This window comes from Balaenoptera ricei, unplaced genomic scaffold, assembly GCF_028023285.1.
Source record: "Balaenoptera ricei isolate mBalRic1 unplaced genomic scaffold, mBalRic1.hap2 scaffold_489, whole genome shotgun sequence".
Lineage (NCBI taxonomy): Eukaryota > Metazoa > Chordata > Mammalia > Artiodactyla > Balaenopteridae > Balaenoptera > Balaenoptera ricei.
In genome coordinates this window covers 1-143,000 of record NW_026777675.1, presented here as the reverse complement: position 1 = coordinate 143,000, position 143,000 = coordinate 1, and the positions used below count along the sequence as shown (strand labels likewise).

General features: G+C 35.1%; 1 long non-coding RNA gene across 3 annotated transcripts; it reads left to right on the top strand.

Annotated features, from left to right (window-relative positions):
* The first annotated feature begins 64,402 nt into the window (after positions 1–64,402).
* Positions 64,403–134,548, top strand: LOC132358886 (uncharacterized). Of its 3 annotated transcripts, none has more exons than XR_009500621.1 (5): positions 64,403–64,568; positions 107,693–107,763; positions 113,680–113,738; positions 119,811–119,873; positions 134,459–134,548. It is a non-coding gene; the product is annotated as an uncharacterized LOC132358886 (long non-coding RNA). The 3 variants fall into 3 exon arrangements; XR_009500622.1 differs by lacking the exon at positions 134,459–134,548 and adding an exon at positions 120,775–121,283; XR_009500623.1 differs by lacking the exon at positions 119,811–119,873.
* The last annotated feature ends 8,452 nt before the right edge of the window (positions 134,549–143,000 follow it).

The window sequence follows — 143,000 nt, the reverse complement described above, 5'->3', positions numbered from 1 at the left end:
ATCAGCAGGGAGTGTTTCTCAGGTTAAGTTTGTGACACCATATATATGAAGGTATCCTTTAAACACATTAACAGTCTAAAAGTTACAAGTTAAAATATTCTAGACACGCTTTTCCGTGTTTGATCAGCATTTTGGAGCACTGTTTTAATCTTTAACAGAATAGCTATGTTCTTTTATACTTTTTGCATGTATACATAGCCAGGTCTTGAATGTCTCTTTAATATTCCTCCATTTAATTATTGACAATAAGTTCAACTTTTAAAAAATAAATAAATAACATTGAAAAAGGAAACTATTTAAATGCTAGTGAATAGTTTTGTAATAAGTGTTCACTGGGTTTTAAGATCTTTTGCTGCTGCAGTTCAGATACCCAGTCACAAGTTTAAATTGAACAGCTGTTTGTGACAGAGCTAAAGTGTGCTTAGCATGCTTAAAACACTAACTGATATGTTGAGGAAGTCCTACTGCTTTAGGCGACTCATTTATTTATATTAGATCTAGTACAGTAGTGGTCCCAACAGAACTCCTTAAACTCCTGTTATTAGCCAAAACAAAATGGAACCTAACTCAGGTTGCAATAGGAAATGAAAAAGCTAGTAGAGAGGCCTATATCCAATATGTTTGCCCCACATTCTCCAATTGGAGAAAGAACCCAGAGCACATGTATTCTATTATTATTAACATTTAAGATAACAACTTATAATTTTTGGGCAAATTAGATCATATTATCCCATGAACTGAAAATATTTAAAGGCTTCTCCATGAAGTTTATATTCCTTAATGTCATATATAATATACTTCGGTAATCTGTTTGCCTATTTATCCAGGACCAATAGCCCCTGCATCCTCATAAAGACCCTACATCCCAACCAAGCTGGGCTACCTGCACTTTTCCCAACCTTCCACGGTCACTCGGAATATCCCCCCTTTCCCTCCAGTTCTTTCGGGCAGTTTTATCACCATTTTAGAGACAACTTAAACATCAAGTTCTCTGGAACCCCTTTGCAGATTGAGTGAAAAAAAAAAAAAAGTAACTGATTTCTTCTTTATTGTCTCACATTTTGCAAAGCATCTTGCATTAGAAAAATTTTTGTTTAGCCATTATTACATGCTATATTATGTTTGCCATTTTGAGGAGAGAAAATTCCTCCAAAATTTCACTTGCCTCTTCCATACATAATATTGTCACTTTAAGGGTCAGAAATGTTGCCATCAGCAAATTATTTTTATATTAAGTATACTTTCAGAAATCAGGGAAATAATGACAGAGTGTGTTAACATAACAACTGAGCCCACTGTGATTCAAATGTAGTTCACAATTTCATATATCATCTGACCACCATAATCTCTTACTTTGGTAGATCACCATGTATTTGGGGTCACCAGAAACTAGCAACACTACACAGCCAGAAAGTAACTTTCCAGGGATTGATATTTTCTACTCTTATTTGTATGGTCACCCTAGTAAGTGACCATAGGCTTTTTTGAAGCAGGTATGGAGGGAAATTTACAAAATATACTTGATACAGTGTGGCTGGTCTTTACTCAAGGGAGCCCACCATCCCTGTCAATCAAGCTGTTCCAGATATGTGAACTGGCCTTGTTTGGGGAACTGAGTGAGAGGCTAGGCTTCTCCATTGTGGAAATTTAAGTCACATTTCTGGATATAGACATAAAATGTGTTGTTGTTATTGTATACATCGAATACAGTTTTAGGAACAGCATGATCAACTGGCCAACAGCAAAGATCCCTGAAGGTAAAAATACCCTGATTAGTACTTTGTTGCTGCTGTTTGTTATGTGCATCATCTCAGCCTGGGCAGTTATCTCCTTGGCTTCTGTGACTCTGGATTCTCTCCATCTTATACACTACTATCAGGAAGCTCATATCAATGGTGACAGATGAAGAATCAATGGTGACATCTCCCACTCTCATGTCTGAACTGCTGTGGCTAGTACCACGAAACTTTTTAAGTGGTACTTGAAATGTCTGGTATCCTCACCTCTTACTGATTTTTTTCACTGCCTTCATGAAGAGAGTATCCTCTAAGTCCTCTAGATGGGAGTGATGTGGAAGAAAGGAGGGAGCCAGCTTGCACATAATAAACCTGCTCTAACATTCCTCTCTCTCTAAGCTTTTGCAGTCTTTCTTTTATGTTATGATAAATAAGTTACGGCATTTCAACCTCCTTCAATTTAGGTCACCAATCAACCTACCAAATAGCTCTTAGTGCTAATTTCAGATGTGCAATCAAATCTATTAAGTATAGAATCCCTGTTAGGTACATTCATATCAATAAATCCAGCACAATCCACTGTTATATTTTGTCATTCTTTGTTTATTTTTCTTAGAATACAGTACCTGATGTAGTCCCTAGCTTTTTGCTGGTATCAATTAGCAAAATCTTGCAATTATTTTGAAGTGTAAGTTAGGTCCTCCTAGGTCAGATTTTCTATGTATCCTTTCAGAGAACATGCTGAACTCTAGAAAGCTCTGACTCTAATTATGGGTCAGGAGATAATAACGGGGAGGTTGAATCTTGAGGAAAGTAAACAACTTGTGCCTGGCAAGTCTATCAGGTGGATTACTGTGGGATCTTCAAGCAAGAGAAAGCTAGTCTCCTCAAACAGAAAAAGAAAGACTTTTTTTTTTTTTTTTTTTTTTTGCTAAAGAGAGAGGCGTAGAGAAACTCAAGAGTTTCATGTTTATCAGCTTAATCCAAACCCACTCAGAATGCTTTAGAAGCTTCCTGATTTTCTTGCAATGTTATGAACTAATAATTTAAAGCCATGAGCTTTTTTGCCTGGTATGTTTGTTTTGTTTGTTTATCTGTAAGCTCTTAAGTACTAAAACAAGTATTCCATCTTATACTCTTGTAATCACCACCAAATAGTGAAGATCAGTTACGACTTGGTTTCTGGAGCTTCGCTTCAGAAGGCCCTTCATCGTAAGTAAAGATGTTTGGTTATTTGGTAAGTCACAGCATGCTATAGGTTTCTAGTATCCTATTTACCATTAGCAAATAGTTCAGTATCATGCCATGGCCAAGGACACGATCAAATCAAATTCCTGGACCTAACATTGTTTTCCTACTCCGTTACTATTTTCAACTCCTCTGGTATCAACTTCTAGTATCAGCTCTTTATTTAGTCAGTACTGATTCAGGAGAACAGAAATCATAATAGTTATGTTAACAGGAAGTTAATACATTCCTTGGAAGACTGAAAATACAAGAAGAAAACAGTGAGTTAAGAAAGAGATAGTAAATGCTGGAAGCAGCTACCACCCTTAAGGCTGGGGGAACAAAGGAGAATTTCTTGGTTCTTTTTCTATGATCTTTCAGATTCAAATAAATGCTTTTTAAAAAGTGATATGAACAAACCTTTAATTTATACTCTCTGTCTTGAAGTATTTTTCCTACCTTTTTAAAAAAAAAAACAAAGGACTTTGAAATATTTTGTTTTCTCAAGGACAACTATTTATTAAAGATATAAGAACCTAAAAGATGGAGAAGGGGCCCCCCGGAGCGAGTGGAAGGGGTCTGCGTGCCTGGCTCCTGGTCCCCCACTGGGAGGGTCACAGTGAAACCAGGTCTGTGAGAACGGGAAGCAGCAGGAAACAGGAAGCAAATGCTGGTTGAGTCAACGGCCAGACTGAGGTGAAGAGCAGTGTGAGGTAAAGCTGACAAAGGCAGCAAACAGAAAGGGAAGGAAGACATTTTCTTGCCTTTTCCTGCCTTCCAACTCCCTCTAGTACCTCCTTAGCAAACCTGATGGGAAGCAAAGCTGGAAAAGAAAAAATGTTGTTTCAACAGCCTCTACCTCCACATTGGAGGACGGGGTGGGGGTGGGGGGGGGGGTGCGGTCACATCTGAGGCTATAAGAACAATAGTTTCATTACTGACATGATTTTATTCCTTGTCTTCCACATGGGGAACCCCTAATATATTCTTTATTCATCTTTATAGCCTCTCAAATAGTTAAGAATAAATTTTCATGCCTATTAGCATCCCAACAATGTTTCTTGAATGACTGAATGAATGATAGTAAGAAGGCATTTTAAATCCATTTTCAAGCACTGTAGATTCAGAAGCATTTAATGTATATCAATCCTGCTGTTGTTTTTATGCCTGTGATTATGGTAGTCACTCTTCTAAGCTTTTTACCCATATGATTTTTATTGAACCCTTGGATCATCTCTATAAGGTTAATAGCATTATCTTCCTTGTTATAAAGCGGATGAAACTCAGGCTTACAGATATTCAAAACAAAACAAAAAAGCCACAGAAAAACATTTCTCAAGTCTGTGGAGTAAGAGAGGCAATAATATAAACATAGTGTTTTTAAAATGTGCTTCAGAGATGGAAAGACCTGAATTTGAAATTCAGCTTGTTTCTCTTTTTCCTTCTATCAGATGAATTTCAAAATTGGCCTTCAGAAATTTGTTCTAAAAAAACCTCTAGTGTTCTTTCTTGGCGGTGATTTTGTTGCTTTCGGTCAAAGTGTTCTGTCCTCAGCAGATTTAAGGAACAGTTTATCAAGGAGTATTCTTGGCAAAGAATTGGTGAGTTCTCTAGTTGCAAACCAAGAAGTTAAAAAGTTATATTGATTTATGACAGAAGCATTCGATGACTAGATGGTAGAAGTGATACCCTGAGTACCTCTACCAGCCAACAACTAAACTATGAAAAAGAACATTAAAATCACATATAAATTATTAAATGCATGTCAGAAAAGCGCATTTCAGAATATAAGTTAATTTACAAGAAGTAAATATGCCAAGACACCTATCCACACACAGAGAAGACAATGGCATTTTAAATACTTTTTCCTATCTGTTCTTTTGCCGGACCTGTAAACATCTTCAGAGACCAGCATTTTTTTATGTTTCAGATAGACCTTGATCTGTGCATTGTTTCAAGAGACCTTCCAAAATTTTATTAGCATGTTAACAAACTAGTTCAATTGCTTGGCTCTACTTTCAATATATTTTAAATTAAAATCAATGCCCCAAAAGAGAGCATAAACAAATCTCTACCTTGTACTCTCTGCCTTAGATTGCTTTCTTTTAGCAAATACCTTAAATTTTGTTTTCTGAGGGGTATCTAATAATACACACTGTATAATGACCCTATATTCACCCACAGAAGTTGTCATCTGTAAGAGACATATACACATTTGCGTAGCTACCATTAATACAACTGCATGTTGTTCCAGTGGGTAGACAGAAAAGCAGGAGCAGGGCAGCTAAGTGGTGTGAGTACAAGTTTTATAGGTACCTACCTTCATATAACGATTCGCAGATGAGACCTTTCCACCAACTGGAGTGCCCTTCTTTTTTTTAAATCAAAAGAAAAAGGGGAATAAATGCAAGGGTATTGGAGACATGAAAAAATTTTCAAAAATCATTTACAAAGTTTATACTAATAAGAATTAATGTTTTGATATATTCCTTCAACAAATAGGCATTAATAAGTAGGATGAACATTGCATTTTAAGGACTGCAAAAAATAAATACAAAGGATTATCTTTCTTTTTCTTAATCATATAGTTTGCATAGAAGGATGTAATAAAGATACAATCAATGTATCTTTCTTAACAATGTATCTAGTTAACAGTGCAAGGCCTTATGTGATTAATAGTAGAGGAATTCTTAATAAGGATTTATAGAAAGTTTGGTAATATTTGAATTAGTAGAGAATGTAAGGAAGGCAAATCAAATCAGGAAGACTATTCTAAGCAAAAGTTGAAAGCTGAGAGAAAGTACTTTGGGGAAAGGGAAAATATAGCTGAGCTTGAGCTCAGAGTAATCACCAGTGATATCAGAAACTGGTTAGGGCCAGATTATGAAAAATGTCAATCTGCCTGAGGATTTTCTTTTTCTCTCATAAGTAATATGAAGCCAGACATTTCTACCCACAGTAGAAATATGGCTAGAAGTAACAATATGGAAAGGCAAAGAAAGAAGAGGCTTGACAAAAAGAAATCAGATTGGATGCTGTTATAGTTGTTAGGTTTTCGACATACAACAAAGTCTAAGTGATGATAGCTACTAAATTTTATGGGGTTTTATGTCCCTTAATTCAATCACAGTGCTTGAAAAAGAGAAAATTATTATTATCTGATTACTGAGAAATGCAGGATTGAATTATTTGATTGCTCTAACTTATACATTCATTCCACCAGAGCCCTAAATTGTGAAGAGTGAATGTGAGTTACAAATAATGGATGACTCCCTCCTCACCAAACACACACCCTGTCCAACTGATTATGGACATGTTTCCTGAAGACCCATGATGTCCCCTGGACTTATTCTCAACATGGCACAAGCAGATTATTACCAATCAAAAGTATATGTAAAAAACAGCAATGAGATACAGTATAAACCTAAAAGAATGACTGAAATCCAACCACTGACACCACCAAATTCTAGGGAGGATGTGGAGCAACAGGAACCCTCATTCATTGCTGATGGGAAGGCAAATGACACAGTCATTCTGGAAGATCGTGTGACAGCTTCTTTTAAAACTAAACACGCTCTTATTATATGAGTAAGAAATCACACGCACTGTTTTTACCCAATCAATTGAAAAGTTACGTCCACACAAAAAACCTTTCCCTGAATGTTTACGGCAACTTTAATCAGAATTTCCAAAACTTGGAAGCAACCAAGATGCCCCTCAGTAGATAAATGGATTAAAAAAAAAAACATTCTGTGGTTGATCAATGCAATGGAATATTGTTCAGCAATAAAAAGAAATGAGGTCAAGTTTCCAAAAGACATAAACAAACTTAAAATGCACATTGCTAAGTGAAATAAGACAATCTGAAAAGACTGCACACTGTATGATTCCAACTATATGACATTCTCGTAAAGACAAAACTATGCAGACAGTAAAAAGATCAGAGGTTCAGAGGGAGGGAGGGAGGGAGACATAAATAGGTGGAGCACAGGGAAACTTTAGGGCAGCGGAACTTTTGTTCATGTAACTCTATGGTGGATATATGTCATTATGCATCTGTCATAACCCATAGAATGTACAGTACAAAGACTGAACTCTAATGTAAACTATGGACTTTAGTTAATAATATCTTATCATTTATCATAACAAATGTATCTTGAAAATGTCAGATATTAATAACAGGAGAACTAGCCAGGTTGGGGGAGGAAACTAGTAGGGTAGCAGGGAGATGGAAGTGAGGGAGTATATGGGAAGTCTATGTCATTTCGTCTTATTTTTCAGTAAATGCAAACTAATCTAAAAATTTAACTATTTATTTAAAAAATGGATATCTTATAGATGTTTGAAACCCATTTGCCATGTCTGCTCTAAAATGCTACTTGTTATATACTATGTTTTGCTACCGGACCTTCTCCCACTTTCTTTTTCTGCCAATCACAGGTTAGAATGGATTACTTAACATGAGTGGTATTTGTATATCCTTTAGACAAGTAATAAAGCTCACTCTTATTTCTACCTATACCTTATCCATTCTATGAATTACTAAAATGTATAATACATTATCTTCCATTATTCTCAGTAACCCTGTGGTAAAATCTTATTTACAATTTAGGGTAACTGGAATTTGGTAAACAACAAGATGTAAGGATTCAGTTACATGATTCAAGACACAGTTCTAATGGACATGCAACAATGCCCATTAGAAGAGAAACAACATGGATCAATCTAAGGTTATACGTAAGCAAGTTCTAATATAACATAGCTAGAGGTAATCATATTGGCCGTTTATGTGTGTGTACCAGTGGGGCGGTGGGGGGGATTTGAATACAATGTGGATAACTTATTAAAGTGGAAAATGGAAGCTATAGAACACAAATCATGTTGCATAGTAAAGGTGATTATATTTTTATGTTATTCAAACTCTGTAAAAACTATACCCGTATATCCACACAGATATTTTCACCCAATCATATACACACACAGTTTTACAAAGACAAACAGGCTCAGGAGTGATTTTATAGAAAAGTGCAATTCAGTTCATTGGTAATAGCAACAAAACAAGTATAGACAGATGCATGCTTTCTAATTCTTTATATTATCTTTCTCAATCCATTAGATTAAACTCAATAGGAATAAGCTATCTTGTTTCCTTTGAAAGTCTACTATTAGGCCACCATATTAGTAGCTACCCATACCAGGTACTGATTTTTCTACTCTTCACATCTCTATAGAGATTTGTCCTCATATCATGTGAGGTATAGAAAGTTACATTTCAGTGGTATTTTTACCTCTTTACCATTAAATAGAAAACATGAATATTTAACTTGCATTGTTATATTTATCTCTTAGTTCTGGGTAAAATTTTGCAATATAAAAAAAATCAAGTACAGTCACTGCATTTTCATTTCTTTGTCTTATTTTCAAATTTAGCCCTTTTTTCTGTCTCCAACATTGCCCTACTTTAACATAAAAGACAACCTCTTTTTAGAAGAAAAAAGTTAAATTTCTTAAAATATTTTTCATACTGATTACATTGAACTGTAGCATTAGGATTCCCACTCAAGTTTTATTACTCAATAATTCACATAAACAAAATATAATTTTGTGAGAAAGAACTGCATTAGACCATATACCAGCCTATTCCAGATATACTTGGAATGGTTACCACACAACTATGTATATTATACTAGTCGCATTCAAAATTCACTCCTTTCAAGGTATGCATATTTTCAGACAAAGAATAAAACCCTTACATGTCTACTTTCAAAACACCAGTAAAGGAAATGACTGTACCATTTCCATCTTCCCATTTTATTTAAGCAACTACTCTTCTACCCTAATAAGTTAATGAACGTTCAATAAAGGATTGGAATTCCATGATTCATTGCCCAGAATCCCTCCCCTTCCCTCACTTCCCAAAATAAATCTCTCTCAGAAAGTGGATGTCACTTCTTTCTCATTCCCTGGAGTTGCCATCATGGGATGAAAAGCCCAGACCTACTAAATAGATTATTTTTGCACAGAGACATCATTAAGTGTTGACTAATCCCCAAATAAGACCTGCAGTCAGGGGACATCTTTAGCTGTTTTGGAGATGGAGGAATGTGTTTCCATTTATCAGGAAAGTCTGCAGTGTAATTCAACATGCATGGCTTCAGAAGTGATACAGGAAACACACTTCCCCCCATAATCAGCCCTTGCATCACCCTCTGTGTATATGTATGAAACCTTCATACAGTACGATGAAGAATTTGGGGGGGGGGGGCGGATACTTAAAAATAGAGTTCCTATCCTGTATTTGGACACGTGTATGGACAGTGACACCATCCTATTATTTTCAATTCTTCCATGTCTATTTTTGTAGAGAACAAGTAATATTCTCTTAGCTGCCTGCTGTTCTCTTCTCCTGAAAGCAAACTGCATGTAAGCCCAGAGTCACTCATTCTGTCTATGTGGTTCACAGATATTTGCAGACAATTGTAAAAGAAGTGTCTTCCCTTTAGTTTTTTCCTTATTTGAACATTTCAGATGCTAGTGGCATAACATATAATCTTTGTATTTGTTTAAAATCAGTCACTTTAATATTTGAAGGCTCTGTTATTTTCAAAAATTAAACCTCTTATATACAAGAATATTTGAAAGAGAAAAAATTTAGAAAGCATAAGATAAATTCACTTTCCTGTGAAAATAAAGAATTCTTATTGATCTGAAATGTTTCTTTTTGTGGGGAATAGGAGATACCTACTTCAAGCAGCACTCGACATTTTAAAAACAGGGAAACACTTTAAGAAAGCAGTAGAACCTCTCACAGTGGTTTGCTGAGTAGAACATAGGAAGAAAGAGCCCCCTAACGGTTCAGATATCTACAAAAACAGAATAGGTTGTACTTTCTCAGTTCTTGTTGGTTCACTATGGCTGGAAGACATCTGATACTATGGAAATGAATGGAAAGTTGAATAAAATGTCAAATGGAGCCTTCTCAAAAATGCATAGAAAAGTGAAGATTCCTAAGCTGAACTAAGTAAACGGCTGGATTTGACTCAGACTGTAGTTTATATACATGACTGCTAGGACATGTGTCTTCCTCAGTCATGTTTGCTGAGAAGCACTGATCAGGAATGCAGGAGCCATATTAATTACATAGTTGGGAAGTGTGAAATATTTTTTTAAAAAATAACTTGCTTTTTTTCCCCAATCATGATACCATTTCTATTAAGAATATGGGGAATCCCTCTTAGGAGTAACCCACAGAATATGTAAGATAAGAAAAAGAGAGAATCGAAGTAATACTGAGGGTAAGCTAAGAAGATGCCCAAGTACAAGAGGTACATGGATTAAGAAATTATTTTAAAAGTCTTTTTAAAGGAAAAATATGCCTATTCATGGGAAAAAATTAAGTATGGAGATTTACATCTGTCCGTGCTAAAGTATTAACTGTCTCATAAAATCATACAATGCAATTAAGAATTAGTTTTGTTTACTGTGTATACCTCAATAGAACCCATAAATAACTGCTATAAGGAAAATGTACCGTATAAATAGCTCTGACACTAATATTGTTGCAACAAAAGTTACGGAATTTTCAATAATTTTGTGTATTAAATATAGAAATTACCAAATTCGCTAAAACTTAAGTATATCCTTTGTTGAAATCTCATATTATTTGCATAAACAATAAAATGGAAGGATTAAAACACTATTTTGGATAATTTGCACAAAAAGTTAGCATAATATAATACACAAAGCAATAATTAAACAAGATTAAAACTGATTTAAGACAAATGCTGTATGTGGATCCGATACAACAGTGCTAATATATACATAAATGTACGGTCTACAGTGCCTGCCACTTTCCTCAGTCCATAGTTTGGCATTAGTTTCTCAAACATAATACCCAAAAAAGGTGTATATTCTTTTCAAATGACTCAATTCAAAGTTTAAAAATCCAGTATTCTCTAATCCACATTTCTATTCCTTTTGTCAAACTGCAGTTCAAAAAATGTATAACAATGATACAATCATTCCCTTCTGCTATAGCTATTATATATAGAAATATCTGGGTAGCTATAATATTTAATTACAAAACATGAAAATATTATTTCACATTTGGAAGACAAAATAGATATCATGAAAAGCTGTGCTCTTCAAATATGTAGTTAGGTTTAAAATACAAGACAGGGTGAAACACATAAAAATACTGGCGTTCAGAGTATGTAATACGCAGAACTTCAGCTACATTGGCTCCCAAGAGGGTTGGCCGTCACATTCTCATTTGAAACATTGTATAACACATTAAAAAGTCTTGCGGACTTATCACAGATGGAACCTTGGTTCCAATTAGAGGAGTGACTCAGCGAACTCCACTTGAAAGGACAATCAGAACAGCTCTTGGGATAAAATATCTCACTTCTTTGATCCAAAAGCAAATCAACCGCCATCAGAAAAACCTCACAAACCATTTTAATTCTAGAAAGGATGAAATAAATCCTTTTTGTCTCATCGTACAATGCCGTCTCTTTAGCAGTTGACATTTGTGACCTATAAACCTAAGGTTAACCAACTACATCAGCACTGCATTGTCCCAGCCTGTTATTCCTATTCCACCCTATCACTTTCCTTACAATCATGAAAACAAATCCCCATTCCCAGCAGAGACTTTAATATGTGCAACGTTCCTATATATATTCCCAGGCACTTTACCAGCACATACCATCACTGACACTTAAATCATTAACTGAGGGAACGGAGGGAACTGCAGCTCTGAGCACTAGCTAAACATCTCCAGAGTCATATTTCTTGGCCTTAGCTCTGTACTTAAGGCCAAACGCTAGTTATCAATAACTTAGCCATAATAAGATGGCAGTCTAATGTCACGTCATTTAAGACACATGATGTTCATGTTGAAGCGTTAAGACTGCAATCAAAAGACATTTAGCGAAAAAAAAAAAAATCACCACTGACAATCACTGAAAAGCACCTAGTAGCTTCTATGTCTGCATGAAATGTAATAGTAGACATTTAATTCAGTAATGGTCCTTTCAGGCTTTGCTATTATTGTTCAAAGTTGTTTAACAGCTAAGAACCGTATATGTGAACATATTTCGAGGTTGTCACCAGAAATGCCCTTTTTCGTGAGGACTTTATTTCTCTTCTTCGTGCAGACTATCTGCTCATAAACTTATAATCTAGTGATCTTATAAAACCAACAAAAAACTTATATGTACCTGGAGATAAAATAGCACACATATTCACATAAATATGCATTAACACATTTCTAAATCCACGTGCCTGTGTATTGTATTAACTTTAATACATCACTGCAAACTCAGTTTTTAAAGCATGCAGAGTTCTGCTGTATTTTATCGTGTAGGACTAAAAAGACAACCAGATATAACAATTTAATTTTCTTACCTGGAACAGGAAACTGTTTCTGTTCAATTCTGGAACAAAGTGGGGCTGGAAAGGGGACTTGACTGGGGTTTTCTTTCCAAAATCCTCTTTGATGAAGCAGGAGTGGGTGAACAAATCCAAGGTGAAGTCTGTTATTCCTTGCCGGGGCTCGGAGCTGACATCCTCTTGCAAAAGAAAAGGCACCTCAGAAAGTTGTTGACCGAGGGAGCTGTGGAGCCAGGCGAGGGGCACCAGCGGTCACCCAGGGATGCGACGGAACGCGCCCCGCTGCCCTCCCCCGCCCCGAACCCTGCGTTCCCCTCTCTCTCCTTCTCACCCTGACGCTCACTCCGCTCTGAGTCTCGGCTCTCGCGCTGCTGCTGTATAATCAATCTAGCCCGTCTGAAGCTAATGGTCCTCTATTTAACCAGCCAATCAATAGGAAGGATTCCACTTCTAGTCCCAAGAGTCTTTTTCCAAGTGTGGTACAAACAGGAAGAGTTTTGCCAGCGGTTGAGCCAAGTAGTTTTCATTAATTTATCTCCCGGTAGAGACAGGGCTAGAGAGCGCGGAGGCTCAGAGCAACCTTAGTCTGATGGCAGATGTTTTGCATTTTAAAAATGTACCTCTCCTTATCCAGCTGATACTAATTTATAATTACACACCTGCTATCCATCATCATTTAGGAATTACTACAGAGTTGCATATGTGATTTTTCAAAAGCTTTCTGACTCAAATATATGAGGAAAAAATAGAGGAACAAAATTACACGCACTGACAACTTTTTTTTTTTTTCTGGAAACGACAGTGCCGTTAGGAGCCTAAATGGCTTGGATCAATTAAAGAATACCTCATTATACTTGATGGATGTTCAAAGTTATTCATTTTATTCTAGGAAAATAATGATCTATAGTGTTTCTTTTTCTCAAAAGGAAAGAGAAGCGATGTTTGTAGATTTTATTGAACTAGAGCCTGCGTCAGCCTGTGTAAAATGTTTTTCAGTTTTATAGCATAAATCTACAAAAGGATCCCTCCGAATGTATCAGAGCATTTCACAGCTGATTCATCCCTTCAAGGTTAAGAAGATTTTCTTCTTAAAGTGACACATTCACTGCTCATCTGCCGTAACTGACCGTAATAAAGAATCACAAAGTGAACCACTGAAGACTAGACTGACTTTTTATTCCCCAAATACTTCCAAGGGGGAAAAAAACATAAAAATAAAAAGAGCATTTGGGTTCAACTTAGTCTTGGTTCGAAAAGTTGCCCCAGCACACAGAAAGCAAGGAGAGACCTAAGAAAGAGCCAGCTACTCCGGCTGGGCAGGGGGCAGGTTTAATAAACAGGAGGACTTAATACCAGGCTTCTCCTGGTGGCTGCAGAACCGGGAGATCTCTGTACCCGCCCACAAGATTCTTAAGAATTTATATAGAGGCCTGAACTGGGTTCATGAAGACCATCCAGATGGTCTCAACAGTGCATTTCTCTCTCAATGCTGTGTTCTTGAAAATGGCTCCCACTATGAAAATGTTGGGCAGAACATACATTTGTACCGAGGACGGGAGCGGTGATGAGCCCTTTTTTTCCCCCCGGGGTCCAGATCTCTCGGGTTCAACCAGCAGTCACGTCCTCTCGATGACCTCCTGCAACACTTAGCCAAACCCTAGAAATGCCGCCGTCTCTTTTCATTTCTAATTAGGAGGTTGTTGCTTACCTCAATTTCACACCGCTTGGTCAACCAACCTTTTAGTTACTTTTTCTTGGTAATAATACATTACTGCTCTCATTAAAGTAAATTGTATAGGAATGGTTAACTGCACCACAATTCTCAGCTGGAATTCAAATCCAGTCCCTAGTCCTTGTAGCTACAACTTTCAACATCCTATAATACAAATTAAAGTTTGGAATATTTGCTAAAGTATCTTGTAAATGAAGACCAAAAAGGCCGTAAGATATGTATGGTCATGCAGTTACACTCAGTTAAAGTTCAAATTTTAAAGTGTTGTAACATATTTATTAGAGGCAAACTTCCTTGATTTAATTGACTCGATTCAGCAAATATTTATTGAGCAACTCTTTGTATTAGGCCTTGTACTCTCAGTAATGAAAAATAATTAAGTAAAGGAGAGAACAAGCTTCTTTGTATTCTTGCTGTTTTCAGTGCACTTAGTAGGAGTAGTCAATCTTCTAGGAGTTAACAAGCTGGCGGGGAGATAAGGAATCCTCAGGTAAAGGAAATACAAGGGAGAGCAATTCGTGCCTTCTTTACTAGTAGTTCAGAGGGCAACAAGTACTCAAAAGCAAGATCATCTCTCCTCTAGGAAAACAGAAAGACCCTATAAAAAACATGGCATTTGCAATTATTCTTATTAAAGAAAATAAAATAGATTTTACAGGCAGAAGAAAAAAGTGACAGAGGGGAGAGCAATAACATAAGCAAAACCACAGGGTCAAAGGAAGCAGGAGATGCGGGAGGGGAGTTGGAGGAAGAGCTAAGTGGGAAGGTGGCTGGAACCCATACAGCCTAGAAGGTATAAATGTACCAAGAAGGGGGTGATGTGAAGGATCTTGGATGCTAGGCTGAGAGCAACTGGATTATTGGGAGCCTTTCAAAAAAAATTTTTTTTAGCAGAAAAGTGATATAATTTGAACTGTGCTTTGGGAACTGTTGCCGAAATTTGGCCTCTGTACACCGGTGCCAGATTAAATCTCGGAGACAGAATTTTGGGTGAAGTAGAAATAAATAGCTTTATTGCTTTGCCAGGCAAAGCAGGGCCACAGTGGGCTAATGCCTTCAAGACTGTGTGTCCCACCCTGGAGGGGGTAGTGAGGAGACTTATAGTGCTCAAGGAGCAGGGCATGATCAGCTGGTGGACATTCTTCTGATTGGTTGGTGGTGCGGTAATTGGGAGTCAATATCATCAACCTTCTGGTTCCAACCGGTTTGGGGTCTACCTGCTTGTGGGCAGCATGCAGTTAACTTCTTCCACCTGCTGGGGTTTTCAGTATCTGCAAAACAGCTCAAAGGACGTGGCTCAGAACATGATCTATAGCCCTTGAAGAAGAACTAAATGTCCTTGACTTTGTTTAAATGGCTAAAGTGTTATTATTTTGTCTTGCTTGACTGTTTTCCTTTCTTTCTGCATTTTCTCACTTCTCTGATTAAATTTATTCTTTGAATAAAGTTTTTCTACAGACAAAAGGCAGGCAAGGTTGGGGTCTATTCTGGGAATGCCTCATAGGGTCCTGCTCAGGTACAGAACCTCAATCAAACAGAAGGTCGTAGGTTGCATTGGAATGAGACCTTGGTGAGAATGAGGAAGCACTAGGGACCATGGCCAAGGTCTCCCTCAGGAGTAATAGAGGGAGAACCAGTGTGCTCATGGTGGGAATGGGCAGAATGAACTAATACTGAGACACATTCTAAACTAGTGTCTCTACATGATGTCATAACCTACTGAGGAGAGGTGCAGCTTAGGAAGAATTTAAATATTCAGCTAAATGGATGACTAAAAGAAAAAGTGAATTATAAATGGCACACTTATTTCTTCTCATCTGTTGTTTAGTTCCTGTTATGGAATGCAGCCTTCCTTAATTATATATTATTTTTTTGTTACATGAAATTTCCTACAACAATGTAAGCTCCAATGAAAAGAATGGAATTTTTCCAACACTTCTTCCCTCACATTTGTCAGAATTGTTCCTGACATATATTAGTTGTTCAATAAATGATAGTAAAATCATTGCCATTTTTGGAACGACTCATAACAAGCTCCGAGCTAATAATTCTGCAAACGTTATCTCATTTAACACTCTATGAAATAGACATTATCCTATTTTATAGCTAAAGAAAGTAAAACTTGAAGGGGCTAATAAGTACCTTGTCCAATGAAATACAACTAGCATCTGTTGAATCTCAAAGCCCAAATTCTGAATAGTGTTGAATTTTTAGGAACCAGAAGTATTATAAAAGAAATTAGGGAATTCCCTGTCAGTCCAATGGTTGGGACTCCAAGCTTTCACTGCCCAGGGCCCGGGTTCAATCCCTGGTTGGGGAACTATGATCCCGCAAGCCACGCAGCACAGCCAAGAAAAAAAAGAAAATAATGAGCTGAATACTGATTTGTGGGTCATATAATTGGAACAGGCGGAGGAGGCAAAAATAAATGAAATTAAAACAAGAGGGTCAAAGGGATGTATATGAAGGATAGGAAGCTAAAGATTTCAAGTTGAGTAATCATTAGACTCATGTACTGAGAGTAAAGAAGACTGTTAGGAGGCATTGGCAGGATGGCTAAGTAGCAAGTTGTTTGCGATAGAGATGGCTGCTGAGCTAAATGACAGTGGAGACTTTACTAAGAAGGTTGGCTGAGCTGCTCGGAGGGCCCAGCTGGACCTGCAAGCCACACGTTTCCAGTGGCATCAAGCTGTAAGACTGCACGGATTTCCTGAGATGTGCGCAGCAGCTTGGATATCTGAGAGATTGAAAGGATCATAAGAAAGCAAAAATTTGGTTTCTTTTCTGAGAAATTTGGCAGGAATGGGAAAAGAAAGGAATGAGAAGCAGAGAGGGAGGAAGAAGAGAGCATAATATCTTGCATAGTTTGAGTTGTTTTAATAATTGGTGGTAAAGAGTACATTTCTGTACCTAAGGTACAGTACTGGTTGAAAGAGACAACTTGAGAAAGCAAGTGAGAGAGAGAGATGCTTAATTTGTCAAGGTCACAATAGAAATGGAAATGTGAGGCCAAAAGTTTTCATGGGAGACTTAGTACTGCCAAACAAGAGGGGGTTATTTCTTGGAAGGCAAGAGTAAAGAGATGTGTTTTATACCAAACACTATTCTGCTGAATTAGTTTATTTATTTCAAAAGTAATAACAAACACCTTACAGCTCCAAATAACCTACTAGGAGCTGGGGATTCAAATAGAAAGATAGCATTTCTTCTGTCTTCAAGTCGACTGATTTAATGAAAAGATATATATTTGTAATTACATAAAATGTATATAATTGTAATTATTAATATGAGTAAGTTCTACAATCAAATTGTATGCATAGCACAAAGAATCATGGAAATGGAAAATCTAACAATATTGGAAGATGAGCAGGCAGGTGTGGTAAACAGAATGAAAAATTATATGTCAGAAGATCTTAAAAGGAAGAAGAAAAACTCTTTTAATGAAAAATAAAAAGGGAAAGAATACTTGAGCTTAGTTTGGGGTTCACAAGTTTTTATGAACAGAAAATAATGTGCTGACGTGAGCATAAAGGAATGGTTATGAAGGTGGAAAGTGTTGATCAGCAATGACTTTGCTTCTATGTTAAGAAGAGATCAGGAGAGAAAACAGTGAGTTCAAGGTATATTTTATTTCTAATATTATATTGTTTCCCTATAATCTTATAAAAACACTGAAGAAATAAAATCATGAAAATGGTATTATTGTACATTGGAAAAAATCCTTATAGAATGAAGTACTTTTGGAAAGAATGATGTTTTGGAAATACTAATAGTATTAATACTACTACTAATAATGTTTTAGAAAGAATATTCAGTGGCAACAAGATAAGGGGAGATTTTACAGAGGCACTAGCTGTGGGAATAGAGATGAGGGAAAAAGTTTGAGCAGTCTTTAGGTGATAAAATGTGCAGGGCTTTATGAATCTTGAATGTTGGTTCAGGGTTAAGACAAAGATTAATTATGGGTCTATTTTGATGTTGAGTGCGGATAGGGGCAGAAAGGTATATTTTGGTTTTGGAAATGATGATGTTGATATTTATGGTGGATGAATAGGTGTAGAGTCCAGCAAGTATTTAGTAACTGGGTTTCTGATACTTAGGACAGTTATTTAAAAACAGAAGATATAGATATACATAATCATTTATCTTATTCCAGACAATCAAGAAAGAACATCTAGAATAAAGAGATTAAAGGCAGAAACACGGAGAACCCTGACATTTGAAAAGCAATCCACAGAGATAAACCATTGACTGACACTGAGAATTGGCATGAGAAATCCAGAAATCAGAGGTTTAAAGAAACCACAGTGAAAAATGTATCAGGCATTTACTGTTACTTTAAAAGGAGCAGTTTTATGTTTGTACTGTGGTCCATTAGGATCAATTACAGTAACGGAGGCGACTAGTGAAGGAAACATATATAAAAGAACCAGCTCTTTGATTCTTTCCAGTTTTCAACAACTGGTTATTTTCTCACATGTGTTTACTATTCTTTGGATAACTTTATATTGAGTAACTCTACATGCAAAAATCAATGCTAGACATAATGTAGAATGCAAAGCTGACATCAACAATGTCCTAGAACTTAAAGAGCAAATATTATAACATGAAAATGAGATAATCATTTCCTATATAAGAGATAAACAGAATTCTGTACACACAGATAAGCTTTTTAAACAGTCGATTAGAATGTTGAAAGGATTCAGTCTGTAGTGAATCCAATAGGTATTTAATAATTAGAAATTACACCAAATGCAGAGAAGCAGGAATTTAATCCTTTGAATTTGAATTTTTGACAGTTCATAAAATGTTTAATCTTTGGAATTTTGACAAGTACTTGTTTTATTAGCTACTATGTACTAGTATATTTAAAAGGAATTCATTGCAGGTCTTTATAATGTGTTTACATACTAATCCTCAAACATTATCAATACAACTATTTTATTTTTAAAATTTGCTCCTTCACCTTTGAAATATGATTTGTGCACATCAAACATTAACCTTTGAAGAAAGATTTTCTTGACAAGATACTTTATCAGAAAAATGTCTATACAATGAAAAGCCAAGTTAATAAGTAAATAGATTCCTTTGCTGTTGATAAACCATCATTTTCACTTTCATATTAATATTTTTATTTTATTAAACTCTAGTAGTACATAATATCGCTACCACTCATATTGTTTGGTATTAACTATTACCTATTCCTATAAGTTTACTTGTTCTCATATATATTTTAGCTCTCTGAAAAAACTGCAAGCAATTTTTAAGCAAAAATTATATTTCACGTTTGTCTTCTATAATAACCAATAAGCGGTTTTGAATTATTGAATTATTCAATTATTTTAAATTATGAGATATTATGTCGGTATTGTGAAGAATATCATTACTTTAAGATATGAATACATAATTATTTTCAAGAACGATCTAGTTTTAGGACAGATCTTGCTTTAAGGTGAGCTCTTCTGAGTATATCATGAATGAGCTAGGGTTACCCAAGGAGAGATAGGTAAATAATGGTAAGTAAGAAATGAGTGGGATTTTGAAGGTGTGGTTAGGTGAGGAGTAGAGAAGATAAAAGGGGTTGGGTGGAACAACACGGCATCAGAGACCTGCTGGAAAGAGGAGCTGGGTTAAAGTAATTCATAATAGCAGAGTTGGCTGAAGCAAAATTTAATCACACAACTCTCCTCCAATACAGCAAAATACCAGAGGAATCTCTACAATACAAACATGTGTGGTATGCATAGTGATTGAGACTTTGATTCAATTCTAGGTCCGCTGAGGGAAGGGAAATTCTCAGAATACAAGTTGAAATAGAGATGAGATATTTATTGGAAACAGGAAATAAAAATAAAGGCTAGCCAAGAGAATTTAACTAGGAATTCACAAAACACTGAGCAGCCATTGACTTTTTCTTAGTTGTGGGATAGTTTAGAGCCAAACTTATTTAAAACTCCAAAGTGTCCATGACAACAGCTGAAATACAGGTAACTGTGGAAGTCACACTCACCACTCTTTTCACAGTCCTTTTCCAGGTCTCCCTGTATTAGAGAGTCCTGAAATCTAAAATCTGCTTTTTTTAGGCTTGCTTTCTCATAAGTCATTGGTGTGTGTCTTTGTATCTGCCAATCAAATGTATCGTCATGAGACTTGAAAGTGGAAATGAGCAAAGTGAGATGGTTATTGACTACAGCTATCTGCTAGTAAGCATGGCAGTGAGTGCATCTGTTTGGGCTGGCGGTGGGGCAAGGTGGGTAAGAGACAGCAGAAGCAGAGTTCTTGAGTCTGTTGCCTATTGTTCTAGGTGACAAGTGACGTACAGTGGTGTTTCCATTAGAAGAATGTCTGCGTATGTCTGTTCATCAACTTTTCTCGATTTCCTACCCTGAATATGTAGTTTCTGAGTGTGTAGAATCCCAGCCTGGTTCTCTCCTCTCCTGGCGAATCTGTGACAAAAATAACATCCTTAATAAATTCCTAACTGCTAGAATAGTCAGACTGGTTCTATTACCTGCAACTAAAAGAATCCTATAGGAATAAATATATATGAAAATGTATCATAATAAACCACAGTATAAGTGTTTTCTGGTGTAATTTGAAATAGGAGGTAAGTATGGCATTTTGAATGCCATGAATTCTGGTGTAATATCAAAATGCCATTTACCAAACATCTTCCTAACTCCCTGAGTTACTCCCCCACTACACAATGTCAAAAACCATCTGACCCAATTGAATAAGAAAAACGCCCAAAGCCTCTGTAATGGAATATGGCATTTTCAGCAAAATTTCAGAGATTTTCAGTATATCAAAACTAAAAAGGAAAAAAGAAGTGAGTTTTCCATTCCCAGGGCTTTCCTTCTATAAGAATCAGTTGGGAAAGTAAGAGAGAGTGTATGATTACAAAAGGCCTGTTAAATGTTTCAGTATAGGGCACACAATAACAGTTTCCCCAAAACATAATTGTTAAGCTTTGGTTGTAGGAAAGGGGGGAAAGTTGGCCATAAAAATCTCTTTACATTAGGAATTATGTAAACTCTTAACTATTCTAGATTCAAATAGGGAGCTGAAATGAAACAGAGAATCAGATAGGGAAACTCCTGCAAAGCAGAGGAAGATACGCCAGGTGTTCCTTCCACATAATGGCCTGAGCTCTGCCTAGAGTTTCTGTCTACACAGCTGTAGTCTAGGTATCAGATGGATGTGAACTGACACTACAAGAAAAGGTATGTACATCTGGGGGTGCTTACGGTGCTAAGAAGCATAGTGCTGTTAGACCAGATTATTCCACAGGGGAGCATTGTATAAAGGCTGCAGCTAGCACCAGCTTGAATCGCAGCTGAAGCACCTGGTTATTGGTTTGCATATGTTTTTTCAGTGAGTTGTTCTGTGCATTGCTCATCTTCAGTTGCATTGCTTCTTTCTCTGTAGTCTGTGTTTTTATCGAATTGCTTCAACACTGCTCTTCCTGTTCTGGCCTTTCTGCTCCCAGAAGAAAGAAACATCTTGATGTTGAAATAGATTGATTTGTAGCATTGTACACAGGTAATAGAAAGATCACAGGCTTCAGTGAGACTGTTAAATATCTATGGGAATGCTTATTGACTGCGTGTCATTATATATAAAAAAAGAGAGTATCATGTTGTTATCTTATAGAAAAATGGATAATCGTTCCCCAAAAGGACATGTTTACTCAGATTTTTTTTGAGTTTAGTTTGCTTTCTGGAGAAGATTACAGTAATTCTGCAGTGAAAAGGTTTTTCTACCACGGGAAGTATCCTGCTTTGAAATAAATAATGGTGCTGCCTATCTAATCTAATAAATAGTTATGAAGTTTTACAGAACTTAGAGCTGATGTTTCCATTGCCATCATATTCATTTTATTAAGAATCCTTTCAAATACACTCTGAGAGTTTACTCTATATTCCTATTTTCTCTTGAATTATACATAGAGAGGAAAAAAATCACAAGCTTTCAAGATGTAAAATGGGAAAAATAAACTAGAAGTTTAAAGTGATGGTTGGGAGGTGCGAGCGAAAAGAAAGCAAGGAGAAAAATCAATACTATCACAGGAAAGAGAAAGTATCAGTGATATGAACAAGGCTGTCTATCAAACTGTAAAGAAAACAAGAAGTCCAGTGAATTTAGGGAAGTAATATTCTAGGGTTGCTAGGGAAAGAGCCCGAGGAGAAAGATGCACTGAGAGAACACTGGGGCAAGTCTCTTGTAAACTCATCTCTAAGAAACAGACCAAGAAACTCTCAAAAATGTGGGCTCCCTGTGAATTGCTATTATGTATGCACGTATGTGTGTATGCATGTATATACACATCCATATGTGTATATACATGTATATATATTCATACATACATACGTATGTATGTGCCTACTATATATACACACACACAGAGAAATGGAGTGAATTACGATTTTAAGTGCTTCATTTAAATGGGATAAAAACAAGATGCAATTAAAAATAGAAATGTCACTGTCAACAGTTTTAAAGCTGCAGAGGTTGGTGTTAAAACCTCTGAATGGTAGAAACAAAGAGCAGTGGATACGTACACCTGCCTGTAACCAATACTTATACCGTGAAGATACTTTTAGGAGACAAATAAAATGTGACTAGCTTGTGAATTAGTTCTAGAAGAGGTCAAAACGTTCTCTCACTTGGACTTAAAATCCGTGGGTTAAGATTGTGTATCATGATGGATGCTTGTCCTACCAGAGGCTCTGGGGAGGTGGTCAACAAATTTAACAATCTTAAAATAAAGGAAATAAGAAAAAAATAAAGTTGACCAAGTCCAAGGAATGAAATTAACCAACCAGCCAACAAACAAATAGACAAAAGAAACCAAATAAATAAATGGACATTTATGGTGCACAGAAGACTTTGTCCACAAGTTAGAATTGCTTAGGATTAAGGGCCGTTTATTAGCTAAGAATAATAATGGAAATTGAGAGAGATATAAAATTGCTCACTAGAAATTTGAGCCATAATTGGCAAAACATTTTGTTTGCATAACTCTTTGGGAAAAGAAGTGAGGAATTACAGCTGAAGAATAAAATTATATTTTTAATTAAGGATATTTTTCATAGACGTCTCTCCACTTTTCAATTTTTTTACCTCTAATAATCTGTGATCATTCAAAACGTATTTATACTTGCGTTTGGAATGTAGTAAGATTTTTAACTCAATTTAGTTAAGACATTTAAAGTAAATAAAATGTTAATATTAAAATATTTATTGAAAATAAATATTTTATATTTCATAAAAAGTAACTGATATTTCAAAATACAGTTTCTGTCACAGATGTCTTTAAATTTGTTGTCAGAAATCTGGGCTTCTAGGGAGTAAGAGGCCAGAGTATTTAAGTGTATTGACATTGTTACCTCTGGCATATTGTAATGACGCCATCAATTTTATAATTATTTCAGTCATTTTCATTTTACTGTTCTATTTCAGTTAAAAAGGTATCACTCCACAGAGTACCCTTTCTATGAGTGCCCACCTACCAGACCAAAGTTAGCCTCTGATTTTATTGATATTATTGGACACTCCATATTTGTGAGATTATCTTGAATTTTATATAAAATTACCTGTAGGAGAAGCTGAGGAAACTACTGTGACCCAATTCTATGCTATTCCTAAAAATTAGAAATTGTCTTGTCAATTTATGAGTCCTTGCTCTATCCTTCTTGATAGAAAATGTCACAGAAAATAGCAGAAGTCATTAAGTTCCACATTTCACACACCCACATTTAAGAGCAGACACTGAGAACTCAGGGGGAAAAGAGGGAGACTGAGATGGTTGTGAGCTCCTTTTAATTGCTGAATGTGTGAGAGAGAGACAGAGAGAGAGAGAGAGAGTATGAATGACAGAGAATGAGAGTGAGATTGAGAGTCCTAAGATTATAAAAATAAAAGAGAATTACACTGCTAGGATTATAATAATAAAAAAGAGACTGACATTATAAAAAATTTAAAGTAAAATTAGAAAATTGTTATGGTGGCTTATTCATAACATGACAATGAATTAACTCATAAATAAAGGAGAGTAGAGAAGAGCCTGTGCTCTCAAAAGGAGTGGAAACATCTGTAAGAGTCAGGGTTCTCCAGAAGAAAAGAGGGGAAAAAAAAATACACACACACACACACACACACACACACACAAATGAATTGGGGATGGCTCAAAAGTTTGTAGGGGCTGGCAAGCCCAAAATTTGTAGGACGGACCAATAGGCTAAAAAGCTAGCAAGGAGTTTATACTGTAGTTTTGAGAGAAAAGTTTTCCTCTCCAGGAAATCTCAGTTTTTACTCTTAATCCCATCAACTGATTTCAAGAGGCCCACCTACATTATTGAATGTAATTCCTTTACCTAAAGTAAGCTGATTTTAGTAGTTAACCACATCCATGAAATACCTTCACAGCAACGCTTACATTAGTGTTTGATTAAATAAGGAAGTATAGGAAAAAAACATAAAAACTAGGTACTATAGCCTAGCCATGTTGAGACATAAACTAATCAACATGATATCCAGGGAGTCTCATGTTTCAAGATTCTTCCAGCCAAGAATTAATAAACACATTTTCTAAAACTTAATGGTACAATACTAAATTCTCATGTCTAAATTATTACACATTTCTGTGTTGTACTAGAAATTATACTGATGGAAAACAATATGTTAAATTTATAAATTATAGTCTGATTACTTTGTCCTGTTATCATGGTAAAATTCCTTCCTGTTCTGTACACTGTCAGATATAAATGAAAACATTCCAGCTATCTTTTGCCTGGCATTTGTATAGAGCATCTAATTTCATCTTTCTATCTATGTCTTCATTATTTAAAATAGTTATGTTAGGTAGTTAGTCAGACATTAGCAGCAAGGAGGTGACAGTGGCGAAAAGACAAGAAGGGAGTAGTCAAGTTACACCCCAACCCTCTGGGGACCCTCCCCTGACCCCACCCAGCACGGGCACAACTATGGTTTCTATCTGATATCCTGATAAAAAGGGAGCACAGTAACACGAGGGAACTTCCCCCGGGCTGCGTGTGCCCAGACTAGACAGGTGTGTAACCTATAGTAAACCCAAACTCATTATACCATCATTATAATAAAATCTGCATGTGGTTTTGCCCCACCCCCACCATGGGCTTTTCTTAGCAAATCAAGGGTGAGGGCATGTGCAGTAATGAACTTGTTTCATAGCTCAGGACTGTCAATCAATTAATGATCCCCTGTCGCTCACCCACGATCGCACCCCTCCTCCTAGCAGAATGCTCCTTATAAACACGCCTAAGCCTGTACAGGAGCACTGATTTCACTTTGCAGAAACAGCCCGCTCTCCCTCTGAGAGTGTAACGTTGCTTTAATAAACTTTGCTTTGAGCTTAAGCCCAAAGTGGTAGTCTGCAATTCTTTGCTTGCTGTCACAAGGACTGAGATTGCTGGTCCGGGTCTTCCGCTGACCTCGTTTGAAGCTATTTTGACACAATGCATGCCAAGCCAGTAACAGTTTCTTTTAGACAGCCTATGGTTGGATCTTACTTTTTATTCAATCTGGCAAATGTCTGCCTTTAAATTTATTGTAATTATCAATATGGTTGAGTTTAAATCTGCCGTCTTGCATTTGTTTTCAATTTGTAATTTGTCATTTTTCACCTTTTTTCTGCCTTTTTTTTGGCTAATGTAATATTTTTATAGTTCCTTTTTTCTTTATTACTGACTTACTAGGGAATGAGAACAGAATTTGCCACCCCAAAATATGCCTCTTTGGCATAAAGATTATCTTGAAATGGTTATTTTTAAGAAACAGCCAACACAGAAAAAGCTTTGAAAACCTAGAAGGTACACTTTTGTAAGAGACATTAACCTATTTAAGGGAAATCTCTATCTGTAAACATGTCTCCCTCTAGGTGTCAAGAAAAGAAGGATGACTAAATCTAGAAACTCTTGTTAATGGAGAAGGCAGAGACTTAAGCCTGCATAACAACCATACTCTACTTTACTGTGCTTTGCCTGAAAATCTCCTGTATTTGGTGCCCAAACCCCCAACATCTTCTTTTGTTTTTCATTGGAGATTGTATTTAAGGTGTTGGCTTGGGGCATTTCAGAAAGTTACTCAGTTTCCTGGGTCTCCCTTGGACAGGAGGTATGCGTGTTATAAACTGTTTGCTTTTCCCCTGCTAATCTGTCTTCTATTACAGGGTGATCTCAGCCAAGAACATAGAAGAATAGAGAGAAAATTATTTTTTCTCCTCAACATTAGTTATGTCTTTTGTCTTAATTAACTACATTAGCTATGTCTTTTGTTTTCAAGGTATCCAAATTGAAAGAGTGGCATTGGTTCAAGGATCGATCAACGACAGAATGGAGGGACCATTCTTTAGGGAAAGAATAGTCTTTATAATAAATGTTGCTAGGTTAATATTGGAAAACCCATGTAAAAAATGACACAGCATAGAACAATTAAGTTATGATGGATTATAAATATAAATGTTAAAGTTAAAACAACAATGCTTTCACATAAAAACATACAAGAGTATTTTCATAATTTGGGATTGGCAAGAATTCTAAAAATTTACAACAAAAGAATATTAAAACTTTTGAAAACTTAAGAATTGGACTTCATTAAAATTAAGAACTAGTCATTAAGTGATAATATTGAGAAAATTAAAAGGAAATCCACAGATTGAAAAACAAAGTCAGAACTCAATAATATACTTTACCAGAATGTCTACAATTAAAGGTCTGACAATACTCAACATTAGCAAGAATATTAAACAAGCAGAAATTGTTATATTGCTTAGGAATGTAAATTGGCACAGGCATTTTGGACATTTTGGCACTGTCTTCTAAATTAAACATATTAATGCTCTAGGAAGCAGAAATTCTTCAAGCAAGATAAATGAATGCTGATATCTACCAAAAGACATATACGAAAATATCCATAGCAGTGTTATGTTTAAGAGCCAGAAACTGGGAACAACTCAAAATGTCCAGCAGCAAGTGAATATATTACGATACATTTGTACAGTGGAGTATAATACAGCAATAAAAAAGACAAACCACAACTACTCATAACAACATAAATAAAGTATAAGTATAAAGTATAAGTTTACATAAGTATAATGCTAAACAAGCCATTTACAAAAGGTTATAGGCACAACTAATCTCTGGTGCTAGGAATCAGAAGAGTGGTTATATTTGGAGTGGTATGGACTCCAGAGAGTCATGAAGGAGTCTACTGGGATACTTGAAATGATTTATATCTTCTCCTGGGGGATGAATAAATAGGGGTACATATAAGTAAAATTCTGACAAGCTATATATAGGCTTAATGTTGTGCCCTTTATTTTGTAACTTACATCTCATTTGAAAAAAAATAAAAATATGAAAAAACAAGAAATATTATGTTTGGGAGAGATTTTCTTAGAACTGTAATTACCTAATAAATTGAGAAATGATAGCTCTCTGATTTGTTCAGAGCTTTACCAAGCATTATTTACTATAGTGCTACCATAGTCTTTGAGACTCCAATACAATGTACTTGAATCCGTTTTTGCTCATCATAATCCTGAGGATTTTTCACTGGGCACAGGAATCTCACTCCTTTATTATATATTATATGCCTATTGTAGTCTATTGTGAAAAATGGAATATATTTCTACGTTAAAATGAAAGCAGCTCTTTTACCCTTTTTCTGTTCACCCATTTCTGTCCCCCTGTAACCTTAAAAGCCTAATTATAGAAATGAGATCACTAAGCAATTGAAACGAACTCCTAACGTACACTTTCCTGAATCCACACCATGCCTTGGCTAACCTGTTGATTCTTTTCCTAGATAAAAAGAAGTAAGAATGAAATAGTTTAAGAATGATTAGCTGCCTACCCCTAACAACCCCCTAAGGAATCCTGCAGGCAAATCAAGCGGGCAAAATAACATCTGAAGAGAGAGTCAGTCAATCTGTGCACAATGGTGATTGATGCAGAAGCCAACCTCCTGCCTCTATGATTCACAGAGATTCTTCCCCTCTATTTTTCTCTTTAAAAACTGTCATGGCTGAGCAGGGTCTTTGGAGTTGGTCTCTAGACATGAGTCCACCATCTCCCCAGATTGCTGGCTTTTCTGATTAAAGCACCTTTCCTTTCTACTGACACTTGCCTTTCGAAATATTGGCTTGTGAGTAGCTGAACCTGAGTTTGGTACCAAAAATACATGTTTTATTACTACTTGTTTTCCTTTTATTTCTCTTTTATATTACAATTTATGCATCATGTTGAATTTTTGAAGTTAGGCATAGATAACGTATATCATCTATATGTGATATTAGGATTAAGGGGGTTTTTCAATATTTTCTACAACAAAAGTAGTCTAGGGTACAATAGGGATGAGAGCCCACAGGGTAGTCACTGGATATAGTAGAGATAGCAAAAATAATTACTGTTAACATGGAATAAATGTCCAGTGGAAACATAAATAAATAAAAATATGTAAATAATAAATTGATCAATCCCAGATAATTCAGATAATCACAAATTTTATTGGTGCTTTGAAATAAACAAGATCATCTGGTCAGTCAGTAATAGAGAGGCCACTTTAGACAAGATGTTCAGAGAAGGCGTCTCTAAAGATGTAATATTTGAGATAAGATATAATGTTTGGGAATGAGTGTACCATGCAAGGGACTGGAGAAGAATGAATTCAATAGCCAGTGGGCAGGAAATAATTGGTATTTTCCAATAACAACAAGAAGACAGTGTGATGGTCAGCAACTGTGGCTCACATTCTAATGGTATAGCTGCTTCTTTAGCAGCTGTTCTAGAGCTGAACTAACTGCCATCTCAGGGATGTCTGGTGCCTGGCATCATGGTCACTAGCTCTACCAATGATCTACCCACATTCCTTGGTGTCTCTCTCTCATTTTACCTCCAGTTGACCCTAATCATCAATCCTCCTGAAAGGTTATCTCTGTACCCTTGTGGAATGTCTTCCAATGTCTTCTACCTCTAGTGGACTTATCAATCTTCTGCCATTTCCAAAAGAAGAGTACTTGGAATGAATTTCCCCCATCTGGTTGTGAACAATCATGCTAGGAAAGTCAATTTTTTGAAAAAAAAAAAAAAATTACCTGTTGTACAACCTAACTAGGAATGAATTTCATGTCATCACACATGGCATGAATTAAAGAATAGGCTTTCTTGGGGAAATAAACACAAGTCCAGGGTCAAGAAATGAAGAGATATCAGTTTCCTTCATCCAAGAAAAGGCTTCTCATCCAAAAGAGAACTTTGTTCTGGGAAGAACTCCTTCCCATTTTTCACTCTTCTTATTTTAGCACGAGAAGCATCTTTTAATGAAGGACGAAATAAACTGCCTATGGGTAAAACTGTCTAGACTTGGGATGCGTACGAATCCATCTGCCCAACATCTAGAGCCATAGGGGCCAATGGGAGATTCATAACCCTGCCTGCCTGTCAGGGGAAAATATCCATTGGTTCCCCGGAAATTTGAATTTGGAAACAGCTCCTCTTAGATAGGCGAAGTCTCCTCCCTTCTCTCGCTGTCTTCATACTCTCATCTGGTTTATTTGCTAACAATGCAGGAGGAAATCCCTAGGGTCAACTCCAGACAATCTCCTTGTTGTATCACAAAGATGACTACAAGTAGAGGAAGACACTGAGGTTTACTCTGAAACTCATTAACATCTCTTACATCCTTTCCTCAAGCAGAAACATTTTTCCCAAGAACAACACTGGTAGTATGATGCTAGACACGCAATTTTTGAAACACAGAAAACTTTCATACATAAATAATATTTTAAAACATTGGACATTTAGAAATTGTACTGACTTTGAGATAGTGCTTATCTCGGAGTGTGAGAGGAACAGTAGAGGAGTACAAAGGGACTCTCACTCCATTCATCATGATTCATAGCTAAAAATAAAGAAATGAAGTAAGGCTGATAAAATTTTAGCATTTGTTAAACTATGGCAATAGGTGTTTGTGATATTATTCTAAGAATGTATTTTTCAGTATGTTTAAAATATTCCTATATAATAAAAAGAGATAAATAAGTTCAAGAGATCCTGAATGGTGTCAAAAAATGAAAATATATTGTAATCATACATGTGACAGTTCTATTCATTTTCAATGTCTTCTTCAGATGAAATAAATACATCAGAAAATGCTTGAGAAATATCTAAGCCATAATTTTAAGCTGTTTAATCTTTGGTAAGCATTTGTGCTCAAGCAACTACAATGTCCATTTCAGTGTCTTTCTGCTTCACCTCACTACATGATAAAATTCCTGCCATGCAATTAAAACAAAACAAACAAACAAAAAGTTTCCAGGGAGAAGTCCTAGAAAGTTAGAGGAATGGTTGAGGTGGAGATAAGTAGGAGTGTAGATTCATTCTCTAAACTAAATGTTATTTGACAAAGGTAAGAAGAAATTTATTATGACAAAAAAAAGTGTGTATGGTATTTGAAAGATCAATTTTAGTATGAATATGTGATTTTAAACACATATTCCCATGTATTGCTTTTAGCAGGTAAAATTTTACATCAACTGATACAAGTCAATGTGTTTCCTTTCATTTAGGGAAAGAAGAAACATGCCAGACACTGTTATAAGAATGCTGAAGTACTGACCATGAGCTGCCTTAAAATATAATACAGAAAATATCCTTGAATCTCACTGTAATTCTATCCTATGGTATTATGAGATTATATGGTTAATTTTTTTATATACAGTAAGTCCCCTACATATGAACCTCCCAGTTGTGAACTTTCAAATATGCGAACATACATTTGCATGTCTAATCACGTAAGTTAGTTCACATGTCTGGGCATACACTGTCATGTGTGTGCATCCTCTATAAGTGGTTATGCTTTTGTGTACTTTATAGTACTATATAGAGTACAGTAGATTTTTACTTCAAGCCCAGGATGTCCAGAGGCAAGCTTAAAAGCAGTGGTGATGTAGCTCGTACTGGTATGACGAGAAATAAAGAGCTACTACCCAGACGTCACTGGATTGTTTTTCAAGAGGGTAGATAGAATTGAATCCAGCAAGGGACCAGAAACTGTGCCATCAATGTCAAGTGTGAGTGAAATTGCAGCTTGCCCTCCGTCTCCTCTTCCTGATGATCATTCAGCTCTACCATCTCCCACCTCTTCTCCTCCAGTCAGTAACTCTTCTTGCCTGTTCACTTGATGCCAGCCCCTGTATGCCAGCTGTTGTACTGTACTACTGTACTTTTCAAGGTACTGTACTGTAAGATTAAAAATGTTTTCTTTATTTTTTGTGTTTGCTTTTTATTTATAATGTGTGTGAAAAATATTATAAACCTATTATAGTACAGTCTATATAGAGATAAATAATTTTATACATCCTCATATATCATTATCTGGACATAGGGTAATAAGGTACTAGCTGGAAACAGAATAGTGCTAACACTAGTATTATTATTCTTATTTCACAACAGGCTTGCAATTCAAAATCTATTAAACGTGCATCAATTTGGTAGGCTTTCCATAACAAAATACCACGGACGAGGTGGCTTAAACAACAGAATTTCTTTATCCTTACAATATGGAGTCCAGGAGTCTGAGATTAAGGTGTTGGCAGGGTTGGTTTCTCCTAGGCCTCTCTCCTTGGCTTGCCGATGGCCGTCTTTTCCTTGCTTTGTCTTCACATGGTTGTCTCTGTGCGCACACACGTCTGCTGTCTCTCTCTGTGTCCTAATCTCTTTTTATAACAACACCAGATATATTAGACTAAGGCCTACTTTAATGACCCCATTTAACTTATTTACCTCTTTAAAGACTTCAAATATTGTCACACTCTGAGGCACTGGGAGTCAGGGATTCACCATATGAATTTTATGAGGATACAAATCAGCCCATAACACATTGTTTATTATGCTACCAAATAAAGTATCAATTCAACTTGGAGCCTTCATTTATTTTATGGAAAATCAGCAGAATGGTACTGTATTTATAGAAATGTAAAACAAGTCACCTATTTCTGTCTGCGAGTATTGGTGGACACCTATGCACATGCATATGTGAAAACAAAAGCTATAAAGCCAGCGTATGTCTCAACACATGTGCTCTTGTGTACTTTTATTTTTAAGAGGATTGCCTTTCAAGGAGTTAGAACAGAGTTTCATTGCTTTAATATGGAGTTAGACGAGATGTCTGGTGGCCCACATATAGTGTTATTTAGGATTAATTATTTCAGCCTATGTTCAGTGCTATGATATTGTCTCCCAGACACAGAGGTCTGATAACCCCTGGCAGAGAGGAGAGGGGGTGTGACACTGAAATAAATGGATATTTGTGCTGTCACCCACATTTAGAGTAATGAAGAAGCTTTGAATTTGAGGAAGAGCATATGCTCCCCCATTATTCTTTAAAGAGTTTACTGAGATATAATTGGTATAAAAGAAAAAGTGAACATACTTAATATATACAATTTGATAAGTCTGGAATTATGCATACCCTTGTGAAACCATTACCACAAGCACGGTAATACACAAGATCTTCATTTTAGATATGAGGACATAGATAACTGAAACTGAAGGGATGAATAAAGATATCCCACGCAAATGATAAAAAAGAAAACAGGGGTAGCTATGTTTATATCAGACAAAATAGACTTTAAGTCAAAATCTGTCACTAACGACAAAGAAGGTCCTTATAGAATAATAAAAGGATCTCCCTCATTATTTTTTTTATTGAAGTATAGTTGATTTACAGTGTTGTGTTAGTTTTCCCCCTTATTGCTTAAGCTTTGGGAATCAGGACACAGAAATTAAGAATCTGGTGAATGGAGGACTCAGAGTTCAGTTCAAACCAAAAAGAAATGGATGGATTGTAACTGAGCAGACCTTGAACATATGAAAACTTCCAGGGATCCTGATATTTGTCTTGGACCTTTGGGCCCTGAGAGTAATCACTTTTTTACCGTGGGGAAGCCACTTTCTGTATTGCACTTCACTTCTATCTTAAGCCTCTAGAAAAGTTTTGTTAAAAATTGCAGCCAAGTAAAGGCTAAGTTCTGATCAGTGGCAGAAGTGACTTATGTCCAATTTTGGTGAAAAGTTGGTATGGGGAAACGCAACACAATCTGTGACTCTGTGGAAATATGTATTGACCCCCAATGTGTTAAAGCAGCAATCAAATAAGACTTTCTGGGAGAGGAAACAAACAAACACCTGGATAGACATTATGACTGTGCAAATATCATGCAGGGATTCTCAGAAATGCCTTGCAGAAGAGAATTTAGTTTAAAAAACTGCTAATTGATTATTAGGACTCACATTTGTTGTAATTTGGATACTGCAGTAAATAGATATACACAGAAACGTGAGATTTTCAGACATACCAATACCTGACCAATAACTCCCGAACTACACCCTATAATAATAGCTCTTTTATAAGTGTTTTTACTGCAATAATCAAAAACAATAACACCTCTTTTTATATGTACTTTTAATGTTTCCCCAATGAAGATAAGGGTAAGAGAAAAGAGGAAAGAATCTAGCATGTATAATTTTATTTCCTGTATGAAATCTACTAGCTGATCACATTTACATATGTATGTCTACCAGATTTTTCTCTCTGCGTGTCTCTCTGTGTGTCTCTCTGTCTCTTTCTGTCTTTGTCTCTCTGACACTATGAACACAGAACACCTAATTTTAGAAATGTATTTTATTTTTATCATCATGCCCTAAAAGTAAACATACCATTGGTTACCCAGTCCAGCTCCTATCCATCTCCAAGACCAGAATCTTCTCCCACCTCAAACAAAAAATAACAAAACAAAAATAAACACATCAATTGTAGCAAATTTCTAGCACTATGTAAAATATGAGCATGTCCCAGAAATAGAACTAGTCCATGCTTTACTAAAAATATATTTCTTCATTAAAAGTGAAATATCAAATGTTACTCGGTCACATTCAAACAAGGCATATTTATATTGCTTCAGTTATAATTATAGTCATTCACAGCTAAAATATCTGGGATTGGTTTATGCAGATATTTATATTAGTCACCAGTTTTTCATTCAGCTTATATTGTTGACTACATTAATGAAAAATATATCAAAAATACTTAATTCTGGCAGGACTCTGAACTTCACTGTTTTCCTGAAAATATAGTTTTGTGGGACAAATTGCCAATAAAAGTTTTCTGGATTTTGGAAGGCATGGCATGGTATCATAGTCAATAGAGAAATGAGGCCTGTGACATTTCCTTCACTATTACAAATATTTTGCATTACAATTATTCTTTTAGTAAATCATTAAATAGGTGTTTCAAATTTTTCTATTATGGTAGAATTGATTTTCACATTGTTTTGATATCCTGTGGACATTACCTCAGAAGTGTAAATGTGACCTTGAGATGCCTCTTCATTTTTATTTAATAAATCGAGACAAAAGCCCCCAGACGCATGCATGAACCCAACACTCTACATTTCAAATGTGTTAGAAGCTCTATTAAGAAGTAATAAGATTTTAGCCACATTCCCCGCAGCACTTTGGGGTACTGCTGCTTCATGAGATTTTCTCTAAAGTAACCTTTCAAAGTCAGCCACAAAAGCTCTTATTCTAGATCATACTGGCATCTGACCTTTGTAAACTCACACACAAGAAAAAAATAGGAAAAAGGAAGATGCTAAGGGAGACATGGTTATCTATTTCAGACTGCAGTTATACCCACAAGCTACAGAGATATCGTGACCTATAAAGTTCAGAGTTGTGTTGATTCTTCCTAACAATTACCCACAGCTATTATGATTTTTCTCCCATTACTAAATATGTCATTACTGAGATAACTGCTCCAGTTTGAGACGGTAGAAGATTTAACCAGTAACTCATATGTAAAAGATAGGGGGAGGAGGAGAGAAGTGGTTGATTTGATTACTGCCATTTTAAACTGCTAATAGGCCAGTGATAAGATGTCTCATTCTCTCTGAAACTTTATCGTTATTCAGGCACTACTCACAGTGTTTTATTCTCATATATTTCCTTGAGATGTAGTATTTTTTTTCTTCTTTTAAATTGGCTCTGAGATGGCCAATGTCCAATCTAATTATGTGATAATGACAGTATTATCAGACCGTAACTGGGCTTCATTAATGTGTCTCATGATGATTTTCAGTCTCTGGTGGCAGGTTATGAAGGAAGGAACTTGGGTGTTCCAGATTACATCTGAATGTAACAGTTACGATCCACAGCCAGGGGAAAAGAAGGTATCAGAGACACCCTTAAGCTTTTTCTACAGACTTTGCTTCCCCAAACCTAAGCATCCATCAATTCCTTCATAAAATCCACCATAGACCTTCAACATAATGAAAAAAACAAGGTCCTGACTTGACAAAAAAATGTGTAAGATCATTTGAACTGCCAACGTTGATATACTTTGGTAGAAGTATACAGAAGTCCATGTACAGAACACCGCCAGCTTGATTATCCATAAACAGGTTCAAACTGTTTAGACAGAAGAAACACTTAAAAGGTTTGCACATTTTTAACTGTGTTCACCTACACAAGTAGTAATACTCAAATGAGTAGTAATACTCAAATGGGTATTAGCACAGATTACAATTCCCCTGATGTGTCCTGCTTACTTCTTATAGTTTCTATTTAAAATAACTGTGTGTGTGTGTGCGTGTGTGTGTGTGTGTGTGTGTTTATGTGAAGCATGTATTAGGTTAACAACTAAATTGCTGTAAGTGAGAATCAACTAAAACTTTAAGATTTACTTATGACCAAAAATTGGTCTTATTAATATGACCTAGATTAAAAAATATGGGTAAGACATATCTGTCCCACACTTTTACAATGTAGGAGTTTTGAGAAATAAAGCTTTGTTATGTAAACAAAACACTTTTTTTTTTTTTTTTCCTGAGGGAAAATGAGCCTTGTTGAATAGGCAATTGTAACTGAATCACCAGGGATGTCACAAGGGCTCCACCCTAAATAGGATGTTAAATGGAATATGTTATTATATTTTCAAAGTAGAGACTAGGTTGAGGTTTATATTTGTATTTTTGAATATATGTGATTGCTTTCTTATATCTAATAAAATAAATAAGGCTTGAGCATTCTTAGGGCCCAGGGCAAGAATAATAATCAAGACCCATATAATATATGTTTCAATATTTAAAAGTTATAAATCAAGTTAAACTGTTAAATAAAATATGCTTTGTTCTCCCACTTTGACAAATATGCTGTCTTAATAAAAGCCAGATTTGAACTACAATTCTTGGATCTTCAAAGTTCAACCCCAGATTGTGAGGGCATGAGGCAAGCTGGCCCCCAGACCTTGTCCCATAAGAGGCCTTGTGGGCAGGAGTTCAGCTGACCTGTCCAAGCTCAGTCTACCACCATTCCTCCTGCAGAAAGCTTCTTATTGGCCACTATGGTCTCTAGTTTTGTACATTGTACATGTAGCTCACACAAAAGACAGAGCTGAAGGAGAGGAACGTGGGTCCTGGAAGCAGCCTCAGAGCCCTCTGGGGACAGAATTCTAAGTCTCAATGTACCACAGCATGATCTAAAAGGTGGGGGTAAAGTGGATGTCATCAGCTCCAATTAGCCCCATCCCCTTAGCCTTGTTAAGTTCCTTTTCCTATGGGGAGGAAGATGGCCAGAGCAACAGCCATGGTGAAGCCCTCTAAAGCCCAGGGCCCAAGGCAGGGTATTCTCTGGCTCAAGCTTACAGTATTAGTTTCTTAATATATATTGGTACTTGCGTGTTACCATAGAGTGATTTCAATTTAATACTGCGATAATAGAAAGATAGTGGTCTGCATAATGGAGGGGTCATTTGTTAGCTTATTCAGTAGGAAGACTAACTCTTTTTATAGAAAGTATCTAAAGCCCCCCAAAACCCCCTCTCTATTCACAAAAGAATACTGAATTTCTTCCATGCTAGAAAACAAGAAATATTGTGTAGTGATTAGAAAGAAGACAAATAAAGAAAAATAGCAATAAGGAAGAAAACAGAGAACCCAAACTTCACATACTTCCAGAGACCATTCTAGAGGGAAATGAAGATTTTTATAGAAATAGAAGCTAAGGAACAGATATTTAAGAATGCGCTTGGAACAAGTGTGTGTAAAATAAAGTTTAGTACAAAAGTCCAGGGAAAAATATTTTGTATGAAAATAAGACCTCATTGAATATACGAAAATTGGATGCCAAAAAAAAATATTTATTGGACTAATGTCATTTCCTTAGGCACTCTGATTAATACCGGTTCTTTAACTAAAGAAAGCTAGAGATTAACATCAGAAGGCTCAGTATAGCCTTTTTATTTTATTACATCTAATTATTTTGGCCAGCTGTATAGCTTTTATTCAGAATACAGGTTCATTTAAATCTCAGTAGATGCATTTTATATGTTTATAACTTTCTGGGTTGAAAAAACAAAACCTCTTCCATCTAGTGCAGTAATTGACTATTTGGACCAGATGATCATTACATGTCTATTGCCAGTAAGATTCTCATGCAAGATTCATCACAATAAGGCAAGTTGCATAGTTGATAATAAAGTTCTCAATGAACACTACTTTTGACTGAGTGTGTTTCTTGTTAACCCAGCAACGCACCATAGAGGTAAGTATTGGGACTTCATATGGACCACTTATAGAAATGTAAATTTGCTACTTCTATATCCAATCCATTTCTAAACATGATATATTTTAGATAAACGTTTACTTTCTGTCTGAATAAAACATTTCTCCCAGGCAAGTGAGATGACTTTATATCATTATTAGCATGCACCAAAGAACATTTTTATGTTTTCCTTATCAATGTATTCTTAATTCCCTGTAAAACATTTTAAGAAAAATAAAAGAGAAATTAAGCTTAGACTATTCCCATGTATAGGCCTGAAGTCCCTTAAGATTCCATAATCACCACATAATTCTGTCCTCTTTTTGCATATAAAGCGTACAATAAAAGTAAATAAATTGAGAGTTAATTATTGGTCTCAAGAAAGTCACACAAATATCATTGCTCACCTTTCTCAAAAAGATATATTTTACTTATTCTTGTATGGAATATGTAATGCTTAGAACTCTCTTGTGAGATATTTATAAAACTTATCTGTTTAATGTTTCAAGTTATTATTAAGGCAGAAGCCATTTCAAAAGCTATAAAAAGATGTCATTACTGCCCATGATTTCTGATCCAGGAACGGTTAGAAACGTGTAGACTGTAGTACTTCTGCAGCATACTGCAGGTAGTAGACAAAACCAGGCGTCACCTGCCCCCCCCCCCCTTAGGTAGGTATCCGAAATTTCACATGGTTACATAAAAAATGTCTCACCTTCCCAAAAAAGACTAAAGTCAGTGTGTTAAAATTACATAATACAAGTATTTTGAATACAGAATAAGCATTTCAATTTTTTTTTTAATCTCTCGGTTCCCTAAAATGTATAATTTGTTAATTATTTTCAAAGAACAACAAAAAATAGAAGCTACCTGTGCTTTTGGGAGGTACCTAATATAAATTGTTGAAAAATATAGGGGAAGTCAATGGAGAAAGATCATAAAATTCCATCAACTTGTGGGCACAGAGCACAGGGTCATATTCTTGAGAGCAGGCTGGAGCTCTGGAGGTTATAGGTACAACATTCAGTGAGAGATATACTTACCATTTCTCCAATAGTCAACTCCTATCCATCTCATTTTGCTGATGAAGAGGGTTGAGTTGCATCTCCTCGGGTTCCAGAATGACTTACAGGTAGAGAACTCTTGTCGTGCTTGCCTGCTAGCCCATTCTTCTCCCTCTCCATCACCTCCTGGAGCAAGAAAGAACAGCCTGTGAGACTGAAAAGTTTTGAGTCCTCCCCCTCCTTGCCTTGTAATGGAGCGCAGCACCTCATGGGGGCTTACAGGTAGAGCTGACCCACACTTAAAATTAACAGGACTATGACAGTTTAGTGAAATCAATCAACTTCACTGAAAAGAATTTCTCATGTTGTTCCCTAACAGATTTCTTAGAGCAAAAATTAATTGAGGGAGTCCTCATTTTATCTTAAAAATGAAGACTGCTTAAGATAAAAGAAAAATCCTTATTCAACAGTGTTTTAGGATGTGATGATAGATGAAAAGGGATCTAAAAATTTCACCAACTGTCCAGGGATCTGGCCATCTCTGTACAGAAGTCTTCAAAAAATAAACTCATTAATTAAAGGATGGATGATCATAAGGATAACATTTCAAGGCCTGTGCGGGAGTTATTTTACCTGTTAGTAACTCTTTTTTACTGTGGGAGAGTGCCTCTTTCTGACTTGACATTAAAGTGTCCATATTTCTGTAAAAGTGCTTTGACCTTTAGCAGTGTGGTATGATCAAAGGTATTATAAACTGATTTGGGTTTTTTAAAAATAAAAGACACATGGGCTTTTCAGAGATTTAGAGCTAGGTATCTGTTTGCAAAAACTGCATTCCTATATTTCAAGCACAAAATTTAAAACAATTAATTGAGACATAAGCCTACCCTTTGGAAAGAAATGTAAATGCGCGCACACAAACACACACACACACCTGTATACACACACATCACACACACACTCCTGATTTTCTGAAGCTTTTCTTTCAAACATGAATGCTTCAGGAGTAAAGTTGTAGGCAGAAAGAGACATGTTTTCAGTATGAAAAAACTCAAAAGTTGTGGCATTTATCAATTTGAAGCTGCTCACTAATTTGACAAAGCCAAAATGTGATTACTGTTTTAAACCAGTAATTTTAAATTTTAGCACTTAAAAGAAAAAAAAACCAAACATGTCTATTCTACTGTCCTGGAAATTGGCCGTACAACAACATAATCACAGAAAATATGCCAAGGATATAGATCAGGTATTTAAAACAGATTTTTGGGTATTTAAAACAGATTTTTTTCTGAGAATAAAAAGTTGAAGAGGAAAAAGAACCAGGTTTTAAACTATTTGCATGGTCCCAATTTCTGAGCTGAGATGCAAAAAACTAAAAGACCTTACATATTACGTTTCATATATATGTATGAAATATGTATATGTATGCATTATGCATGTATGTATACGCATTTATGTGTATGTACTTATACTTTTATAAGTATATATATATGCATACATACAGATATATACATATACATGTACATACGATTGTGTATTTGGGAAATTTTGGTTTTCTTAATTTAAAAGAGAAAAAAATGTGAGTTATAGAAGCAGACATTTCAGTATTTTGCTTTATGGTAAATTTCTGCTTGGAATGTTGAAATGTGTTTTTGTAAGATTAAATTACTTAAAATTGCTTATTATTTTCATCAGGGTAATCTTATGGTTACCACAAAAACAAAATAGAGACAACAGTAAGGATACACTTTAATCCTTGCAAAAATTCAAATATTTTCATTACAGGTAAAAATGACCAAAACTTTCATTACTTCAATTTTTAAAATATTATACAGAATAAAATATGTAGTGTAATAAGGTGCATAGTATAAGATAACTACCCAGACTGGGAAAGGAGAAAGTATGGCAACATGGACAAATGGAAATTATTTCAGTCTTTCCTATGCGTGTAGTAAAAAATTTGGCCTTTCTCAAAGAGAGATCTGGCCTTTGCCCTCAGCTTCTGGGAGGTAATCTATGTCATACTTGATAGGAGTTTTATATAGTATCTGAGCATGTCTGAAATCTCAGCAAGAATAGCAATTAACACTGGACGCATGTAAGTGGCCATCCAAACTCATCTCCTACTTAGGGTTTTAAAGCACCTTTTAAAAATAATACAGATTTCTTCACATTTCAGAAATGTCGTTTTAACACTCACTGTTACCAATTAAATAGCTCAAAAGTACTCACTAAATATATGTCAGGAATTTCTACCACTTAAAACTTTTGACATATTTGATATAATTTAACTAAATAATCTGAAAAAAATATCAGGAATGTATATAATATCCCATGCTTTCATCTGGCAACTAGTAGAAGATGATGGAGTTGAGAACCCTGTCATTTTTGCAAAGTTTTATTATGTTCTAAAAGGGTTATATTGTGCAACAGTTAATATCTTGAACTGTAGAATTCAACTATCTGCATCTGAAACCATGCTATGTCACTTTCCAGTGGGGAAACTCCAAAAAATTACTTAATTCCCACGCGCTTAAGTTTTGCCATTATAACACATACATTTGCTGTGAAGCACACAAAAGCTAACATGCAATGCTCTTAGAAGAGTGCCTGGCACATATTAAACAATAAATAAATATCATCTATTTTAATAAAAATATTGAATTACAAAATTAATATTATTATAAATGTGAATATCTGATATGGAAAAATGAAAAATGGATAAAACAAAACAAAAAAAAGCAAAATAATAGTTTTTCTTGAAATATATTTGACCTGTGTACTATACCTAAAGTGCAAGACGTTTTAAAAAAAAACCTTTTGAATGATTACATTACACATGGAGATGTATCAAGTAGCTCTCACATTAAACAAAAGGCACGCCTGCATATTTCCAGAGTTAATTTTTCAAGCAATAATCTATATCTATTCCTCACTGGACTGATGGCCAGGTGTATTTGGGAGGGGAATTATCATAAGATCTTCCATTATATTCTACTTTTCCTTCCCTTCTTCTCTACACAAATAAGAGAGAGAACAACAGAACAGAATAAAAAGTATATAACTCACAAAGCAGAAATAATATATTGTGGAAATATTTTAGGTAAAATATTTTAAAATATTATTGTAAATATTCAGCCATCAATGAAGACATGGATTTATATTTCAGCACTAATATATAATAACTGGGTATCACTGGGCAAGTAAATATATAAGCCTCAGAATCTATATCTTATGGAGAATACCTAAGGTCATTAAAGAGGTTAAATTTCACAACCAATCTGAAGCACTTAATAAATTACTTGATGTACAGAAATTGCTCAATGATTTTCCATAGTTATTATTATCCTCCCACAAAAATTATTTTGAAAACCAGATGTGTCTTTTTAAGGAATACTGAATCTGACCGGCAGCTGTCATCAATAGAAGTATCTCTCAATGAAACATTTTGTTTTTGACTATATAGTAATAATTCAATCATCACCAAATTCTTTATCTGTGGTAGTAAAGAGAAAAAATGAACTTGGGTTATAATAAATTATTGGCTGCAATTTTTTATTCTTTTCTCTATGCATGTTCTTTGCCATGAAACTTTGCAGTTCCTTTAGTAATTCAGAAGTAGTGAACTTGCTCTCTCTTGATTTGGGGGCCAGCCATGTGACTTGCTTTGACCAATAAAATGTTAGCAACTGATTCAAGTAGAGACTTGAAATGCGCTTGTGAAGTTTACTGTGCCCACTCCATCTTCTATCATTGCCCTTAGAAAAGCATGCCCACCCTGACTAGCCCCAGCTCATTGGAAAGGGAAAAGATACATAAAGCAGAGCAACGCTTGTCAAAATGGAGGCAGAAGAAGAGCTACACCAGCTGACCTACTGACTAATATAGTAGTTAACAACAGCATTTACCATGACATACATACATATACATATATATAAAATATATTTTAGGCACATTATCATCTTCCTCCTTCTACCTATGCAAATCTTTACAAGTGCAAATCTATTTGTTAAAAAAAAAAAGCAAGCAAGATTATGAAATTAGAGCAGTTGCCTGACATTTATTCCTTTGGACATGTCAATATTAAAATTTAAAATGACAAAAAATTTTCAAATCATCTCCTGAATATGCCTATCTGAAATACACACACACACACACAAACAGTTATCTCTAAAGCCTGCCTAAAGCATTTATCAGACATTTATTAGAACACAAATAATCACTTAAGGAGATATGGAAGGAGTTCTTGATTTTAATTAATTTTGCCTGAGATTGTTTCAAAGATTTGTAGAATTATTGCCTTTAGTAAAAATTGGGTATATATGGGGATTTAATGAGATTTCCTGAGGCAAGAAGTAGAAACAACATGATCATTCATTTTTCTTTCTGTGTCACATAATCTAAGGATATAAATATTTGAGAAAAAAGAATGTGTTATATATATGACTCACCACCATTTTCCCATCTAAATGCATCCAGTGTTAACTTTCTATGTCACCTTTTTTTCACATTTTCTTTTCTAATATTTACATTTGGCTTTCCACTCTGAAAAAGGTAATTTATAAAAATTTCATCCGACTATAGATGACTATAATTAAAGCAAAGTATCATCAACTAAAATTGACATTCTCTAGTATAAAAATATCAATTCTTGAAATATTATTCTTGAAATATTAATCAAGACTAGAAAAATTTGAATTCCTGAATACTGTAGTTCTGAAACATACATGAGTGTTAACGTAAATATCTAAAGGTGATATGTTGTACCACTTGGCTGCCCACCCTTTATCGTAAAAGTACTGATTTTTGGGGACTTCCCTGGTGGTCCAGTGGTTAATACTCCACGCTTCCATTGCAGGGGGCATGGGTTCAATCCCTGGTTGGGGAACTAAGATCCCACATGCCGCAGGGCACGGCCAATAAGAAAAAAAAAAAAAGGTACTGATTTTTTAATAGGACCCTCACCTAGGTGGTATGAAAACTAGGACTTATCCATTCCCCAATTTTAATTCAATCCTAATGTTTAGCTTCAGGAAATTATGTGAAAAATGAAAGTACTATGGTAGGCAGAGTAATGCCCTCCTCAAAGGATTCCACCTCAATTCCTAGAACCTGTGAATATGTTACGTTACATGGCATGAGGGGATTAAAGCTGAAAATGAAATTAAGGTTGTAAACCAACTGGCCTTAAAATAGGAGGATTACCTTGGATTATCTGATTGAATACAATGTGATCACAAGAGTTCTCAAAAGATGGACCAGGGAAGTAGGAGAATCAGTATCAAAGTAATGCAATGAGAGAGAGACTTGACCAGCCATTGCTGGCTTTCAAGATGGGAGGGGAGCATGATTCATAGATTCTGGGCAGCCTCTAGAAGCTGGAAAAGGTAAGAAAATGGATTCTCTCCTAGAGCCTCTAAAAATGAATGCAGATTTGAGGACACCTTGGTTTTAGCCAAATAAGACACATTTTGGACATCTGACCTCCAGACCTGTATGGTAATAAATTTGTGTTGTTTTAAGCCATACATTTTATAATAATTTCTTACAGCAGCAATAGAAAATTAAAACAGGTACTGATATAAGGGAGATCTCCCCAAGCACAGTATAAACTAGAGAGTGGCCTGTGTAGGGTTAGAGGAGCAGGCATGGAGAAATTTCTGCAGCACAGTCTCCCTGACATCTCATCTTCAAAACAGTACAGGGTCTGACAAAAAGGGAAAATATTGTCAAATCATTGGGATCATTCTATGCTTTAGAAAGATGTGGCAGCTTTCAATATAGAAGATCAGTGACATTCTAGCATTATAAGGTAGATTAAGATTTCTCCCCTAGGAGAGTAACACTAGGAGACTTTACTCATCAATCAAGTTCTCAGAGCTTGAATTGATTTTTTTTAAAAAGCATATTCTCAATTTAACAATTCTGATGGCATTTAATGTAGGAGATCAAAAGAAGACATATTATTTCAATTTTTTAAAAAGAGAACATAATAGTGATAAAACTAACACTTTTCTAGGTTTTTTTAAAAGTTTTTTTGTGAGTCAGTGGATTTCACTGTGTGTATTCAAGCGTGTTTGAATGTGTATGTGTGTGTGGGTGAGTGGGCATTGGGGCAGGGGTGCAAACAGGATGATTACAGCCAGAAGTTGTAAATGCCACCAAATGTTAAGAACAGTTCCCCAGTGACAGAGATTAAACAAATCCTTTCAAGAACTGGGAGGCCTGAAAGCATTTACAGAGGAGAATAGAAGAGGCTGAAGATATAAAAGATAATTTCGAACCAGATTGGAACATTTTCCACATTCATGGTAAAAGAACTCCTGGGAAAAAATTAGGGGACTAAAAACATGAGGGTAGTCATTACTTTTTATCTTGCTCTCTAGAAGAAGATGGCTTTCCTGAGGACTTTCAACGACATAGTCCAGCTGCAAGTAGACTCAGCACCAGCTACATAATTTGTGAGGCCCAGTTCAAAATAAAAATGTAAGGCTCCTTATTCAAAAATCATAAAGGATTTCAAGATGGAGACAACAGAACACTAGACCAAGTGAGAGGCTCTTCTGAGCCTGGGACCCCGGGCAACTGCACAGGTGGTACACCCATGAAGCCAGCCTTGAGTGGAATGGTGTGTTAAGAAGGTCTAAGCTGAGGCTGAGAAAGGACTTGAAATAACTGCTTTTTACACCCCTGTTGAGTTTCTTTCTCCTGTGGGCCCTGGGGGCGAATCCATATGTTCCTGCACACTAGACTGCAGTTTGGAAGGGACTGAGAATGGACAGGTGTCTGTTTTGCTTTCCGAGGGGGTGATAACAGTGTAAAGTGGTTGAAGACATAGCTAATTCGCTGGTATTGAGAGCCCAAGCCACATAAAGGTGTGGGCTGAGTCTCAGCGTGAAAGCGTCAGCAGTGAGCCTGAAGCAGCTGGAGAACAGACTGCCCATCTCAGCCCCTCCCAGTCTCTCTATCCCAGTACAACATCACAGACATCAACAGTGAAGACAGTAGAGAGCCAACCAGGGCCCAGCTGACCTTTTCTGAATACCATAAAATAATGCCTAAGGCCCCGGAATACGGATCTTTTCTAATAGGAAGAGGAAATGAAGAGGAAGTGGGTATGTATGGGCGGGTGTATTAAAAGGTAAACTTGAGGGTGTACACCTCATTGAGGGTGTACTAAAAGGTAAACTTAATTTAAAACCAGAATTGCGTATGTACTTATACATGGAGAAATTGAGTTTTTTGCGACTCTGATATATGGGTAAAAGAATTTTGGTAAAAGAAAATTAAAATTGTATTTTTTTTTTCATGAAACTTATAAACCGTAAAATGTATGTTTATGCTGTTTAAAATATAAAATGGAGACTTATAATTACTCTAATACACTTATGAATTAAGTAAATATTACAGATTTTTTAGTTTTACTACTTTACTAAAATAAAATACCAAAAACTAATCACTGACTTAATCATTAATTATTGAAAAGAGAATAACTGGGTAAATATATTTTTTCACATTTTCGAGTATAATATAATCATATAATGACTTACCACACACTATATATTTTAACTATATAACTGCTTTGTTATGCTGATTAATGGAGGATTATATAATTTGAATAAAGCATTGGATAATAAGAAAATCCTCAGACAACAAAACATAAAATGATGGACGTATTACAATAAACATCCTTTTTAAATCAATACTTGGAATTTCAGGAAAGTAATGGAAAAGAGGAGACTGAAAATGAAAGTTGTCTGAAGCTTTGATGCTTTATTTGGAATAGAGTGATCTCCCAGAAATCAACGAATATGGTATTTGTTGCTGTACAGCATGGGAAAGTAGGTACTGAGTTCATACCAACTGGGGCAAATTAGTGTTGAGAATCCCACATAAAGATGGGAACCTTGAGAAGTCATTTCAAAGGTAAACTGGAACGCAGACCTAATAAAAAAGGAGATTCCAAGAAAGTGTGAGTATCTTATTTTTGATGTTTCAGAATTTAAAATCACTCACATAGGCTTGTCGAGAAATATATTCTCCAGCAAGGATGTGGTGTCGTCAAGGTGGAATATTTACATTAAAAGACAGATACTGAGGCAGGATTTCTGGAACGATAGAGTAAGAAGCCTGGTAGACTTTCTCCCCAGCAAAACAACTATTTAGCTAGTTAAAAAATATATTTTTATTACAATGATTTAACTTTCAGGAAATTGACATAAGGGCATGTAGCATATGGAGAAACATTCATTTAAAAAAATCTGCTACATCTTGGTAAGTACAGCCAGTCAGTTGCAACCTGCTTCCTCTCTACTTCCCCATGTCATCCAGCCTCTCCTCCAGGTTCTCTACTGGAGGAGAGTCTGGGTGGCAATGGCCAAGAAGAAGGGGACTCTCTTCCTCTAGTTTCCAGTCTAAGACTAGAGTTTTACCCTTGGAGTGACAGACTGCTCGCACTTCTTAACCCCATCGAATGCCACCCCTCCACTCCAGCCCCTTGTTACAGAAAATCTATCCTGGGTGGACTGGGCTAAAAGATGGAGGCTCCCTTTCCCACTCAGCCCATATTAGCAGAGGAGAAGCTCCATTTCCAAGCACCAAAGGCCAAGAATCCTGGTGACCATGGATCCTACCTCAGCTCACTTACAGGGAGGAGATTTGACGCTGAGAAGGGCAAGCTAAGGAGATGATGGTCTACCCTCCCCCACTCCGAGAGTGCCTGCTCATTAAGCACGGGTGTCTCTCAGGAGAAGTGAGCTGCTGCCCACACTCCCAGCTCCTTTGTTTTGGTGCAGTTTCTTTCCAGGGGAAGAGGCAAGCTAGGAGTACGAAAGTTAGGAGTACAAAGATATCCACTGCTCCGCCAGAGGGGATTTTGTTTGGAACAGAGCATGAAGAACGTTATGCCCAAAGACATTGTCAAAAAGAAACGAGGGCCTGGTGGAGAACAAGTATGAGGATCCTGATAGGTTCATGATGCCAGTGGCAACAAGTGAAAAAACAAAGCAGCTAGAAATTCATCAGAGAGAACCAAGTTGGCCAAGAAAAATAATACTGGGATCCAAGGAGCCTCTGATCCCTGAGGGCTGGGGAAAGCCACACAGCATGGGCTAACCCGCTGAGCAGCAAACAGAGTAGGGCATGAGTTAGTTCAAAAGCATTTCCCAGCCGACACACAGATCCGTCGATGCAGGGAAGAAGCCTCGCAGGCACAAGGACCTTAAGCACAACGTCTAATGAAAACTGGCTGAAGCATGAACTTCTCTTACTCAGGGGCAACAATTACGAAGCCAGAAAAAAATCAAATTGCACACATCCTTGACAGTCTGTAGGACTGTACATGTTCAAGGATTCACCTTCTCAGGAGTGATCAAAGAGCAAACCTCCAAGCAACTGTCATTGTCTGAATATGAAGCAAAAATATAAACTCCCTGTAGCAGCTTCTAAGTCACACAAATAACCAACAAAGAGGAAAAATCTAACTGGCTAAAGGGGCTTAAGCACAACCTGTGACCAATAAGAGGCATACGCCAACCCAGTGGTGACACCCTAAGTAGCCAGTTTAAAAGATGACAACAGGAAAAATAAATTATCTGAACTGGGACATCAAAGGCAGCACAAAGCAAGGGAATTAGACTTCACAGAGACAGTTTAACCAAGTCACTAAAAAAATAAATAAACAACCAAATAAACAACAACAACATCAAGCAGGGATGTTGTTACTTGAAGCTGACTCTGGAAATAAATGCGTGCTCTGCCAGAGACTGCAGGTCTGTTTCTTTGTGACCTGGAATGGTCAGAGCAGCCCTCACTACCCCCACCCCACACCCTTCACAGCACTTTTCCTCATTTAGCAAAAAAAATGTATTTCATGGAAGATATGAGGAGAGAATTGACTTAAAAATATTGTAGATAATTTCAGTGTTTTCTGTAACCACCCCCCAAAACAGCTGTGTCGCTAAAAATGGCTTAATGGCTCCAATTCTGCCATTTGCTCTTCCAAACATTTATACTGTCCATTATTTATAAAGGTGTGTTTGGAGAATTGGAAGAAAAAAAAAACAGATTTACCAAAAATAAAAATAAATGCAATTATTACCAAAATAAGAAAACTGTATTGAAGAAATTAGACAGTAACTGGAGTCCACATGAAGAATGAAGAGAAACAGAAATGGATAAGAAGAAGGTTAATAAACAACTATAAATTCTCTCTGTCTTTCTACATACACACACACACACACACACACACACACACATATATATATTTAGCTTTCCTCTTAGCTTCTGTAAAAGGCATAAGATTATATGAGTGTTAATTATAACAATATGTTGGTGGGTTTGTGACATATATAGATCTGATACTTATGAGAGTATTAGCACACAAGAGGCGGGAGGGAGTGGAGCTGTATAGAAACGGAGTTTCCCTATTTCACTGCATTCAAGTCAGTACAAATGTGAAGCAGATTTTGATGATGTTAATAGCCATTTTTAAGCCATAGAACAACCACTAAAAAAAACTAAACAATAGAATTACACATCACTAAATACTGTACTAGAATATGTTTAAGAAAAAGGGACACAGTATAAAAGGAACAGAGCTACAAAAAGACATGAGCCATATAGAAACAAAAATAAAAATGGTAGCTATAAATCCAACCATATCAATAATAACATTAAATGTGAATGGATTGTATAAAACAATTGAAAGTCAAAGATTGTGAGATTTTATAAAGAAAATCGAGATCCAACTATATGCTGTTTAGAGGGAGACACTTTAGATTCATATATAAAAACATATTGAAAACAAAATACTAGAAAAAGATATGTGAAGAGCAATCATGAGAGCTCAAGTGGCTTTATTAGTATCAGAAAAAATAAACTTTAAAACAAAAAAATGTTACTAGAGATAAAGAGTGACAGTATACAATGTCGAGTCAATTGATCAGGAATATACACAAAAATTAAATATATGTGTTATTCAACAAAGTCCCAAAATGCATTAGGATGAAACTGACAGAATCGAAGGAAAAATAGATAATTCAACAATTATAGTTTTGAGTTTTTAATATTCCTCTTTTAATAAGGATGGAACAACTAGGCAGATTAACAGGGAAACAGGAGGCTATAACAACACTAATAAACCAACTAAACCAAACAGACATCTACAGAACACTCCACTCAGCAAAAGCAGAGTACATATTCTTTTCAAGTGCACAGGGAACATTCTCCATGATAAATCGTATGTGAGGCCATAAAAAAAGCCTCAATAAAATCAGAAGCATTGAAATCATACGAAGTATATTCCCCAACCTCTACAAAATTAGAAGTCTTTATCAGGAGGAAACTTATAAATATATGGAAATTAAACAACATACTCTTAAATGCCAGTGGATCAAATAAGAAATTAAAATGGAAATTTGAAAATATTTAAAGATGAATGAAAATGAAAAAGTTATAGCAAAATTTACATGATATAACTAAAGCAGTTCTCTGATGGAAATTTATAGCTCTAAATAACGGTATTAAAAAAAAGAAGAGATGTCTAAAGTTAACGTTATAAAAGAATATTTCAGGTTCAGCCTGAGAGAAAATTCATAGCAGCAAAAAGGCGTACTTAAGGATTACCACAGAGAGGCAAGGCAAGGGAGAATCTGAAAGAGAGTTTGAGAGATGTGTATGCAGAATGAGAATGTCTAACACATATCTAGCAAAAGGCTAGGAAGCCATGGAGTGTGAAAGAGGGAATCCTACTTAAGGGATACCAACTGAGATTTTTCCAGAATTGATGAAGGACATGATGTCTTTCCCCAGATTGAGGCAGCATGATTCCAAAACTGTTGCATCCTACAGTCCTAGACGAGTGAGTGACTGGCACTTAGCAGACACTCAATAAACATTTGTTGAATAAATCTAAACACATTCAGGTAAAGTTATGAAGAATGAAGTATAAAGAAGAGATTTGAAAATGTAACATTCATTCAGATTTCCTAAGAAATAGCAATTAAATGACAACAGAATTTTCAACAACAAAAATTGAAGCTAGACAACTTCCTAGAAAGAATGCTGGAAGAAAATAATTCTCAGCTTAGAACTGTACACACAACTAACCATAGATCAAACCTGAGGGAAAAATAAAAATATTATTAAATAAACAAGAGCAGAGAACTTAACATTAACAGACTTTCAGGGAAGTTGTTGTATTTTTTTTAAGTGATAGCTTTCAGAAAGTAGGCATAGATCCTATTGTGATATCAGAAATGGTAAAAAAGGGTGGTGAATCTAAAGTGTTAACAATAAACAAATATTTGATGCTGGGTATTTGGGGGTTAGAAAAGATGTAATTAAAATACAGACAATGTCATAAATATATATCTTTATAAATTACATATAATTATGTGTGTATATGCATATATGTAAATATATAATTATATATTTTTATCCATCCATGCATATACATATTTAAAACTAGATTTGGCTACCTCAGTTTTTTAAAAGTATGTGTCAATTACAAAAACAATTAAATAGAAAATTATAAGTTGTGAATATATGTAACAAAGTAATAGAAGAAAGATTAATTTTTTAAAAATTTATTTTTGGCTGCATTAGGTCTCTGTTGCTGTGCCCGGGCTTTCTCTAGTTGTGGCGAGTGGGGGCTACTCTTCGTTGTGGTGTGTGGGCTTCTCATCACGGTGGCTTCTCTTTTTGCGGAGCACAGGCTCTAGGCCTGCGAAGCTTCAGTAGTTGTGGCACGTGGGCTCATTAGTTGTGGCTCGTGGGCTTTAGAGCACAGGCTCAGTAGTTGTGGTGCACGGGCTTATTTGCTCCATGGCATGGGGAATCTTCCCGGACCAGGGCTCGAACCCTTGTCGCCTGCATTGGCAGGCGGATTCTTAACCACTGTGCCACCAGGGAAGTCCAGATTAATGTTTTTAATATCTAAAGACTGTAAGCAAATCAATTAAAAGTCTGTTATCCCAACAGAGGGTGGAATGAACGAAAGTAGAAGAACAACAGCCAACAAATTGTAGCAACAGAGAATAAACTGAAGAGATTAGATTGTTATTAAATTTTTTTAAAGTTCTACCCCACTAATTAAATGGAAAAATACCCAACCAGCATAAAGCACTTAATTTAACCCAAAACTAGAACCTATAAAAATGAGTCATTATGCTGCTGTTGTAGTAGACATGAAAATTGAATGCTCAGATTGTGTTGGGAGATTAAATTGGTGCAATTATTTGTTTTTTCTGAGAGCAATTTGTATTTCCTTATAAATATGAATGTCTATTAAATTTTTCAATTGTATTTAAAATTTTTTTCTTAGGGTACATTGGAGCATAAACAAAATTGCTTTAAGAATGACCATCATGGTGACGTCTAAACAGTAAGTTGAAAACCCCCTAAATGCTTAACAAGGACAATAAAAATTTATTATAAAAATGAATGAAATGCATGAAATGCTATATTTTTGTTACCTTTAATCCAATTAAAGAACATTGACATGGAAAAAGAATCAAATTGTTAATAGAAATAAAATTCATGTCATTTAATAATGTTTGTAATACCATAGCAATATTATGAAAAAGGAAAACAAACAAAAACTATATGTGCAAATAATTCCAGAAAGTTATACACCCAAATGCTGATATTAATTCTTCATAGTAAGACTAATAAATAGGTGATTATTTTTCTCATCATTATTTTAAATATAAGTGTATGTATTTTTACTTCTGTGAAGAGAAAAAATAAGCTAAAGTGAGGCACAATGAGATGTGATGTTTCCCATCATAATGACATATGAAAAAAAAGCAGTTCTTTCCTTGTCTCTGAGAGAACACTGAGATTTTATCATGTGCTGCTGATGTGTGGCTATACAGTATCACAACAGATTTTTTTTTAACTCAATTTTACCGTATATAGCAAGAGGTTTACATTTATTTCACTTCAAGGAATCTGTTTTGAAATAGACTTTTATTGACCGTGTTTATGTCAGATTTATTATATTAATGAAAAATTGGACTTTCACTAATACACTGACAATGGTGAATAGATGAAAGGCATTTTGTATATCCATGTTTGGAGTACATTTTAGCCTCTTTCAGGTGCAGGGAGGAGAACTAAGCTGGGTTACTTGAAACATCATTGAGTCTGAAGATCTACTAGGAAAGGAGGAAGACAGGCCTACTAATAGAGGCTCAGAATGGATTGAAAGTTGATCTAAAACAGGCAAGGAGGCTCCCAAACCTGTAACGTTGACCAAGGTTGTCGAAAATATACAGGGACCATCTGGAGCTATTCTGTAGAGTTCTAAAAAGAGGGGTGCAGCAGGGCAGCAGGCATTGTAAAGCTTCCCAGTAGAGCAGCAGGCATTGTAAAGCTTCCCAATAGAAGTCTGCATAGTACAGTAGGTAAGGCACTCCCTTGGTCTGGTCAGTAAGGAATTGCATGAGTTGGTTAATGTAAATTAGACCAAGTGTCAGTGTTACATGAAGTCTGCCTCTGTGTGATGTAAAGAGAAAGAAAAAAAAAAAGCCTGATTCTGTTTAGATTGTAAATGATAGTAATAAAAATAGTAGAAAACATTTATGGAACACTTAACTCTATGCCAGGAAATATGCCAACCATTTTCACGTACATCATTTCACTTACTGTCGCATCAATCTGACAAATTTTTGAAATGCTTCTACCCATTTGAAATGAGGCTTATGAGTAACTTGTCCAAAGTCACACATTGGTAAATGGGAGACCCAGGATTCAAACCCAGGCAGTCTGCCTTCAGAAACTGAGCCCTTCACCTTTACATGGTAGATATTATCAACTTAATTTTATTAGTAGTATGATTTAAAAGTAAAGATAGACAAGCTATATCATTTTTCCCATTGTCATTCAGTTTGCAGGGTTTTTTTCTGCCATACTATATTGATATCTGGGAAATATGGATAGGATTTCTTAATTCATCTGTAGCAAATATTCTACGTGAAAAAGTCCTATTACTGTAATGTAGAGCAAATATAATACATAAAAACATATAAATATAGGTAAAGATGCATAGAAAAAAAGATTGGAAGGAATAATGCTACCACATTGACAGTGTTAACCCTGGGTTGTGGATTGATATATTGGGTAATTTTAATGTTCATTATTATGACTTTATTTCAAGTTTTCTAAAATGATAATAAACATCTTTATTATAGAAAAACATGATGTTGATTTCAAGAAAAGAGGCAAATTGCAAAACATCTGGGGAAATATAATATGTATAAAAATAAAAGACTAAATGGCACATGTCACATAAGTTGGTAGTGAAGCTAAATTTTATAGCTTTGGAGACTAAACATTCAGCATCTTTCATAAAATTTTATTTTTTAAAGTGCTGTAAAACTTAAGATAACTGGGAAAATGAATTTAATAGACTAAAATATGAATGTTATTTAGATTAACTTCTTTTTAGAATGATATGATGCATTATCTTTAAAAATAGGATAGAGTTTAACATAGTTTTGTAAATGTTATTTTCACAAAATTAGGAAAATTATTTACTGACTCTGCTATTTCTCTGGGATTTTAAGAATTTCCTTCTTGTATTTATGGTAACTTTCAAAACTGCTAATATACCATAAATTTCAGAATATTATGATAAGAAAAGTAAAGGTAATAGTAACAAAATGAATTAATATATGAAAACCACAAAAACAATGACTGGCATACAGTAAACTACAAACATGTTAGCGATTTTTACAAAAATGATACTAATAATTATGGTAGTTGTATAATTAGTTTTTAGTTTTAGTTTTACTAGTCTTAATAACTATGTTATTATTTTAGTCTCCATGTTAAACATCTTACTTGTATTGATTTATCTTCTCTTTATGACAATGTTCTGAATATATGTTAATATTATTGCCATTTTATTGACTAAAGTCGTTTGCTAAAATTAACAAAGCTGCTTGATTTTGTCACTAGTATTCACAGAAATGAGTCCAATTACAATGTATATGCTTTTAGTTTTTATGTGATACTCTTTTCATATGACAGGCTTTTAAAATTTACCAAAAGGCTATTAAATAAGCATTTAAGTACACCTGTATTTCCTATTTAAAATTTACAAAGTCATTCTATCATTCTTAAAATAGTTTAAAAAAATTTTAGTGATGTAGTATATTTCATGTTATTTAACTAGCTATGTTGACTGATATAATAGCATAGTTTTCACAATTTAACAGAGCATTTGTTAAAATTATGACCCCTTTGTTATTTTTATATGTTAATAACAATCTCACTTACCTTAATTTTTAAAAAGTAATTTCATGAAAGTACTTAACTAAATGCACCCAATCTTAACTAAATGTACCCAATCTTAATTTTAGAGCATTAAAATTTCATAATCTCCCAGAGCCATTCAGTTTGCAGATCTTTTTCTGCCACACAATATTCACATGTAGAAAACATGAACATGTGCATTTAAGGCATAAAAATGAATTAAACAAATATTAAATTCAATTTTTGATAGCAGAACATAAATGCTTATGCTGCCTGCCTTACTGAAACAATTAGTATTTTTCAAAATGAGGCAACGAAGTGGTACCCAAAAGATAACAAGCACATTTTCTTCTGTACAAAATGATAAGTAAATTTACTGAGAACATTACATAAATAAGGACATGGCAAGGCATATACTCCTCAGATTCCCATAGCTCCTTATTGGAACTATCACCTGTGTGTGACTTCATCCAGCCTGAGTAAGGATTTCACTGGAGAGGAAAAGCTCCCTTCCCTTGATTGTGAGAGTTTTCTATCCTTACCCAGCTCTGTCTCACTTTTCTGGAGACTCTGACTTTGTGCTTTACTCCCCTTATAAGGTAAAAGTAACATTTGTGGTACAATTGAACAAAATTCTCAGCACATTTCTGACATAAATGTCCAGTTTTCAGGAGCATCCTTTGACAGGCTCAGTCTTTAGTTCTGTCTGTGGTTCAGTTTTGTCCATCACACATTAATGTCAATGGTTAATATCAATGGAGACTAGCCAAGTTGAACAGTAGGGAAGGATTTAAATGACTAGCTCTGCTCAAATCATATGAAGTTGTCCTTTCATTACGTAACAAGTGAAGCTTTGAATAGTCTTCAAGGTGAGTCTCGCACAGTGTCAACCGTTCTAATTCAATTTTAAGTTCTCTAAAATACGAGGAAATTATCTATGAAATAAAAATTCTCTGTCCTGTCTACTTTAATAAAAAATATTAGAAATAAGTTATTCACAGTTCCTGTATTAATGCATTGTTTTCTCTTTACACCATTGAATATATGTTTTTCCTACACATCTCACACCCTAAGTTTATAAAATATATAATGAAACTCATGGAATTAAAATTCTAAATTGATTTTAACCCTTCCTCAATAACTACTAAGTTTCCGTATTCTTCCTTACCTTCTAAAATTGCTTATTATTGGCAGCATTTCCAAGATGTACACAAATAACTCTCCAATAGGAGAGCTCAGGAACTGTGGGGTCTATCATATATATTAGTTTCCTTAAATTTCCTTTCTCTTGCATGCACTTTTTTAGTAAATTAATGGCAGGGTACAGCTGGATGCTTCTGGAGATGTTAATCTTTGATATCATTGAAGTGTGGACCTAATAAGAAATTAGACCTCTTGACCCAAAATGGGCTTAAGATGTGCATAATTGTAAACATTTGGATGTAATGAGGGGCTGGATTTGGGAGGTGAGCAATAGACCAGAAAGCAGTAAGTATGGCCTTCTGGGGTGAAATAACTGACAAATGATAGATTGGTCTATATTGTGTAACCTAGAGAAAGAGAGCAGAGCAGAGTAACTAGAGCACAGGCTCTGCCTGGAACCAGACAGACTGGATTCAGAGCAAGCTCTAGCATTTATTCAAATTCTGCCCCATAATTTCCTACTGTCTCAGCCTCTGGAGCTGTAATCTCTTCCTCCTTAACTCAGTAAAGTGAGTGGGGTCTGCTCACATTCTTCTGCTTCTGAAAATTGTTCCAGCCAGAAAGTTTAGGTGATTGTAGAGCTAATAATGTTTATTTCCTTTCTGCCAAGGAGTATCACATCACGTTCCCAATGTTTTGGAGTCAATAGTTTGATTTTGCCCAGTTCTCCTGTTGTTTGAAGTCAAAAGTTAAGTCTATTCTTTGTTATTTTATCATGGCTTGAAGAGGAATTCTCTTATTTACTTAAATTTCTATATCACCATTTACAACCTAGCCTACCTAGGCTTACAAGAAAAACCTTACTTCTCTCCTCCACTTATGCTACCCTCTTTTATAATCCTGGTAAGGTTGCCTTTGTCAATCCACAAGATTGATGAATTTGAAATGATAAATAATTAAATCCCAATTTTTAAACCATATTTTCTGTTGTAGTGCTCGAATTCATCCAGTCATAATATCTCACCTCTTGATCTCTTACTGATCACTGGTCATAAACTATATTCACCTGAATTTGGCTTGCCTTCCTTCCTTCTTTCTTTCCTTCCTTTATCTTTCTTTTACTAGGGCCGCCTCCAAATGGTTATCATGAAAGCCAGTCAAACTCAACAGTCCAAAATAAAATTCATCAAATTTCTTCATTAAATCAACTTATTTTATGGTGGTTTTTACTTCATTAAATGGCACCAACAGCTATCCTAAGCATCTTCATCTCTTCCAACATCCATTCACTTACCAATTCCAGTCAACTCCACCTCCTAGATAATTTTGGATTCTATATTTACATTCTACCCAAATTGTCACAATTCCAGGTCAGTTATTCCTCTTAACCTGAATGATTGCAATGACATCTTAATCTGTTTGCCTGTCTACTTCCAATCTATACTGCAGTCAGAATTTAAAATTTATTTTTAAATATAAATCTTAAAAATATAAACCATACTTTATTACCTGTTCAGTGAAAACTCTTAATAGTTTCCCATTTCCCCTAGGGAAGGGAAAGCTACTTAACATTTGGCATTTGAACCCTGTTGACATCTGTAACATTGTATTCTCAGCCTTCCCACTGTTGACAGAAATAATAAAAAATCTATAATAATAATAGAGAAATGTTTTATTCCAGCCAAAATGAGGACTACAGCCTGGAAGACAGCCTCTCAGATAGCTGTGAGGAACTTCTCTATAGAAGCATGGTTTTCAGTATAGTTTTATATCTTGTCAGAACAAAAAAAGCAAGGAAGGTACATTCCTTCCAGGTTTAAGGGGGAAAAAAAAGACAGAATAGTATGTACACAGTGGATCAGTGTGGCCTTGACACCTGGGAAGGGAGTCTTACCATTGAAGGAATAATGGCAATTGCATCCCAGGAATGGAGGCATTTATCTCTATCTTCAAAATAGACGTTCTTTACTTCTGGACAATGCACGCTTTAATGGTTAAAGCCAAAATGACTTCCCTGTACCTTAATAGGTGAAATTTTCTTTCATTATTTCCATGTTTTGATTGCAAATCTTTTGATACAAAGCTTTGATGATCAAAATATTTGTTCCTCGATGCCAGGGTGGTACTACCTGCCTGCAGTGGGTGCATCGTGTCCCTCAGTGACAGGCTTTTTCATACATATATATATATGTATTTTTTCCTAGTTATCCATTTTGGGGGGAAAACTAATCAGATATAGTGAACAAGCACAGAGGTATATGCTGACAGGGAAACATTTTATAGGCTACACATATTATCAGTGATGTCAAACTGTTGAACAAACATTGTATTTGTACTTTCAGCAGTAGATTTAAAGCAAGCGTGATACATGTCATGCGTAGATTTATAACTAGGAAAAGAATAGTGATACCTACTATGACAATGATAAGCATCTGTAAAGCAGAGTGGGAAAAAATTCTTATTTCTGAGATGAGCCAACTGAACAGATCACTTAGAGTCAGTTTGCCTTACATCTTGTAACCATTTTATCTTTTGGGAATGTTTTTCTAGGTATATCTCTTCTGCAGAGGTATTGATATAAGGGCAACAAGTAGTGTGAGCAGTAGCACAAATACTTCCTTGTTTAGCCAGTGGAAAATCTAAGGCAACCCTGTTATCTTATACTTTTTGTCTGTTCTGAAATGATTTTTAGAGAGCCCTCAGCTATTTGATGGTAGCTGATAGAGTTCTGATCATATCTCTGTTTACATATACTCTTGCACTAGGAACCAAGATTCCCAAAAGACTTTGCTACCAAGTATCTTGATATCCTGCTAACATGGATTTATTGCCTCTGTAATAAAGAGAGAAAGAAGGTTCTTCTATTTCCATATGTATAGACAATGGGATAACATAATATCCTAATAAACATAAACCTTCTATTTGCCAGCTATTAAGATATTTCTGTGCACATCCTTGAGAAGGTGGGTCAATTCCAATACTAAGACAAAACCTGGGGGAGCACAAGTGATTCCTCCCAGAGTGCTCTCATTGATAGTCTCATTAACTGGAAGTTTAGTTAACACAATGTTAACCCATGAATCATTTTTCTTGCAGGCTTTCCAAAAGCCATCTGTACTGTATTTAACATATGGGAGTTACTGGCATAACTTAGTCATGTTTTTTCTCTTTGAGACATTTGTTCATCAAGTAAGAGATGGGGCAAAGGAGCCTTGGGGTAATCTGTGCTCAGTCTCTAAGAACTGAGGATAGTATCAGACAAGGGATGGATCCATTAATATGTTGAAGAATTTGAACCTGAAGGCCAGACAGAGGTTAGTCTAGTTGAGTGGTAATTTTAGGAACATCTGAAAAGTCGGTGACAGGAATTACGAAGGGCTTATATCAGTATTTTTATTGACTGAGGAATTTGATGAGAGATCCAACCAATCGGTTAGATTGCCCCCAGTAGCTATACTTTGTGACAACTTTACCAGATAATTTTCTTTCCATAATGAGCATTGAGGCAAAAGTATAGCTAGAAGTAAAACAATAACTTTCATTTAAAAAAAAATAACTTTCAATTTTCATAGTGAGACAGATGTTTAGAAACCAGTTCATTTGAACTAGTAGGATGGGTCATACAGTCCTGGTTCTGATTCTTGGGTCAGCTGTCTACCACTGCTGTCATCTTCTCCTCCTGGTGTGGGTGTTCTTTCTCCTCTGTTTGAGCACTGACTTAAGTCTGAGGTCAGCATTCCTCTCTACAGACCAGTCCAATGCAAAAACCCTTTTTGAAATGAGGGATGTGAATCCATCAGTCTATGGCTTTTAATTTGGCAGTGCATGGATTAGTTAATAATACCTAATAAGGTCCTTTCTGACATGGCTACAAAAAGTCTTTGATTTGATGTGTTTTCTAATTAACAAAATCTCCAGATTGTAATCCATGATCCTCAAGGTCTTTGTTTCTGGGGAGCTCACTGTGAAAGGAATTAGCTACCAACTTTGCATTTCTTTTTAGTGCCTCAATAAGACCCTGAGAACAATGTAATATATCTCCCTTGAGTAAGGTTGGTTCACATATTCCCTCATCTAATTACATAGGGTGTCCTGTTAGTATTTCAAAAGGAGACAGCTGATGTTTAGCAAAATGTATAGACCTACGTTTGAGAAGCACTAGCAGAAGAGCTTTTGCTCATGAGAGATTAAATGCTTCTGAAGGTTTTGCCAATTGAGTTTTGATAGTGACATTAATTCTTTCCACCAGTCCCAAAGATTGGGGGTGATAAGTGCAGTGAAAATGCTGCATTATTGGCCATATGTCACAAATAGATTTAATTATTTGTCCAGTAAAATAATTTCCCTGGTAACTGTGTAACTTGGAAGGAATTCCCCAAACAAGAATTATCCTTTCAAATAGCAATTTAACCTTATAGCCATTGCTCTTCTTCAAGGAAAAGCTTCAAGTCAGTGTGAAAACATACAGATCATTACCAAGATATATTTATATTCTTGAGACGGTGACATTCAGACAAAGTCCAATTGCTATACCTCGAAGGGACCCTTAGGAAGAGAAAGTGGCCTTGTGACCCATGAAGTGATTTTCTGGGATTATATTTAGGGTAGATACTAAAACAAGCATATACTTGATGAGCCATCATGGGAGAAATTTTCCAAACATAGTGTTTTCCCCATAAAACCATTTTCTCAGGTGTCCAATGAGTTAAAGAATGTACATGCTGGGTTAATGGCATTTGAGCTCCAACAGGCACTATAGTTTGTTTGTTTAATTATTTCCAAATTATATTTGTGTGACAGGTCCAAAATTCCCCCTTATTGTTGCCCTATTTCTCTTCTTCAATGGCATATTTCTTGAGCGGGCAGATGGAAATCTTTCACTGGGTTGGCAGGGTTAACAGAGAGCGCTGACCATTCTCAAGGCTAGACAGAATGGGTATTTAAAGCTACCTGTTTGGCTGCCTCATCAATAAGCTGATTTCCTTTAGCTTCCATACTGTCAGATTTGGAATGCACTGGTATTTTAATAATTGCCAACTGTTTTGGTAGTTGTATACCACTTAATAGTCCTGCAACCTGTTTTCCATTTTTTAATATTTTTTAATAAGCTTTCCTGATTATAGCATCAAGCTTTAATAAACCCTTGATGTTTCCGTAGCATTCCAAAGTCATGTGCCACTTCAAAGGCATAATGACTGTCAGCATAAACATTTGCTACCTGACCTTTAGCTCGTTGATGAGTTGATGAGCTCAAGTTAAAGCAATTAATTCTGCTTGTGCTGACTTTGTTTTTTGGTAAAAAAGAACTTTCAGTTATGTCCATTGTGGATGTTTCTGCATATCCATCTTGGTAATGCCCTCAATCATTTTTTAAGTAGGACCCATCTGTAAACCAAAGTAGACCAGCATTATCAATAGAATTTTCTTGTAAATTATTCCTAGGAGTAAGAAGATAATCTGTTTCTAAAATGCAGCTGTGGTCATTTTCTTCTTGTGGTTCTGGAAGCAAAGTTGCAGGGTTAAGGTTATTTTTGTGACATACAACAGTTGTAAAATAATAACTAAAATTATGACTAATAACATTAAACCAGTATATATCCAAATTTTAGCAATTTCATATAATCTCTACAACATATGTTTATATCATTTACCCACACTATATAACCTAAGAAGATTTACCATCACTCATTTGACAGTGTTTCCCATGTGATTTAACATACCCAATAAGCCTAACTAAGTTTATTTTTTTAACGTTGTATTTTATATTGGAGTATAGTTGATTAACAATGTTGTGATAGTTTCAGGTGTACAGCAAAGTGATTCAGTTATACATATACATGTATCTATCCTTTTTCAAATTCTTTTCCCATTTAGTTTGTTACATAATATTGAGCAGAGTTCCCTGTGCTATACAGTAGGTCCTTGTTGGTTACTAATATTGGAATGGATTTAATTAAGTTTAATTTCTATCTTTGAGATGCTTCAGGTGCCTTCTGAAGCATCCCAAAGTTACCTAAAGGTCAAAAAACCTTCATTTAGAATTTGATTTGAGGAAGTTTGTCAAAGACATCAAAAGGTTTTAAAAACACTTGGCTAAGTAGGATCATAAGTCAGTATGAAACAATACTTATGCACTCAACCAAAGTGACAATAAATGATTTCAAGGGCAAATACAGAAAGTTACAACAGACTGCTTAAAAAGTAAAGAAACTTTACAATTTGTTATCAAAAGCAGATCAATACCTCAAGAAAACTCTGTCACCTAACAGAGAGAAAATCTAATTCAAACTTTGCACCAACTGACTTTTAATATCAAAATTCACTTAATTAAATCCATTCCAATATTAGTCAGTCCCGAGAACTCTTTTCTCAGGGTTCCTTTTCCACACACCTTCTACAACTTTCTATAGCCACATTAGTTTGTCACTTATTTTCTTTTGAATTTGGAAATAACCAGCTTTGGGACAAAATTACTTTATTTTCCCTCACCAAAAATACATTTCCATTCCTCATACCATCTTTTATGGAAAACACACACCCTACTTTCCTTTCATGGAAATATTTCTCTTATTATCTTTAGTAGTTCCAATCACATTCATTAGTCAGAATTCTTAACCCTTGAAACCCCAATCTCTAGCAAAAACCAAGAAGCAAGCAATTGTGAACTGTCTGTCATACCAGCATTTCCTGATTGGTAAATTTATAAGTATATTCCATAACCTCTAGAAACATACATTTTCTAACAACATAATTACTTTCCTCAATGTGGTACAAGATGTGTGTCCAATAAACCAAAGCATCTTTAGTTTTTCTTTAATAAGACAAAATAGGTAAACTTTGACTTACTTAGCAATTAATGTTTCAATATTTCATCTAATTTGAAAATGATCTGGATATTCAATGAATCCCTATCATTTAACTTAACATAGCAAAGCTAAAATTTCAAGTTATCAAAAAGATTTGGAGAAACTAATTGAAGTAGCCATACCATAAAACATAATTATTCTTAGAGTTCATCTGAAAGCTTTTATCTCATTTATATTACTTAATTTACAAATAAATCATTATACCCAATTTTGGCTTTCTTGCTGACAAATCTGTAACAGAGATAATGTGAACTTATTTGACGTTTAGTAAACTTAGGTACAATAAAAGTTTTATACTTCAGGTTGTTAACTGTGAAGATAGACCTATTTAATTAAACCAGTAAATGTAAACTTGTTTTCATTCATTAAAGAATAATCTTAGATCACCTGATCCTTTAAAAAATTCAGTTTGGTTTCCATTACATTTAGAAATACTTAATTTTTAAGCACTTATTTTAAGTCAATTAAATAGAGCTCTTTTACAAACTAATTTTGATAAGATCATTTGAAGGTAATGATATATCATGTCTCTAATGTACGCACAGACATGTAAACAGACACAAGCAGAGATCTCATAGCTTCATTTTAAAACTTAGTCGTGAATCAGGTATTACAATGTAAACTCACTAGTTTGTAAATAAAAGTTGGAATAAGTTAAATTTACTTGCTTGAGGTTAAAAATGCCTCTTTCCCACCCCCCACCCCCCTTTGTTTTTTTCAGTTTTGGGTTCTACTGATTGAGCAAAGGATGTAGTCTCAGGCAATGTGGTCTGTGTTTACGTTTCAAGGACATAATAAGAGTTATAACCTGAAGCTTTCTCCTAGGAGTACTTTTGTTCCCTTAGGGTCAGAATTTTGAAAAGATATTTCATCAAGCCAGCTTTTTTTTTTTTTCCTAGCTGTGTATGCAAAAAAAAAAAAAAAAAAAAACAGTTTAGGAATGTCAAAAGAGCCCCATCTTGGCCAATTAAGAGTTAAGTTGGGGGCTTCCCTGGTGGCGCAGGGGTTGAGAATCTGCCTGCTAATGCAGGGGACACGGGTTCGAGCCCTGGTCTGGGAAGATCCCACATGCCGCGGAGCAACTAAGCCCGTGAGCCACAACTACTGAGCCTGCGCGTCTGGAGCCTGTGCCCCGCAGCAAGAGAGGCCGCGATAGTGAGAGGCCCGCGCACCGCGATGAAGAGTGGCCCCCGCTTGCCACAACTAGAGAAAGCCCTCGCACAGAAACGAAGACCAAACACAGCCATAAATAAACAAATAAATAAATAAATAAATAAAATTAAAAAAAAAAAAAAAAAAAAAAAAGATGAGCCCCCTGAGAGCCATGGCTCTTGGCCTGTGGCAATTTAAAAAAAAAAAAAAAAAAAAAGTTAAGTTGGGCCCCCGGCGTCCAGAGCGCGCACGCAGGGCACGCACGGCCGGCGGGGCCGGCGCTCCAGGCCGTTGGTCTCCCCGCCCGGATCGCGAGCGTTGGGAGTAAACACCCCGCATGGAGATCCAGGCGTGTTCGCCGCGGAGGCGCCGTTATCCCGGACCGGGCGGACCCGAGCGTGAGGCCGCCGCAGGTACGTCAGGCGGCCGGCTCCCAGGAGCCGCCGCTTCTCCGTACCCGCGGGGCCGTCCGTGCTCTCCGGCGTGCCCGGCGTGCTCGAGGCCCCGAGGGCGGGGGTCTGCGCTGGCGGGGGCGGCGGGCGGCGGCGTGGCCTCGTTGCGCCCCGGGAACCGCGGGGCGCCGACTGGGCGGTGCGAGGGCGACGGTGCGGGGCGCGGGGAGGACGGGCGGCTTGACGCTCCGGTGCACTGCATGCCTGCCCGTGGGAGCCTCGCGGTCCCCTCCGCTCGCCCCAGACCGGCCCGGCTCCCGGCTGGTGTCCCCGCATGTCCAGATTCAACGGCTTTTTTGTTTAAACTCTATTGTTTTGAAATAACTCTATTTTGACCATAAAGCGATAAACATACACAATATTTATTATTTTATCTTGGAAACGTTAGGGAAAATTTATGTAGGCAACTGAATTATGCAGAAATCTTCACCAATAATTGAAACCCTGCAACTGTGTGGCATTTTCTTCTTTCCACTTATGTGGATTAGAAGGAAGCAACCCATTGTCCAAAAATGCCTTCCCTGACACCCTGTCATCACTTCTTGTATTCACTATGAAAGTGACAACATTAAAAGCAAATAAAATGGAATGCCATATTATTCAATATCAGTTGGAAACATATCTGAAGGAATTAATTTATTGCCTTCCACAGTGACACTTAGATAGACAAAATGTTTAATTAGAAACAGAGAAGTAGACACAAAACATAGGCACTGGTTTTAGTTATCTAAACTATAATTATGTCATAGGTCAGCCGGGGGGCAGAAAAATGCAATAATCCTTAAAAAATGAATTTATTTACTTCCTCACATTTGCCATATTGGAGTTGAGACACTTACACCATAAAATCCACAAAACAGACCCCAAAAATGTTTTAAATAATTCTGAATACATTTATAGACAGAGGATAAGTATCAGGATAATTTATTAATAGGAATAAATAAAAAGTTGGCCTATGTATAAATTTATTTTCTTCTATACTCAGTAGAATTGTATATAGCAATTTATACATTATAAATTATTTCGTACGTATAATATGTTTTAATATACCTAAAGTACTTGTGAGTATGGCATAATTATTTCTCTACTTTTCGATTCTGAAGCAAAGGCTCAGTAAACTGTGCAATAGAGTCAAACAGTCACAAATTTAGTAAATGAGAGGACAATATTTCAAATAAAGTTCCTCTGGCTCCAGTACCATACCATGCCCTTGGCACTTGGCACAGAAGGATGTACTAGTCCCTCACAGGAGGGTGAGGGACTGCCAAGAACTGAGAAAACCTCTGACACAGAAGTACAGCAATATCTCAAAATATCTTGAAACACGTTTTCAAGTGCTTCTTTTACCAAATATTGATTTTCTTCTGATTACCTCTTCATTCTCCATTTCCACAGCCATGGTCTTAATTCAGAACCATCAAGTTACACTTTGACTTTAGTGGCAGTTGAATAATGTCTTCCTAGTCTGACACCTATGGTCTTACCCCTTGCTTACTCATAACTTCTCTCCCCCTAGTCACCAAAATTACCTTTCTAGAACAAAAATCTAATAATTCCCTTCCCTTATAAAATTTTAGAGTCTGTACCAAGCTACCATATCCAGTATCAGTGTGTAGTGTATGATTACATTTTCTCAAACCCTATAGTTTATTGTTACCTGAAAACCATGTGCCATTTATACCTTTGTCCCATGACGCACTGTTTCTTGGATCTCCTTTCTCATCCTTTTACCTGATAAGGTTACCATGGGCACTGTACATTTTATTTACTATTTTAAATCACTTGAAGAAAATATTAGGAGAAGGTATATAAACCCAAGAACTTATAACTTCACTAACACAAATGTTTGCTCCTTCCCATCTGGTCAAGGGTTCCATTATCAGTGGAATATAAGCAACACGCAGGCCAGATATTTTTTGTTAGTTTTGTTTTGTTCACTATGTTCCAGCATCTAGAATGATACCTGCCATGTAATTCACACTGGAATATATATTGAATTAATGACCACATGAATAGCAATTTCAAAATAGCAAAAAACAAACCATCTAACAAATGAAAATCTTCTCACAGAAGGATAACATGATTGACAAAAGGCAGATGACTGAGTAAAAAGACCAATAACTGCATAATGCAATGGCTTGCTTATGAGAGGTACTTAATAAGTATTTATAGAATTATTTTTATATAGAAATTCTTATCCTCAAAGATCCCACTGAAGATTTCTTCCTCTGTATTAGCTCTAACATTTCTCTAGTAAAAGTTACCCTGAACTCCTTTGTATCTCTTTGTATCTTTTACTTATAAATGATATTCCATGTATCTTTAAAAATGCAAATTTTTCAAGAGCTGTCTAGAGATTTAAAAGTGTTCATTCCTTTTGACCTAGTATTCACAGCATTCTGAAAAAATGAGCAGACGCCTAAATCCCACACACTTGTAATGTCAGTGAATCTTCCTTTTTTCAAGATAGAAAACACACTTAAATGTACCAATAACACGATATTTATTGTGTATAATTACATGATGAAGTTCTTATGCATCAAATTACCGGTATTTTATGAGGATAGTCAATGATTTAAAAACTGCTTATGCCATAATATTAAGTGAAAGCTTTGACATACAGTGTTACAGATTGTGTGTGTGTGTGTGTGTGTGTGTGTGTGTGTGCGCGCACGTGCGTATTGATCTGAACGCCAACATAAAGCACTGAAAAAAGACTAAGGAAAATAAGCTGCTGGCATTATATATTTTCTTTCGTCAGTTCATTTATGCTATTCCACACTTTTCACATATTTCTTTAATGAACATGCATTACTTTCATCCTAAAACCAAAACAAAAGTGAAAGCCTGTTTTCTACTCAATATTATACGGATGAAGTAAAAGAAGGCAAATATTGTAACACTTAAAACTCAGAATTTGCAGTGATATAAACTCGTTTTCAATGATATAAACCTATCTTCTGTTGACTGCCAAGTCCTAGCTCTGTGGCGTTGATAAAGACACTTAAGGCTCTTTAACCCCTTCATAATTCTGGATTTATAATTATACTTACTATATTGAGTCATTGCATTGGTTAAATGAGGAAATGCATGCACCTAATGTACTGTTTGGAGCAAAATAATTATTTTATAGATATGAGGAACAGCAACATTATAGTCAGTCTCTTTTATGTAGTTTCATAATCAAATAGTCATTATATATAAATTTAGCTCTCCTGTAATGTTTCATGTATCACTGGTACTCAACACATATTAATAATAAATAAAAATCTTTTAAAAGCACAATTGACCCTGGAAAAGTTCAGTTGATTTGTACTCCTAATTTCTAAATGGCAATCAGGGCAAGACAGAAATTTCAGCTGGCATTTGACATTACCAGATCAATTATATCTCTAAAGTTACTTTTACATTGATTATAAACATTTAAATAAGTGCTCCTTTGCAAATGAAATATTTATTTGACTTATTATTGAGTTCTAGAATGAACATTGTAGAAGGACAATGCTACCAAAAGCAAGTTTCTACATTTGAGAATCTAGAAATTCCTCCTTCATAAGGAGACCATCAAAGGAGTTGGGCTGATGGATTTTGGAAACGGGTGGAACCAAGCAAGCCGTAAGAATGAGGAAATAAAATACTTTTCTTCTTAGTTGCTCTACGTTAACATTCCGTATACAGGACAGTAGTTTCTCACAAGGGATTGGTTCCAGGACCCCCCTAGGATGCCAAACTCCTCGGATGCCCAAGTTCCTTCTACAAAATGGTGTAGTGTTTTCATATAACTTATGCACATCCTCCTGTATACTTTAAATCATCTCTAGATTACTTATAACACCGAATATAATGTGAGTGATATGTAAATAGTTTCTGTGGGAGGCAACTTTAAGTTTTGCTTTTTGGAATTTCCTGGATTTTTTTTGAATAGTTTTGATCTGCAGTTGGTTGAATCTGCAGATCTAGAACTTGCAGATACAGAGGGTTGACTGTAATCTGTTAATGGATAGGGTAAAATTAAACAAATGACTTAATTTGACCAGTCATCTAGGGCCAATGGTAGATACATAGAAGTAGAGGATCAATTCCTGCTCATAAGGATCTAATGATCTACTTAGAGTGATACATACTAAATTATAGAACAATGAATAAAAACACAGTGGCACAGGAATTATCACTTGTACTTAAATTAGAGTCTCTTGAAGTTCAGAAGACGTGTGGCCACTTCAATTTCAAATAGATGAGAGTTCATGGGATAGGACCAGAATTTCGTGGCAGAACAGGGCATTATTGTGACTTTCTCAAACAATTTCTTTATCCCCTTGTGTTCCTGCTTGTTACATGAATAGTGCAGCAAATCATTTTAAAGTTAATTTTTACTATTAAAGAATCATTATTGAAAGCTACTTTTATCCTATTCCAAATGAAATCTTGTTAAACATATTTGAGAGTACAAAGAATGAACACAGCCCTGGAAATAATGCATTCACTGGTTTTGTTGTTGGGGAGGAAGAGGCAGTGGCAGTGTTGTCTGAAATATGAAAGATTTGGGAGATTATCTGATTCTTTTGAATGAATAAATCTCATGAGTATTTGAAAACTCACACCTCCAAAAGTCAGTTTCTATTGTTATTCCCCAATAGAATTTGGAAAATCATACCCGTCATTCCTAGACTTAGGAGAGTATATTACAACCAGTGAAACAGAATTTATTTCTTACACCTTTAAAATCTAATGTGTGATCATTTCTTACACTGTCACTCCTTGGATTTCTAAAATATAACAGTAATAATAATAACAAAACATATTTCTGTACTTCTGTGTACCTGGCTTATTATTGACTGCTTTCTCTGAGCCTTACTCAAATAAGAACATGAAGTAGATACTACTGTTATACAGATTTGCTAGGTTATGTGCAATTCTCCATTACCATCAATATCTTAGTAGCTTACAAAAGGGCGATTGATATTTTGCTCATGTATGTACTGTCTGTGGGTTGGCTGCAGCTCTATTTTTCACAACTTCTTAACTCTAAGATTCAGGTTTAAACATCAACTTCCATCTGAAACATGCTGTCCTAGTGCAAGAGTGGGGTAGGTGAAGGCAGAACTTCATGATTCATAAAGCTTCTGCTGTGGAGTGGTGCATTCCACCCATTCACATTTGATTGGCCAAAGGCAAGTCACATGATTAATTCTGATGTCAGTGGTGTAGTGGTGTGTATTCCTCCCACGTGGAGGGGGTCTGAAAGCACTATGACACCAGGAGGTGTTGTATGAGCTTCTTGTGAAAGCAGAAAATAATTTGAAAGAATAATACAATTGACCACAGGCGCTTTTCCTATTTTACTGAAGAGGAGAAAAATAACTTGATCAATGTCACACGGCTAGTTGGCGGCATAGGTAGAGTTCACCTCAAACAATGTGGTTCCAAAGTCTACTTTATTATGTCTGACGCTATTTTGTGTTATGACACTTCTTTATTCAAATACGCATACTCTTATATCCCAGAAACAAGACCCTAATTATGCTCTGTATTTGCATTTAACTAACAAGTGAGCAGAAAGGATCTTGCTTTCTGCTGGTTCAGATTTCCTAAGTGATTCATACTGAATGTACACTTAAGATAAGCAGAGAGTGTCACCAGGCAGATCTGTGAGAGAGTAAGTATCTCCATTTCAAAATACAAGTATTTTATACTTCTGGAGATATCATTCCAAAATCAAATCGCAACAGCTTCACTCCCCAGGAGCAAGTGATGGAGACTCATTTGGTCCTTTGAAGAAGCTTGTAGATAATGAGCTGAAATACAGGGACTGGCAATTTCTGCAGATAGTACACCTATAATTGCTATACTTTTGTATCATCCCATTACTTCAAATCAGCAGGTTGTCTTGAAATAACCTGCTGCTTAACAGAGAATATTAAATATATGCATTAATGTTCTGGCTGTGGCTGTTGTCAGAAGGTAATGAACTCTTATGTGTTTTAAAATATAAAAGGAATGTTCCATTTTATAATGCAATAATCTAAGTCTTTAATGATAATCACATGATAAACCATTTACTGAATGCCTGAGAATAAAATGTAAATAAGACTAACAGCCCACTGAGAAAGCACCATTTTTCTAGAGAAAGCCTATATGTTATGTATCAATAGGAAAATAAAACAATAAAATAGTATCTGCTCTAACATCCCTTAAATGATTTTCAGAATTCTGAAAAATTTGATTATTCTTTAGTTATTTCAATAATTAGGATAAGATTATGCGTTATTAGGAAGGGAAAACTTCTGAAATCTGCAGGGTAATAATAGCAAAATTTTCATGAAATTAAATAAAATGAAACTGCTTTTTGAAAAGCAGTGTTATGTAAAGTATGTATAGTAGACTAAAAAACACTCTTCAAAGGTATCAGATCCTAATGCCTGGAACCTGTAAATGTCAACTTATTTAGGGGAAAAAAAATGGTCTTTTTTACACATGTGTTTAAGTTAAGGATCTTAAGTCATGGATCCCAAATGCAATCACATATATCTTTACAAGAGGGAGGCAGAAGGAGATTTGAAATACACAAGGTACTGTGAAGATGAAGTCAGAGACTAGAGTAATGTAACACAAGCCAAGGAATGCTGGCAGACACTAGAAGCTGGAGGAGGCAAGCAACAGATTTTCCCCTAGAGCTTTGGAGGGAGTGAAGCCCTGCCAACACTTTGATTTTGATCTAGTAACACTGATGCTGGACTTCTGGCCTCCAGAACAATGAGACAATAAAATGTATGTTCTTTTAAGTCACCAAGTTTGTAGTGATTTGTTTAACGACCCTTAGAAAATTACTATAGATTTAGGTACAGGGATATAGGATATTGTGTAATAAATGCCTGAAAATATGGAAGGGGCTTTGGAATCAAATAATGTATAGAGGTTGGAAGAATTTTTTGCCACATTGTAGAAAACATCTAGATGCACATAAACAGACTGTTGGTAGAAATGTGGGTTAAAGGAAAGGGCTCAGAAGGAAATAAGGAACATACCACTGGAAACCGAGGGAAAGGCGAATCTTGCTATATAGTGACAGAAATAGCTGAATTGTGTTCTACAGCTGTTTGAAGAAGCAAAACTTGTAAGCAAGGAACTTGGATATTTATCTGAGGTTAATTCCAAGCAAAGCATTGAAGGTGTTAACCTGATAATATCAAAATGCAAGCAGACAAATATAAATTAAGAAAAAAAAAAGCTTAAGCAAAAGGGAACCATCACTTGATGATTTGGGAAACAGCCTATCAGATGGCAAAATATGATAAAATTAGGATAGTAACTGTTAGGAAAGTATACTTTGGAGAGAAGGCCCATGGCATGTCTGGATAACCTGCTACTAGTGCTGAAGAGATTACATAAATGGCTCATGAAGTCACTCAACCAGAAGAAGCCTTGAATAAAGATGGGATTATCAAACCAAAGATCTGTGGAGGATGCTGTGGCTAAAGGTGTGAATCCCTGTGATATACCTGGGCAACCTGAAAAGGTTTTTGAGAATGTTGTACCACCATAAACACTACCAGATTGGACTGGAATGGATAACACAGGATAAAATGAAGAAAGGCCTTTGAACTACAAAAACTCTACAGGCAGGCAATTGGGTGATAAAGCTACTGAGAAGCACACATATGTTCCCTCTGAAGTAAAAGGAAAGATGATTCTGAAGGCAGAGACTTGGGCCCAGAGGTCATAGCAATGGGCTCAGAAGAAGAGATGTAAGCCAAAATCACAGCAACAGAAGATGGAGCTGTGTTGCAGATGTTGGAGTCAAGGTACAGAGGGTTGTTCCCAGGTCTTAAAACTTACTGAGAATCTGCCCTTCTTGATTATGAAATTGCTTGGAATTTGTGAATCCTTTCTTCCATTTTCTCCCTTTTGGAATGGGAATGTCTATAAATATTATACTGTGTCTATCCCTCAGTTGTATTTTGGCAGCAGATAACTTTCTAGTTTCACAGTTGTATTTTGCAGCAGATAACTTTCTAGTTTCACAGGTATAGAGATGGAGGAAAATTTTGTCTCAGGATGGATCATACCCAGGGTCTAATACAATCTTAATTTAACTGATTTAGATGATGAGATTTGCAATTTTGGAACTAGTATTTAGGCGACATTTTGGACTTGTGTTGATGCTTTACTGTGTTGAGAATTTTGGGGATCTTGGCATGGGTGAATATATTTTGCATCTGTTATAGATAGACATGAATCATTGGAGGCCAGAGAGAAGACTGTAGTAGGCTGAATTATGCCCACCAAAGATATCAAGATCTAATCCCTTGAGCAAATACTCACAAGGTACTTGTTACTTTATTTGGGAAAAATGAAAAGCTTTTGCAAGGCTTTTGCAGACCTCATTAAAATGTACATGTTGAGATGAGGAGAGTATCCAGATTACATGGGTGATCCCTAAATTTAATCACACATATCCATATAAGAAGGAGACAGAGATGAGACACATGGCAGGAAGGCAGTGTGACTATGGAGGCAAAGATTGGAGTGATCTGGTACAGACCAAGGAATGTTGGCAGTATCAGCTGGAAAAGGCAAGGGGCAGATTCGACCCTGAGTCTTCAGAGGGATCGTGGCCCTGCCAACATTTAGCCCAGTGATACTGATGTCAAACTTTTGGCCTCCTAAACTGTGAAAGAATAAATGTTTATTGTTTAAGCCACCAAGTTTATACTAATTTGTTACAGCGGTCATAGGAAACTCATACAATATGTAAGATGCTATTTCCTATCTGAATTATATTAACACTTCTTAATAAACTTAAGATATTATATAAATTATCCAGATCTAATCTAATGGTGTGAATATCTATTTTATAATTACTTGTGCCTATTTCATTAATGAAATCAAATGCTTATCTGAACAAAATGCTTCATATTAAAAGATGGGCTGTATTATCAAATTTTTAAAAATAAATTTATTTTATTTATTTATTTTTGGCTGCATTGGGTCTTCGTTGCTGCGTGCAGGCTTTCTCTAGTTGCGGCGAGGGGGGCTACTCCTCTCTGAGGTGTGCGGGCCTCTCATTGCGGTGACTTCTCTTGTTGCAGAGCACAGGCTCCAGGCGCGAGGGCTTCAGTAGTTGTGGCTTGCGGGCTCAGTAGTTGTGGCTCACGGGCTCTAGAGCGCAGGCTCAGTAGTTGTGGCTCACGGGCTTAGTTGCTCCGCAGCATGTGGGATCTTCCCAGACCAGGGCTCGAATCCGTGTCCCCTGCGCTGGCAGACTGACTCTTAACCACTGCGCCACCAGGAAAGCCCATTATTATCAAATTTTAAAGAAGCAAAAAAGAAAAAAAAAATAGAGTAGGTAAAGCATATGAATGTATGTAATTTTATAGTTTGGTGCATAATGCATCTATTTACAGGAGTTCTGGTTTCATTTCAAGTCTGTTTTTCCCTGCCTCAGAACAGTTGTGAGGATCAAATAACCTAGCAAATATATATTAATAACTTCAGGTCTAAAGTGGCATGTAAATACAGAACAATGATTATTGATTTTTGCCCCTACTGTTATCTTATTAGAATCTGGTGGACTGTTCTGTAACCTGCACACCTGCATCTCTTATCATATCTTTCTTACTTTTCTAGTCATCTTATTTCACTGAGAATTTCCTACTTTCACCTATTTTTCAAATTGAGCACAACTGCAAATATTTAGAATATGAAAGTTATACTCTTTCTTATGGGGTAGATAAAATATCTTACTTCCAGAATTTATATTTTCATCTCTGATAATTACATTTGATGATTCTTTTGTGGATGGCAGTGATGATTGTGATGTGCGTGTGTGTGTGTGTGTGTGTGTTAATGTGTGGTATGCAGGGTGCATAGGGTAATGTAGAATAGCTTATAGCCCTGGGATAGGATGATTTGATACAAAGACTTTTAGAAATCTCATACTTATGTTAGTTTTAAGATAATATCTAACTCAGATTATATATATTCAGCTTATCCATTAGACTGGTGTAACACAAATAATATAAATTTTTTTTGCTTACATTGCCCCATACTTATTTCTCTAAAGACCAGTCCTTATCTAATGATTTCACTCTTACTCATTCTTGTTATAAATAAGTAAAGATTTTCCATTTTAAATCTCTTTATCAAGGTATTCAAAGCTCCCAGCTCCATATTGCCTTTTCTGCTTTATTTTCCACTCAAGTCACACAGAATATAGTGCTATGACCTGAAGTAATCGTGCTTTTACAGCTCCATGATTTACAAGGTGTGCTCTTTATTCTTTTTTTTTTTAATAATGTTTCTCTCTTTTTTTTTTTAATTTTTTTTATAGCTACTTTATTTATTTATTTTTGGCTGTGCTGGGTCTTCGGTTCGTGCGAGGGCTTTCTCTAGTTGCGGCAAGCGGGGGCTACTCTTCATCGCAGTGCGGGGACCGCTCTTCATCGCGGTGCGCGGGCCTCTCACTATCGCGGCCCCTCCCGTTGCGGGGCACAGGCTCCAGACGCGCAGGCTCAGTAGTTGTGGCTCACGGGCCCAGCTGCTCCGTGGCATGTGGGATCTTCCCAGACCAGGGCTCGAACCCGTGTCCCCTGCATTAGCAGGCAGGTTCTCAACCACTGCGCCACCAGGGCAGCCCGCTCTTTATTCTTAAAATAAATTTGCACCCTTATCTTTGTATAAAACTTTACATACTTCAAGTTGAAAAATTAACATTGTGTATACAATTCTCTGTCCCACCAGGAAAATATAGCTGCACCGCATGCTGCTTTTCCGCTGCCCTTTGTGTATCTTCATTATGGGATTTACTATGTAAGAGTGCCATATATTCCAGTGCCTACTTCTGTAGACAAAAACTGCTCAAGGAAAAGTATCTTTAGTAAAATCATTACGTTGCTAAAGCTTTAAAATCATTTTTTGGAATAATGCAATTTATATAATTGTATGTACATGTTTCAGAAAAGATGATATAGGGTGAAAGATACAGTGTTTTGCAGAGAAAATATAAAATTTAATCAAAAAGAAGATACAAACACAGACCCACAAATTAAAATTTGATTTTTAAACTTTTTCACAAGATTATTCTTCCTTTAAAAAATCCAGTAGGCACCAATCTGTTTTTATCCATAGATATAATTTTAACTTGAATAACTCCAAGGGAAGTTTTCTAATTTAAATATAACACAAATTCTTTTCATGACATTAAAACATAATCTCTAAATAAGCCATATATTTTCTTAACATTTTCACAGGAACATTAGAAAATTATGAAATCCCTTAATTTTTACAGACAGGAAATGTGAGACTTAGTGGAATTGTCAATATACATGCAGCAGATCATTGTAGATAAATAATAAAGTATACCCTCTATAATCTACCCCCAATTGTGTTTTACTTCTTAATATAGTTTGTTCTGACATTGAACTTCCAAACAACTTGATGTGCTTTGCAAATATTTTCTTCATATTACTTAAAACATCTCTACAAGATTTTGGCTCAAAAGTGTTATTATGTTATAGAGTATTGGCATGGGATATTTCTCTATAGTAACTTTCTTTCTTGATGATGGTACCCTAAAGATTATTAACAGTTGTGAGAAAGAATATTTTCAGGGTTAAATAACAATGCACGTGTTAATTCCGTATTTGGGGTTATTGTATTAAGTATAAAGGCCATCATCCATGCTTTCTTGATAAATGATGAGATCTTTTAAAAAAAAAAAAAACACAGAATCTTTATTTATTTATTTATTTTTGGCTGCGTTGGGTCTTTGTTGCTTCGCGTGGGCTTTCTCTAGTTGTGGTGAGTGGGGGCTACTCTTTGCGGTGCGTGGGCTTCTCATTGCGGTGGCTTCTCTTGTTGTGGAGCACAGGCTCTAGGCGTGCAGACTTCAGTAGTTGTGGCACGCGGGCTCAGTGGTTGTGGACCACGGGCTTAGTTGTTCCACGGCATGTGGGATCTTCCTGGACCAGGGCTCAGACCCGTGTCCCCTGCATTGGCAGGTGGATTCTTAACCACTGCGCCACCAGGGAAGTCCTAAATGGTGAGGTCTTAAATATGATTTTCAACATATTTTTTAAACCAAGATACAAAGACAGAGATGTCAAGGTTTCTGAAGCCAGTGAGAAGAGAATGATTGTATTTGCTTCCAGTAATACATAGCATCCTGAAACACATTGGGAGCCCTGCATGTTTCTTAATTTACAAAGCAACACTAAGCCTGAAAATTCTGGTTAATGTTTTGTTAACTGCCTCTCAAGGGAAATATCAGAAAGGTCACAGTGGAAAGAAACAAACGTTTCTCAATATCCACAATACATTCAACAGCCTGATCTGAAACTGGAGAAGATACAGAGATAGAGATCTCAGAACATCCACAATACTGCCTTTTGATGCTACCCAGGAAGGGAAAAATGTCAGGAAACTGAGTGGTTGAAAAGTGTTGGAGTACTGAAATAGGATCTTCTCACCTGATACCATCTCTCAAAAAAAAATGTGGACTCATTTTTTAAATAAAAGGAAGTAGAAGGACTGCACATCTTATAAAATTCTAATGTGCAGGCAAACATAGCCAAAATGCACTCCAGAGAGAGATTATACTTTTTCCCCTAATTCATAATAAGATGCTCACTAAAGTCACAGAAATAATGTTATAATTCTGAATTCTTGAAAACATGATGAGGTGAACCACATTTCAAGTCTAATTGTAGTATTTACTATAATTAAGTCCACCTGGCCTCATGTGTCATTTAAGGCCTGTGTTTCCTTATTGGTTTTCTGTCTGGATGATCTGTCCATTGATAGAAGTGGGGTGTTAACGTCCCCCCTATTATTGTGTTACTGTTGATTTCTCCATTCATGGCTGTTTGTATTTGCCTTATGTATTGAGGTGCTCCTATGTTGGGTGCATATATATTTACAGTTGTTATATCTTCCCTCGATCATTATGTAGTATCCTTCTTTGTCTCTTATAACAGTTTTTATTTTAAAGGTCTATTTTGTCTGATATGAGTGTTGCTGCTCTAGCTTTCTTCTGATTTCACTTTGTATGGGGTACAGTCTCCACCCCCTCGCCTTCAGTCGGTATGTGTCCCTAGGTGTGAAGTGGGTCTCTTGCAGACAGCGTATATACGGGTCTTGTGTTTGTACCCATGCAGCCAGGCTGTCTTTTGGTTGGCACGTTTAATCCATTTACATTGAAGGTAATTATCAATATATATGTTCCTGTTGCCATTTTCTTCATTGTTTTGGGTTTGTTTTTGTAGGTCTTTTTTCTTCCTTCCTGTTTTGTTCTCTTGTGACTTGATGACCACCTTTAGTGTTAAGTTTGCGTTGCTTTTGCTTTTTTGTGTGTGTATCTATTGTAGTTTGGGTTTGCTGTTTTTATGAGATTTTGATATAGCAGTCTATGAATGTACAAGCTTGTTTTAAGTTGCTGATCTCTTTCCCGCCTAGAGGAGTTCCTTTAGCATTTGTTGCAAAGCTGGTCTGGTGATGCTTAATTCTTTTAGCTTTTGCTTGTCTGTAACGCTTTTGATTTCTCCATCAAATCTGAATGAGAGCCTTGCTGGGTAGAGTATTCTTGGTTGTAGTTTCTTCCCTTTCATCACTTTAAGTATATCCTGCTGTTCCCTTCTGGCCTGCAGAGTTTCTGCTGATAAATCAGCTGAAAACCTTATGGGAGTTCCCTTGTATGTTATTTGTTGTTTTTCCCTTGTTGCTTATAATATTTTTTCTTTGTCTTTAATTTTTGCCAATTTGGTTACTATGTGTCTTGGCATGTTCCTCCTTGCATTTATCCTGCCTGGGACTCTTCCTGGACTTGGGTGACTATTTCCTTTCCCATGTTAGGGAAGTTTTCAGCTGTTATCTCTTCAGGTATTTTCTCAGGTCCTTTCTCTGTCTCGTCCTTCTGGTACCCTGTAATGCGAATGTTTGTGCATTTAATGTTGTCCCAGAGGTCTCTCAAACTGTCTTCATTTCTTTTCATTATTTTTTCTTTATTCTGTTCTGTGGTAGTGATTTCCACCATTCTGTCTTCCATGTCACTTATGGGTTCTTCTGCCTCAGTTATTCTGCTATTGTTTCCTTCTAGTGCGTTTTTCATTTCAGTTATTGTATTGTTCAAGTCTGTTTGTTTTGTTCTTTAATTCTTCTAGGTCTTTGTTGAACATTTCTTGCATCTTCTTAATCCTTGCTTCCACTCTTTTTCTGAGATTCTGGATCATCTTCACTCTCATTATTCTTAATTCTTTTTCCAGAAGGTTGTCTGTCTCTACTTCATTTAGTTGTTTTCTGGGGTTTTATCTTGTTCTTTCACCTAAGACATAATCATCTGCTGTTTCATTTCATCTAACTTTCTGTGATTGTGGTTTTCATTCTACAGGATGCAATATTCTAGTTCTTTTTGCTTCTGCTGTCTTCCCTCTGGTGGATGAGGCTACCTAAGAGTCTTGTGCAATCTTCTTGATGGGAGGGACTTGTAGTGGGTAGAGCTGGATCTTGGGCAGGGCCATGCTCAATAAAAGTTTAATCCGCTTGTCTGCTGATGGGTGGGGCTCTGTTCCCTCCCTGTTGGTTGTTTGGCCTGAGGAGGCTACAGGCTGTTTGGTGGTGCTAATGGCAGCGTTTGGGAGGGCTCACATCAGTGAGTACTTCCCAGAACTGCTGCTGCCAATGTCTTTGTCCCCACAGTGAGGTACAGCCATCCTCTGCCTCTGCAGGGGAACCTCCAGTGTTAGCAGGTAGGTCTGGTCCTGTCTCTTATGGGGTCACTGCTTTTTTCTCCTGGGTCCTGGTGCACACAGATTTTGTGTGTGGCCTCCAAGAGTAGAGTTTCTGTTTCCCCCAGTCTTGTGGAAGTCCTGCAATCAAATCTCTCTCAACTTCAAAGCCGGATTCTCTGGGGACTCTTCCTCCCATTGCTGGACCCCTAGGCTGGGAAGCCTGACATGGGGCTCAGAACTTTCACTCCAGTGGGAGAGCTTCTGTGGTATAATTGTTTTCCAGTTTGTGGGTCGCCCACTTGGTGGGTATGGGATTTGATTTTATTGTGATTGCGCCCCTCCTACCATCTCGTTGTGGCTTCTCCTTTGTCTTTGGATGTAGGGTGTCTTTTTTGGTAGGTTCCAGCATTTCTTTATTGATGGTTGTTCAGCTGTTAGTTGTGATTCCAGTGTTCTCCGTGAATATGTTACTTCTTAAGTTTATCTAAATATTATCTAGACAACACCCTGCAGAATTTATGTATAGGTTTATTTTCACATATTTAAAAGTAAGTTAATTTTATTTATAATAGTCCTTTTTCTTTAAGATTTAAACTCCAAAATATATTTATATTAAATTAAAAAAAAAAGGTTACAGGCTTCAGTTAAAGATTAAGAAATTGGAATCTTGAAAATGTCATCAGTGAATAGAAAGCAACAAAGCTTGGGGATTCCCTGGTGGTCCAGCAGTTAGGGATTCATGCTTCCACTGTAGGGGGCATGGGTTCAATCCCTGGTCAGGGAACTAAGATTCCCCAAACTGAGCAGCACAGCCAAAAAACAATAACAACAACAAAGTTTGCTCTAAATGAAATACCAAAGATAAAACAGATACAGTCCTAATAATATAATGGAGTTTCATAAACTTATCAAAAAATACACTTTAATTTTAAAAATTAATATGCTAATGACATGAGACAAGCTTTACAATTTATTGATAATTAAAAATAAGCGAGTATGAAATTTTACATTTATACTGTCTTCAAATGTATCTTAGAATACAGAGAAATTTGTCTATATTCTGTGTTGTATCAGTACAGAGAAAAAGTATTTTAAAAGGTAGTATATTATAGATATCTTCTTAATAGCTGACATAATATTTTCATTACCTTCCACCTCAATAATCCCCAACGTAGAAAGGCAGATTTTTGTTCTTGCCTACCCTTCTTTCTTTAATCTCAGGAAATTTTGAGGGCTATACATTGTTCTCACAAACCAGAGCTCCTCTCCTCTCACAGGATGGCTTGTACCTGACTGGGAGTATGTATTGTAGCTGCCCTGTTCTGACCCTGGATACTGTTGTTCCATTAAAATTGTTTCCTGTACATTTCTCCAGTTTGTGCCAGCCACTGTCCTCATTTTAACAGTGCTCAGCTCTGTGCTTTCAGCAACATCAATTCACAGATGTTTCTGCTGCCTTTTGTCCTGACCAATCCACAAGAAATATATTGACACATTGAACTACAGAAAAAGTTAACGCTGTCCCATAATGAGAGACACCAATAACTAAGGTGATAGACAAAGAAAAGAGGTGAGAAAATCTATGTGACCAATAATTTAATATTAGTGAAGAGTCAAAAGAATAACAGATGTATAAAGGAAGTTCCTGATAAAGAAGTACCAAAAATTAATGAAAATGAAAACTAGTTCGACTTGAACCTAAAATTCAGGCAATTGAACATAAAAAAAATTGTTCGCAAAATATATTTTCTTATGTTCACAGGTATAGTAAATAATAATTTCATAATGCTCTATGTTAGAAAGGAACAGGAAAAATAATTTCTCTCTTAGTGTTACGAACGGGGGCAATTTAAATTCCTCTCAAAATTAAAATGTTTACACATTGTCTATGTCAAATTTATATCAAACATGTATTTCTTGTTAGAAATCTTTTTAATAGACTGCAAATACATATATAAAGCATGTCCAATGTGGTATTATTGTAAAATAAAAATATTAGAAATAGATCTGATCAATATAAGAAAAGATTATATAAATTATTATGTTTCCAATGTGTAATAGTATATTGACATTTCAGAGAGTGAAGCATATTTCCATGTACTGACAGTTTTTAATGATAGTTTGAGGTAGGTGTGTTTGTGTGTGTTTCCTTTAAGAATTGAAATGTAATTTACTAAAATGTATTTCCTTTTCCTCCCTACTTTTTCGTGTTATTCTTGTCATATATTTAGTCATATATTTTATATCTATACATGCTATAAACTGAACAATTAAAGTGTTACAACTAATGATTTATACAAGTAATTTTTAAAGAAACTTTAAAAAAGACATAGAAAGGTATATGTATGCATCTTTCATACTAACCCACATATTTATCATTTCTGGACTCTTCATGTAATTTTGAGTTATTTTTTGTAGGTATTTTCTTTCCATTTGAAGGATTTCCTATAGCATTTCTTATAAGTTAGATATGCTAGTAACAAATTTTCTCGGTCTTTCCTTTTCTGGGCATGTCTTTATTCACACTGATTTTTGTTTTAATGGATATTTTGCTGCATATAGAATTCTTTGTTGACAAATTTTGTTTGTGTTTTTCCTGTTCTATGAATGCATCATTCACTCCACTGTCCTCTGGCCTCCATAGTTTCTTATGGGAAGTCACATATTTATAGTATTTTTGTTTCCGTATCCAATAAGAGTTTTCTCTTGTTGTTTTCAACACTTTCTATGCTTTAATATTAGTAGTTAAGTATTATGTATGGGCATCTGTATTAAGTTTATTTGGGGTTCATCAGCATCATGGAACTTATGATTAATATTTTTTATCAAACATTGTTTTATCAAATATTGTTTTAAGCTCTTTTGTCTTCTCTCTTTTTAGGATATTTTAGGTAGCATATTATAGCAACTCTGAATTCTGAATTAGTTCTTTTTTTTTTTTTTTTTGGCCACACCACACAGCATGCAGGATCTTAGCTCCCCAGCCAGGGATCCAACCCATGCCCCCTGCAGTGGAAGCGTGGAGTCCTAACCACTGAACTGCCAGGGAAGTCCCTCTGATTAGGTTTTATTCACTTATTTATTTATATGTTTATAATTTGTCCTAACGTATTCTATAAGAAGTCTCTCTTACTATTTGAGGCTGCTGTTGTTTCTGCTCCATTTTTTGATGTTTATTTTTCTTATTTAATTTTTTAGCTTTGCATCCTAGGAGTTGCCTGTGTTTCTGGTCAGCCAATGATTGGGTAAAAGTCGTGTGTGAATACTGAAAGCACATAAGTCTTCCATCACTGCCAGTGGATCTGACTGTAGCTTGTGTAGAACAAAGCCAGGAGGATTTAAAGTGTGCCTCAAATTTAGCTTTCCTCTGTTCAGTCTTATTTCTCCCTGGTGTATGCTTGTGATTTCCAGTCAGAGATATGTAGAGAACTTTACAAAATCTTCATATCTCTCATCATTTCCAGGATTTCCCCAGTAAATTGCTGGGTAGTCTCCTGCTTGCCCATCTAGGACCCTGAACCCAGGCTTTTAAGGCTTTGTTTTTTCTCCTTTAAGTTCCAACTGAGTTCCTTACTTTTCCTGACAAGGGCAATGGGCATAGGTGGGTTTTTGCCCTTCATTCTTAGGGAAGTCTTCCCTCTATGGAAGCTGAGCTGCTGCATTTCACTGCCCACCCTGGCTTGGCAAGTCAACTACCAATGTTCTAAGAAGAAATTATGAGGTATTTTGCAAAAATTTGAAGTACATGCTAATGAAAACATACCATATCAAAAGAAATTAATGTAATGCAGCCAAAGCTGTGCTAATGGAGAAGTGTATAGTTCTAAATTTTCTTACTTGAAAAGAAGAATTCTTAAACTTTATATTTCCATTTTTAGAAACTAAAAATAAGTGAACAGATTAAAAACAAGCAAGCACAAAGAAGGAAATATGTATTAAAGCAAAAACAACAACAGTAAGGAATTGGATACCAGATGAAAAACACAAAACAAAATTGCCGAAGTTAGTTTTTTAAATAAATTTGAAGAAATTGTTAGTCTTCTAGACAGACTGGAGGTTTCACAATGTCATTAAATTCTGCAAAAATTAAGATAAGGTGATAATGAAGTAAATTTGGGGTTTATCAAGGCTAATCATGATTTGAAATTGAGGATCAAATGTAAAGCTTAAGGTAAATATCTGGAATAATTTATTTCCATTCTTTTCTAGAACATTTGGAAAATAGTAATCAATGCAATGAAAATGTAAATAATAGATTACAGAATGACTTCTTGGTTAGTGCTCATCAAATGATTTCAATACAAGTGGCTCATCTTATCTGCTGTGACTCTTGTGATGAGTTTAGCTCATTTGAGGAAGAAGGCCAAAAAATGAGTGGAAACTAACTAGTTTAGCATAAGGGAAAATAGTTGGAATTCAGTGAAGCCAAATATCCCTGCATATAAAGTTATGGCTTACATGTAAATTAAACTAATTAGCTAGAAAGACTTAATGCAGCTTCCAAAAGCCCTGTTCTTAATAGTGAAGAACAGTTTATGAATTGAATGAATCGGGTTCATAAAGTCTAAGTCTTAATATAGTCTAATCTCCACTTCTTTCTTTCACAACTTAGAATCTTGAGGCATGGAAAATTTGTAAGAGTTTCCAAAGTTCATACCAGTAGTTAGTAGAATAATTCACCCAATTCAGTGTCCATTCTGCTCCAGCACAACATTTTAAAGCCAGTTTGATATCATTTACTTACTTTACATCAAATGTAAGCATCTTTAATATGAAGTTTAATGTGTAATTTTCTAATGTTAAAAATTGATTGGCTTTTGCACAGTTACTTGTGCTCCATTTATCCCTACCATTTTGCTTTCTCATCTGCGATATATCTGCTTTCTGGGAGAAAATACACATTTTTACTGGTGTTTACAATATTTATCTCTATATAAAGAAATAAAAGTAAAAACAGCAACCTATTTCTTTCCTGAACTGTGCATGAAGATTATTACTAAATAATATCATATCTTTTCCAATCTATGTGTGCAAATAATTGATTTGTTTTAAAACAGGCATTTTTTAATGGGATAGTTATAAAATTTATTCTCCTATACTGAAAATATGGCTAAATCTAAAATTTAAGTATAAATATGATGACCACCATAGTAAACACAGTCTCTATTTATAGTTATCATTTGTTCCTGGAAACTATTTTCTGAATGTGTTTCAAAACAAAATTATGACTGTAAAAAGCCTGCTGTTCTATTTATACTCTAACCTTCCATTCATGCATAGATTAAGGTCAGTCTTTGCCTTATAGTCTCACCATTATTTTGTTAATTTTATCATGTGTTTATGACATGCCTAAGTATGCTTGATATTAAGCTAGGACCTGAAGATAAAATGAAGACAAATATAGCTTCATCCTCAAGGATTTATGATCTAGTGGGAAGTATTTTATTTTCTGAATTTCTGTATAAAACATATATTTGACATATGTCACCTTATTTACTCCATTGCCTTTGTCACACATCTACAAATAGATTGTGAGCATTCTCAGCAGAGTAATGATTGGTTATATTCTTATCATTATCGAGAAGGTAGTTTAAAAAAAAAAAAAAAAAGAACGTAGTTTACTCCTGTGAGTAATATATTTGATGATAATCAATAACTATATTTGGGTAAGATGCTTGTTTTTAATCTAAAAATAATGTTTTCAATTTTGGCAAGAATGGTTTAAAAGTTATGCAGAAACATAAAACATATATAATATAGATAAGTGGATAAATTTTTAAACCAGAAATGTATATATTTAAATTTTGAGATGGGTTGTATAGACTTAAGTTGAGTATAAGTATTCTTTACATTGTTAAGGGTTTATATTATACTATGATTTAAATTAAAATAAAAAGTTAAAGTTGTTCTGACCAAAGACCTAGTTTAACCAATTACTGCAGTGCATCCAAGAGTATGTATTTTCTTGTACTTTTCCTTTTAATGGAAATGTTGCTTTCCAGGGAAGGAGATTTTAAATCAGTGAAAAACAAAGAAAAAAACCCGACATTATCCAAGCCATGAAATCTATATGTAAATTTTAATCCCATTAAAGGTTTGGAAATTTAGCATCGTTTGCCGAATTTTTTTTTATTTTGACAAATGTAAAATTGGCAGACTCATACAGCTATAGTAAAAAGTATTGGCTTTCATTTTCTGACACAGAAAGAAAGGAATATATGTTTCTAAAAAGGCGATTAGCTACAAATAGGTATATGTTGTGCCTTAGATTTAATTATGTGCATCAGACTGAAACTTTCCAAGATACGTTGACTTCCATGTGACATATTATTAGAATTTGATAATTAGAGGAGAAATCTTAATGTATTCAACTGGGTATATTATAATAAAAGATTCAAATATTTATTTTGAAAAATTAAAATACTTTTTATGTATGTACAATTGTAAGTTACTTATGAGGACTTCAGGTTTATAGAAATAATTGATTATCAGAATAAAAAGTAAATGAAATGTAAAAACTTAGTGTATCCAAACTTATGGTCCATTCTTTTTGTCTGTTTTTAGTAGATGACTTTATGTCCTATTTCACAAAGCAAAAGGAAGTTGTCAGTCTGTTGAAAACTCATCAAACTTACACACTTATCAGAGATTCTCTTCATTTTATGTGTGTGTATAAATACACAATACATAGGTATTACGAAGAATGTACTCATTGAGTGTTTATGTTATATAAATATAGCCCATGGAGTAGAATATATTTTGAGCAAGATGGAATTATATGAGTAGTGACTTGCATTTGTTTACATCAAAAATTTCTGTATTATCTATAATATAATGCTTTATTTGGGGCAATGAATTTAAGATATAGATATATATATGTGCATATATATTATATATACATATATATATATCGATGATCTTAGTGAAAAAAAATCTGTCAGCACTACCTAAATGTTTGAAAGACACACATAAATACAATTCATTCTTTAAACATTGTTGTAGGAAATCTTCCTTTCTCCTGGCTTCATATTTTCATGTCAAGGGGGCTCCACTAAATAAATACAGGTGGACCTTGTACCAGAATGGCATCACTGCTCTAAAAGATGAGTTTGTAAGGATAAACTGAGAATGTAGGAATTCCTCCTTCTCTCTTTTGCAAAACCTGGTTGATTGCTAGAGAGGTTCTTTCTGCTACTACTTTTAAAAGCTATTACAGTCTCTTCCTCAGGGAGGGTAACCTGCTGTGGGGTTTGTGAGTGATAACAATGACTGAGTGATTTTTGTTCAATTTTGGGGTGTGGTCATAGGAAGCTCAATATTGTCATACTCTATCACCTTTATCAACATTAAAATTAATTTCATCTTCCTTTGCTTGACTCCTGATGTTTTTTTTTTTTTTCTCCTATGGATCCCAACCTAGAAATATAGTATAATCACTGGAAAAAATCAGTGATTGCACATCAAATTAACAGCATATTCATAGTGCCAAAAATGAAAATCTATCTGAATTATTCTAGACAGTATTTTCTTTATTAACAAAACAGTTAAAGATTTCTTTATCCTGCTATTGAATATTTTTTGTGTGAACCCATACTGCTTAGAACTGTTGCAATCACCTCGCAACCCCTAGTATAGATTCAAAATGCTGAGAATGTTATTTTTTTGTGTATATATACTGCATTTCTTCATCCATTCATCTGTTGACAAACAGTTACGTTGTTTCCTGCCATTTACAACAAAGTAGATGAAACAGGAGGATATTATGCTAAATGAAAGAAGCCAGATGCAGGAAGACAAATACTATTGATACATCTCCCTTTTACGTGAAATCTAGAATAGCCAAACTCATAGAAGCAAAGAGTAGGGTGGTAGTAGCCAGGGGCTGGGTAGAGGTGGGAATAGAATGTTGATCAAGAAAGCGGGTAGAAAGTTTCACCTATGTAAGATGAATGAATTCCAGAGATCTAACGTACAACAATATAATGATTGCCAATGCTGTATTGTATACTTGAAATCTGCCATGAGGGTAGATTTTAAGTGTTCTCACCACCAAAAAAGAAAAAGAAACCAAAAAAGAAAAAGGTACCTGTGTGAAGTGATGGATATATTAATTACCTTGGTTTTGGTTGTTATTTCACAATGTATACATAAATCAAGTCATCAAAGAACAGAACTCTTTTGTGTAATGCTCCTTCTAAACAGCTTCTTTCCGAAAAGGTCTAATTCTAGTTCACCATAAATCGTGGTTCTAAAAATGTATGTTGGAATAAAGAAACAAACTTTATCCTATAGGTGGTTTTACCATCCATTATATATGACATTGGAAGCATCACACAAATTGGCAACAAACACTCTAACCTCCAGCTATACTGAAATTTTAACTATTTCTTTCTACCTTAACCTTATTTATTTTGCTCTGACTTTGTATATGATACTTCACTTATTTTTTTTATTACCTATTTGAAAAAGACTTATTCATCTTCACCAGCAGGACAAAGAATGCCACGTCTGAAAATTCTTCATGGATTTTTTAGTCTCTAGGCTATTATAGTGCGCAGTGGACATTTTAATAATAACATAGTTTATAGTGCAAGTTTATTATTACTTTCTCTTTCCCACTATATTGTGAGTTCATGTAACAGAAATTATGTCCTGTTTATCAATATGTCCCTCTTCTGGCACCTAGCCATAGCTCAATACATAAAAATAAATTAGTATAATAAAACTTTCAATTTTATATTTATGTACTTAGTACTTGACAAAAAAATAGATATATATTTATGCAGAATTTATATTCAGAATATATGCAGGTAAGGAAGAGAAAGAAGAAAAAAGTAGTGAATTTATAGGAATGAGATAAAAATGGAGCCAGAGTATCAGTAAATACAATGAATATGAATGGTGTTTTTATTACCTTGACACTGGCCATGATAGCAGAAGGAACAGAGTTGGGATAAATAATTTTATAATCGTTTTCTTTTTTAAGTTTAATGATAAATTTAGATTAAAACATATTCTGGAAATGATCTAGAATACAATGAGGGAGAACAAAGTTATCTTTAAACAAGACAACTTTAAAACAGCATATGACTCATAATATGAAAAAATAAGATTAATTTTATGAATGTTAGTTTTATATTTTGTTTTTATTTGGAATATTAATTCTAATGAGTTGTAAAGAGCGCTCAGTCTAAAATTTTTCATTCATTCCCTCATTAACCAAATAACCAAATGAATATTGAAGAGTCACTAAAACCAAAAGTGATAAAACATGTTAAAGCACAATATAAATGGAGACTGTAAAATAGCAAAACCTCAAAAATAGTTTGTAGTTATTTTGGGGGGCAAATCAAACAAGTACAAACAGAGTTTTCTCCTTAATTTTTAAAAAAATTCAAAAGCTTAGGATTCATAAGACATGCCTTAGCAGCCACAGGTATCAAAAGAGTTGGAAGATTTAAATTTTCCATGACTTAGGTATGAGATATGACATTGATAGTTGTATAATATTAAGAGTTAAAGAGAGGATAAACCTCTCTATTCTGTGGCCTTATAAAACTAGCCCTGAAATATTTATGTTCTGTTTTGTTCACCCAATTGTAACAATAATACCTAGAGCAAATTCATGAAACATCTGTTACCTGTTCTGAAGAAGGAGCCTGAAATTCATGTCTCATTAAAAGTAATTGAAGGAACAAGTAAGTTTAGCCTGCAGAAGAGGAGAGATAGAGTGAACTTAATATTTGAATCAAATGTATTAAAAGCTCCATTTTACAGGATATCATGTATGATATTTCCTAATGCCTTGGGAAAATCAGTTAAAAAATCTTACATTATAAGGACAGCCATTAATAGAATATTCCACACATTCCTTGGGTCTAACAAAGACAATTAAGAACCAGTTCTACACTATTGGTATTCCGGACATTTATTTTAATCTCTTCCTCCAAGTCTCATATCCTGTATATCTGAGATTCATATTCTGTCTTCTTAGTGACTTTTTCTTTAATATGTCTTAATCAAGTTCATCTTTCTAAAATTTCATTTTACTCATAATTTTTCTCCTTCCCCATGACAACGTGCTGCTTTTAATTGGAGCTTTTGTTCCTGTAATTTCTATTTCTTTCCTCCATTTGCCACTTCAAAATTTGAAATGCCAATTTTTAAGATCATCTTGTATCCCATGGTTAATAAGCTCAAATGTTATTTTATTTCTTTGATTGCTTGCAGACTGTGTGTCAATTTTCATATAGTTCATGGTATAATTATCTTTATTTGAACTTTTTCACCTATGTTATCCATTTTTCTTACTTACTATTTTCGTGCAATTAATTTACTTAGGTTCTATGATGACCATTTTCCAGTGATCACTCTGGGGATTAGGTCACGGATGAAAATTTCCTCACCAACACACCACCTCTATATCTAAACCAGCCTATATACTCTAGGTATTGTTCTGAGTAAAGAAACCTTCTTTCCTGCAGCAGATGTATATTTTAGAATGTTTTTATGAACTTATTGCACAGTAACATTTGTTCAGCTAATTAAACCGGCTAGTGACAGGAGTGTAGGCCATAATCTCTGTATCCTGTCTTCTATTTTGCCAAAAAAAAAAAATTTGTTTGCCTTTTTTTTTTAATCTGGTTCTGCCACTCTTTACAAAATCCCTCAGTAGAGACACATCTGGCCATATGAAGGAAGATTTCTTGACTACCCCTCATGAAACATATTCTATTTCCAGGAACTCTGCACTGAAATAAATTTGTAGGAACATGGGTTCATGCTTTGCTTCAACACAATTTTTACTACATTTCTTCATAGTTTGTGGCTACTGATCATGACTGATTTCTCCTTTCATTGAAGATTTAAGTATATTTGTTGCTATTCCAATTTTTGCTAATATTTTGAAGATTTTATCTTTCTGTCTGAAGTTAAAATACTGACACTTGCAAAAAACACTGATATAATAATGAATAAGGGAACTAAACCAAAGACAGGCCTTGACGTGCCTAATTGCCAAGCCCTAGACATGCCTGATGCAAAACACGGTTGCCTGATCCACTGCTGTCTGAACTTTAGAGAAGGCATGCATCAGGCTCAGAAAAGGCCACTGGGAAACTGAAAGTGGTATGAGAGCTATGGATATAGGAGAATCCAGGAAGCTCAGACCATTCAAATATCCCCACCTTGAGCCCATATCAACTTTCAGGACAGTCACTATAGAGAGCACATAATGTGAGCATTATATTAGACAAAAAGTTTAGCACCACAGGAGGATGAAATAAAGAATTTAGGGGTTAAAGAACCCTCACACTTGGATGGTGTTGGAGAGTATAAGACAAAAAGGAAAAAAGAAAAGCAACAAAGCCTATTGAAAAACACTATATATCCATGGAGGAAAATTTAAATGACAGGGAGAGAGAGAAATCAGAAGACAAACTTAGGGTCTTTAATTTTTCTTTTGAACGTAAATAGTTTCAAAATCCTTTTTTAAGAAGTGTAAAAATAATTAAACTGTGCATTAAAAGAATAATGCAGGGCTTCCCTGGTGGCGCAGTGGCTGGGAATCTGCCTGCTAATGCAGGGAACACGGGTTCGCGCCCTGGTCTGGGAGGATCCCACATGCCCTGGAGCAACTAGGCCCGTGAGCCACAACTACTGAGCCTGCGCGTCTGGAGCCTGTGCTCCACAACAAGAGAGGCCGCGATAGTGAGAGGCCCACGCACCGCGATAAAGAGTGGCCCCCGCTTGCCACAACTAGAGAAAGCCGTAGCACAGAAACGAAGACCCAACATAGCAATCAATCAATCAATCAATCAATCAATCAATCTTTAAAAAAAAAAAAAATGAAGTGCTGCCTTCTTTCAAGTTTAAAAAAAAAAAAAAGAATAATGCATCATTACTAAATGAGGTTTGTTGCAAGAATACAAGAATAATTAAAGAGTAGAAAACCAATCTGTGCAGTAGTATTATAATCAGAGGATAAAATAATCATATGCATGAATTTTTCATATAATAGTGGTCACATTATAAATATGAGGGAATCATGAATTATGCAAAAAATTGTTTTGGAAAAATGAAAAGCATATTAGTTATTTTATAAATTAGCCTATGTATTCATCAATGAAAATATAATATGTGAAATGTGGTGATTAAAAAAATAATATAAAATAATGAAATAAATGCACCAAATGTATATGTTTGTCTTCATGGATTGATCTCAAGTATAATGTGTACTGACAGTATGGCACTCCTATTTTATATCCATACTTACTTTTGTCTGCTTAATTTATCAAGGCAAATGAGTCAATATTTATTTCGTATATAAAAATTTGTTTTCACAATTGTCAACAATTCTTCTCTATAAAATCAGATGCTTTTTTATTTGGCACATAAGATTCAAGACAATTATATCATTATTTGAAATTATTATTAAAGTAACTCTGGAATTGTCAAATTACTTATTGTGTTCTTAGTAATTTATGACATGATTTCACTTGGATTGAAATTGCCTGTTCTAATTTTACTTTACCCTTTTACCTTCTACAACCCAGAATGATTTCATTTTTGAATTGTTCCCTGTAGAAACTCTATGGTACAATTTCTTACTAATTCTGAAACTTCATTTATTTAGAGTAACTATATTTTCAATTATGTATACAGAACTGTCTCTGCATTTTTTCTTTGCACTGGCTTTTTCTGTATGTGCTCACTGTGTCCTACTGTAAACCTCTGAAACTCCTGATTGAACGATCTCTTTGAGGTTCAACATGGGTAAAACCAAAATTGCCAGAGATATAAAGACCCTACAGCAGCGTTCAGCCATGAGCAGAAGAGAGATTTCTTTTCTTTTGCATGGGACAGCTCTTAGACATTGTTTCAAAAGCCTATGTAAACATTTCCATCAGCATTGAGTAGGAAATCTAAAACTCAAGCTCTTGATTTAGCTAAAGATCAGCAGAGAGACACAGAAAATATGTAAGAGATTTAAGAGCTATAAATGATAGAAAGACCTAATCTGCCTAACTAGATGGAGACTGCAGAAATAATGGAGGAGAAGCAAAATTTGAAAAATTGTGATAAATTTCCAAAGTTGAACAAAGACATGAATCCATACGTTAAGGACTCATGATGTATTCCAAGTGGAAAACAAAACTATAACTCATAAAGTAAATGAAAAACACTAGAAATTTAATATCATTAAATTAATATCTTTTAACATCAGCCACAAAGAAGAGAATGAGCATCTAAAAAGGAGGAATCATGAGACTAACCGATTATATTTTAAAAGAAAAAAATGGAAACCAGAAACTAGTAAAATATTTTAAAATAATTGTGAGAAAATGCATACCTAGGAAAAAAATTTATGATTTAATATTTAATATCATAAAATATTATAAAATATTTCCAAGTAAAATAAAGCAGAGAATTTAGTATTAACAGTAGTTCATTAAAGGAAAGTATAAAGGATGTATTTCACGAGGAAATTAGTCACTGAAAGAATTTCAGAGGCAAAATTATGTGTGAACAAATAAAATGCTAAAAATTATTGTTAGAGTGTCATGTGACTCCATCAGATGCATGAAATATATGTGACATGACAGCAGAATATTGGTGAAATTTCCCCTAATCACGTCTTATGGAGTATACACACACACATACCTGTATATGTGTGTGTGTGTAATATATATTATATATGTGAATATGTAACATATATTATATACCTATATTATTTTATATTTATATATATGCTTTTAGGGTTGTAAGTCTTTTTTTTTTAATTACTCTTTTAGCTTCATTCCACAATTTTTAAAATTCTATATACCAGTGAAAAAAAATATATATCAATTATGGCACAATTTAAAATGTTTATATTTGCTTAGAGACATTACATTTATTATTTAGTTCATTTTTTTCTCCTTCTATTATTTTATTTTAGTGTTCTGATATAGATACAGATAATTTATTGAGTCTTTTTTTGTGTGTCTTTTGCCTTTTACTTACACATTTTAATTTGCTTTATGTGTTTTGCTGTTATTAAAGTTATTTAGTATGTAACATTTCTTGTCAGTTATATCTGCATTATAGACTCTATTATATAACATTTGAAAGTTTAAGTTTTTATGGGCAAATGTTTCCTCCTTAAATTAATGTGATATAAAATTAATAATCTCCTTTCTTATACGCACATTTTTCTGGCCTTTTTTTCCCATTCATTTACTTTCTTCTGCATGTACATATGGGATATCTAAATATAAGAATTTTTCTATCTAAATGAGTGTATCTCATTAAAATTATTTCTTTAAGATGTATATTCAGTATTATTGCTATTGTCTTATTTTACTCTGTTTTTCTTTTTTTTTTCCTTTTTTTTTTTTCTTGGATTGCTACTTTGATATATCCTTCCTATTGTATCATCTTTGGCCATGTGTTCTGCATTTCCTTCGTGTCTTTCTCATCTCACATCCCACTCATGGTGGTTCACTGTGTCTCTTCCCATTCATCCTTCATTTTGCAGGAGAATTACTGGTATCTCTTTTTCTGTTTTCTGGTGGCATTAGAAAGTAGGGCTCAGCTGGGCTGTTGGTAATAGCAATTGTTGGATTTGCCCTCTACATTTTTTCAGTTATTGAATTGAAAGTACTTTGCAAGGATTTATTCTTTTGTATAAAAGGGCACTGAATAATCCTTCAATTCAGGATGCACTCCTGAGCCTCTGCCAATGCTAGAGGCTATTTGATATTTATATCCTCCCATTGCTAACATGTAACCAGAAACTGCTCTTCTCTTCTCACTCATCAAAACAAACACAGATAGAAAAGAAAAAACCCCAAAAAACCTGGTTTTGGTTCTAATGACAGCAGAAGACAATTACATGGAGCTTTTTGAGCAGTTTTCTTTTATTACCATCTTCTCATGAGGATTTGCTGTCCTTTTGTTTGTTTAGTATTTTTATCAATATTTTATATAATTTTATTAGAGAGGATAGAGTAGGCTGTATTATTATAACAAATAAGCTTCAAAATATCGGTGGATTAGCCCAGCAAAGTTTTATTTCCTACTCATATCACAGTCTGGTGCAGGCTGGCCCTTCCTCATTGGTGACTTGGGAATCAGGCCATTCCATCGTGCAGATATAGATCTGGAACACACAGAATCCAAAGTCCCTGCTTAAGGGCAAAAAGGAAGGGTAATGTTGTACAATGGGCCAAATCTAGAAGTGTTTTATATTACATATGCCTATATTCCACTAGTCAGAATTTAATCATATGGTCTCTGACCTAACTGCAAGAAAGATTTGGAAGGTCAGATTGTTGTGTGTCCAAGAAGATAGTAATTTGAATACATCTTATCATCTTTGACAGAACATTTTAGTTACCAGATTATTTTATTCTGCTTTCGCACATGGAACACTCTCACTCCTTCCTGAGAAAGACAACATAAAGTCCCATCTGGTCAGTGATTATTGTTCAGAGTCCCTGTCTCTGCGTGCCATCAGATCCAGATGTGGCTTCCTTTAGTCTGCAGAACTACAAATGTAAACCGCAAATTATCTTCCCTTTCCAGGACAAACACCTAGAATGTAGTGATGGAGCAGGCACTGGGTACACACAATTATGGCTCCCATCTGGAAAGGCAAAGAATGGGAGGCAGACAGTACCAACTGGAAAACAACAATGTAAGCGGGGAAGAGCTTTTAATGAAGCTCCCAGGCACACACGCTGAGGGGGAAAGGAATTACCTTGATTAAACTCTGATTCCCACAATAAGTCTAGTTGTCGTCTGTCACCATACAAAGATATTACATTATTCTTCACTGTATTTCCCACACTGTACATTTCATAACTATGACTCATTTATTGGGTAACTGAAAGTTTGTACCTCAATCTCCCTCACCTATTTCCTACCCCAGCCCACTTTCCACAGATTAATGATTCAGATGATGACTATATGCTTTTGGCTCATGTACTTTGAAATAATCTTTTTCTAATTATATTTTTAACTAAGAATTATTGTGTAAGTATTTATGTTCAGGAAATTATTAAGTAAATGAGGAAACTGGAAATTTTAAAACCATCAACTAATATCACTGAGAACACTTAAAATAATATGTCATTGATTAAACAATTAAATCAAGTTTTTGCAAAAACCAATTAACCTTATGATAGGGAAAGCAATAATTTAAACAGTTTACCAACTGTAATGTATGCATTTATGTTAAAGAACTACAATGTGTGGAGAATCAAAGTAGATGAAATATAAAAAAGAGAGCTAATACTTCCTCAAAGAATGTAATAAGGAAAAATGCATAAGTGAGGTAGATCCCTTATGAAATTTTCATTGTTAAGATATTTACATATTTTGAATCATAGTTTATGCCAAAACTCTACACACATAAACAGTATAATTATTTAAACTTTTTGAATAACTGTATTTCTAGATCATATTTATCCACATACACTTGTGTGTAGAATATAAAGGTAAATAGTTGGGATTTTTTAAAAACCTACAAATAAATTTTGGTCTGTCAAATAAAATGTATACTATCATTGTTATTTGACAGATTGTTAAGTGGCTTTTGAAAGATTACTGACAGTCTTGAAATACTAGTTTTAGAAAAAGGAAAAAGAATGATGTCTGATATTAACGAAACATTCCTTCTTTGAAAGTAGTGATTACCTGTAATATTTTTATATGCTTTACAATTTTTTTCTCTCTTCTACTCTATTTTTCAAGTATTGCCAGCTCTAGTTCAGGGATAGAATCTATTTTTAGCTAAAAATGCATAACTAAACAATTTACCTCTGTAAATAACATTCAAATTTGACTGAAGTATTTTTTTCAACTCTCTTAATTCATTGTCATGTCATTATAGGTGCACTAAAATCCGTGGGCGTGAACTTGAGCTTTCTCATTCTATTTGGCATAATAATGTTTCTTGATTTCCTAGGATTTTCCTTTTCCGAAAAATTGTAATTTCAATGTCTCCATCACCTTTACAGGGATTTTATTTTAAAAAGCTGCTTGCTTTTTTTTTTTTTTTAATATAACATGCTGTTTATGAATAAAAAGATTATTCTGAGATAAGAGAAATCAAGATATTTTTAGTTGGTTAGTAATTTTTTCACTGCTATGGATAACAGGGGATTAGATATAGTATTAGGTTTCCATACTGAGGTTTCTGACAATTATATTAAAAGTCATTACATATAATATATCTATTATTGTATCTGATAATTTTGCAACTTGAATAAAGTTTGCATGAAATAGATTATCAATAAAAACCTTTTTTCTCGGAATTTTAATATAATAGAAATGACATCACTGTGTTTTGTTTTAGAAAATGCAACATTGGAGGAGCTGCATGTTGTTTCTCTACTAACGAAATCAATCCTTGACAGTACCTTGTATTTTTTTTTAAATTTGAAACATTTTTATTTCACAGAACACAAGATATCTACTCTTAAGTATAAGTAAAAGTAGTTACTGTCATACTTAATAGCAATATATTTAAATACTATACTAGTACAAGCCTGAAAGTAAGGAAGCTATATACTGTCATATTTTGTATTTTAGAATTCATAAATCTAAGAAAAATTTCCTATAATAGTAGTCATTTTAAAACAAGCCTAATTTTTAAAAAACTTTTTGGCTTATGTGAACTATGAAAAAGTACAATCAATTCAGAATTTGAAATAAGCTACAAAATATATGGTGCAAGAAATAGTTTTGTTCTTATTAGTCTCATCTTTACTATTTCCTTAAAATTCCTTAAACGTATACACATATCAAATTTCCTTTTTCTTTATAAAAGTAAAGTAAATACTTCTCTTCATTCTGAGGTCACCTAACTGTTAACTCCAATTCATAAGTCAGATCATGTGTCTCCAGTGCACAAAGAGCTGAACCCAAAATCAAGTCAATGTCTTTATGGTACCTAGAAGGCTCTAGTAAATATAACCTCCTATTCTCTTTCTGACATCATCTCTTCTATTCTCTGCCTCTGTTCACTTCAGCCTTACTGACCTACTTGCTATTTCTCATGTACAGAGCATCTTTGCACTGGTCTTCCCCTCCATCTGGAGAGTTCCCTACCCCATATCTGCATGTACACCTCTCTAATCCTTCCAGTTTGTGCTCCATCTTTCTCAAGATATACAGACCAGCCTCTTCAAATTTACAAAGCCTCAGAATTCTTATGCCTTAGTCTATAGTTTCTGTAAAGTGTATTATCTTCTCACATACTTTATACTTTTCTTTGCTGTTTATTGTTTATATCTGACCTCTAGAATGTGAGATTCATTAGATAAAAGATCTTTGACTATTATCTTCTTTGCTCTACTCAAATCACCTTGAACGGTACCTAGCACATGTTTTGCACTCAATAATACTTGTTGTCATTTGTGAATGTTTTCTCAAATGTCCTAGGAGAAATTGTGACACTCAGGGAAAGTTCATGTGTAAGTGCATGTGTTTGTGTATGAGAGTGTGTGTGTGTACTCATGTGTGTGTGTATGTGTATGAATGTATGTGCATACCTGTGTCTGGAGGAGTAGCTTGGAAGATAGTGGAGAGCAGATACCAGCCTTGGCATGCTGAACACAGGAAAGAATATTCCTCTCAAAAATGATTGTGTTAAAGTCTAGAGAGCAAAAAGGAATTGTGTAGAAGTAAAGATTAAGGATTTTAATGTTTTAGATAATCCACTTTTTGTTGCCAGCAACTGGATTGTAAGGGATGGGATAGATGCAAAGGAAAGCTATAATTGTCCATGTTTGCTGGACACTGAGTATTGAACTATAATTTATGGACTTCATTCTGCTAATCCCCCTGTATATTTAAGAAGGTAAGTTGAGCAGCAGTTTAATAGAAAGAGATTCCTATCTATTGGCAAAGACTGGGATGGCACAGAAAAAAAACCTCAATTGAATACAAGTAAAGAGGAGGAAATTGTGGTTTGAGGCCTATAGAACAAAATCCTGCTGAACAAAAGAGAAGAATGTGACTTTGAATTATCAAAATAAGAGCAGAACTTTGGAAATATTTTATTAGAGAAATAAGAAGGCATATTTTTGAGAAAAATTCTTTAAATCTTACTAGAAACTTCATAAACTGGATAATGAAAGATAAAATTGAAAGGAAAATTCTGACAATATCAAATGGAAAGGATAGAGATAATAGGATAAGTGCTGACATACTTACGAAAGACAGAAAATGGAGATCCAATCTTAGAATTGCTCATTCCAGAAAAAAATACCAGAATAACTGGAACAGAGGTTATCTAGGGATATAAGTAAAATGTTCCAGCCCTTATAGGAGACTAAATAACATAGACCAAAATTCTCATTAGCTTTGAGAAAAAATAAAAGTCATTCACATGTATTAATTCTGATAATAATTTGTAAAATTATCAATAACTAAAAATACTTCAATTATTGAAAGGGAAAATATTTAAAAAGAAAGGGCTTTTGAATAAATAAACAAATATAAGCAAATCATAAATCAAAAAAGACCATAGCTTTTCCTTCTGAGACACTATGGTTTAGAAAGTGTTCCCTGGTTACAAGTAACAGAAACTGATAGTTGGAAACAGGATTGTTCTGAGGACCAACATGAGGAATGAAAAAGGTGAAGATAATTAGGGCAAATTCATATGAATCACAATGGCTGAAACACAGAATATGAGAGAAACAGGGATGAGCTGAATTTGATGGTGTGGTAAAGACTGCTAACAATCCTCGAATATCCATTTTCTGCTTCTTCCTTATAGAGAATTTCCCAGCTGTTAGCTAGACTTTCCATTTACACACTCTATTTCATTGTTTTCATTTCATTTACTATCAGTTGCAGACTAAGTTTGGGTCAATGGAATGTGAAAGGAGAGATGGACAATTTCAGATTGTCCTTAAACCCAAACTTGTTGGCCCTAGAATTCCTTTTCTTCACTTTTCACAGTCTGGAATAGGAACATCTCTCTGAAACTTGCTTGAATCATACAGATAACGGAAAACTTTGAGAAATATTTGGACAGAATAATGAAAGGGACCAAGTTCCCTTAAAAAGGACTAGACCAGAACCTAGTGATATATACTTCTATCTTTTCAACTACTGTTTGTTTTTTTGTTTTGGGGGTCTATTTAATACAGTATCATAGACTCTACCATAATTATTACAAGCAATTCTTACAAGCCTTGGGCTAGACTTTGCAAAGTATAAAGAGATAACCAGAGAAGTAATAATATCAGGTTTTTATTTTAGAAAGATCTCTCTGGCTACAGAGTGGGGATCCAATTAAATTGAATGGTTTACAAAGGAAATTGGTTTGCTAATACAGGCAAGGTAGGTTTATAACTCTACTGAGTAGGGTGGATATGATTTACATAGAAAAGAAACAGTGGAAGAGGAAAAGGTTTGGGAGGGAAAAACATTAAGGTTTTGAGGTCTGTGGGAAATCTGTATTTTCCAGTATCATCATGGAAATACAGGTGTGGAGTCTACAATGTTGGAAAGATTGTTAGAAAGATGGTTGAACTAATAAAAATAGAGTTGTGTGTATTCTAGCTATGATTTATTCTAATAGCTTAAAATAGAACTTCAAATGGTACAAATTGGAAAATAAAATTAAGTGGTTTTGCTTTGTTTTGTTTTAGAAATGTCACTATTAAATAACATTAGAAATGACCTGCATTATGTAATTCAGTGGCATAAATATACCAGTTTTTGTTTTTGTTTTATTAAGGATGCTCAGAAAATGATGAGTTAAGGGAAGTCATAAAACACTGTCAACTTTAATAACACTATTATTTTATACCATAATCCAAATTCTATCATTCAAAAGATCATCTTCAGATTAGAGTTCTGTGTACATAAGGAAAAAAATTAAAAATACATTAGGTCAGTGTTGAGGGTGAAAATAATAAAACAAATATATGATTGCAGCTACTCCTATTCTTTTTGTGCCCAGCTTACAAGTACATGTGTACAATGTGTATAGATAGAGAAATTTCAAAGGAATGTGATCGCTCTTTTATGTTAGTATGACAAGCTTCTATTTGCATATGTACAGAAATCCATATTCTAATCTGTGATTTACTAGAAACTAGGATTGTCACCAGTGTTTCAAAAATAGAGTGAAAGCATATATGTGCTAAACAAAATTTTTGTTTAGGTGAATCTTTAAAATATTAATATGTTTTGTTCTTGCTCTGGTAAATGTTGAAGAGTGAGAGATGCATTATTCATTTCCCATCTCAAAATTCTAGTGGAGCCTCTGAGTTGTGAGATATGGACCATCGCCCAGGGCAGAGTTGGAATGGGGAATATGAGGTGTTTGTATTTCAGTGATATCCTGAAGAGGAACCATGCGTGTTTAGGCTAATCAAGGGAAAGAGGTTCAAGGGTTTGAAGGAGATAGAGCTGGAATAATTCAAGAGAGAAATATTGAAGTTAGTTGAAGATAGGGAGGGTTTGATGGAAAATCAAGGGTAGAAGTTTGCAACCAGTTTGAGAGTTTGAATGTCTTGATAGGCTGAACTATCTGTCATGGCCAAGGGAAAAAAAAAATCCAGCATTGACGAGGTTGAACCCACTTGTCTTTCAACATATCACTCACATGTCAACGATGAAATCTCAGTAATCATCATAATGGTATGGAAAATATTGTTCCCCTTTCCCAATTTTCTTGTGCCACGTTAGAAAAGGAAACTGACCTCAAAATGTAATAAGTGGGATACTATAACTCTGGATTGGAAGGCCAACAAAATATATCTAAATCAAAATATTAATATTTTGGCACACAAAAAATACATAAATAGAAACATTTATTGTAGCCCTTTCAAGTGTGAGCCTTATTCTTTTAAACTTGAAATTGGAATTTTTAAAGATGGGCGTATATATCATATTCCCAAATCATCAAAAGCTGCTTATACAATTTGATTACAGTATACCTAGGGGTATAATTATTAAAAATGCGAAGATAATTTCTTATTCATGGTTTATCAGAGACATTTGAACAGAGTTGTAACACTGAAATACACTTTTCCTACTGTAGAAGATTTTGTATTTGCAGCAACTGGAGTAAGTACCAGAATTCATTCTATTCCAGGGTCCCTCATGCAGCAGTAGGGCTGTGTTCACATAGAAGGAATTTTAATCTGAGTTTAGATGTCTATAGTTCTTTTTTTTTTTTGATTTTTTGAAGGATACTTGATTTACAATGTTGTGTTAATTACTGCTGTCCTGCTAAGTGATTCAGTTATACATATATATATATATATATATATATATATATATATATATTCTTTTTTTTTAATGTTCTTTTCCATTATGGCTTATCACAGGATATTGAATATAGTTCTCTGTGCTATACAGTAGCACCTTGTTGTTTATGCATTCTATATATAAAAGCTTACATATGCTAACCCCAACCTCCCACTCTATCCCTCCCCCACTCTCCTCTCCCTTGGCAACCACCAGTCTATTGTCTATGTCTGTGATTCTGTTTCTGTTTCACAGATAGGTTCGTTTGTGTCATATTTTAGATTCCACATATAAGTGAAATCATATGGTATTTGTTTTCCTCTTTCTGACTTACTTCACTTAGTATGATAATCTCCAGTTGCATCTATGTTGCTGCAAATGGCATTATTTCATTCTTTTTTATGGCTGAGTAGTATTCCATTGTATATATGTACCATATCTTCTTTATCCATTCATCTGCCTATGGACATTTAGATTGTTTCCACGTCTTGGCTATTGTGAATAGGGCTGCTATGAACATAGGGTTGCATGTATCTTTTAGACGTCTATAGTTCTTTAATGATTCCTGCCATTTTATAAATCTCTCTTTACAGGTTGGAAACAAACAAAATTTTTTCCAAATCAGATCAGAGAAATAGTATGTTTCACAGTATTCACAACTTCCTTTGGGGGAGAATTTTGCATTCCTGATAAAATGTCTAAGCAATTTTGTGATAAATTTAATGGTATGAAGAAGACTTCTGGGAATCTAGTACCCAACAAACCCAAGTAACTGTCAACCATATGTATTATTATTTTATTCAAACATATTTGCCCCTTGTTTTTAATCTAACAGTCATTATCTAAAGTTTCTCTTTTGTAAACATCCTTATGAAAAAAGAATCTTGTAATTGACTTCTAGAGTTATCTTTTCGGCAACATGTTTGTAATAAAACTTTGACACTGTTTTTAATTATCCAAAATTTGTTGGTTTTGTTTCATTTGTAACAAATGCAGCATTCACTACAGTTTCAATGAACTGTGACTAAAACTGGAACATGGTGCAACCAGGAAAGAAATATTTGGAAACTTATATACAAATAACTACACTTTCCACTGAGATGATTATGTTGCATTACCTGATTTCTCTAGTGAATTGTGCTACTTCCTAAAAATATTTTAAAAGCATTATATAAAATAATATAAACTGAACTTATGTTAAAATGAGAATATTTAAAATATTTTGGGGGATGTGGCGCTATGTTCTATCTGATACTGTAGTTTTATTGTTTTTAAATTTTAAATAACTGCATGTCAATTTCTTTTTAAATATATATTTTAAAAAATTATGATCATATAGCTTAATCCTAGAATAAAGACCCCAGCTTCTTAAACATTTAGTATCTGTAATAAATAGATGGAAATATTCATTTCAGTAGAGGAAATGCATCACGAATAGTTATGGTAAAGCTGGACCATTAGGGTGAACCTTGGGATTTTGCTGTTGTTATTGTTTGGGAAGGAAGAATTTGGCTATGTTTTCTTGGTCTTTTAGATATAAGTCCTGTTGTTATTTTTGCCTACAGGGTAGCATTTTTCTTAAATACCAAATGACGTTAAATAATTAATCACTTATTATTTTAAAAAAATAAAAGCAAGAAAACAAACACCCTCTCAGATTTATAAAAAGAGACCTTCATAACTGCTGCATCAGAAATTATAGCTTAGAAAAACATCTTGGTAGCTGTATCCTTCCAAAATATTTTATTAAATTCTCCAAAGGTTTTAATTATCTCTCTCCATAACTTAAGAAAAACTGCGTAAATGTTTAGCTTCAAGATGCCTGAAGACAGAGCTATATATGGACTCACATTTATTTGAGTGAAAGAAAATGAAGCTGTCATTTTGAAACCGACAGCATATCTTCTCTTAAACGATGATATTCAAACATAGAGTTTTGGTATTTTGAATTTCTTTATATAACCCTAATTTGTTTGTAGGATGAAATAACCATTGTCTTTCCTTTTAGGGTGGGAATAGTCAGAAAAATTGTATAGTATAACTTGGATCCTCCTTTTTCCCTAAGAAGTGTGATGTATGCTCTTGACTGAGCATGGATTAGAAGAAAGCCTTCACCATGTTTTCCCAGATTGTTTTAGTTTTGTTTGGTTTTGTTGTTAATGTCCTTTTCAGTTAGGTTTTTTTTTAAAATTTTCCTTCCAATTGGGAAATTGATTCACAGTTGCAGGCATTCATTGTAATAAAGTACCCAAGATGAGAAAGGGTTATTTAAATTATCATAGGTACCTAGCCAAACTTGTCTCTTGTTATTATTCTTTTATAAAAAGAGTTGTTAGAAAAAACGCTTCTCTTTATGAAAGTTTTGACTATACCTGAAATGTTGGTGAAAGGAGTTGAAGGAAGAATTTTCTCCCTTTGTGTCCAAAAGAAAAAGAAAAGGGTTATGCTGTATATAAACAAATGAGAGGTTAGAAAAATTGCACAGTGCTAATTACATATTTTTTTCTTTGATTGTAATTTACTTTATCAGTGTTGAATTTCAGGAGATCTCAGTAAGAACAGAAAGCTATATGTAAAATAACATCTACTTAGTATGGAAAACCATTTTGGTCATTGTTTTATTTCTAAAATCAATGTGTATATGTAACATTAAAAATGCTTAAAAATGAAAATAAGCCAGTTTTTAAAAATATGAATGAATATATCTTTCCTTGGAATTTATCACAATATATCGAATAGGAGAAAATTACAGTTTTCTCTGTGGATTCTTTTATAAAACTCAACGCTGTATGTGCTGCCACCTTTTAAAAGTTTATGATTGAAAAGAAAAAGTTAAAGACCTCTTCACAGCTTTGATAAAAATTGCTTTATAAAAGTCTGGCCATAAGGAGATATAAATATCATAAAGAGAGTAAGTCAAATGGTACATTATATAAATAGAACCAACAACATCATACATTTATAGGATACTGCAAATCATCTGGATTTTAGCTCTCAGAGACAATAATCGTTTCAATGTTTCAACTCAGTATTATTCAGTAAAGTAGTTTTGTTGTATTTTTATAATATGCTCCCTCCTGTATACTTGTCAGTTTCATTCAATATTTTCAATGACAGTGTTCGTGCATCCATCTACAGAAGAAAATCATGTTTAAAAATATTTCAGGGATATGACATAAATAAAGGTCATAACATTTCAGTCATTAACATTATTCCCCGATTATTTTCTAGATTAGATATTTAACATTTTTAAAAATGACTCTGAGTTGAAACTTTGTAAAATTATGAATTTTCTATAGTTTGCAATTTATGCAGCTGTGTTAAAACACATCTATTCCTTTGTGTCACTACAATTACCTATAGTTGTTTGTCCCTACTATTAAATGATCATTACTAGGATCATAAATTCAGACTAATCTTGGAATGACCAAAAGCTTATGACAGACAGATCGGCTCTGGGAACTTACAGTCCTGTGATAGAAATATAAGTATAATGAACTTGAATTTAATTAAACACTGGCCAGAAAATACAGCATGAAAAAACCTCCACATTGGTTGGATAGAATTTTATAAGTATTGTGTTTCAATATAATCATTTTAAATGTTTTACGGGTCCATTAAAACTGTCTATTTTGTCTTTACAAGTTACAAAAATCACACACAATGGTCAGTAATTTTCTAGATTCTTTTTTAATAAATTTATTTATTTATTTATTTATTTTTGGCTGTGTTGGGTCTTCGTTTCTGTGCGAGGGCTTTCTCTAGTTGCGGCAAGCGGGGGCCACTCTTCATCACGGTGCGCGGGCCTCTCACTGTCGCAGCCTCTCCTGTTGCGGAGCACAGGCTCCAGACGCGCAGGCTCAGTAGTTGTGGCTCACGGGCCCAGTTGCTCCGCGGCATGTGGGATCCTTCCAGACCAGGGCTTGAACCCGTGTCCCCTGCATTGGCAGGCAGACTCTCAACCACTGCTCCACCAGGGAAGCCCAAGATGACATTTCTTGATTTGGATGCTGGTTGCACAGAAAGTTTAATTCATGAAATTCATTCATGTAATTCATGTATACGTTTATGATTTATACACATTTTAGCATACATATTACTGTTCTCAAAAGGTTTTGCTTAAATAAAAAAGGAAGACTTCAATATGAATTAAGGTCTAAGTGATCATATTTGATGATCTTACTGGATCCACAGACCATGGATATATTTCCATTAATGGAGCAATAGTCTCCACCCTGTTCAACCTGCTGCAGTGGTTTGGGTTCAGATTTACAGTCCATCTCACAGCACAAAACAGGCATCACCCTGTTTTAAGGTGGCTTAGTTTTAAGAACTAAGAAAGAATTCATGACAGGCAACAGTGTAGCATGCAAAGCAACAGCATAACTTAACTTTCGAGACTCTGAGGCACAAATTCCCATTGCCCTAATTTAGCAGTTCAACATGTGGTCATGATGATAATGGTTGAATGTTTACCCACATTTATCAGTGATGACTTGCCAATTTTAAGCTGGTCATATAGCCTGAGACACCAGTTCACCTGGTAACTGTCTTTTAATTTGATCAGACTTTTTCTTCCTCTTAAGGTGCACTGTTTGAACATGGCCAGTTTCCTTGAAAATAGCTCCCTCTTGTGTTCCTATCTAAGTTAACAAGTCTTATCATACCCAAGGTGAGCCTCCAGAAAAATCCTTTCCATGTCCAGTCCATACCAAATCCAGTTTCCAAAGCCCTAAGAACATCTTACTACATTGGGGCAAGTGATAGCTGAGTCATCAAAGTGCTGAGTACTTGTGGTAATGGTGAAATTCAAGTAAATGATATGCACCCTCAACAAATATGTCATCTGGGCAATTGTTAGCTGATCATATTCAGAGATGTGTTTCAAGGTGCATTTCAATCAATATGCAAAAATGACTTTGCATAAATATCTTTTCTGAAGTTTCAGAAACAAATTATCACTGATCTTTAACTGTTACATCACCAACATTCATCATTTCGGACGTTAATGCTGTTTCAATAGCCACTTTTATAATGATCCCTCCATACTCATACGTGGTCTAAGAGCAAAGCAGAATCTGATAGAGGAGCAGGCAGTAAAAATCCCTTTGCTTTGTACCCATGCAGTTGTCTAAAAAAAATGTCATCCTGGTTCACGGCCACATGGTGCACCAGCTGCTCTCTGCCAGGCATAAAGCATACAGTCTAGTCCTAAGGTAGTATTTCTTTTAAGGTTATAAAAGAAACTATATGATAACACAACCAAGGAAATGCTACAGATGTGATCAATTCAACTGCTGTTAATCAGGATATTCAACAAGAAATACTGGCTGATGTCTTTCCTTCAAACGATTCAAGTTGTTTTGGGGTAAATCTTAGGATTTGGCTTCAGTTACATTCTCCTTTTCAGTGGAAAAGACATCTTGGGCTTCTTCCAACTTTGAACATAAGTCAGCACTACATCAAACAGAAATGGCCAAGAAAATCATTATCTTGCTTTGGGAAGCTAAGTTAGATATGGAGTGATAATTTCCTTTTCTGGTTTCCTTATCCATCTGTAAACTTCCTTTCAATCAATCACAGTTTCTTCCTACCTCCACCCCGGTGTACCATCTGTTAACCTAGATTTTGTATCCCTGATAGTGATAATGAAAACCCACAGGGATAGCCTTAGCATAGCTTGCATTGTACATATTTCCAGGAAGAAGGAATAGATTTAGAATAGATTTAGAATTACAAAAAGGCAATGTGGAATAGTACAAAGAGTTTCCATATACTCCACACCCAGATTCTCCTATTAATGTCTTACATTAGAATAGTCCATGTGTTACCATTAATTAACTAATATTGATATATTATTAACTAAAATTCAGTATTTATTCAGATTGACTTAGTTTTTACTTAATTACCTTTTTCAATTCCAAGAGCCCATCCAAGATACCATATTGAATTTGTAGTCCTGTCTCCCTAGGATCCTCTCGGTTATAATGGTGACAAAGACTTTCACTGTTTTCCTTGACCTTAACAGTTTTCAAGAAAGCTGGTCAGGTATTTTGTGGAGTGGTCCTCAATTTGGACTTGTTGATGTTTTTCTCATTATAGACTGCAGTTGTGGGTCTTACAGAGGAAAACCACAGAAGTAAATCATCATTGTTTATCACATTATATCAAAGGTATGTATCATAAACATGGCTTATTACCACTGATGTTAACGTGGAGTTTGTCAGGTTTCTCCACTGTTAAATTAATCTTTTTGCCCCCCTCCATACTTTTCATACTCTACTCTTTGGAATAAAGTCATTTTCACAGTCTACACTTAAGGAGTTATGCTTCACCTCCTTGAGAGTGAAGAATTTACACAAATTATTTGGCAATTTTCTATATGGAAAATTTTTTATTGTACCCCATTTATTTATTTATTGAATCATTTATTTATAACACTTAGGACACCTGGGTATATATATTTTATATTAAAGTTTATAATGCAATACTATTTTATTTTGTGGCTCAAAATTTCTGGTTTTAATTATTTGGAACTCTTTTGGTTGGCTTCTCTGTCCCTTTGACATACTGCCATCATTGTTTCTTTTTCGCTTATAAGTACTTCCTTACTTTGGCAATGAAAGATGCTCCAAACTCATTTATTTTCTGCCCCAGTCCTAGAGTCAGCCATTTCTCCAAGGACACTGACTGATTTCTTCTATTGGCGAATGGTACTAGAAACTGGTATCTTCTGCTAAGTGTGCTCATTGATCCTGGGGTGTCACTGCTTCTAGGTTTTCTCAGCCAACAGGGCATAGGAATATATGTATATGTACTAACCTATATACATATACGCTCCCTCTCTCTATCTATCTACACATGTATATGGATTGTTGCATTCCATTTTTTAATACCTTGTTAGAATTTTTTTTTCTTTTAATTTTTGTCTATGTTCCTGACTACTATTGTTCTGAGGGTTTTTTTTTTTTTTTTCTTGTAATGTCATTATTGACAAATTACTGAGTCAGAGTGGAGAAAGTGCCTTAGACAAGACACTGTATAAAGTGTTCTCTGAATGGGATTCTTACTCTAGGAATGCTGATATGTGTATGAGCATGGCTGGCCTGAAGGATGTGAGTTCTTGACTGCAACTCCTCCTAGAAACTGCAATGTACTGGTGTGGGAAGGGCAAATTATCTTCCTCCCTTGGCCTTGTGAAGACCATCAGGCAAAATCTTATAATTGCCTATGGTCACATCTGAAAGAGCTAGGATTTGGGGCTAGAACCAGAATTGAAGAGTTGAGGAACTCTAACTCTTGATCCTTTAGGACCTGAGTGAGTAATGTAGGCTACCCATCATGTACTCAAATGACTGCAACATTAAGAGGCTGTGAGAATAACTGGTTAATCTGTCTGAGGCAACAGCAAACCAAGATTATAGTAGAAATTATTCCAAACAGGATGACAGGCTGCCTAGAGAAGTGAACATAGCCAAGAGCCTCAGTCGTTACCAAACCAGGAAAAGATGTCCCATAGGCCAATAAGTTCTTTTCTAGAAGACCCAGGAGGTCTTGTGTTCAAGCCTCTTATGGACTGTCGTACTTTGTCAGTTTCATTGATCCAGATGTAACACTATGAGTTGGCAATGGAACATATTGTTCCAGAACCATTTGTTGAAAACGTTAGGGAATTACCATCCAGTTTCTCACCATTAAGTATCTCATCATTAAGTGATGGTAAATCTCTCAATATTAAGTATCTTACCATTAAGTATCTAAAGTCTCAGATCCAGTTATTCCCTAAGTTTAGTCATCGTACTGGATCCTCTATTACGCCATATTAATTAACCATCCTCAGCTAGTAATATGTGTATACTTTCACAGTTTTAAATTCTTCTTTGACTTTTTTCTCTGAGAAGAACGGACATGTGGACACAGGGCGGGAAGGGGAGTGTGGGATGAATTGGGAGTTTAGGTTTGACATAAATACACTACCATGTGTAAAGTAGATAGCTAGTGGGAACCTGCTGTATAGCACAGGGAACTCAGCGCGGTGCTCTGTGATGACCTAGATGGGTTGGATGTGGGGGGGTGGGGAGGGAAGTCCAAGAAGGAAGGGATATAGGTATACATATAGCCGATTCACTTTATTGTGTAGTAGAAACTAACACAACATTGTAAAGCAATTTTACTCCAGTAATAAAAAAAAAAGAAAGAAATACATCATCCTATTATTTCTATAATGAATCCATTTTATTTTAATAGGGATGAAATTGAAATTTGGTTTCTGGATTCAATATGCTTGCAAATTCAGATACCCTGCATGAATGGGAGGACGGTGATGTACAGTAGTATAAAAAAGTGAATTTTACTTCATTTCCTTTCAAAGTTAGAATAAAATAGGAAGCATTCACCAAGTTTGTGTGAGAATATCAATTCCTTTAGACTGTGGGACTTCCTGATTAACTTTTATCATGTCTGATACTGTGTAGGGTAAAATGCATGAATTTATTCTAACCACAATAATCAATAGTTACTCTTCTGAGCCATTTAATTTTTCACAGGGCACTCAAGACAGATGTATTGCAACTTGGTGGGGATTAGTGCCCTTTCTTTCAACATTTCTTATTTAAAGCTGATATTTCTTGTCCTTGTAAAATGTGATACTACTTAATATTCACTATAAAGTAAGGTTTGGGGAAGTTTTAAGTATTCTCATGTAGTATGACCAATTAAAACCGGGCAAAGGGGACACTTGCCCAAAATCCAACCATAGGTAATAAATGTCAAAGCCCTCTGCACCTCACTCCTATCCCAATCATGCATTTATGAATGAGTGATGACACTATAAGGTCTACTTTTCTTTCTTGTTTTCCACTTTGTTATTTCACTATAGTCTCAGTGTCCTCCACTACAGCATCACTTCACCCACCAAGATCTACATTTGGCTTACTGATAACCCCCTCACATTCTCCATCAGGTATTGCAGTACATTGTGCACTGGTTGGCAATTATCAGTATCCTCGGGTTCATTTAGACAACAGCAAATGCAGCAAATGGTCCCTGATCTCCTGCTGGGTAATAGGCAAAAAGTTTCTAGACCTCAACTCAATCATCTTTCTTCCCACTGCCATAAGGAATTGAATACATTTAATACCCTGCTCTAATACCCATTTCCCAATTCTATCCACCGTCATTGGACTTATATTGTTTTACCACAATTGCCCTGGTAAGTTTATCAATGACTTCCGTATACTTATTTTTCAATCCTCATATTTCTTTGTTTTTAACATCTTTATTGGAGTATAACTGCTTTACAATGGTGTGTTAGTTTCTGCTTTATAACAAAGTGAATCAGTTATACATATACATATATCCCCATATCTCTTCCCTCTTGCGTCTCTCTCCCTCCCACTCTCCCTATCCCACCCCTCTATTCACCTCATATTTCTTGATTTCAGTCGATCTCTCATTCTTCTTGAAAACTCTGTGTCCATGGACTTTACAGCAGAACACTTCCCTATTTTTTTTTCCTTACAATCTGAATACTTTCTGGATCTTCTGTTTAGATTTCTGTGCCCTCCGCCTTATTTTTAAATGCAGAATATTCTTATCCCTCTAGTCTACACTGTCTTACAGTCTTTTCTTATAACTCTATATTCTCTTGATAATTATGTCGGGGACTCAGCAAACTTTACTCAGTAAAGGACCAGAGAGTAAATATGACCAGAGAGTGAATATGGCTTTGTGGATCATCTGGTCTTTGTCATAATTACTTAGTTCTGTATTGTAGTGTGAAAGTAGCATAGACAATGTGTAAACCAATGGTGTAGCAATTAAAAAGCAGCATTTAATTTACAAAAATAGGTAGTTTGGCCCTTGGACCATACTTGACTGGCCACTGATCTTGTTCAGTATTGTGAATTTTATTTGTCTCTGTACTATTACAATATATGTACTTTCTAGCCAAGAACACTTTTGTTACCGGTAGAGTTTTTGTTTAACCCATTATTTGATATCCCCATTTGGCTGCATCACAGAATCTCAAATTCAGGATTTCAAACTATAGTCATAATTTTCTATTTCAAAAATTTCTTTCATCTCAGAAAATGCCAATATTATGTTAAATCATTCTTTCAAGACAGAAAATTATGAGCTACATTTGACTTCTTCCTTGTCATAATCTCTTACATCAAATCAGTTTTAAACTTGTGTCAATTATTTTACCTAATTATGATATAAATATGCACCTAGATAGTTATCCAAGGGAAAAGAAATCATAGCTATCCAAGAGAAACTAAAACATATGCCCAAATCAAGAACTACACATTAATATTCATAGCAGCATTATTCATGGTAGCCAAAACTTGGAAACAATCAACTACTCATCATTTGGTAAACTGACATACTAATTGTATGTATACTATACATATCCCATAGTGGGTTAATCAGAAAACAAACAAAATTTGGATCCATACTTAAAACAGACTATGTGGAAAACATTTAAATACAATAGACTATGTATAAATTACATGATTCCATTTATATGACATTCTAGGGGGAAAAAAAACCCTATAGTGATAAAACAAAGCAAATGATATAGATGGTTGTGCAGGAATAGAAGAGAAAATTAACCACAAAGGGCCTGGATGGAATTCTTTGGAGTATCTGGTACATTCAATATCTCAATTATGGTGGTGGTTTTATGACTCTATAAAATTGCCAAAACTCATCAAACTGAATACCTTACAGGGAGATTTTTTTGATATGTAAACCATACCTCAACAAAACTGTGAAAACAAACAAAATATAACCAAATAGAAAAAAATCAATCGATTCTGCTCTATTGAAAAACATTTTTCTGACATTTGACTATCATGTAGGTAACATGACCTACACAACTCTTCTTATTTCGACTCCTACCTTTCTATCAGTTTTGTCTCCCACCAGTTGATTCCTGTTTGTCTGCATCAACTGTTTCACTTTAATAAAGGTTTCAGTTTAATAAAGATTCAGTGGTTTCAGTTTAATAAAGACTCAGTGGTTTCTCCTCTGTTCCTCCTTCTCTGCCATCTTCCTTAGCTAGCCCAAACACAACTTTGAATAGATTTGAAATAACTCCATAAGGAAAAACTCTCATGATAAACTTTACTTAGGTCCCCTGTTGTCTGTTCTCATAATGAACTGTACAAAAGTTTTTCACACTCATCAAACCTATCATTACATATGCAGTATTAGTTATTCCCACTCTGAGTGTATGTTAAAGTCAGAGATGGTGACTTTCTTGTTTATTGCTTTTATATTGTGGAGAACCTAGTGAAAAGTAGATTCTGAAATATATATTAAATGTATACATTTTTAAATATCAGTTGTAATCTGGTAAATTAGTTTGCTAGGGCTACCATAACAAAATATCACAGACTGGGTGCCATGTACAACAGAAATTTATTTTCTCACAGTTCTGGGGGCTAGAATTTCAAGAAATGGCAGTGTTGGTTTCTCCTAGGGCCATTCTCCTTGACGTGAAGATGTCTGCCTTTCTCTGTGTGTGTGTGTATATCCCTGGTATCTCTTTTGTGTCCAAAATTCCTCTTCTTACAAAGACACCAGTCATAATGGATTAGGGTCCACCCTAGCGGCTTTATTTTAACTTAATCATTTCTTTAAAGACCTTATCAATGTACTAGGTATTAGAGCTTCAACCTATGAATTTGGGAGATGGACACAAGTCAGTCCATAATATCTGAGAAATAAAATCAAATGTAGATGGCAAAGTACACATTGGCTTTTTTTTTGGGAAGGAGTAGTCTAACAATCTCTCTGGAGAGTGAGTTCTCAAGGACAAGGTAATGTGTTATTTTCCTTTCCTTCTCTCTGCACCTAATAGCCTGGCACCTAGTAGAGAATTTAACCAAAAAAAAAAGTTTGTTATATTTAATTTCATTAAACTGAATTAAATACAAGGACACAAAATAAGCTCCTTTACCACTGAGCAATTGATATTCACTTAGCATATACATATTCTTAATGCATTAATTATGTGAAATACACACAGAACTTGAGGGAGAATCTGGATATTTTCAGTGCTGTACTTTTTAATTTTCTAGCTTGGATTCTGCTGCAAAGTAGCGAAGACAGGTGAAACGACCAGTATTGCCACAGAGAGGTAATCAAACCAAGTTTTTTTAAAAAAATAAATTTATTTATTTTATTTACTTATTTTTGGCTGCGTTGGGTCTTCGTTGCTGTGTGAGGGCTTTCTGTAGTTGCAGCGAGTGGGGGCCACTCCTCATTGCGGTGCACAGGCTTCTCATTGCGGTGGCTTCTTGTTGCAGAGCATGGGCTCTAGGCACTTGGGCTTCAGTAGTTGTAGCGTGTGGGCTCAGTAGTTGTGGCTCGCGGGCTCCAGAGTGCAGCCTCAGCAGCTGTGGCTCACTGGCACAGCTGCTCCAGGGCATGTGGGATCTTCCTGGACCAGGGCTCAAACCCGCGTCCCCTGCATTGGCAGGCAGACTCTCAACCACTGCACCACCAGGGAAGCCCCCGACTTTATTTTTTAAGATTAGCTTTTAAGAATTAACCGAGTCTTAGTTAATTCATTGCATGTTTGCTCAGCAAACTAAACTTGGGATTCTTTCTAGCACAACTTACTCATTTTATTATTTCTTTAAAATCATGAATTTATGGCAGATTATTTCAACTGTATGGGAAATAGTTAAAGATGCCTTACATTTGTGGGTTTTATCTATTAGTACTCTTTATGCAAGTTCAAGATGTTTAAGTCGTAGCTACATATACAGGGTGAAATTAATCAGGCTTTCTAGAACATTAACATCTCTCAGAAGTGGAAGGGTGTTTGATCATTTTTGGAATGTAAAATCATGATGAAAGCTGATGTGATATGCTTTCACATAAGTATTTATAGCATGAATAAATCAACTCAAAACGTTTGCTCCAACAATAAATGCTGGAGAGGGTATGGAGAAAAGGGAACCGTCCTGCACTGTTGGTAGGAATGTAAATTGATACAGCCACTATGGAGAGCAGTGTGGAGGTTCCTTTAAAAACTAAAAGTGGAACTACCATACGACCCAGCGGGACTACTGGACATATACCCTGAGAAAACCATAATTCAAAAAGAGTCATGCACCACAGTGTTCATTGCAGCTCTATTTACAATAGCCAGGACATGGAGGCAACCTAAGTGTCCATCAACAGATGAATGGATAAAGAAGATGTGGCACATATATACAATGGAATATTACTGACCCATAAAAAGAAACAAAATTGAGTTATTTGTAGTGAGGTGGATGGACCTAGAGTCTGTCATACAGAGTGAGGTAAGTCAGAAAGAGAAAAACAAATATGTATGCTAAAACATATATATGGAATCTAAAAAAAAAAAAATAAATGGTTCCAAAGAACCTAGGGGCAGGACAGGAATAAAGACGCAGACATAGAGCATGGACTTGAGGACATGGGGAGGGGGAAGGGTAAGCTGGGACAAAGTGAAAGAGTGGCATGGACATATATACCCTACCAAATGTAAAATAGATAGCCAGTGGGAAGCAGCTGCATAGCACAGGGAGATCAGCTCGGTGCTTTGTGACCACCTAGAGGGGTGGGATAGGGAGGGTGGGAGGGAGACACAAGAGGGAGGAGATATGGAGATATATGTATATGTATAGCTGATTCACTTTGTTATAAAGCAGAAACGAACACACCATTGTAAAGCAATTATATTCCAATAAAGTTAAAAAACAAAACAAAACAAAAAGCATTTGCTACTTCATATGAATCAGGCAACAAATATCACCTTTCATAGCAATTGATTTTTGCCATTAAATATTTTCTGCATATAGTTTTCAAATTAAAACCTTGAGAAGTATACAAATAGTTTTATCTTTTCCAAGTATATGATATATGTCTTTCATAAAAATTGAGAAACAGTTAATGTTCATTTACTTATGGGATAATTACTCATTTGGGGTTCTTTTTTGTGTTTTGGGGCCAAGATTGGTTAAAATTTTTTAACTGCTTTACCATTTCTGTTTAAGCAACTTTTTCTTGAGCCAGAGTTAGTGCACTAATTTTTCTCAGTGAAAATGATTAAAAGATGCCCAACTTAGACTAGAAGGGAAGACCGATTTCACCTAGGGATTAATGATTGTGAGGAGTGCTAAGAAAGGACAACAAAGGATTCTCTGGAAACAGTAAAAAGACATTAATACAAAAGCACCATTTAGAATAAGAAGGAATAGAAAGTGCTTAGATCAGTAAGGATTCCCAGCTCTGGACAGACTTCAGCAACCAGCTCCTCAGTGGTAAAATTGCCACAGGCCAAGAGCCATGGCTCTCAGGGGGCTCATCTTTTTTTTTTTTTTTTTTTTTAAATTTTATTTATTTATTTATTTATTTATTTGTTTATTTATAGCTGTGTTTGGTCTTCGTTTCTGTTCGAGGGCTTTCTCTAGTTGTGGCAAGCGGGGGCCACTCTTCATCGCGGTGCGCGGGCCTCTCACTATCGCGGCCTCTCTTGCTGCGGGGCACAGGCTCCAGACACGCAGGCAGGCTCAGTAGTTGCGGCTCACGGGCTTAGTTGCTCCGCGGCATGTGGGATCTTCCCAGACCAGGGCTCGAACCCGTGTCCCCTGCATTAGCAGGCAGATTCTCAACCCCTGCGCCACCAGGGAAGCCCGGGGTTCATCTTTTTAATTTTGCTTCTCTCTGGGATTGTAGCCTTGTGATGCCTGCCATTCACTAGCCAGAAACAGTTATTTAATGTATATTATTCATTTAAAAAAAAATATTTATGGTGGTAGGGCTAGTCTGGTATCATTTTCTTTACTTTTACTAGAATTAAAGTGTTTATTTTATTTTAAAATGCTCCTAAAATATATTTTCCAAATGAAAAATGATGCTGAGCAACTTTTCATCTTATAGGGCATTCAAATATTCTCTTTTGTTATTTACCTCTTTAACTTTTATTCATTCCTTTAAATGATGTTTTAAGCCCCGAGGTTGTCATCTTTTCTATTTTGCAACTCTCTGTACTTTAAGACACCACCATGGTTCCCGCATCACTTGAACTCCTCATTCAAATTATACTAGTCAAACATACCTGCTCCCTCTGCTGAAGTCTTGTTTCTAGTAGGCTACTTTTGTGATAATGTAACTGTTTTGCCATTGTGTGTCATGCACTATTGATTTCCATTTCCAAGAAGACTAGAATCATCTTTGCATTCAAACCCAAACAGTTCAGATAAGCAATCCCAGATTTCCAGTTTTGAGGATCTGTTACTTAACTTTATTGTTAAACATTATGTCTATCACTGTTCAATCCAGGGAAGATAAACTATCTATCTATTTTACCAGAAAGAATTAAGTACAAATATTTAGGTAAATAATCTTAGAAATGGCAGTGTGTTAGTTTGCTAGGGCTGCCACAACAAAAATACCACAAATCCGATGGCTTAAAACACAGTTTTATTTTCTCACAGCTCTGGAGTCTTGGAGTCAAGATCAAGTTTCTGGCAGGGTTGGTTTCCTCTGAGGCCTCTTTCCCTGGCTTACAAATGTCTGCCCCCTTGCTGCCTCTTCACATGGTCGTCACTCAGTGCATGTGTGGCGCTGGTGCATTTCTCTATGTACTAATCTCTTCTTATAAGGACAATAGTTAGATTGCATTGGGGCCCAGCCTAATGGCCTCATTTTAAATTAATTACCTCTTAAATACCTTATCTTCAAACATAGTCCCATTCTGTGGTCCCTGGGGTTAGGACTTTGTCATACAAATTTTGGGAGGATGCAATTCAGTCCACAACAGGTAGGATACACCAGCTCTAGGTTGTAAATCTAGAAATGACTTCCAGAAAACCACAAAACTGCCTCTCTAGGGATTTAGGAACACAACTGGAACCAAGGAATTCAAGTACACACTATTAAAACTGGCCTCAAAGTGTTACCGAACTCAGGTTTGGCTCCTTACCACTCATAAGCCAATAATTCAAGAGGCAAGTCTCAATAGAAAGGAAAGCTGCTTTAGTTAGGAAATCCAGCAATCTGGGGAGATGTTGGACTTGTGTCTAGGGACCAACTCCAAAGATTCTGCTCAACCATGACAATTCTTAAAGGAAAAAATGGGGGGAAGAATCTCAGTGAATTATCCAGGCAGGAGGTTGGGTTCTGCAGCAATCTCCATTGCATGCAGACTGGTTGACTCTCTCTTCAGATGTTATCTTGCCCTCATGATCTGCCTGCAGGATTGCTTAGGGGGCTGTTGTGGGTAGAGAGCTAATTATTCTTTACTTAATTCTTCATTCTTACTTTTTATCTAGGAAAAGAATCAACAGGTTAGACAAGGCATGGTGTGCATTCAGGAGAGCATAAATCAGGAGTTAGGTTAAATTGCCCAGTGATCTCATTCCTATAATTAGGTTATTTTAAGGTTAGAGGGGAACAGAAGTGGGCAAACAGGAAAGGGGCAAAAGATCTGCTTTCAAAAGGATCAGGAAATGACTGAGAAATGCACTGCATTGCTTGTCTGATACCCTACTCAGAACTGGTTAAAATACTTTAAATCCTCATCTCTTTTTAAAATGCCTTTTAAAAAAAATCTTTAGCCTAATTAAATTTCTGATTGCTTCAATTTTCTTGATTCTTTGAGTACAGATAGACAGGTATTATGATTTTGTTTGGTTTTGTCTGGGTGGACATGGCGTTGTAACAAAACAGCTTCAACCGAGGAGGTCAGCGGAAGACCCTCACCAGCAATCGGTTCCAAGATAGTAAGCAAAGAATTGCAAACTACCATGTTAAGCTTAAGCACAAAGCAAAGTTTATCGAAGCAGAGGTACACTCTCAGAGCGGGAGAGAGAGAAAGAGAGCGGGCTATGTCAGCGAAGTGAAGCAAGCCCAAAGCAAAGTTTATCAAAGCAGAGGTACACTCTCAGAGAGAGAGAGCGCGCGCGGGCTGTTTCTGCGAATTGAAAGCAGCATTCCCGTACAGGCTTAAGGGCACCTTTCAGGAGCATTTTGCAGGGAGGAGGGGTTGAGTGACAAGGGATCATTATTTGATTGACAGTCGCGAGCTATGTAACAAGTTTACTGCTGCGCATGCTCTCACCCTTGAATCGCTAAGAAACGCCCACTCGGGGGCAAAACCACATGTAGATTTTATTATAATTATGATATAATGAGTTTGGGTTTACTATAGGTTATACGCCTGTCTGGTCTGGGCATGCGCAGCCCGGGGATGTCCCCTCATGTTACTGTGCTCACTCTTTATCAGGATAAACTGCCCACCACACAACCATAGTTTCGCCCATTCTGGGTGTGGTCAAGGGAGAGTTCCCAGATGGCTGGGTGTGAATCGATTTCTTCTTGTCTTTCTCGCCACTGTCTCCTCTTTGCTGCTAATGACTACCTACCAGTTTAATTATTGTCATTAATTGTGTACATATCTTTCTCAATATATCACCATTTTTCCCATTGACAATTGCATTAGTCATCAATTGTTAGGCTTCACCTTTCAAATGTTCATTTTGCAATTATATTTATTGGGCATGTTAAATATTGTGCATTTGTAAAACACATTTCCCATATTGAAATAAAGTAGGTTTGGCTCAGAACACCTTCGTTTTGTTTATTATGCTGACATTTTGAATCTGTAACTAGGTTTAATTTTAGCTTTATAATACTCCTTCTCAGGTTCACTGTCATTCATTCTATAGATGAATGTCTTAGTTGGAATATTTGTATGAGACATATTCAGATGGAAGTTTAAACATGAGACAGGTTGAGGATGGAAACTGTAAAGTATATTTTATAACAGATTAAATATGAGTATGGAGGAAACATAGAAATCCAGCAGTATAATTTATATATTTATGGATGATCCTTTCAGTTTTTCATTAATTTTGCTACAAGTAATTATACATGTTAATTCCCAAAGTTATGAAAAATAGATTTTACTTAAATACAGTGACTGTTTCACTGAATTCCCTTTTGTTGCTTTGGATTGTTTACCTGAGTGGAATCTATATTGATTGCATTTCTCGTTACTATGTTGGTAGAGACTTAGAAGGAAAAACAGATGAATTTGGGATTAAAAAAAGAAACTAAATTGCCTTTGCATAGCTGATTGTGGTGTTAAAAAGCGTTAACCTAACAAATATGTCTATCTCTGTGTCTCCGTATCCACTTTCTATTTCCCTGTTTCATTACACCTTCAACCCAGAAAAGAGGCAAAGTCCACCTAAGTGAGGAGATTCCTGACCCTGATTGGATCATGTTTATCAAGGTACAGTTCTCTGTGTTGAAAAGTCAAGGGCTTTCTTTTGTCCCTTCGAATTTATGCTTCTTAAGCAATGATATAAAATATAAGGCTATTCCTGGATCTATATGGTAAATTAGTATTCTTGCTTACTTCCTTTTTTTTTCTTCTACAAGATATTACGTACTTTGATAGTCTATTCACTTTGGGTTCGTGACCAACTGAAAATTAGAGAGTATTAGAAATTAGGAATATGTCAACTCTTAGAGGAAAACATAGGCAGAAACTCTCTGGCATAAACTGTAGCAAGATCTTTTTTGGTCTACCTCCCAGAGTAATAAAAATAAAAACAAACAAAAAAAACAAACAAGACATAATAAAACTTAAAAGCCTTTGCACAACAAAGGGAACCATAAACAAACAAAAAGACAGCCCACAGAATGGGAGAAAATATTTGCAAATGAAGCAACTGACAAGGAATTAATCTTCAAAACATACAAACAGCTCATGCAGCTCAATATCAAAAAAACAAACAACACAATCAAAAAATGGGTGGAAGATCTAAATAGATGTTTCTCCAAAGAAGACATACGGATGGCCAAGAGGCACATGAAAAGATGCTCAACATCACTAATTATTAGAAAAATGCAAATCAAAACTACAGTGAGGTATCACCTCACACCAGTCAGAATGGCCATCATCAGAAAGTCTGCAAACAATAAATGCTAGAGAGGGTGTGGAGAAAAGGGAACCCTCCTACACTGCTGGTGGGAATGTAAATCGGTATAGCCACTACGGAGAACAGTATGGAGGTTCCTTAGAAAACTAAAAATAGAGCTACCATATGATCCATCAGTCCCACCCCTGGGCATATATCTGGAGAAAACCATAATTCGAAAAGATACATGCACCCCAATGTTCATTGCAGCACTATTTACAATAGCCAGGACATGGAAGCAACCTAATGTCCATCAACAGAGGAATGGATAAAGAAGAGGTGGGACATATATACAATGGAATATTACTCAACCATAAAAAAGAACAAAATAATGCCATTTGCAGCAACATGGATGGACCTAGAGACTGTCACACTGAGTGAAGTAAGTCGGACAGAGAAAGACAAATATCATATGATATTGCTTACATGTGGAATTTAAAAAAAAATGGTACAAATGAACTTATTTACAAAACTGAAATAGAGTCACAGGTATAGAAAACAAACTTATGGTTACCAAGGGGGAAAAGGGGGGAGGGATAAATTGGGAGATTGGGATTGACATATACACTCTACTGTATTTAAAATAGATAACTAATAAGAACCTACTGTATAGCACAGGGAACTCTACTCAATACTCTGTAATGACCTGTATGGAAAAAGAATCTTAAAAAAGAGTGGATATATGTATATGTATAACTGATTCACTTTGCTGTACAGTAGAAACTAACACAACATTGTAAATCAACTTTACTCCAATAAAAATTAATTTAAAAAAAAGGAATATGTCAAGGTCTTGGCTGAAATTTTTGCAGAGCTTAGCACTGACACCTGCAGAAAGATATGAGATATATACCTTCTAGATAATAATTCAATATTTCATGTTCCTTCAAGCATCTTACAGAAGAACAGGTGATAGTTCAGGAAGAATTCCTGTATTTCTTATCATTTTTGTCAAATTCATATTGAAACCCTATCCTTATCAAATATATCTGTACTGTCAGAGCAGAAAAACGAATATGTGACAGGACAAGAATCTGGAGATTCGAGTATCATTTTGGTATAAATAGCTCTAGAATTGGTAACATACTTTCCCTAATAATTGGAAATTTCCATTATGCCACAGACACTAGCAAGAAACGGGTTAACTCTTGGAGTTAGAAAAGATCACCTGGATAACAAAAGTAGAGAGCAGCTATTTTTTTTTTAAATACTGTTCTTGCACTCAGAGGATCATTTTGTCACCACACCATGCAGAAGAGGCCACTGCACTTCTTAGGAGTAGGATTCCATCATGTGGTAGATAGTTGCCACATCTTGCTTTCTCAAAATTGAAACTACGTTTTTAGCAAGTCCTCCATGTTGTAAGTCTGGTGAAATCTCTAAGGAGGGAAACTGTCTTTCTCTCCACTTGTCTTAGTTAGTTCTCAGACATGGTCCTGATGAATCATCACACCTCTCAATACTCACATCTTAGTGTAGTCCCCTCACCTATTAAATTAGTCAGGCCCTGTGATTCACTTTAAATGTGGCAGAGGCAACCTTGTGCCAGTTGCACAGTTTGCCTTATGAAGCCATAATAGTTTCCACTTTTCACTCCTGGAAACCCTGAGTTATTATATAAAAATTAAGAAACACTACTGGGAGAACACATGGCAAGGCCCCAGAAAGAGGCCATCTGGACACAGCAAAGCTGCACTGAGACTGGGACTCAGGAATTCAGTGTCTTACTGAGCCCCAAAACCAGCCTTCCCCAGCAACACAAGATACATACACGAAGCCATCTTGGAGCAACCATCTGACCTTAGTTACATAAGAGACTCCAAACAGAAGGGCATAAGGACACCCAGTTGGGCCCCAGTCAAACAACAGAATTATAAGGAATAATGTAATTATGGTTTTTATTAAGCCACTAAGTTCTAGAAAAGTAGGTAACACAATAATAGATCACCAAAAAACTACAGGCTGGCAACTAAGGCCTAGGTACATGACCAATCTTGGCCAGTTGTTTGCTGTCACTGGGAGAAACCTGTCCTTGTTTAACTGGGTTAATTGAAAGTGACAGCACTGAAAATTCAATTCATATTTAGGTATGGGACTTCAGTATCCCACAAAAAACACTGGCAAAGGAAATATTTTTATTATTACTTGGAGACACCTGGAATGTTGTAACATGCAGTGCAGTGAAAGCAGGTTTTTGCAGGAAGCTTTTTTACTTTCAGTTAAAGGACGGTAGAAATGCAAGAGCTTTGTGGGTATACTGGCTACTTCATTAAGTGAATTAACAAACAAACCTGAAAGCACAAAGTTTTCCCACCAAGAGAATTATAGTATTTAGATAAAAATACTGGGAGTGGGGATCTGGAAAATGTGTGGTACTAGATACCATATTAACAGATCCTGAGGGTGGTCCACTAAAAAGTAAAGAACATGAATATACATGAAAAAACTTATTTAAATATGTACAAGCAACTAGATACAGTGTGGTAGGTCTAGCAGCTTTGAATGGTTTTAATTATTTCTTAGGCTAATTGACTAAGACCTGGCCTCAATAGCTATACATAATAAATTAAGTGGCAATGCTGGAAATTCTTTAGTACAATTTAGATGAAGAAACTGTAAGCCTTTTGGGGATTTTACTTCTTGAGTGACATTTACTTGTTATATATAGCCAATATTACTACTCAAAAGATATTTCTGCTGATAAAGTTCAGAGGCTAGAGGAGCCTAAGGAAACATGACAAGGCGATGTAATGAGGTATACTCATTGGCATCCTGGAACAGAAATAAAAAAGGATATAAATAAAAACTAGTGATATACAAATAAATTAAGGACTCTAATAATAATGATGCATCAATATTGGTTCATTAGTTGTTATAAACGTACCATAGTAATGTAAGATATTAACAATAAGGGAAACTGGGTATAGGGTATTGCAAAAAGCAAGGCTAGATTTTCTTGAAGAGAACCATACAAATATTAGATGTATATCTTCCTTTTAACTTTCTCTCAAGGGAATTTCAGTCCATGGTAGCTTTGCACTAAAACAAAAGGATCTGACCTGGCCATAGAATTATAGGACATTATTTGTGAAGTGACGTTAATACCTGTGGACTCAATAAGTCACCTGATATATTGGTGAGAGGTGGGGTTTATAGTGGACTGATTACATAGACGGTTTTGACATGAATACGTCCCAAAGAAAGCCTAGGAAAAAAAAAGACTGCATCTTGTGCTTACTTTCTTTGTAATTGAGTTTATACTCAGAATAGTGATGCTTACCAATTGGCAAAACCACTACGTTGGATCACTGAATAAATGGGCAATGTATATTTAGATAAGCACATCCAAATAGATGACTTTAAGCTACTGGAGATCTCCCACTCCATCTTAAGAATGTATCCAAAGGCATCTCCTGCTAGGAATCAAAGTTAAAATCCTGCACTACCAAAAATAAAACAAAACAATACCTCACCACAGAAATAACAGTTACACAAGCAGTAGTGGATGAATACAAAAATATAAAAGAACATGGAAAATTTGCAGGTAAGGAAAACTAGTCCCACCTTCTAATCTCTACAAATGTTGCTCCCAAGCAGGTGAAAATTGTCAAAAATATCAATATTGATTGAAAGAATTTTTTGTAAAAAAAGTAAGAATGGTCTCAAAACAGATATAAAAGACTCCTGATTGACAACAGAAGAGGGTGAAAAATAAGCTAACAAAGTTCAAGAAATATATAGAAGAGAAGTGGAAATGATTATAGAAAATGACCCCATGTAAGAGGCAATACATAGGAAAACAGACACTGCTGAAAATAGAGTAACATAAAAACTAAAACTGAGAAACACAATATTCTATTTTTTAAAGATCAGAACTTAAAAATAATTGAGATTATAAATTGACCAGGGTCTATATGTTTATCTAAAATAGACCAGAGTCAATTTATAAGAAATTGGCATATATGATGATATATCATATATAATTATGATATATGATATCATTATTATAATAATTATAAAGCAAAATTTTTAAATCTAATATTTGGACACAGTGACTGTATTTTCAGTTGGCCAGAGCCTTGGATTATGTGGGAAGTCCCTAAAGCAGTGAGTGAGTTAACATTGAAGTAAGAAGGGACAGATCTTACTCAGGGGGAAACCACTTGAAACTGTTTGGAAGATGCACTCATGGTCCTAAATGCATGTCCTGTATCCAATATCTCAAACTCAGATTGCTCAAGATGGTAATCTCTGGATTGATAACAACTCTCTAGTAACTGTTATCATCAGACCATATTATTTGACTACAAAACAGTTGAGAAATCAATAAGTAAAACAAAACAAACATGAAAACTTTAAAAATTTAAGAATACATCAACTTTTAAAATTAATAAAAGTAATTTTAATAATTCATGAGACAATTAGATCATAATGAAGACCTGAACACCCACAGAAAATAATAATGTAATTCTAGATAACAAAATGTCTAGAATTAAGTCAAAACACATTCATGGATATTGATAGCCTTACATTCTGCATCAGACAGGGTAACAATAATAAGTTCAACATCAAATTTATAAATTAGAAAAAAAATAAACCTAAATCACTTGAAAGGGAAGATTTAAAGTTAAAAATAGCAATTAGTAAATAAAGAAAAGAACTTTTAAAATGGTGAAGTTAAAGCTACTCTAACCTATTTTGTACAGAATAATAGACGTATAGAAAAAAATACTGAAAGCAGAAACAATTCATAAATGTAAAGGGAATACAATGACATTTAACATCAGCAATGAACATATCAGAGAAAAATTATAAACTACTATAAACTTACAGATTTGAAAACTTATTTGAAATCATCAATTTAGACAAATTCCTAGAAAAATATTACTTACTAAAATTAGCCCAGGGCATTAGTTAAGCTTGAATATTTGGGGGAAATTTTAAAAAATTAAATCAACAATAATAACTTTTATAAAACCAAAACACTTAAGGAAGATAGTATTATGAACATATTTTATAATATAATAATTCTGGCCAATTTTTTTCTATTCTGTAAAGTGGGTAATGCAAAGCACCTGTAAACAATTCACAGAATGTAAAAAGATAAATGGTTCTATTTTTGACTTTCTGGAATAGGCAAAACTAATCTGCAGTGAAAAAAATTGGATTAGTGGTTGCCTTTGAGGAAATAGGGTCAAGGAGCCTGGGAAAGAGATTGAAGGAACTTTCCAAGGAAATGGTAATGATTTATCATGATAGAAGTTTCAATTATATAATATATGCATTTCTCAAACCTCTCATGAAGAGTATACCCAAGATTTGTACATATCTCTGTGTATAAAGTTTACCTAAAAACAGATGAAAAAACATGTAAAGAAATATTGAATTCTAGTTACTTTTGTGCATGCTGAACTCTTTAGGGTTGAAATGGATTATGTCTGCAACTTCATTTGAAATGCATCAGAAAACTGAGATAGATTGACAAATGAACAGAAGTATTAGTGGACAGATAGATAGATGATAAAATTATATGTTCATTCTAGAATCAAGGAGCTACATATATAGGTGCATTATTTCACCTTCTCTGTATGGTTACAGTTTTTCATAAGAAAATATTTTAACTGTAATGACATATGTTTTATTTATTCGTATGGGTTTTTCCCCCCTCTCTCCCATCAGAGAAATGTATCACCTTAACTCGCTTTCTTAGGCATTAAAAACATTATCTAGTTAATCTACTGGTAGATTTATCTTCTTAATTTGTAACACTTTTCCCTTCTCCTTCCTCTCTTCCATTTTGAATGAAGTTGGAAAAATAAGGCAAGATTGATAGAATAAATATAGTAAGCAGTTAACATAAGTGTGTAAAAATCAGACAGGAAACCGTCCATAGTAGAGGTGAAAGTGCATATTTGGTCCAGGAGTTTGTGAAAAGCAAAATGAAATGAGTCCCAGTGAAACCTAGCATGAGGCTTAGTAGACCTGGTGTTTATTTTTTCATTAGAGATTGGAAGAACACACTCCTGGGAATAGAGTGTTTTAAAGGAAGGTCCTTGTTTTCATGTTAATTAAAAATCAGAACTAACCTCAGACTGAGTAAAGAAATAGCAATTGCTTTTTTAACATGGGCAAAGCACCAGAAAGAGCTTCATGGCATTTAATTGCTATGTGTGAACTTGAAGTTAATAGTATTTCACTCTAATAATTTATCACTCTGTACTAAAAAAGCCTCATAAGCATTTATCGCCTGCTGGGCTTGGGTATCCAGATGATTCTCTGGGTCACAAATTTTGGTTATGATTTTGTGTTTTCTTTATTAACTGTAAATAAAATAATAAAACACATTTTTCTAAACATGATGGTTCAAACTTATATAAACAAGTCCTTTCCAAAATTGTAAATAAATCAATTTTGTCTACTTAAAATTTTTATTTCTTTTCATACAGAAACCTTTATTTTGCCATTGAAATTATAGAATCCATTGCAATGCATTTTCAAATAGGGATCAAAAAATAATTTAAATATATCCTTTTCTGAGAATAATGTGGCTGCATTGCAAACTTTGAAAAAAATAAAAATAAAACTTTAATATAAAAGTATTTTGTTATATCTTTTTTCAAATAATTTGTAAGAATCATATAAGTAAACTGTGTAGAGAACAAATCCAATAAATTTCCAATCTAAAACCAGAATGTTTTACAGAACTTTGATTTAATGCATGGTAGTCTACTAAATATTTTAGATTAAGAATCATATATTTTAAAAATTATTACAAAAAGTAAAGCAATGTGAAAGATTTTAAAAAATATTACAGACTCATAAAATTTTCTTTTTTTTTTTGAAAAATAAAATTGATTATGTATTCATTATAAAAGTAATATGTGCTCATTATAGAAAAAGTTAAAACATAGAGAAAAGTAATGATGAAAATAAAAATCAAGTATAATACTACCATCCAAAAATAACCACAGTTTACAGTTTGATGTTGGTTCTTCTATTCTTATCTTCATATTTGTAGTTACTAAATTGGTATTATACTCTATACACGTTTTTTTTCCACTTGTTCTGTGTCATTAACTGGTCTTCAGAACCTTGATATTAATAATTACAGACTATTCCATTATGTAGCTATACTATTGTTTATTTAACTACTCATTTATTATTAGATATTTATAGAGGGAGGGGTTCCCTAAGGTTTGTCTCTAAAAATAAATGACAGTCATGTTTGTTTTGGGAATCCCAAACCCCCTGGCATTCAAAGCCCTTCACAATTTAACTCCACCCTGTCTTTCCATCCTCAGCTGCCTAAGTCTCCGGTGCAGGGCAGATGTTTAGCCTGTGTGCACGGATGGAGCTGTCCTGTTTGTAAAAATACTAAAATACTTCAGCAGAGGGTTCAATTGCTAGGAAGCCATCTCCGACTGCTGTCCTGAGCAGCAAAATGCTTATACCTCTAGATTAAGGGAGGAAGGCATTGGGTGAATGAATAAAATCACTTCTAGGGTCCTGTTGTCTGTTCCAGAAACAAAACAAGAGAATTTCAAAGCAACAAACTAAAGTAGAGTCTATAAAATATATTTCAGAAACAATAACTGACTTTCAGACTAGAGGTTTATAAAATTAGACATTTTTACAGATGCCATCTTTGCTGAAGTATTAATTATAAAAACCATATGGAAAACATGTATTAAAAACTGGTTTGCCCTTATGTATAGCACTTAAAACAGTATGAACTCCTAAATTTAAGACTTCAGTTTTAAAGGCCAAGGTACTAAAATGTGACTATGCTTTGATACAGCAAAATTTGCATAAGGATAACTTTATTGAGCTTTATTGAAGAACTAATGAAATTTGAAGTTTCTATGCCCCAAAATATGATTATGTTATGAATGCTAAAATAAAAAATTATTATCATTTTAAGTAATAACATAATTGCTGTATCAATTTATACAAAATCAAAGAAAATTTAAAAATAAAAAAAATTACAAAGCCCCAAGGGCTAGGGAGAAATCTTATAATAGTGAAATAGTCTACAGATTCCAACAGTGTTCCATTCCGAGAGACAGTGCATAAAAATAGAGAATAAAAAAATTATAATACCCTACAGCATGCATGTCTCTTCAACAAAATATGCCTAAATTATTGAAATTCAATTTTTATAATACAATTTTTCCGTATGCAATGTAGGTCAAATTTTACCAGTGTGGTAACATTTTTATACCCTGATCCAAATTTAAAATTAATAAAAGATCTACAACCCAGAAGAATATGGGCTCAATATATGCACAATAGCTCACAGAGAAATATACACAATTGCCTTTTAAATGAATGAAAGTATGTTCAGATTTCTTATAAAACTGAGACTGTAAATCAAAATTACAGTGAGATATATTTTCACACTTTACAGGTTGAAAAAATCTGTAATTTTAAAACCCTTCTGTTGTGAAGAAAGAGCCAATTATTGTTGAAAATACAAAATGGTACAATTTCTATGGAAAAAAATTGTAACACCTTTGACTTTCAATTTTGGGATTTTTAGAAAACAATTCCTGAAGTAAAGATAAGTGCTCATTCTTATTTGGTGAGGACAAACCCAAGACACTGAGAATGAGGACAAAAGAGGGGAAAAATAGAGAAAGAAGGAGATCTGTTGGATGCTGGGATAGACTCTCCCTGCACAGAAGAGCAAGGTATTCTAGGCTATTCAGCCAAGTAAGATGTTATCAAACAATTTGATTCATAATCTATACCTCAGATCAGTTCACAGGTGGTAGAAAAGAGAAGGGATTTATTAACCGAGTTCTTTCCTCTCTCCTAATTCTCATGGTCAAGATTCATCTTATGGACTGACAACTTTACCGCGATTTAAAGTCTTATTGTTTGGCTCCTCTCCTTACCAGGCAGGAAGTCAGTTTCCATCTCCTTTATTGTTTCCTTTGGAAAACAAAGACTCTGGGCATTGGTTGGTCATCTGGCTGCACCTGAGAAGCAGGGTTCAGCACCAGTGGGCAAGCAGAGTCCATCAGCTGTGAAATCACCTGAGGCACAGTAGGCAGCTGAGGGTTTACTGGAGGGACCTCGGCAATCTGAAGAGGCTGATAATATGTACTGTTTGTACCACTCAGATCCAATTGTTTGTCTGCATTATAACAAGCTTCCACAGTACAACTTAGTGTCACTAGTTTTTGTCAGTACAAAATATACTCAATTTTCCGAAGAGGATAGATCACAGAGTCTCTTTCAAGGTGGTTCTAAGTCACAATCCCCTGTAAAATTTAAGGATACAGAAAAACAAAAGCACAGTCCCTGCTGACTCAGCTGGTCTCAAGGTTACGTAACAGATACGTATCATCTTTCTTCCGCCAAACCGTTCTAAATATCCCTCACCTCCTGCCAACGCTGTGACTGGTTTAGTTTGCTTACCTGTTGGAGAGACTGAGGTCTTCAATCTCCAAAGTGTCTGAACTTTTTAATTCCTGCTAGTGTCTGGATTTTTATAGTGCCCAGGGACAGTTACTACTTGACTGGGAGACACAAAAAGACATCTAAGTAAATTCTCTGGATTCCAGAGTGGTCCTTCTTACCCTCATTATGTGGTAGTAACCTTAGTTTCTCGTGGTAATGAGGATTGATTGTTTTAGCAAGTAATTTTTTTTTCCTTTGCTTATCCACTATCATGAGGAACCCAAAGTAGCAGAGTACCGCACATATTCCAGATCAATGAATCACTTGCCAGTCCTCTTATGAGGTGTTGCCTCCCCTCCATGAACAGTTTTTGTAACCCAACAGACCCAAGTTCTTAAGAATGGAGAGCACAAATGCCAGACATGGAAAACTGAGTTTGACAGTGAGATAAGCTAATCATTCTTACACTCTCTGGTCTAGAAAACCATGTGTAATAGCAGTTGGAGACACAATCTAATTTATTGTTTGTTTTAGTTCAGTGCATCTATCTCATTCTATATAAAAGACTGCACATGTTTCAACTCCTTAAGATACTCTTCATCTGAGTCTTCCTCTATCTAGCCAAATGTTTCCCTATTGGTATGCATTGAAAGTTAACTCTATAGTTAGAAGTCTATTGTTACTGCTCCTTTAATATAAAATTTTCTTTTGTTCTGAGAAAATTGTATAGCATACCATGCTGGTATTTAAGGCATTTTGTAGGACTCCAGATTTTAGTGTTGGTAAACTATATATATATATATATATATATATATACACATATATATGTATATATATATATATGTATATATATATATATACACACACACACACACACACACACACACACACACCCCCCCACACACACACACACATAGGCAATGGCAATAGGTAGATCAAGCTCAGTGAAACGGAGCCTGTGTGCTTGAACCCACGCAGACCCCTTGCCCACTTACCCGAAACACTCTATCTTTGGCTTGTAGAGCACGCACAGGTATAGGCAAGAAGAGAGGCTGGCTTGCTGGTTTAACCCTGCTTGGTGTGTGCAGCCTCTGCAGGGCATACTCTCTAGTGGGCTTAGACTTGAGCCATAAAGATCATCACTCATTATATACACCCTGAGAGCTCTATCCATGTATCTTTTCCCCACAACTCCTTGGTTGTAGCTAGATCACTCTTGATGAGAGGAAGTCCATATGGTTTACTCCTACCATTTGCTTCTTGGAATTTTGAGAAGTGATGTTTTGGCATCTGTTTTGTTTTGTTTTGGTTGTGCCACTAGATGGCAATCTTGCATTTCTGCCATGCCATATGGTGCAGACACCTGGGGGTTTGATGATCCAAAATATCTTGTATAACAAACTGTGTGCAATATAATTACCATGGACAAGGATCTCATGCGATATCAGAAATTAGCTACAAAAATTCCAACATCACATATTATCACAACTCTATAACTAATTCTCAGCATAGACATAGTTTTTAAAAAATTTTCCTGCTTATATAATGTTTTAGCTATAAAATTGTATAATTGTTACAAAATTCTAATGTTTCAATTGAAAGAATTTGTAACATGATGGTGATATAGAGGTTCAATTTGAATTAACTTTTATGAGTTTTGAGTCAATAATATTTCTAAAGTTGAGGTTTGCTAACTGCTTTTGAGTACCTGTCATATACTCCTAATGAATATCTTCATGGTTATAAGACATAAATCAATTACATTTTAGTAAAGGGATGTTTTCATTTTGATTATAATGTATCACCACATGTAGTAGATTAAATTATTGTTCTTAATTTCAATCCACTGCAGTAATATTATGCACTGATTATGGCATCCTAGTGAATGGGATTTTATTTGCTGCCTTTGAAATTAATATTTTTCCAAAACACACACTTACATATGTGTGTGTATGTGTATATAAATATATATACACACATATAAAAAAATCTTAAGATTTTAAGACTTTATTTTTTAGAGCAGGTTTAGATTCACCAGAGTGGTACATTTGTTACAGTTGATGAACCTACATTAATACATCTCTATCACCCAAAGTCCATAGTTTACATTAGGGTTTACTCTTGGTGTTGTACATTCTATGGATTTGGACAAATGTGTAATTAATGACATGTATTCATCATTATAACATTATGAACACTGTTTTCACCGCTCTGAAAATCCTCTGTGCTCCACTTATTCATCTCTCTCTCCCCTCACACCCTGGGAACCACTAAACTTTTTACTGTCTCCAATGTTTTGCCTTTGCCAGTATGTTATATAGTTGGAATCATACAGTATGTAACCTTTTCAGAATGACTTCTTTCTTAATAATATTCATTTAAATTTCCTCTGTCTTCCAATGGTTGGATAGTGCCTTTTTCAGTGCTGAGTAATATTCTAATGGGTGGATGTATCACAGTTTATTTATCTATTCACCTATTGAAGAGCACCTTCATTGCTTTCAAATTTTGATAATTAAGAATAAAGCTGTTATAAACATTCATATGCAGATTTTTGTAAGGATATAAGTTTTTAACTTTTGGAGTTATTGCTGGATTGTATGGTAAGAGTGTGTTTATTTTGTAAGAATTGTCTTCCAAAGTAGCTGTACAATTTTACATTCCCATGAGCAATAAATGAGAGTTCCTATTGCTCCATATTCTAACCAGCATTTGGTGTTGTCAGTGTTTGGGATTTTTGGTTATTCTAATAGATGTATAACGTTATCTCATTGTTGACTTAATTTGCATTTTCATGATGACGTGTGATGTGGAACCCCTTAGACATTTTTATAATGCAATCAAATATAACAGAAATGTGATTTCAGTGGTTTACTAAAAAGAATCTTCGTAGGAAAAAATTGTAAATGTCTTAAAACACATGAGCTTTAATGGGTTCATGGAATGGCTCTCAGACCTAAACTCACCCACAAATAATACATGATATTCACAAAACAAACTCAAAATCACGGGGCAGCCCTGGCAGCTTATAAGAAAGGGTGGACCCCTTTCTTTTAAGAAAAGACCTATATAAATTTATATGCCAGCTCAATTAAAATCAAATTACCTAATTTGTTTTTTAAGCCAAAAACTGGTACTTATTAGATGATTTCAGTCATAAAAAGTTATAAAAAGTACTGGAGTATGTTTACTATATTTCTCTAAGCGTAAAAATACTGTTCTTTTAAATTTTAACATTGTGAACATAAATATCAATTACAGCATAAGCTTTAGCACATAAAGAATTACTTTTAGCTTGCCATCTAATTTATCTATATGAAATAAAAAATTATCTGGTGATACCAGAAAAATAAAAATACCTATACTTAACTCATCATGATATTGATAAAAAGTAATGATGTTAAACAGAAATAAATGAATTTAATATTACACACCACACAAAATTTTACATTCATTAGTGTTAATAATTTTATAACTTAGAGTTGTACCATAAATACTAGAACCGAAATCTTTGACTGTCAAGTTTTAAATTATATTTGTTATTCACATGGTTTCAAGTCAAAATATTACAAATACTTGAGTGATTTGCATTTGACCAGTATAGGAATGCACATAAGTCTTTCTAAGGAAATAAATTAAAAATTAATTTATAGCAATTCAAAGTAGAGACCACATAAAATCAAAATGAGCCCAGAAACACTGCTGATCCAAAATGATAGATTATAATACATCCACCTGACAGTGCAGAAACCAAGCCATCATGAGTAAATATAAGAAGAGCCTTGAACAGCTTAATAAATTCCTGTAAATCACTGCCTCAACTCCATTTACTGTGTCAGCAGCAACAAAGATACACACATTGGTAAATATGATGGAACTTAAATTCTGATGATGAGGAAAAGATTGAATCAGATTAGCAACCATAGTACATAGACTTCTTTGTGAAAAATTTTGGAGCCATACTTATGTATAGAAATAATTATTTCTTCTCTTTATAATATGTGTGTAAATTTTGACATTCAGATGTTTATTATTTTGAAAATATTTTCATCAGAATGTCTAACTATGTGTGTGCGTGTGTGTGTGTGTGTGTGTGTGTGTGTGTCCAATCTGTCAAGAACTTAAATGTTCATTCACATATGAGTCTGAAAACCAAATTTCTAATTAGTTTAAATGCCCAGGGATTGTGAACGTAAAATAGTGTTGAGCAGTGAGGAAGACTACAATAAAACGTGTGAATTTGTGGAATAAAAGTTTGAATTAGTGACAATAAGTTAATAAATATATAAAAGAAATTATTTTTCAGACACTTTCAACTCTAATTTTTTTTTTTTTAATTTTATAGCTACTTTTATTTTTATTTATTTATTTATTTTTGGCTGTGCTGGGTCTTCGGTTCGTGCGAGGGCTTTCTCTAGTTGCGGCAAGTGGGGGCCACTCTTCATCGCGGTGCGCGGGCCTTTCACTATCGCGGCCCCTCCCGTTGCAGGGCACAGGCTCCAGACGCGCAGGCTCAGTAGTTGTGGCTCACGGGCCCAGCTGCTCCGTGGCATGTGGGATCTTCCCAGACCAGGGCTCGAACCCGTGTCCCCTGCATTAGCAGGCAGATTCTCAACCGCTGCGCCACCAGGGAAGCCCTCAACTCTAATTTTTAAAGCTTGTGTAATTCAGAAATTTTGAAAAATATATTAATACACAATTACTTAGTTTTGCTTCCTTTTTTTCCCCTCTTTTTAAGCCCATTGATTTAAACGGCCTTCTCAGAGATTCTAGACATAGAAGTAAGGTGGCACCCAGGTCTCCTCCTCATCCTTATTTTAACCAGAATGTCTTCCTAAAATACTCCATTTGAGGAAATCCCTAAACTATTTAATTTTAAAAGCTGTTTTTCCATTTCAGCGCTAAAAAGAAATGAGCTATCAAGCCATGAGGATACATGAAGTAATCTTACATGCACATTACTAAGTGAAAGAAGCCACTCTAAAAAGGCTACCTACGGTATGATCCAACTCTGTGACACACTGGACAGGCAAAACTATGGAGACAGTAAAAAGATCAGTGATTGCCAGGGCCTGGGGAGAAGGGAAGGATGAATAGGTGGAGGACAGAGGATTTTAGAGTAGTGAAAATAGTCTGTACCATAGTATAATGATGGACACATATCATTATACCTTTGTCCTAACCCATAGAATGTACAGCAGCAAGAGTGAAAGGTAATGTAAACTATGGACTTTGAGTGATAATGATGTGCCAAGGTAGAGTCATCAGTTGTAACAAATGTATAAATCTGGTGGGGAATGTTGATAATGTGAGAAGCTATACATGAGTGAGGGTAGGGGTGGTTAGGAATCCTGTGCTTTCCCCTCAGTTTTGTTGTGAACATAATACTGGTAAAAAAGAAACTCTATTAAAATAATAATACTGTACAGAAATTTTCCTTTATTTAAAAAAGAGTTTCTATTAGATTTTGAATTTGCTTTTAATGTATTCATTTCTCAGTTTAGTGTTTCTCTATTCTGGATAGCTCTCTGTTCTTTTTTGCAGTAAATGTCACTTAATATTGAAGATGAGGTATAATTTTTGTCATCTTTATATTTCATACTTCAGTAGATTTTTTAAAAAATAAGTATTTACTTCCTGCAATTCTCTGGCATAATGTATTCTTTCACTTGTAATGTTCACTTTAGTAACAGATTGTTTGTATGTTTATTTTTCCTTTTTTATCCTACATTAAGGTAAATGTTTCAAACTTTTTATTTAGTCTTCAGACATAATTCACACATTTCTCTTAGCTCTTCTCACTGTACACCACAGACATAATTTACATGATATCTTTAGCTTTCCTCATTGTATACCTGGATGAATTTCAGGTTTTTTTAAAAAAAATCAGGTTTAGATATTGAGTGAAGATAGATATGCCCATCTCAGACCAATATCTCATGTTCATCATAAATGTTAGTATTCTTCAGACCTCAATCATCAGTCACCTTATCTTTTCAACTTTTTTTTTTTTTTTGGTCCTCCCAGGCTGATTTCATCCACATAATTTTTGTTTCAACAGTACCCATAAGCTGATAAAATGTACACATATATTTCTATTTAATTCCTTTTAGTTTTTCCTGAGTTCTAAACCACATATAATTGCCTAAATATATCTCAATTTGGATGTCTCTTGAGCAAGCCAACAATTTCAGCATGCCAAAATATTAGCTCATTTTCCATCTACATAAGAACTTCTTTTCATTTAATCAATATTTATCAGTCTGCTCCTTTACCCTCCTTCTAAATACAAACTGGTTTATCAGTTATCACTTCTTAATGAAAATTTGACAAATTCCTGACTTTGCCTTGGATCTTTTGACTATTCAAATCATTTCCAAAATTCTGGAAACTGGGGTTTCTAAGTCACAATAATTTTTCTGTTGTTAACATTCTTTTCTAAAGCAAATAATATTCTCTTTGATATAGTTTGATTTTCCTCGATTCACTCTAGAAGTCTCTGTCTCCCATCAATTTACTTTCTCTCTAAACCTTCCTTAACTATATCTTCACCAAGAGCTCCTACTACATGAAATAAATTAATGTTCTTCTAGAGCCATTTCCTCTTATGCCTCAACATCTGTAAATGGCACAGTTTCTGACATTTCTTTATATTTACCCCAAATTAAACTCTTCATCCTCTTGGAAGTATTTTCTAAATCTTATCTTTCTTTCCTATATCTGGAGAGAGAGAGATATATATTATACACACATATAGATATGCATATATATCTGGCTATATATATACATAAATATGCATAAATTATATGCGTATATATAAATTATAATGTAGCTGATATTTATTTGTTTTCTCTGCCACTACCTGGAAGATAGATAATGTGTTTTTAAATCCTGGATTCCTAGCATTTAGCACAAGTGTGGCTGGAGACACATCATACTTTTTATAAGGGAGTTTAATAATTGAATGCTTAAATTTCTAATATATGTATGATATATAGATGATATTAACAAATAATTAGTAACTTATCTGATATTTTTTAACCTTAAAGTGAGATAAAAATGTAAAGTGCATAACTTTGTATAATTTATATTAAATCTCTTAGATGACCTCACATCTCTGCCTACAAAAACTCATCCACCAAAAACAAAAAATTATGTATAGTGTGTAGATAGTGGGTTTTGTTTCAAATTAAATATTAAAATTAATCATAATTTTATGTTGTAATAGAACAAAGCTAGACAAATGTTTTTATATTTAACTTGTCTTAAGACTCAACTATTGAGTCAATAGGATTTTTTATTTTTCTCATTTCTGGTTGCATAATGAAAAGAACATTTATGTTACTGAGTCCAAGCTCATACTACTCATGGCATGACAGGCCAATAAACTGAGAGACGAGGTGTTGAGGTAAGGAATAGCGACTTTATTTGGAAAGCCAGCAGACCGAGAAGATGGTGGACTAGTGTCCCAAAGAACTGTCTCACCAGAGTTAGAATTCAGGCTTCTTTTATACTAAAAGGGGAGGGAGTGTGGCTGGTCCTTGCAGACTTCTTGGTGCCGGCCAGGTCCTGGAGTGGATCTGATAATCCTTTGTTCTTGCAGCTGCCCATGTAGAGCTGGTCATCATGTTTCTGTAAACCTCCAACAAGACAAATGTTATTTTCTGTTCTGCCACTTTTTATCTCTATAGGAATGAAACGTTTTATGGCTTTAAAGGTCAAGCCTGGGAGGCAGAGCCTTGAGAAAGGGCTATTATGTATCCTTCAGGCTATAGGCAATATTCTTTGACTGATTGAAGAGACCAAGGTGCTGAGCCTGCATGACTAATCACAGGCAACAGAGCACAAAGGTTAGAGCTAAAGTAATAGATCCAATATGGAGTCAGGTTTGTTCTTCTCTGTTGTATTGAGACTGGAAGTTGCAACTTCTCCTAATGATATAAAAGACTTCCATATAATGGACTAGTGAGCAGCTGGTTGTGATTTGACTGAATACATTTGATGTGTTTAGCAATTAAATAAACAACCAGATACCTGAACTAAGGTTGCATCAGCTGTAATTGCAGTCATCAAAGTTATGATGATGGCTGAGATCCTATATTACTTTTCTGGTTCTTAGACTGGGGAAGATAGTAGATTATCTATGATACAGGGAAGCTTGGAAGAATAAAAATATTATGCACAAAGAACAAGGTGTGAGAATTTGGGGTGGGCACACCGAATGATAGAAATCAATTGAAAATATTTTTATTCAATTATTTGTTGATTCATTCTCATTTCAGTTATTCAATAACTGTAAATTAGAAAACTATAACAGATGTTCAAGTTTAAGAAAATATCAGTGTCTTAGTGTTTATTGACCATGCATATATTCAATACATTAAAAAAACCCACTTGGAATACACTGAAAAGAAAAAACAACTTAAATATAGTCTCCTTGAGTTTAAAACATTCTTAACATATGATATTTGCATTTAGTAGTTAAAAAAAATTATAAAAATTTTATCAGGTAGTCAGATTTCTACCTCTTAAAAAGGTAGGAAACTTATTGCTGCTTTTTCTCTTCCACAGTCCAATATTTGAAGATGTCATAGGCGCCAAAAAGCAACTAATATGAGAGCTTAGTTTAACCAAAAAGAAAAAAGAAAAAGAAAGAAAGGAGGGACGGAGGAAGGAAAGAAGAAAGAAAGAGAGAGACAGGGAGGGAAAGAAGGGGGTGGGAGAGAGACAGAGGTGGGGGTGAAGGAAGGAAACAAGGAAGGAAGGAAAGAAAGTCAGATCCCATTATGAGACTGACTCCATGATCTGTTGCTCAAAGTGTAAGAGGAAAAGCTCCCAATGATAAGAAATTAAGAGAAATATTTTAGTTACATATTTTATTTTCTCTACATTGTGCTTCTACCCCATCACTACTGCAAAGCAGAAATGCAGCAGCAACAGTATGTGATGGAGTGGAATCGTCACACCAAGCCAACTCACAAAGCATGGCAGGCGTGGGAGCTGATAAGAGACACAGGCCCACTGCTCAGCCCAAATGCATTTTCTCCTTACCTCTAGGGTACTGCAGCTCAAGAGAACTTTTGGAAAGAGCAATTCCTCTCACAGAGCACAGGGAGAGTTTATTCTTTGGTTTGTGGGTGGGAGGAAAAACAGCAAGTGGTTGAGCCAGACTATAAAATAAGAGCAGCTAAACCAAGCTAAAACCCACAAAAGTATTCTCTGCTCTGTCAGCAGCTATACTAACCAGGACCTGAGCTCTAGGCCCTCATACATAACCCACTGAGAGAGCATATAGCCCCGGAGTAATACGAGTCTAATGGTTAAAAATACCAAGGAACTCAACTGGCCTAAAAGAAACATCACAAATGAAACAACCTATAGCAAATGAAGCAGAATCATGTACCCAGGACAAGTTAGTATTGCGAACAAATTTTCATATATTCCCAGAGTTTAGAAAAATTAGAAAGTAGGATTAGAACATCCAAAAGATGAAGGAGAAAGTACTGGATAAGAAACGAAAAAAGTGAAGTCAAAGAATTACCAAAGAAGGTAATGGGTGGGTTCAATATCAGAATAGACACACAGAATAAAGGAATGAAGTGGAATAATAGTCCGAAGACCTATCCTAGAAAGTATAAGGGAGAGAAAAAGAGAGGCAATATGCATCAGAATGCTTAGGTGACTGGAGTTTAGATTTAACATTAATACATTGTAAAATATTAATGACAGAGAAGAAATAATTGAAGAAATGACTAAAAATTGCCTATACTTAGTAAAGATATTAGCCCTCAAAATGAAAGAGCTAATGTATTTCTAGTAGGTAATAATAAAACATCACTGAACCACACTACAGTGAAAATTAATAATAAAAAAATTGGAGAAAAATCACTAAGCCTCTAAAGAAAAAATAGATCATATAAAGTAAATAGAATCAGATTGAAATAAGATTAATCAACTGCAAAAATGGATATAAGATGACAGTAGACTAGTAATTTCAAAGTAATACTGGAAAACATCTTCAATTTTATATCATGCAAAATAATTATTTAAATCTGAAAATAATATAAAGATATTCTAAGTCACACAAGATCCTCTTGAAAATAGAAAAGCTTGGAGAAAATCAGTCATAAAAGAAATGCATTTACAAGAATGCAGTTGTGAGAAAAGTAAATAATTGATTCATTTTCCAGTCACAAAAGTAAAATAAAATAACAAGAATATTTATAAACACACGCACACGTTGATAATATTAAGACATTTAAAGAGTAACTTTTCAAAACCCAGCCTCTCCTCTTGATTTTTTAAAGTACCATTTTATAGAATATAGATGACTAAAAATGCTTGCCTATGCAGACTTACCTACCTGGGTGGGAGGGGGAGAGGGGGTAGCTGGAAAACATGTCTGACCATTGAGTTGAAAGGTGAGGTTTATCCAGAAAGATCCTTACTTTGCTAATAGAGTAACCCCTGCCTGATTCAAATGTTCTGTTTTCACCTGAAATGTAGGCAAATTGGGAAAATTTCGCCAGTCGTATTAAGACTAGGGAGCAACAAAGAGTTGGACTTGTGAGATGTACTCACAAGTACGACATAATTAAAATATGGCAAGTGTCTGGGTTCTGCTATTATCACTGAACTATTCTGTTTTCTTCCCTTCAGTTTTACTATTACATGATGAACATAAATTCCTCTCTGTTTATGCCACTGTAGCAGAGATTTTTAAAAATTTTCAGCTAAATGCATTTTACATTTTAAAAATATCAATGTATCTAAGCCAGAAAATAAGACAATAAATACTATTTTTTAAAAAAGATAATAAAGAGAACCATGAAATAAAATGGCAGCTACACCCTCATTATAATACTTAACACAATAATAAATGTGCTTAACCCACATACCCAACAATATAGGTGAAGGTTCTATAATTAACAAACAAATATAAACAAAACCAAAAAATAACTTTTAAAACTTACAAACATGATCTGCAATTTATTTTCTATGAAACACTTTAATGGTTACATGTGGAAATATAGAATGGCAAAATATTTAGAGAACTGGAAAAAGATGCAGTAGATAAAGATGACTGCAAAGAAGAGCAACTTTAATCAAATTTAAAGCTAAATATCTTAATTGACAAAGAGGAACATTTATAGATATATTCAAACTTTCATCCAACTTTTATTTTTTCACTTCATGTAGTCCTGACTTGTTTGAAAACTTGAAGACACAGAGGCCATAATGTAAGCTACCATCCCCATTAAATTTGCATCTGATGGTATTCCTAGCTATGACTGGGTGTAATCATAATACATGGAATATTTACTTGAGCACTGGTCCCATTCCATCCAAAGGGCTTTTCTCCTGCAGTTGTCTCTTCACTCTTCATTTCTTCCCTTTCTATAAAATAATTATCCTAGAAACTCCATGAAATATTGCAGTGCATATGGTAAATGACTGAGGTAGCACTCAGAATCAATCTTTACCTCCTTCTAGTGTAAATTCCAAAACTAGAGAGGCTGAGATACTAAACATTTTATTTCCCAGAGCCCTTGTAATGAGTGTTTTGGATATCAGGTAGGTTCTACCACCTTGCTGCATCATGAGAGATTTGGAAGCAGCACTGGGATAAGAGTGTGTCTTCTAGCTCTTTTACTGTCAGGCAAGCAAAGTCATAGAAAAATTGGAGGTATTTGACAGCAAAGTGTCCACCATGTCATTAGCTTAGTCTGGAGACTAGCTTCATTGCTGTTACGTGGTGATTGCAAGAGTGGTGGTTGCTTCGTAATCGTTAAATACCAGCTACCTTGAAGTCAGTAGTTCCAATGTAGGACTTAGGATTCCCTGCATTTAGGGAGGGGACTGTCTGGGAAGAAAATTCACCCCAAATATTTCAAATGAACAACTGTAAATGGATTAATAACAGAGGTGTGGGCAGGGGTAAGGGAGCACAGAAGGGATATTGATGCGCCCAGCATTAGTTATGTCACTTGAGCTGAGGAGGCAAGGTGAATACAAAGTGTTAGTTACTGTAGCCCTGGGAGAGCTCCACCCCGGGGAAGCTCTGCTCGGCAAGAGCTGATGTCTTCTACTAGATTGATGTTGTTGTTTCAATATCTAATTACATGTCTCTTTAGTCTTAAAATCATTGTGTAGTGTTTCTGTTTCCTGCCACAAAATCCTAAACCCCTAATTATAAAATTGCTGTCTTGATTCCACATCCTTACTGCATCATTTCTATGCAACTCTTTACTGCAGCTGAAAAGTTTACACACTCCCTGTCTCCATTTCTTCTCTAATTTTCTATTTGACCCAATCCACAACGAGTCATCCCTACTCTTTCGCCCTCACCTTTCTTCAGATCAGGTTCTTGTCAAAGTCACTAGTGGCTTTCATTTTGCCAGAAACAATGATGAAATTTTAGTTCTCATCTCTCTGAACCCTTGAGTAGAAACTTTCTGTAACACTCTGTTGTTTCCTCCACTCTTCATGAATTCACATAATCCATCACTGAATAACTTTCATCATCGCAATCTCTACATATCTGAGACCTTCCCGGTTGCAGTTCTCAGACCTCTTCTCTTCCTTGTCTTTGCTTGCTCTTCAGCTAATCTCATTTAGTCCCATGGTTTTAAACACAATCTCTATTCTGATGATTCACGAATTTATATCTCCAAACCTTCTTCCCCTTACATTTAAGACTTATATAGAAATGTCTCCTCAACATCTATATTTGTATATCTAATGATTATTTCAAATGTATTGGGCTTGAAGCAACTTGATCTTTCCACAACTACCCAACTTTCTAAATGGTATTTCCACATTTTCTCATGTTCAGGCAAAAATATTTGGAGTCATCCTTGATCTCTTTCTCTCTCATACTTAATAGAAAATATGCCAGGAAAGGCTGCTGGATCTATGTTTAAATTCATTCGGAGGCTCTCCACCTGTCACTATAATCACAGCTAGCAATTTGACCCAAGTAATCATAATAACTTTGCCTGGATTACCAAGACAATTTCCTATACTGTCTC